This window comes from Bufo bufo, chromosome 8 (assembly GCF_905171765.1).
Source record: "Bufo bufo chromosome 8, aBufBuf1.1, whole genome shotgun sequence".
Lineage (NCBI taxonomy): Eukaryota > Metazoa > Chordata > Amphibia > Anura > Bufonidae > Bufo > Bufo bufo.
In genome coordinates this window covers 221497349-221641527 of record NC_053396.1, presented here as the reverse complement: position 1 = coordinate 221641527, position 144179 = coordinate 221497349, and positions in this window count along the sequence as shown.

Genomic DNA, 144179 nt, shown 5'->3' with positions numbered 1-144179 from the left:
ATGCACAGTGTGACCTGAAGTCTGGGGCCAGGATGCGGCAGTGTGGGTCAAATTCTATACCCCCCCTCCCATCACTACAGAACATACAGGGTAATACAGCGCCTCATACCTCTTACATCCGGTGACGTCTCTTTGATGTAGATGTTCTCTTTCCTCATCTTCTCCCTTCAGACCTTCAGACCAGACACCATTTTTCAGCCATTTCTCGTCTCTGCAGTTTGACCAAAAAAATATTAGTTTACTACTTTTCCATCATCCTCCCATCTTCTGGACAAATCATCCTACCACTAGTGATGAGTGGCATAGGCAATATTAAAATTTGCGATATTTGGCAAATTTTTCGCCGAATATTTGCCATAAATTCAAAATTCGAGAACTCGTGGTCTCCAGTCATTTTACTTGATTGCGAAAATCGGCAATGTAAAAAATTTGCAATAAATTCGCGATTAGAATATTCAACACTCTTCGCGAATACGAATATATAGCACTATATTCTAAATATTCGCAAATTTGCGATTAAAATTTGCGTTTTGAATATTCGCGCTCAACACGACCTACCATCCTCATTACTGTGCCGCTGTGCTCCCTAATACTATACTGCAGAAACAGATAAACCCCCTGATAATACTAGTACCATATAGATAGTGCACTTCAATAATTATTGGCACACAGTGCCCTAAAATAACTGCGCCCAGCAAATAGTGCCCCTGACACTAATAGTGTAAACATAACGTCCCCCCAAAATAATTGTGGTAAGCTGATACTGTGCCAAGGAACCCCCCACAGTAATAGTGCTCCCAAAAGTCCCACCAATAGGAATAATTCTCTGAACATAGTAGCAATAGTGCTCTTACAGGACCCCCAACATGTCCCCACTGTGCCCCAGAAGTAATAATGCTCTCAGAACTTATACTAGTAATTATGTTCCCTATAGACCCCCAGTAATAATAAAGCCCACCATAATGCCCCCCAGTAGTAATAATTCTCCTTATAATGTGACAGTACAAAAAAAAACTTTTAATGCCCCCAGTTGAGCTAATGTCCCCATAGTGCCCCCATAATGTGCCAGTATAAAATACCCCATATAGTACCCCTAGTAAATGCTCCTCTTCAACCTTCCTCACCAAAATTGTACCAGTATAAAATGCCCCATATATAGTGCCCCAGTAGATGCCCTCAGTGTCCCCATAATAGTATAAAGTACTTACCATAGTACCCACCATAATGTGTCCCAGTATAAAATGCCCCTATACAGAGCCCCCCATATAAAATACCCCTTATTTGTGGCCTCAGTAGAAGTCCCCATTGTGTTCCTCTTCCCCCTTCCCCCATATAAAATACCCCTTCTTTGTGGCCTCAGTAGATGCCCCATAGTGCCCCAAATAATGTGCCAGTAAGAAGTATTGTACCATATAAAAAAATAAACACTTATACTTACCTCCATCAGGCTGGCAGCAATGCGATACAGGACTCTTCCGTCCTCTGTCCCACGCTGTACGGCTCAGGCGGCGCAATGACTTCATCGCTCCGCCTGCACCGGCCTCTGATAGGATGCAGACCTAGTGCCTGCAGCCTATCAGAGGAACGGGGAAGGGAGCCGCCTCTCTCCTGCCCTGCAGCATCCATCCTGAGGACAGCGATACAGATGACTATGGGGATGAGCGGTTCCACAATGGAAGCGCTCATCTCCCTGTGCCCTGCTGCTGCCCCACACTTGTCAGTAGGGCCGCGCAGCCTGGGGTGATCGCCTCACTTTGCCTAATTGGCGGTGTGGCCCTGCTGACCCCCCCCCCTGAAACTTTGCGCACGGGGCAACGGCCCCCATCACGCTACGCCACTGACTCTATAAATGGAAATAGTATCAGATTCTGTTGCACTTTCTACGTTCATAAAAGAAGTTTCCAGTTAGCAGATGAAAGAACACGTGAGTCCTGCGTGATTGACTTGGATAAGATCTCTGTTTTGTTTGTCTCTCCAGAATTCTTATACCTAATACTTGTGCCAATGACTTTGTGAACATTGAAAGTCTGCACAAAGACAGCGCAAAACTTGGCTCCCTGCAACTCTAGCCGCCTCCTTTGATAGATGCAGAAATGAGCATTGGATGTTACTGGGCTGTACATATGCAAGCTGACAGTGATTGATATTTCATTTACAGCTAAATATAATATTGTATGTTGAAAGCAGCTCCTAATAATTATATTTGTTTACCTAATGTGATTGTATAGACCTCAAAGCCCATGGCACATTCAAAGGAAGATTAACGGTTCCACGACTGCCAAGCTGCGGAAAGTTCACTTTTCCACTCATTGCAGACACAGGGAAAAAAAGTTTGCAAAGCAAAATTTTGCCTTCAAATACTTTATTTGTAGGTGTAAGCATGTAGAAATGTGGGCCACCATAAGGATGGCGCCACTTGGTGTCCAGTTACTTACATAGTATGGCTCCACCTGGTGTTTAGTTACTTACATAGTATGGTGCCACCTGGTGTTCAGTTACTTATATAGTATGGCTCCCCCTGCTATTCAGTTACTTTCATAGTACGGCTCCACCTGGTGATCAGTTACTTACATAGTATGGCTCCACCTGGTGATCAGTTACTTACATAGTATGGCTCCACCTGGTGATCAGTTACTTACATAGTATGGCTCCACCTGGTGTTCAGTTACTTACATATTATGGCGCCACCTGGTGTTCAGTTACTTACATAGTACAGCTCCACCTGGTGTTCAGTTACTTACATATTATGGCCCCACCTGGTGTTCATTTACTCACATAGTATGGCTCCACATGGTGTTCATTTACTTACATAGTATGGGTCCACCTGGTGATCAGTTACTTACATAGAATTGCTCCACCTAGTGTTCATTTACTTACATAGTATGGCTCCATCTGATGTTTAGTTACTCACATAGTATGGCACCACCTGGTGTTCAGTTACTTACATAGTATGGCTCCACCTGATGTTCAGTTACTCACATAGTATGGCTCCACCTGGTGTTCATTTACTTACATAGTATGGCTCCACCTGGTGATCAGTTACTTACATAGTATTGCTCCACCTAGTGTTCATTTACTTACATAGTATGGCTCCATCTGATGTTTAGTTACTCACATAGTATGGCACCAACTGGTGTTCAGTTACTTACATAGTATGGCTCCACCTGGTGTTCAGTTACTTACAGAGTATGGCTCCTCCTGGTGTTCAGTTACTTATATAATATGGCTCCATCTAGTGTTCATTTACTTACATAGTATGGCTCCACCTGGTGCATAGTTACTTACATAGTATGGCACCACCTGGTGTTCAGTTACTAATATAGTATGACTCCCCCTGGGGTTCAATTACTGACATAGTATGACTCCCTCTGGTGTTCAGTTACTTACATAGTATGGTGCCCCCTGGTGTTCAATGACTGACATAGTATGGCTCCACCTGGTGTTCATTTACTTACATAATATGGCTCCACCTGGTGTTCAGTTACTTACATAGTATGGCTCCACCTGGTGCTCAGTTACTTACATAGTATGGCTCCACCTGGTTTTCAATTACTTACATAGTATGGAAATGAGAAGTGTATAATGTGATGGAAAAATGAATTAAGCCAGCAAAGGAGGCAATATGGACAACGACAATACATTAGTAAGTGCCTTGTATTCATTTTCTCTATAATGATAAATGTTATTTGCAGAAGTGACACAGCCCCTTTTATAGATTTCTTGTGCTCCCTCGTATCTGTCTTCTCCAGTAGAATTGATCCCAAAGCTCATAAAGAAGTCCGGCTGTGGTGTCTTTGGGTTATTAACCAAAAACGATGTAGCTGGGTCATTTCTTCTTAATTTCTTTATCTGTAGGGATCTGCTGGGCAACTACAGAGGCATTATTATAAACTGAGAGTTGTATCCGAGCCCAGTGGGTCCCTGCGGAACCCTTTGTCTTTCTTCTTAAACAATAGTTAATTGACTTTCAATTAGCCTGCCCCCATTCCCCCACCCCCGCTGTTTATCCCTTACAATCAGAGATGTGTGAACGTGATAAATATAGCATTTAGGGATATCTGCAGATGACGGACAGAATCCACCTGACATCAGCGTGGATCTGTAACTGATTCTTGATTCCATTTCGGTTCCTGATTCCATGTCGTTCTAACCACACAATAGATTGACAATCATCTCATTATTCTCGCGGGCAGTATTACAATGACAGGTAACACCTCTATATCGATAACATAGGATCCACCTTTCACAATGGGTTAGGTCACAGCTGATCTACTCCCCCTCACTGCTCAATGACCTCTGCACAAGTCACAGAGCATGCCTTCAGCTCTCTCTCATAGACGCCAGTAGAAAATGGCTTATGCAAAACAGCCAATATGAGTGAGCAGAGCTACAGTGTAAAGCATGATGAGAGACAAAGGAGCACCCTGAACCTCTCATAAGACTAGAAGTGGATTTCAGACTACCTCAGTACTACCTACTGATCATAGCTGGGTTAAACTGCAGCTTCTGGATGTCAAATGCCATTACACGGGCTTATACTGTAAGGGTTAATTCACACATGACACTTATTGTCATGGTTTTGGTACGATTTTGGAAAATAATGTCTAAGACCACAACATGACTGCAGTGTGTGAACGGACCCTTAGTGTGCCTATGCAAAATACAAGAAAGGTGTCTGAACCCACTGTTCTCAGCAGAACTTGCCGGCTATGTCATGTGTATAGGGTGATCCGACTCACCCCAGATGGTAGATGTGGAGGGTCAAATGGGTTTGGCATGTTGGATTCCAGCAGGCCCCATCTTTCCCATAGGTAATCACTTGCTGCATGAGGTATGTGGCTGTGGCTCACCCTGTCCTGAGTCTCTATGTGCATAGGGTAGCTGGAAAAAACAGGCGACAGCCGAACAAACGTGTTCTACCCAACACGTCAATGCATGACACCGGAGGACGGGTCTTCTCCACCTGTTTGGTCAGATCTCTGGCCTGCTATGATAAGGCTATGGAGAGCAGGTGCTTATCAGCCAGCACCAGGCGCCTGATGTATTAGACTTCACAATGTCCATCCCTTAGGGATCATTTTTCCAATAATTTCATAGTTGGCAGGAGACTCGGTGGGGCGGAGAAGAAGACCTTGTAAATGCACAATAATGTATTGTAGCTCGTTTGTATTATTACACTAATAAAAAGTGTCTCAGATCCGGCGGAGGAGCGTGTCCTGCATGCTGTAGAGCTGGGGTTATGTCACTGGGCAGTCTCCAGTCCAGTAGACACAAGTGAATTATAAAACCTCCCTCCTGTACAATCAGTATATAACAGACATGGGGCGCTTGCACCCCCCGTTTGTCGGACAGATTATCGGGAACGAAAGTCACTACGAATACGTTCTCCAGAAATCTGTGTAAAGGGGTCACAGATCACCTGATGATCGAGCAAAATGTTAATTTATCTTTCATGGGGTCAACTCAGTCATGGTCTCTGGGCAGCAGATTGTGCCGCGTGAACAGAACTCCAGAAAACATGAATCTGAGGACGAGCGATGGCGGTAGACTCATGCCGTGGAGGTGGTTGCAGCATGTAAGCGCAGCTCTTACCTCCGATGACAAGCAGGCAATTATCAGGAAGGAACAGTCCCTTCCTAATAACTGTCTGCTCCATCAGCCGGCTAATCCAGCATCAGACTGGGGTTGTCAGACCAGGTCATACACACTGTGCAGTCATGTGTTGTCAGCCGCCATTGTGATGATTAAGAGTTAATGAGATGAAACATAATAAATCCTGATATCTGATATAAGCTGAAGACATAGAGTCAATATGTGACAATACAGCCGTACAGAACATGATGGTAGGCAGGCGGCAGAAGTGACATGATGGAGGCAGCAGCAGGCGTACAGAACATGATGGTAGGCAGCAGCAGGCGTACAGAACATGATGGTAGGCAGCAGCAGGCGTACAGAACATGATGGTAGGCAGCAGCAGGCGTACAGAACATGATGGTAGGCAGCAGCAGGCGTACAGAACATGATGGTAGGCAGCAGCAGGCGTACAGAATATGATGGTAGGCAGGCTGCAACAGTGGCAAGGTGGGAAACTGTCAGCAAGGTCAGATCTATTCATTGGCCTCGGCCAGAGGAGTGTGAAAATTCTCCAAAATCCAAGCTTGGTTCATTTTGATGTTTTGGCAGAGGACAACTTTGTCCGTTTGGGTGTCGCCAAGAGGACCAAGAGAAGCAGGACAGACTTGTTCTGATTGGGAATGCTGGCCAGATCTATTTTCCCAAAGGTTCCAGTGAGGCCTCCTCACACGCTGCAGTAGATCTCTGGTACCTATGATCATGTTTGAATGGCCACCGCTTGCTTTCATTCTGCAGATCTTGCACACGGCTGTGGTTTTGTATGCCTGCTTTGTGAAGAAAAAGCGCCATATGGGAGTTGTTTGCACAGAGCTACAGGCAGCCAAACTGGGCTTAGATCTGGCACGTTTTGGACCTAACCCAACCACAGTGCGAGGGGCATCACCAGATCCAGAATCAGACGTGGCCCCGGCTGTTCTTTGGGAGGGTACGTTGCCACTGCTCCTTATTGCTGCTGCCGCCACCGCCCTTCTCCACTGATGTTGCCTCCTCCTCTGCACCTTGATCCAGCGACCATGTCCTGTCCAACACACGATTGGCATTGGAGTCCTCTCCCTCCCTGCTGCTTTTATCAGACTGTGAGATATCATTGTGGGCTCCTGGACCCCCCTCCCCTGCTCTCCGACCACCACTGTCACTGCCCTCACCGCAAATTTCATGGCTACAGGTGCCACTATTACCACCACCATCAACACAGATAGCTATGCATGGGGTCCCCAGCCTTCTCCCCAAACTCACTAGAAAGGAGCAGCGAAGACTGAGAGGGCTCCACTGAAAGCCTTCTCTGGGGCTGCCGGGAGGAAGAGCAAGAGGAACGCTATGACCCCTGGCTCCACGGCATGGTGTCATACTCTGAAGTCACCTCCACGTCTTCCTGCTGTGACTGCGAGGAGGAGCGAGCCATCCAATCCACAATCTCATCCTTTTTCTCCTAAAAAAATTGATTTGAAACTTGAGGAGACAGAAATAAATTATAACAGATTTAGGTCTAAATCAGGGGCGTTGCTAGTGTCTCAAAAGATCCGGGGCCCAAGCCGCAATGAATATGGCCCAGTTCTCTAAGTCGATCCTCCCCCCCTCCCCCTCGTACTTTCCTCCCCCTCGTACTCGCTATACAGCAGCATGTACCTGTCACATCCAGGGCCTCCCAGGTGACGTCTCCTCCGATGTAGATCTTCTCTGTCATCTTCTTCTCCATTTGGTCCGGACATCTTCTCTCAGCCGCTCCTCGTCTCTGCACACTGTGACACACGGACATCTTAGCTTCCTTACTTTTCTATCATCATCCCCCAACCTGGAGCCCCCACAGTGTTATCCTGCTGCTCGCTGTGCCCCCCCCAATACACCCAAATACTATCCTGACAGAGAATTAGTGCCCCCATAGTAAGGTCCCGCAAAACACGGACACCGGCCATGTGCATTCCGCATTTTGCGTCCTGCACATGGCCGGCACTATAATAGAAATGCATTTTCTTGTCCGTGGCTGCGGGCAAGAACAGGACATGTTCTATTTTTTTGCAGGGCCGCAGAACGAAAAGTGTGCTGTCCGCATCTTTTGCAGCCCCATTGAAAATGGATCCGCACCCGTTCCACAAAATTGCCAATAATGTTCCCTGGATTTGCAGTGTCCCCTGTAGTTATATTCCTCCCTCCACCATACAGTCCCATGTAAATAACAGCACACCATCTCTCCTGCCCCCTCCAAAATACAGTCCTATGTAAATAACATCACTCCCCTCCCTTCAGCCCCTCCAACATACTGCCCCATGTAAATAACATCACTCCATCCCCAGCCTCCTCCAATATACAGTCCTATGTAAATAACATCACTCCCTCCCAATGTCGCCATCAATATACAGTCCCATGTAAATAACATCACTGCCTCTCCCGGCCCCCCGACATACAGTCCCATGTAAATAACATAATCCCCTCCCACAGCCGCCTCCAACATATAGTCCCATGTAAATAACATCACCCTGCTCCAGCCCCCCCAACATTCAGTCCCATGTAAGTAACATCACTTCTTCACACAGCCGCCATCAACATACAGTCCCATGTAAGTAACATCACTTCTTCACACAGCCGCCATCAACATACAGTCCCATGTAAATAACATCACTCCCTCCTACAGCAACCATCAACATACAGTCCCATGTAAATAACATGACCCCCTCCCCAGCCATCTCCAACACACAGTTCCATGTAAATAACATCCCTCCCTTCAGCCCTGACATACAGTCCCATGTAAATTACCTCTCCTCGTGTAGCAGACATCACCACAGCTTCTTCCCCAGGACTTATCCTCTTCACTGCCATCCTCTCCTGCACTGGACACATGATGGTGACATCATCGCAGGTCCTTCTAAACCACTTCCTGTTTTACTGGTCGAATGACCTATGATGTCAACACAGGTCCTTTAGCTTTTCCACTGCATTAGATTCAATTGTATTGTGGCCCTGAGGACTTACAGTTGTATCTAGCTGGCAGGCAGGACATTCGGGGCCTGGGGCAAAACATCAGGGGCCCAGGGCTAGAATGTTTTGACCTTGCAATGCCCCAGGTCTAAATTCATTATTACTCACAGATAATTTTATGCTCTAGTCTGTGTATTGTTGTACTGATCACATATATGCTGGTTTTATTATATTGAAAAAAATAAATAAAAAATTTGCAACCTTGTAGAGACAGAAATAAATGGATCTAGCCCTAATATTACATAATCAATCACTGAGTTTTAAAAAAAAACTTTGTAAAAAAAACTTTTGTAATCCCAGCTTTTCCCTTCACTCTCCCTGAATTCTGATTGATTGATTTCTGACCCTGATTGATTTCTGACTGTCCGTGACTCTCTAAGATGTTTTTCTGGCACTGACACTTTAACACCCAACCGCTCTCATTCACAGTCCGGCACAGAATGGCGTTCTGCTCGTTCTGCTCGGAGACCATCCCGCCTGCTGCAGCACTGATTGGCTCACCCAGGCTGTCTGTCAAGCTGGGAGCCAATCAGTGCAAGCCCTCCCCCCACTTCCACTCGGGGTCATGTGAGATCCCTTCTTCTTCCTCTCTAGTGCTTTTTTCTCGCCGTCATGTGCACTAAAATGGCGCTACGCACCATTTTAGTGGATTCATCCGAAATGAACCCGAAAATATTTGGATTCATCTGCCATCCAAAAAATAGTAAAATTCGGACCAAACCCGGTTCGTTTCAAATAGTTTCGCTCTTCCTTAATCCTGATATCTGATAATTAATCACTGCGTACACAGATACAGAGAGGGCGTCCTGGGCGCCGGCGTGTGAAGGCGTTCGGGCTTAGAAAATCCATTTCAATATCCTGGATACACGAGTGGAATTTATTTCTGTTCCTGCAGGTGGCAATCCTTAAATAACCGTTGTATGTGCCCGAAATTCCTCCGTCAGAGATATAAATTCCAGAGATGTGAACCCTCCGAGGACATCAATAACTCACTCGCTGCTTTTCCATCTGCCACAAATTAGTAAATCATTACTTAGTAATTTTGTTTCCCCCGGGTGTTAAAAATTGAAATTATGTATTTTCTCTCTAAACAAAAAGAAAACTCCCAGAAACGCTCTCGCTAATCAATACGAGATCTGCGCCGACGCGTTTCACGGCCGGGCTGCACCACTTCACCTTGAGACAGCAGAAGAGAATCGCTGATTTGTTTTCTGTTTGGGAAAAAAAATAAGGGAATAAAAATGAAAAAAAAAAAAAAAAAAAATTTAAAGAATTTCTGGTGGTTTCCCGAGAGGAGTTTGTAAATAAAGACGGAGTGTCAGCTACAAGCGGCACAGCTGCAGCAGCGAAATTGTCTGTCGTCCGCATGCCGCATTTCATCTGCTTTTTTAATTAGTTAATTCACTTGCAATTTTCCATGCTATATATTCTTACATGGCTTGAAATTAGATTTTTTTTCCACATTAAACATAACTCAAGAGTTTCATTATCTTAATACTGAACAAGAACGACAGACTCCGATCCTGCGGAAGACGCGAGGACACTTTCCTCCATGTCGCTGATGGAAATGTTCTGCTACCTGCAATGTGTCAGGGATACATTAGAACTACAAGCACCAGCATGCCACACGGCGCGGACACCATCACATACTGTGTCTGTCATCTGAATCTAAAGGGTTAACTGTGATCAAATGAAAAGAGCGCAAGTGACAGAGATGAGGTGACGTTCGCCTTAACACAATGTTCTTTGATTTTATGGATCTGGAAGCTTCAAGAGAAAGAGCAGCGCGGTATCGATCCCCGCAGCGTCCTGACACCTCAACCTCATTAGTATCAATACCACAGAGGAGAGGCCTCATCATATGTCATTCATCTACTGATATGAGCGAGGAGGGACTCCGGATGTGAGCGAGGAGGGCCTCCGGATATGAGCGAGGAGGGACTCTGGATATGAGCTAGGAGGGCCTCCGCATAAGAGCGAGGAGGGCCTTCGTATACGAGCTAGGAGGGCCTCCGGATATGAGCGAGGAGGGACTCCGGATGTGAGCGAGGAGGGCCTCCGGATATGAGCGAGGAGGGACTCCGGATATGAGCGAGGAGGGACTCCGGATGTGAGCGAGGAGGGCCTCCGGATATGAGCGAGAAGGGACTCTGGATATGAGCGAGGAGAGCCTCTGTATGTGAGCGAGGAGGGCCTCCGGATGTGAGGGAGGAGGGACTCCGGATATGAGCGAAGAGAGCCTCCGGATATGAGCGAGGAGGGCCTCCGGATATGAGCGAGGAGAGCCTCTGTATGTGAGCGAGGAGGGCCTCCGGATATGAGCGAGGAGGGACTCTGGATATGAGCGAGGAGGGCCTCCGTATGTGAGCGAGGAGGGCCTCCGGATATGAGCGAGAAGGGACTCTGGATATGAGCGAGGAGAGCCTCTGTATGTGAGCGAGGAGGGCCTCCGGATGTGAGGGAGGAGGGACTCCGGATATGAGCGAAGAGAGCCTCCGGATATGAGCGAGGAGGGCCTCCGGATATGAGCGAGGAGAGCCTCTGTATGTGAGCGAGGAGGGCCTCCGGATATGAGCGAGGAGGGACTCTGGATATGAGCGAGGAGGGCCTCCGTATGTGAGCGAGGAGGGCCTCCGGATATGAGCAAGGAGGGACTCCAGATATGAGCAAGGAGAGCCTCCTGATATGAGCGAGGAGGGACTCCGGATATGAGCGAGGAGGGCTTCCGGATGTGAGGGAGGACAGCCTCCGGATTTAATCGAGGAGAGCCTCCGGATATGAGCGAGGAGGGCCTCCGTATACGAGCTAGGAGGGCCTTTGTATACGAGCGAGGAGGGCCTTTGTATACGAGCTAGGAGGGCTTCCAGATATGAGCGAGGAGGGCCTTCGTATACGAGCGAGGAGGGCCTCCGGATATGAGCGAGGAGGGCCTCCGGATATGAGCGAGGAGGGCCTCTGTATGTGAGCGAGGAGGGCCTCCGGATGTGAGCGAGGAGGGCCTCCGGATACGAGCGAGGAGGGCCTCTGGATATGAGCGAGGAGGGCCTCCGGATACGAGCGAGGGGGGCATCTGTATGTGAGCGAGGAGGGCCTCCGGATATGAGCGAGGAGGACCTCCGGATATGATCGAGGAGCGCCTCCGGATACGAGCGAGGAGGGCGTTCGTATACGAGTGAGGATGGCCTTCGTATATGAGCGAGGAGGGCCTCTGGATATGAGCGAGGAGGGCCTCCGCTTGGGTCTACACGATGTACGATGTTTGCTGATGTTTTCTGTATCAGATCTGGAGCTTCCTGAGTAAATCCATTAATTATTGCCGGGGAGGGAGATGTTCATGAAGCGCAGTAAACAGGCAGCATAACGTCCTCCTGATCACTTTTATTGTCCTGTAAATCACAATCACAAGGACCATAAAACTCTGCCGCGTTCATTCTCGCCACGAGCGGATGAATTCTTAATACATAGGATTTCAATATATCCAGCATTTGCTGACAATATACAAAAATGCCATTCTTATTGACGCCAGAAAGCCCATGTCGCCCGAGATCCCTGAACCGGGGCGACCCCAGAGCCACAAGTCCAGCAGCTCTGGGGCTTATGAATAAAATATTACATTGATATTGTTCCGGGACTCACACAATGCAGATCCGTCATCCTGCAAAACACACTTCAGTACAGAGTCTCCTATATTCTGGAGCCGCGTCTGTCTGCGGACAATGGAGCAAAAATATGACAATCAAACCCGTCACCAGTTAGATCAACGCACTGCAGCGCCCCAATCCCCCAGACGGAGCACCAAGTACCCAAGTACCAGATGATTATCAATAGTTACCCTATTAAATATCTGTCAACCATGGCAACAATTGTGTGCACCAAGCATGACATACTGTGACATATACAGCATGTGACCGAGTGCAGCTCTGAAGTATAATACAGGATGTAACCCAGGATCAGTACAGGATAAGTAATGTATGTACACAGGGACTCCACCAGCAGAATAGTGAGTGCAGCTCTGGAGTATAATACAGGATGTAACTCAGGATCAGTACAGGATAAGTAATGTATGTACACAGTGACTGCACCAGCAGAATAGTGAGTGCAGCTCTGGAGCATAATACAGGATATAACTCAGGATCAGTACAGGATAAGTAATGTATGTACACAGTGACTGCACCAGCAGAATAGTGAGTGCAGCTCTGTAGTATAATACAGGATATAACTCAGGATCAGTACAGGATAAGTAATGTATGTACACAGTGACTGCACCAGCAGAATAGTGAGTGCAGCTCTGGAGTATAATACAGGGTGTAACTCAGGATCAGTACAGGATAAGTAATGTATGTACACAGTGACTCCATCAGCAGAATAGTAAGTGCAGCTCTGGAGTATAATACAGGATGTAACTCAGGATCAGTACAGGATAAGTAATGTATGTACACAGTGACTGCACCAGCAGAATAGTGAGTGCAGCTCTGGAGCATAATACAGGATATAACTCAGGATCAGTACAGGATAAGTAATGTATGTACACAGTGACTGCACCAGCAGAATAGTGAGTGCAGCTCTGTAGTATAATACAGGATATAACTCAGGATCAGTACAGGATAAGCAATGTATGTACACAGTGACTGCACCAGCAGAATAGTGAGTGCAGCTCTGGAGTATAATACAGGGTGTAACTCAGGATCAGTACAGGATAAGTAATGTATGTACACAGTGACTCCATCAGCAGAATAGTAAGTGCAGCTCTGGAGTATAATACAGGATGTAACTCAGGATCAGTACAGGATAAGTAATGTATGTACACAGTGACTGCACCAGCAGAATAGTGAGTGCAGCTCTGGAGTATAATACAGGATGTAACTCAGGATCAGTACAGGATAAGTAATGTATGTGCACAGTGACTGCACCAGCAGAATAGTGAGTGCAGCTCTGGAGTATAATACAGGATGTAACTCAGGATCAGTACAGGATAAGTAATGTATGTACACAGTGACTGCACCAGCAGAATAGTAAGTGCAGCTCTGGAGTATAATACACGATATAACTCAGGATCAGTACAGGATAAGTAATGTATGTACACAGTGACTGCACCAGCAGAATAGTGAGTGCAGCTCTGGAGTATAATACAGGATATAACTCAGGATCAGTACAGGATAAGTAATGTATGTACACAGTGACTGCACCAGCAGAATAGTGAGTGCAGCTCTGGAGTATAATACAGGATGTAACTCACGATTAGTACAGGATAAGTAATGTATGTACTCAGTGACAGCGCCAGCAGAATAGTGAGTGCAGCTCTGAAGTATAATACAGGATGTAACTAAATGATTTTCCTATTCCATGACGTAAAGTCATCGTTTTATTAAAGACACGGAGGCGAGTATTGCTTTCTCCTTCTTTACTGACCACCAATAGCAGCAAAGAGAAAAAATTTACATACAAGGAACCATAGCAACCAAGGTCCCTCCCCACTGGCCCCTATAATAGGCCGCTCTTCCTCTGTAACTTCCTCTTTCTTTGAAAATCTGGTGCTGACATCACGAACATCCCAACGATAACTCCGAACTTTAACTGGAACGGAAAGTCCAACGCCCATGAAGCGCAATCAACTAGCCAACCTGGCTAAACTGTAGAAGACATCATCCGGTAACACGGCATCCTATAACGGAAATAACTTCATCCTGGAAAATAAAACAGACCATAGGCCTAGGTGAAATAAACATGTCAGGACAGAATGTCCGGAAGCCATCTACGCAACTGACTCAACAGGTGTCAAGTGACAGAAAACAATATAAATTTCAATAAATAACATGCAATACAATGGCAATGAAACAAACATTAGGACAATAAATACCTAAAACAAAATAACTTAAAAGGTTAATAATACATAGAGGCAATGATACATGACCCCTGTAACAAAAAACCGCGAGAAAAACCCCAAGGGAGGGAATAGGGTGGGCAATACTCGCCTCCGTGTCTTTAATAAAACTATGACTTTACGTCATGAAATAGGAAAATCATTTAGTTTTACAGCAAGACACGGAGGCTTCATATTGCAAGTTTAAAGCCTGTCTATAATAGAAGCAAACAAATTAGACGGAGGGCGAAAATAAAATTCTCTGAATGTGGTAACACTCGACCAATCCGCCAAACGCATGACATCCTCCAATCTGGCCCCCGAAACCGCCAAGGCAGTGGCAGAGGCACCCCGTGCAGAGTGGGCCGTGAAAATAGAAGTGTCGATACCTGCAAGAGACATGACCCACTTGAGCCAACGCGCCAACGTAGGGCTAGAAACTGGACCAAAAGGATGTCGGATTGAAAGAAACAATTGGGAAACGGCGGAAGACCAGTGTGACAAGGTCCTGGATTCGTACTTCTTAAGGCAAGCCACAGGGCACAAGACCGGAGAGGAAGGGAAACTGGGATAGGAGACAGACCTAATGTTAGTCTTGGTTCGACGCGAAATGTTAAAGGTGACCCCATCCGGGGTAAACGAACGAGCGTCGTAGTCAAGGGCTCTCACATCCGAGACCCTTTTACAAGAAATAAGGCAAAACAATGCCAACAACTTTGCGGATAATTGCCTAAGTGTAAGGGCAGAATTCTCGGGCCAAGAGGATAAAAAGGATAAGACCAGGGAGACGTCCCATGAAGTGGAAAAACGAGGTCGAGGAGGGCGAGCCAACCGTGACCCACGCAAAAGGCGAGACACAGAAGGATGTTGACCAGCCGACACACCCTCAACCCCAGCATGGGAAGAAGAAATAGCGGACCTGAAAAGGTTGATGGTCTGATACGCCTTCCCCGCCTCAAAGAGAGAGGTGAGGAACTCCAGTAGGTGGGCTACAGGTGCCGAAACGGAATCCAGGTCCCGTTCCACGCACCAATTTGCCCAAGTTCTCCAGGCTGCCCGGTAAGACTTTCTGGTACCGGGAGCCCATGCGTTATCCAGTAACTGTCGAGTTGGTGCCGAAATGCCCTCGACAGCTCCAGGTGTCCGGAGATCCGGCACGCCAACAACCGTAGGGATCCGTCTAGGAGAAGTCGATGGTGTAGACCCTGAGGGTTGCATAGGAGATCCGGGCGGATCGGGAGGAGAAGAGGTACTTCCACCAGGATCCTCATCAGTGAAGGGAACCAGACCTGAGACCCCCAGAACGGAACCACCAACACCACATCCGCCAGGTGACGTTGGACCTTCAATCCCGGCAAGTATTCCGCCTGTACCATGATGTCCTTGGACAGGCAAAACGACCAAAAATCCTTGGCCAACCGAGCCAAAGTTGCCGAGTGGGTACCTCCCAATCGGTTGACATACCGGACCGTCGATATATTGTCCATCCGAAGCCTGATGCACGCGTTGGCGATCCTGTTGGAAAAACTCCTCACTGCAAACGAACCGGCTAGTAGTTCCAAGGCATTGATATGGAGGAGGGATTCCTCCACTGACCAGGCTCCCCCCGTGGAGACCCCCTGGCAGTGGGCGCCCCAGCCCTGGAGGCTCGCATCCGATTTGATGGTTATTTCCGGCAGAAATCCAAAGATCGCTCTGCCGTTCCACGCCTCCAGATTGGCGATCCACCAACTTAACTCCTCTCGGGCCTCAGAGTCCAAAACCACTGCGTCCGCAAAGGAGGCACCGGTCCGAAGATGGGCGATCTTCAGCCGTTGTAGAGCCCGGTAGTGCAACGGGGCTGGTAACACGGCCTGAATCGATGAGGCCAACAAACCGATGATGTGAGCTAGGTGACTTAAGGAGAGGTTGGGCATGAGAAGAGCATGCCTCAACTCCTTGCGGATGGCTCGTAACTTCGCCGCCGGCAGGCTGAGGGATTCTGAGAGCGAGTCCACCATGAATACCAGGAACTCCATCCTCTGGGATGGGATGAGAGAGGACTTCTTCTTGTTGAGGAGGAAACCGAGGTCTGACAGCAGGTTCTCTGTCCACTGGAGATGTTCCAGTAGACACGTCCTGGATTCGTGCATCAACAAGATGTCGTCCAGATATATGATAAGGCGCACGCCCCGTGTCCTCAACCATGACACGACCGGACGCAACAACTTGGTGAAACCCCAAGGGGCGGATGACAGTCCGAACGGTAGACAGGTGAATCTCCAGATCTCGCCTCTCCACCGGAACCGGAGGAGATCCCTGGAATGGCTGGCCACTGGGACCGTCAGGTAAGCATCTTTCAGATCCAGCTTTACCATCCAGTCCCCGGGAACTAGCAAGTCCCGAAGGAGGTGGATACCCTCCATTTGAAATGCCGGTAGCGTACTACCGCATTTAGGGCGCGAAGGTTGATGACAGGTCTCATCTGACCCCCTTTCTTCTGGACGAGGAAGATGTTGCTGACCACCCCTCCCCCAAAAGGGGGCGCTCGTTCTATCGCCTGTTTTTGCCTGAGAGAGACCAGTTCCGCGTTCACCAAAGCACAATCTGGGGTTGACAAGGGTATGGGTGGAGGGGAAGGGATTAGGGATGTGGAACCCGTGAGTTCTATGTGAAATCCCCTGACCGTGGAAAGTACCCATGGATCTGAGGTGATGAGGCCCCAAGCATGCGAAAAAAAGATGGAGTCTGCCCCCTACACAAGGGACCATAGAATCCCCAATCTGGGGAGGACTTACCCAAGGGTCTGCGGTAGCTTGGATTTCCTCTGAAGGAACGAGACCTCCATTGATTTCCTCTGGTGGAGAAGAAAGGTGACGGGTTGCGGTGGTCCTGGAATGATGGTCGTTGACCACCAGCACCTCTGCTCGTGCCACGGGCCTGAAAGTTTGCACGCCTGGACAGGCGGCCCCTACCAGTCCTGGCCCGATGAGAGACCCGTCCCTGGAATACTCTGCGCATATTGGCTTGGGCCTTGTCAAGCGCGGTAAAGGTACCCACAAAGCGGCTCATGTCTTTAATAAAAGAGTCTCCGAAGAGGAGACCCTGGGCGTCCTTACCCGCCTCAGTAAGAGCCAAATTTGCCAACTTGGGGTCGATCTTGAACAAGATGGCCTTGCGCCTCTCGATTGCCAAGGAGGTATTGGCGTTACCGGCAATACAAATTGCCCTTTGGGTCCAACCCCATAGTTTCTCAGGGTCTATTGGAGAGCCCTCATTTCTAGCTGCTTCAGCTAATTCAAAAATCTTTGCCAACGGGCCAAAGATATCCAGAACCTTGTCCTGGCAGCTGCGCAGAGCTGAATCCAGGCCCTTCTTAGGGTTCCAGACAGTTTTGGCTAAGAATTGTGACATCTTGGGGTCAACTATGGGGGTGTCACACACTTTGTTAGGCACTATTGGCCTGGGGCACTCGGCCCTAAGCTTGTTCCGTGTCTCACGGTTAAGGGGGTGACGTACCCAGTGCTCTAAATAGGACCCCACGTGTTCAGTGGGAAGCCATTCCGCCGAGCGCGGATGATGCAGAGCCTCAGGGTCGAACATGGGTTCGCCTGACGCATCTAGCAGAGCTTCTGAACGATTGGCGTTAGAAGAGGATGCCGCATCTTTGGCAGAGGAGGCCGCAGTAGCGGATGCAGATGGACCCTGCACTGGTGGGGCGATATCCTCCTCTGACCCGTAGTCAAAGTCCGCCATAGCCTCCTCGTCTGATGCTCTATCTGAGTCAGACATATCTGGTGATTGTGCTCTAGTGCACTTCCATGTCCGCGCCCGTTCTGCCTGGCGGGAAAAGGCTCTTTTCCGTGAACAGTGCACGGTCTCTGGAGTGGCATGATGCGCACCAGTCAAAGTCTCCTGTGGCACAGGACGTTCAATAAAGGTAGGCTGCGGAGAAGTGTTATGGTCTGGCAAGGACCTACTAGCTGGCTGGGTGGACAGAGCAAGGGTAATAGTTTGTGACAGAATAGTCGAAATGGAACCCATGGCCGCCGTGATAGCGTCTGATACAGATCGCTGCAGGGCCAGCGTCTGTGCATCCACATCCGTGTGATTGTGACCCTCAGGGGAGGAAGGGGGCATATTCATAGCAGAAGGGATAGGGGTGGACATGATAACAATGATTCTAGCTAATGAAGCACCCTAACAATGTAAAGCGTAGGCTAAAACTAGAAGCACCTGATGTAAATTGCGACCTCAGCAAAAGGGCAGAGCAGGAGCCGCCGACCGCACAGCACAGGAGCAGACGCAGGGCCGGAAGTGACGGAGGTACCGGACGTAGCGCTGTGAAGCCCGCGAAATGCGGTAAGCTTAATACAGAACGGCCGCTGAGATCTCGCGAGATCTCGCGGCTGGCCGGGTCACTGAGGGTATACCAAAATGGCCGCCGAGATCTCGCGAGATCCCGCGGCCGCACTGACCATCGGAGGCGCTCCGGAGAGGCGCCGCTGGAATCCGGGAGAGGAGCCACCTGACCCTAAGGAGATTGCTCCGGTGAGTGAGGAGAAGGTGGGGGGAGATGCGCCGCGCAAGCAATACCGATCGCCGCAGTGAGCGGCGAAAGTAGTGAAGGGGAGAGCAGTGAAGCGCAAGCGGAGGCACAAAAGAGCGCAGTGGATAAGCGCAAGGTCCTATCAGCAGGGGCAAAAGCGGGCAAAATCAAAATAGTTAGCGCTGCTAGCAAAGACAGGGTTAGCCAGCCTGAGTAAATAGCGCAAGCAACAGCAATAAATCACTGATAAACACAGTCACTGATAAGAAATCTCACAATGTACTTATCTGGTGGCAGCAGCAAAGAAAGAGGAAGTTACAGAGGAAGAGCGGCCTATTATAGGGGCCAGTGGGGAGGGACCTTGGTTGCTATGGTTCCTTGTATGTAAATTTTTTCTCTTTGCTGCTATTGGTGGTCAGTAAAGAAGGAGAAAGCAATACGAAGCCTCCGTGTCTTGCTGTAAAACTCAGGATCAGTACAGGATAAGTAATGTATGTACACAGTGACTGCACCAGCAGAATAGTGAGTGCAGCTCTGGAGTATAATACAGGATGTAACTCAGGATCAGTACAGGATAAGTAATGTATGTACACAGTGACTGCACCAGCAGAATAGTGAGTGCAGCTCTGGAGTATAATACAGGATGTAACTCAGGATCAGTACAGGATAAGTAATGTATGTACACAGTGACTGCACCAGCAGAATAGTGAGTGCAGCTCTGGAGTATAATACAGGATGTAACTCAGGATCAGTACAGGATAAGTAATGTATGTACACAGTGACTGCACCAGCAGAATAGTGAGTGCAGCTCTGAAGTATAATACAGGATGTAACTGAGGATCAGTACAGGATAAGTGATGTAATGTATGTAGACAGTGATTGCACCAGCAGAATAGTGAGTTCAGCTCTGGAGTATAATACAGGATGTCACTCAGGATCAGTACAGGATAAGTAATGTAATGTATGTACACAGTGATTGCACCAGCAGAATAGCGAGTTCAGCTCTGGAGTATAATACAGGATGTCACTCAGGATCAGTACAGGATAAGTAATGTATGTACACAGTGACTGCACCAGCAGAATAGTGAGTGCAGCTCTGGAGTATAATACAGGATGTAACTGAGGATCAGTACAGGATAAGTAATGTATGTACACAGTGACTGCACCAGCAGAATAGTGAGTGCAGCTCTGAAGTATAATACAGGATGTAACTGAGGATCAGTACAGGATAAGTAATGTATGTACACAGTGACTGCACCAGCAGAATAGTGAGTGCAGCTCTGAAGTATAATACAGGATGTAACTGAGGATCAGTACAGGATAAGTAATGTAATGTATGTACACAGTGATTGCACCAGCAGAATAGCGAGTTCAGCTCTGGAGTATAATACAGGATGTCACTCAGGATCAGTACAGGATAAGTAATGTATGTACACAGTGACTGCACCAGCAGAATAGTGAGTGCAGCTCTGAAGTATAATACAGGATGTAACTGAGGATCAGTACAGGATAAGTAATGTAATGTATGTACACAGTGACTGCACCAGCAGAATAGCGAGTTCAGCTCTGGAGTATAATACAGGATGTCACTCAGGATCAGTACAGGATAAGTAATGTATGTACACAGTGACTGCACCAGCAGAATAGTGAGTACAGCTCTGAAGTATAATACAGGATGTAACTCAGGATCTGTACAGGATAAGTAATGTAATGTATGTACACAGTGACTGCACCAGCAGAATAGTGAGTGCAGCTCTGGAGTATAATACAGGATGTAACTCAGGATCAGTACAGGATACTAAATTACACAGTGACTGCACCAGCAGAATAGTGAGTGCAGCTCTGGAGTATAATACAGGATGTAACTCAGGATCAGTACAGGATAAGTAATGTATGTACACAGTAACTGCACCAGCAGAATAGTGAGTGCAGCTCTGGAGTATAATAATGAGTTGGAGACATTTTTGCTCTTTCTTTACTGCACCCGCATTGTTCAGGTTTTGGTCCAGGTCTCATCTAGATAGAATCCACTTTATGTTTATGTATTTGGCAGAGTTCGTATTTTGCCATAAATTTATTTTTACAGCGGTTCCTGATAAACAACGCTGTCCGCACTTTTCTCCTCGTGGCTTTAGGAAAGGATTTCGATACATAAATCCTATTATTTAGAGCTCACAGCTGGGAAGTTGTGAAAGTTGGATTTAGTGATGAAGAACAGATGTTTATGAAGTCGTTATTTAGTGGAGAGACTTTAAACAAAACATGAAGTTCTGGGAGCGGCTCAATGATATTCGCCGTCGTGGTGGTAATTAAAACGCAGTCTGGCTACGGCAGGGAGACAAAATAGAGTTTGTGTTTGGGCAAGTTTATCCCAGAATATGATGCGTCTCCCGAGGATAACATAAAATTAATTGTATTATTTTTTCTGCTTTATAAACTCTCTTATTTCTTTCTTATGGGACGATGCTGAAGATGAATTCATGTGGGAAATAATGTTGTGATAATTACAGATGGTCGGCATTTAAAGCGCTGATTATCGACTTCCGTTATTGGATTTAATGAAATAAGCACAAATATGGGACATATGTGGGTTTACCTTCCGTGAGATAAAGGTGAACGCTTTCCCTTTTGTAATAGGAAATTGCTCAGATAACAGTTCCATGGTAGAGATGGTAACTGCCATACCGTCTGACCAAGCTACCACCCAGAGTCATAGACTGTCTGACCACCCAGACTCATAGACGGCCTGACCACCCAGAGTCATAGACCGCCTAACTACCCAGAGTCATAGACCGCCTGACTACCCAGAGTCATAGACCGCCTGACTACCCAGAGTCATAGACCGCCTGACTACCCAGAGTCATAGACCGCCTGACTACCCAGAGTCATCGACCGTCATACCACCCAGAGTCATAGACCGTCTGACCACCCAGAGTCATAGACCGTCTGACTACCCAGAGTCATAGACCGCCTGACTACCCAGAGTCATAGACCGCCTGACTACCCAGAGTCATAGACCGCCTGACTACCCAGAGTCATAGACCGCCTGACTACCCAGAGTCATAGACCGTCTGACTACCCAGAGTCATAGACCGTCTGATTACCCAGAGTCATCGACCGTCATACCACCCAGAGTCATCGACGTCATACCACCCAGAGTCATAGACCGTCTGATCACTCAGAGTCATAGACCGCCTGACTACCCAGAGTCATAGACCGCCTGACTACCCAGAGTCATAGACCGCCTGACTACCCAGAGTTATAGACCTCCTGACTACCCAGAGTCATCGACCGTCATACCACCCAGAGTCATAGACCGCCTGACTACCCAGAGTCATAGACCGCCTGATTACCCAGAGTCATCGACCATCATACCACCCATTTCATAGACCGTCTGACCACCCAGAGTCATAGACCGCCTGACTACCCAGAGTCATAGACCGCCTGACTACCCAGAGTCATAGACCGGCTGACTACCAAGAGTCATAGACCGCCTGACTACCCAGAGTCATAGACCCTCTGACTACCCAGAGTCATCGACCGTCATACCACCCAGAGTCATCGACCGTCATACCACCCAGAGTCATCGACCGTCATACCACCCAGAGTCATAGACCGTCTGATCACTCAGAGTCATAGACCGCCTGACTACCCAGAGTCATAAACCGCCTGACTACCCAGAGTCATAGACCGCCTGACTACCCAGAGTCATAGACCGCCTGACTACCCAGAGTCATAGACCGCCTGACTACCCAGAGTCATAGACCGCCTGACTACCCAGAGTCATAGACCGCCTGACTACCCAGAGTCATAGACCGCCTGACTACCCAGAGTCATAGACTGTCTGACCACCCAGAATCATAGCTAGGTTTTATGTCAACCGGGGCAAAGATTCGGAGTGCGGCTCTAGTCTTGGTTAATAGTCTGGATTTCTGGTCAATACTTGTTGGCCCCAGCACGTTGCAAACATGTCCCGTCAGACACCACCCCCTATCCTCCCACCATGCTATACTTCTGCTATAATCACCTTTTAGTATAATTTCTTGCACTGTACGGCTGGTACAAGAGAGGCAGATGGGTTAGAGTAAAACATAACTGCATGATATGTATTCCATGGGGACACATAGGTCTGCATGGGGGCTGTGTGCACAAAAGAGTAAAAGATTTGTAATTAGGGATAGGCGAACCCGAACTACAAAGTTCGGGTTCGTACATAACTTTGCGAGTTTGGGTACCCGGACCCGTACTTTTTCACTGAAGTCCGGATTCGAGTTCGATGTCCCGGTGATTTTAAAGTGAAGTTTGGATCCACATTGACTTCAATGGGGTTTGGGTTTGGGGTCAAGTTCGGGTCCTGAACCCAAACTTTGACCTGAAGTTTGGCCGTACCCGGCGAACCCAAACTTCCACGGGTTCGCTCATCCCTATTTGTAATTAATATTTTATGTACAGTTTGGGGAACTTGTGTATAACAAAGAATTAGCTGAACTAAAGCTGAAACAGAGGAGGGCGACCAAGGGAATTAAGGGAATTTCCCCCCTAACATCATAGGGGGAGGTTGTCTTCCTCTGGATCAACACTATAGGATTATAGGTTGGACTTGACCTAGACCTTTGTCTTGTTTTATAACCTCATCTATGTAACAATATAAAATTATTTACTAAGTTGCAACTTTTTTTTTGTTTATTTAAGAGTCATTATAAAGGGGTAGCCAACTTATATATACCCCTCTAATTAATATAAACAGAAAGAGCAAAAAAGGCACATTTTTGGACTGCATGTCTCCTAATTATGATGTTATTGGCTGATGTGACCTATTCTGTGATGCCATTGTCCATGGAAGGATTCACATAAATTAAAAAATTGGAAAAATGATTGACGGCTGACTTCATTGATGGATCATCTTCAATCACAATGAAATTTTAAGTCTTTTCTGTTCAGGTTGTGGCCGATAAAGGCAAAAGGATGTCTACAGACACCTAGAAAAGAACAAATATCTCAGTCCAAAGTGAAAATATTACACAGAAAGGGGAGACGTCTCTTTGTTGCATACAATGTTACATGGTCTGAGACAGTCTGTCAGCAATTAATTTCTCTCTCATCTACATTAGTGAGATCTATAGAAGATAATTAGCCCCGAAACTGATAACTACGTCGTTGTTGAATAGATTCCACTACTTTGTTTCCAGTTAAACTGTCAGAAAGTTCTATGTAACTCCTTGCGGTAAAAGGTCACATGACGTCAGCTTGTCACTTTGCTGGCCGCTACATTGTCTCAGACATTGCTGGTCTTCTAATGATGAGAATGGTGATGGGATATTAATTATCTTTCATCTGGATAACTTGATTATTACAATTTAGGGCTAAAGCCAATTTCTTGGTCTGTTAGGACATGTGAAGGAATATTCATCTTGTAGATTTTTATGCAGTTTGGTAAGATTTTTTATTACAAGTGGTATTGTGCATTTTTGACCCGTGAGAAAAAAAAGTGAGACTTCTACTGTACTGTACTGCTACTGAGACCTATACAATAGAAGTCAAATATTTAAAAAAAATTGTGACTGGCTATGCAGCTATATAGTGTAGTGGTTAAAGTTCTGGGCTGTGATGCAGAAGCTGTGAGTTCAAATACTGTCACAAACTTTTTCAGAAATAGAGGCTAAGCTTAATTAAAAAAAAAAAAAAAATATATATATATATATGTAGTTGAGGCTGACATGCATTTGTGGGAGGGGCAGAGGTGCCTTTAAATAGCCAGGGCGCGCGTCCCTCCTTGCTCGTGAGCTATCTGTGCAAGGAGGAGTTATTGCTGTTTTCCCGCCGTGCTCACGTTGCCAACACACAAGTTCATTTAGCCACCCGTAAGTATGCTGGCGCCGCTGCTCCCCTCAACTGACAAGCTGCTCCGGTGCGCTGTGGCCGAACCCACAGGTAACATGGCTGCCCCCCATTTTTCCCAGGTTGTGCCATCCTCTGCTTGCTGCCCCCTGTACTTTGGCCACCGTCGGCTTCCTTCAGCGCTGGTCGCCGGGGTTTATGCGGCGGAGTCGGGCGTCGGATCCCACAACAAACTGTCTCCCCCGTCGCTGTGTCCCTTGGTCTCGCTCAGGTGCCGCAAGTACCGCAATAGCTCGGCACCTCCTCCCTGTTTCTGCCCGGTCATCATTCGCCCTACTTCGTTCCTCTTGCTCCTGCTGCCGCTCAGAGTCCTTCACAGGCTGGCAGCATGGAGACACGAGGGGGACAATAAAGTTTAAAAAAAACACAAAAAAAACAAAAAAACAAACAGGACAACCATAAGTTACCCGAGGTTGTCAGTTAAAGTTAAAAAAAAAAAAAAAAGGGGCCACGCACATCTGGACTCCATAGGAAACATGAGGAAGTAATTACGTTTCATTCAAAGCCCAACCTGGGGGGAAATAAAGTTTAAACAATTATTACATAAACAATTGACAATAAATAACTAACTATTCATAAATACTTAACCCACCAAAAAAAAAATATATATACAGTGGGGGAAATAATTATTTGACCCCTCACTGATTTTGTAAGTTTGTCCAATGACAAAGAAATGAAAAGTCTCAGAACAGTATCATTTCAATGGTAGGTTTATTGTAACAGTGGCAGATAGCACATCAAAAGGAAAATCGAAAAAATAACTTTAAATAAAAGATAGCAACTGATTTGCATTTCATTGAGTGAAATAAGTATTTGAACCCCTACCAACCATTAAGAGTTCTGGCTCCCACAGAGTGGTTAGACACTTCTACTCAATTAGTCACCCTCATTAAGGACACCTGTCTTAACTAGTCACCTGTATAAAAGACACCTGTCCACAGAATCAATCAATCAAGCAGACTCCAAACTCTCCAACATGGGAAAGACCAAAGAGCTGTCCAAGGATGTCAGAGACAAAATTGTAGACCTGCACAAGGCTGGAATGGGCTACAAAACCATTAGCAAGAAGCTGGGAGAGAAGGTGACAACTGTTGGTGCGATTGTTCGAAAATGGAAGGAGCACAAAATGACCATCAATCGACCTCGCTCTGGGGCTCCACGCAAGATCTCACCTCGTGGGGTGTCAATGGTTCTGAGAAAGGTGAAAAAGCATCCTAGAACTACACGGGAGGAGTTAGTTAATGACCTCAAATTAGCAGGGACCACAGTCACCAAGAAAACCATTGGAAACACATTACACCGCAATGGATTAAAATCCTGCAGGGCTCGCAAGGTCCCCCTGCTCAGGAAGGCACATGTGCAGGCCCGTCTGAAGTTTGCCAATGAACACCTGAATGATTCAGAGAGTGACTGGGAGAAGGTGCTGTGGTCTGATGAGACCAAAATAGAGCTCTTTGGCATTAACTCAACTCGCTGTGTTTGGAGGAAGAAAAATGCTGCCTATGACCCCCAAAACACCGTCCCCACCGTCAAGCATGGGGGTGGAAACATTTTGCTTTGGGGGTGTTTTTCTGCTAAGGGCACAGGACAACTTATTCGCATAAACGGGAAAATGGACGGAGCCATGTATCGTGAAATCCTGAGCGACAACCTCCTTCCCTCTGCCAGGAAACTGAAAATGGGTCGTGGATGGGTGTTCCAGCACGACAATGACCCAAAACATACAGCAAAGGCAACAAAGGAGTGGCTCAAGAAGAAGCACATTAAGGTCATGGAGTGGCCTAGTCAGTCTCCGGACCTTAATCCAATCGAAAACCTATGGAGGGAGCTCAAGCTCAGAGTTGCACAGAGACAGCCTCGAAACCTTAGAGATGATCTGCAAAGAGGAGTGGACCAACATTCCTCCTAAAATGTGCGCAAACTTGGTCATCAATTACAAGAAACGTTTGACCTCTGTGCTTGCAAACAAGGGGTTTTCCACCAAGTATTAAGTCTTTTTTTGTTAGAGGGTTCAAATACTTATTTCACTCAATGAAATGCAAATCAGTTGCTATCTTTTATTTAAAGTTATTTTTTCGATTTTCCTTTTGATGTGCTATCTGCCACTGTTACAATAAACCTACCATTGAAATGATACTGTTCTGAGACTTTTCATTTCTTTGTCATTGGACAAACTTACAAAATCAGTGAGGGGTCAAATAATTATTTCCCCCACTGTATATATAAATAAAACACTGCCAGTCTTCATCATCAGTCGCTTTCGTTGCCCCTAGCAACACAGCTGCCCACTATTCCCGTAGGTCACCGTCTTGGCATCCGGGGTGGGTACGTCGTTCGGGTTCATGTTTTTTCATTTTCCCGCTCATATAAATAACTCTTAATTTAACAGATTATTGCATGTTTGGGGCCTGTCACTCTTTTCCCAGCCACACGTTTTTTTTAACTAAGCATTTCATGTGGATACCTGCGACATTGTCCAGGTTACATCTTTAATACATTCATGTATGATTTTCTGTTGCCTGCCACGTCTTCAGCCTTACGTTTTCAACTTAAATATGCAGCCTGTAACGTCATCCAGGTGCACGTTTAATCCTGATTATAAGTGTGTGGCCTGTTACGCTATGCAGGTTCACGTTTTTAATTCAATAATTCTGTTGCCTGCTACGTTGTCGGCCTTACGTTTTTAAACTTCAACATGATGCCTGTCACATCAACCAGGGTTACGTTTCAACTCTGAGTATAATTTTGTTGCCTGTTACGTTCTGCAGGTTTACGTTTTTAATTCAATAAATTCTGTTGCCTGCTACGTTGTTGGGCTTACGTTTTTAACTTCAATATGTTGCCTGTCACGTCATCCAGGTTTACGTTTTTAACTCTGATTATAATTTCGTTACCTGTTACGTTATGCTGGCTTACGTTTTAAATTAATAATTCTGTTGCCTGGTTCGTTTTCAGGCTTACGTTTTTAAAACTCACCATTATCTAACCGTTCACGTGGGCCCATGTTTTCTCGGTTTGTCACGTACCCATGGCCTGTTGTAGTGGTCATGTTTTCTGCCTTTTTAAAAAAAAATAAAAAATGGCAATGTTCTCGATTCTTATCTCCCAGCCTTATGTGTACTAACATCATCGTCCTGTACACTTCAGGTCCGGGGCCAGTTGTTGCGCTTCTTTGTTTTTCCAGGGTCATTCTTCAGGTACCGTCTAGTCATTATCACTTCGGTGCGCACCTTTTTCACAGTACACTCCCTCCACTGTTAAGTCACGTCATAATCGCCAGCTGTCATTTTCTTTTCAGGTCCACACAGGTAAGCGCTCACACTCCGGTCTGCACCAGCACAAAAAAAAAATAAAAAAATGTTCACGGTCACGGGGCACTGTTTACTCCAGGGTCTTCCGACCTTTAACTCTGTCATCATTTCTCACTGCCACAGTATGTCCCATCTATCAGACCACGAGGATTCCTTATCCATCCCTGACTCTTCTGCTTCCTCCCACGGCAGCACCATGTCGCTCAGGAGTTGGACAATTCCAAAATTAATCAAAGAGCTCAACAGCCGAGGGATTTGCTACCCTGCGTCGGCTCGGAAGGCGGAACTATACCGACTCCTGGTGTCCGAGCCCACGGCCCCTCCAGTGGATCAAGTGCCCATGTCAACTATTCAGCTATCATTGGCACAGTTGCATGCCACAATCAATAACATTGCCACTTCTGTCTCGGATATGCAGGCCAGACTGGTGGCGGTAGAATCCAGAGGGCTGTCACCTAGTCCCTCCGTCCCTCCGGTTCCATTGGTCACTGCTTCGTGTTCCCATTCCCCAGGTAGGGCTTCATTTACACCTGAGGTAGCTCCGGCACACTTTGTCCCAGATAACATTAGAAGGGATATTCTAGATGGCAGGGACGTCAATTTAGCTAGCATTCTCATTGCTACCCATGACACCATCGACAATAGGACCATTGCGTGCGGTGACGTTTCCATCACTCTAAAAGCCAGGGACGTCCGCCTCAACAAAAAATTGTCTATCCCCGAATCTGTCCTGACCTTCAGCTTATATAGGGACATCATCTGCTCCGCCTGCCCTGGAAGACGGGAGGAACTGGACACCTACCTGTACAGGGTCACTGATCTGGGCCACAAGTATGGCGGACACGCCTTCTATGATTACCATCGCTCGTTTTCGGCCAAGGCGGCCGCCACTCTGGCCCAGTTCCACCACACCACCAATTGGGCATCCATGGATATGGAACTCTTTTGTCGCCATTTTGCTGGTCTCAACGATCCAGCTTGTGCGTCGTGTAATTCCATCCTCCACTCATCAGATTGATGCCCCAACGTGGTCCCTCCCGTCTCCCAGGGCAGGTTCCTTCCCAGCACCTCTGGTTTCGCACAAAGACCCACTCCATCCACCAATAAATTAGGCCGCCCCATAGTTTTCCTGGGTAATAGTCAATTGTGCAACAATTACAACATGGCCATATGTAATTATAATAAATGCCGAGCCCTGCACATTTGCTGTTGCTTTAGAGCCCACCCCATTACAACATGCCCACAGCGTTCCTCCAGGACCTCCTGACTAGTCGGAGTCAACGTGCATCTCCTGGCAACTCTCCTACACAACCATCCCAATCCCCGTTTTGTTCAGTTTCTTACAGTCGGGTTTTCCGAGGATTTCCACACGGGTCTGGTCGCACTTCCCCAGTCCACTTGGGAGGGTCCCAATCTCCTCTCAGCGGCCAAGGATCCCGACTCGGTAGGAGTCCTCATACAATCGGAGCTGGAGAAGGGATTCCTCATAGGGGCATTTTCCACAGTCCCCTTTGATTCTTGGAGGGTCAGTCCTATCGGCATTGTGGCAAAAAAGTTTTCAAATAAAAAAACGTCTCATTTATGATCTTTCTGCGCTTCATGGTTCCGACATCCCGAGTTTAAATTCTCTGATTCCCTTAGAAGAGTTCTCCATGAGGTACTCCTCAGTGGATGAAGCCATACATCTCATTCTCCAGGTAGGCAGAGGGGCTTGGCTATCCAAGGCGGATATCGCTGACGCGTTCAAATTGCTCCCCATTCACCCGCAGCTCTGGAGGTTGTATGACATCCAATGGCAAAATCTTTATTATTTTGCTAGCCATCTGACCTTTGGATCCAAGAGCAGCCCCTGGCTGTTTGACCAATTTGCGCAGGCTCTGCATTGGATTCTAGTCAACTGCTGCGATTGCCCACTGGTCATCCATTACCTGGATGATTTCCTGTTGGTTGAATCCCCAGGCAACAGACCCAGCAAGCTCAGGTCCCTTCTCCGGGTCTTCTCTGAGCTCAATGTTCCCGTTGCCTCTTCAAAGGTAGAAGGACCTTCGACGGTAATTACCTTTCTGGGGATAGTGTTGGACTCCATAAAAATGCAAGCCAGGCTTCCGGAGGAGAAGCTTGCCAAAATCAGGGAAGAGATCTCCAAGGCAGCAGGCTCCAGGCGTTTCACTAAAGTTGAGTTACAATCTTTCCTGGGTATATTGAACTTTGCTACTAGGATCATGCTGCAGGACAGAGCTTTCACCACCCGGTTGCTACAGCTGCTTCCATCAGCCCCCGAGCAGTATAGTCTCATCTGCCTAGACAGCCAAGCGATCGCAGATTTAGCAATGTGGAATACGTTCCTCGCCAGCTGGAACGGTGTCTCCATGTTTGTACCGCTATGGGGTCCCACATCAGCCACGATCTTCACGGACGCCGCGGCCTCTGCAGGTTACGCAGCAATAAGCAGGAATCAGTGGTTCGCTGGTCCCTGGCCCACAGAGGTGTCTTCTGCGCAGCAAGTTTTAAAATCTTCCCCTTCACTAGAAGTGTACCCCATTGTAGCGGCGGCTCAGGTTTGGGGCAGTCAATGGGCCAATTTATCTGTAGTTTTTGTCACGGATAATCAGGCGGTGGTAGACATAATCGCCAAAGGCAGGTCAAAATCTCCGTTCATCATGTCATTTGTCTGTAGGTTGGTCTGGCTTTCCCTCCATCACAATTTTCATGTCACTTGCCGGCATATCCAGGGTAAACAAAATATCGCCGCAGATGCCTTGTCACAATTTCGTTTTCATGATTTTTTCCAGGCAATGCCGGAGGCGGACCAAGTGGGTCTATCCCCTCCTGCGTTCCAAACTCTGATTTTGGATTAAAATCGTTCATTGATTCAGCAAAAAGTCTGGTGAGAAATTCTTTATCGGTCAACACGTCCAGAAACTATAGAACAGGCTGTAATGTGTTCCACAAGTTTGCGCTCCTTCACCCAAGACATGATACCGGCAAGACTGCATACATCATGGCTTTCTTGGCATACTGCCATTTGGAGCTCAAACTGTCCTACGACTCCATAAAGCTATACCTGGCCGGCATACAGCATTTCCTCTCATTAGAACATCCGGACTGTAGGTCGATTTTCCTGTCACAGCCGATAAAAGCCACCCTGAGGGGCATTCAAAAAAGTAGCGGGGGCCCAAGCTCTCTTAGACAGTCGGTGTCAGGAGAACTCTTCAGAAAGTTATCCACCTCCCTAGATGGTAATCCATTTGGGCTCCTTGCTAGTACCGTGGTCAAAGCGGCCATGTACCTCAGCTTTTACGTTTTTTTAAGGCCAGGGGAGTTCACCAACTCCTCTGCTAAAACCAAAGGCTTAACTAGGGGCCAGCTGGTCCGGCAGGACGACCAGTTCATCCTGTACCTCGCTTCATCCAAGACATCCCAAGTCGGTCCACCAGTGGGGATCAGGTACTTCCCTACTTTCAATGAATGGTGCCTGGTTCAGGTCCTCCAGCAGCTTCTGGCGGTGTTGGGTGATTCGGCCCAAGACAGCCCGTTGCTTCCCTTCAAAGTCAGATCCATCACGTCATCCCAATTCATTTCACACATCCGTTCCCTAGTGACGGGTTTAGGTCATGATCCAAAATCCATTTCGGGGCATTCTTTCCGCATTGGGGCTGCATCTGCAGCATCAAAGCATAATGTCCCAGCTCACATCATCCAAAAAATGGGTCGCTGGCACTCTGCATGCTACGGGAGGTACATTCCGAATCCACACCGAGAAATATCCGAGGCCTTCTGTAGTCTGGTTTTATGACGTTATGCATGTACAATAAACTCCCTTTTCTACTCTACCTGGCTTATTCTTTGCCCCCTTATAGGCCTACCCTCGTTCATGGCTAAGGGCACACCACCAGCCATTAAGTCCAGGTATGAGGTAAGTAAACAGGGCAGGCCTGTCCCCCTCTTCTTACACAAGGTCTTCGCATCCGCAGCCGTGACCACAAATATATATATATATATATATATATATATATATTTAGCCATAATATATTTACACATATTATATATTTAGAATAAATGTAAATATATTATGGCTAAAACATCGGTAGTAGTTTCCCACATATTATGCATTCATATATATCAGAGAGAGAGAGAGAGAGAGATGAAAAACGGGGTAAGCTGCTACATCCCTGGACCTAGCACCCTCCTTGTGTTTTTCCGGTGCCGCCATTATTTTCCTTCTCTCTCTATATATATATATATATAATTTTTTGTAATTACACAATTATTTTGTGCCATACATTTTTTACAATTGCAAAAAATATATATATAAAATATATAAATCTAATTTAACCTCTATTTCTGAAAAAGCTTGTGACAGGATTTGAACTCACAGCTTCTGCATCATAGCCCAGAACTTTAACCACTATACTATATAGCTGAATAGCCAGTCACTAAAAGAAAATATGAGACTTCTACTGTATAGGTCTCAGTAGAAGTACAGTACAGTAGAAGTCTCACATTTTTAATTTTATTTATTTTATTTGTATTTATTTATTATTAAGTAACTAGCTATGCAGCTATTATAGCTGAGTGGCTAAGTTCCTTGCTTCTAATGCAGAAGGTCATGAGTTCGAATCCCGGCAAAAAGTTTTCTGAAATACATTCTAAATTAGATTTAAATACACTGGGGTGTCCCCAAGCACTGACTCCATATATAGACATAGCTATATATAGAGTCAGAGCAGGGACTCCTAAGCCGTGGGCGAACTTCGCGATGTGCCGTGCCGAGCATAGTGTTCGGCCGAGCATGCTCGCTCAACACTAATGGACATCACAGAAGGACCTGTAAGGGTGAATTCACACATGGCTGATTGGTTGCAGGAATTTCTGTGACTGAGATTCTCTTCCATTCAACTGAATGATGTTGTTTTGGCACATGGATTTCTGCAATCTCCATTCAGGTGAATGGTACATTCATAGAAATTTCTGCAATGAATCGCCCACTAGTGAATTCAGTCTCAGGGCTGTGCCCATCTGAGGATTCCAAAAGGGTTTGTATCCGTTTAAAGGGGTTTTCCCATCTAAACATTTATGGCATATCACTAGGATATGCCATAAATGCTGGATAGGTGCAGGTCCCTCCTCTGGGACCCGCTTCTCTCTCCAGAATGGGGTCCCCAAAGTGAAGGGAGTGTGCACTACGCATGCGCACTCATTTTCTATTCACTGCTATGGGATTTCCAAAAATAGAGTGGACACACACCCGCAGCTTGCTCTCCTTTACTTCTGGTGTCCTGTTCTGGAGAAAGGAGGAGGTCAGAAGTGGGAGGTTGGACATGCACCTATCTGACATTTAAAGGGGTTATCCAAAGTCTAACATGTGCCCCCCTAGTGCCAAGGCCCTTCATATACTTACCCTGCTCCCCGGCACCAATGTCTTCCTGATCTCCGCACAGTCACTGCTGTATCTCTCCATCGCGCAGATCAATACATCTGGTGACATGGGGCGGCGGGGGCGGCTGCGGCTGGGGTGCTGCCAATGGCAGGCCACAACAGGGACGAGCCTCCCTAGCGTCACCTGCGATGCTAAGTAGGCTTGTCCCCATTGTGGGCTCGGCATTGGGGGGCATGTGTTAGTCTTTGGATAACCCCTTTAAGGAATATCCTAATGATATGCCATAAAGGTTGAGATGGGATGACCCCTTTTACACAAAGTATGCAGGGGCGGACTGGGAACTAAAAGTGGCCCTGAAAAAAGGGTAAAAGTGGCCCAATTTTGCAAGCAGGTCTAAACTGACCAAAAGCGAGGGACAACAGAAATAGGCAGGGCCAGCATGGCCATAGTGCAGAGCAATATACCGCCCAACTGACCCAAATACCACAGTGCAACACAAAATACCGCCACCTGCATCACTGTATTGCTGTCCTGAGGCCAGGTGTGTAAGAGAGAATCAGATCATTATGTACTTGGCTGGCGGCTGTGAGGGGAGTTGGGGTGGCCCCCTTAGACTCCGGCCCACTGGGAAATTTCCCTGTAGGGTTTATGGCCAATCCGCCCCTGGCTGTATGTGTTTTATAGTTGCTCATCAACTGAGTGAAAATTAGCTTCACCTGATCTCTTCACGTCATGAAGTATGGCCTCTGTAGGAGTAATGCCAAAAAGATGCAAAACATTTCATTATACAAGGTTTCATTTGATTCATCTGGAAAACCTCTTTCTTGTCCCCCAAACTGACAGCAGAGACTGTGGAAATGACATTTCAGATATTTTGTTGATATTAAATGCTTTAGTTTTTAAGTAAGTTCCACCAAAAAGTTAATTCTCGTCTTGTGTTATGAAGGAAAGAGCAGGTTCACATTATCCTAAGCACTGGTCTGCAAGAAATCATAAAATTACAGAGGAGGAATGTGCACAATTTAAAAAAAAAATTATAAAATGTGAGGTCTAGGGAGATAATGAGAGAATGATCCGGATCACTGAGCCTGTTAAAGTCTGAAAACGAAGGAGCGGATACTGGAACTTACAGAAGACTGAGCCTAAAATATTCCGTAAATTCCTATATCTGTTCTCGTTCGTTGCGGTCGAGTCTCATTCATCACCGATCGCCCAGTGAATTCCTTATCTCAGATTTGGTCATCTTATTTGTGTTAATGCATTCAGTGCAGGATAACCTCAGGACCGAGTCCGGGATGTCGGCGCGTTCTGTAAATCATCTCATTATGGATTCATTTATTCGAAAAATATTGAAATTTGTGAATTTACTGTAAACAATAAAACCCCACGGATTCACCAATGCAAAATACAGATAGTTTATTTCCATATTCAGATTTTCACACTTTAGGTTTCTATGTTTTTTTCTTATTTTGTGATGTGTAGGTTTTAGTTTAGCCGCAGATTTTCCAGTCATCCCATTGACTCGTGTGTTCTGGATCGTTCACAGTATCAGCTTCTCTTAAGAACTGTTTTAAAATAGTTTATCTGATATTTAAGTTATTTGTATGTACATATATTTTTAATATTGAACTTTAAATGGGAAAGTCTGATATTGCTGTATATGGTGCTGTGCACACATCATCAAACTGTTGTCCCGAGCCTGGAAAACCCCAAGCATACCTGATGATTGCTTTACCTGAAATTAATTACTCCAACAATTTGGAGGCCCCAGCGAGTTTTTCCTTTTTTTCCTGTGGAAAATAAAACTGCAATATGTTCATATTGCATAACTTATAGTAAAAGAAAAACCTGCTATGCTTCCTCCATCATGTCTCTCCACCACCCTGCCTGCACTATCTTCTGCCAATCTACAACAGTCGAAAGCTATGGGGGTCATTTATTATATTGAAATACGCCTATCTGGTGACAACGGTTAGTTGCATTGCTATCGGGCTGGGAGGCCCGTCTCATTTACCATTTTCTACGCCTGTGTAAGTTCTAAATGTAAGACAGCTTGAGGCGGCCGTGGATCGGCTGAAGTTATGAAGAGTCCAGTGCCTCGTGACCAGTGAAAAACGTCCGTCAAAAAATAGGATGCCCTATTTTTGGCCATTTTCATTTTCGGCCAGTGTGCACCTAACAGCCATTAAAAATGGGTAAAAATGCATTTCAGGGGTTAAAATAAAATAAATAAAATATAAATATTTATAATAGAGGACAGTATTGGGGGGCATTTTATATACCAGGGCATTGTAGGGAGAGGGGACTTATATATACTGGGGCCACTATGGGAAGCATTATAGACACTGTGGGCACGACAGGGGACATTATACAGTCAGGTCCATAAATATTGGGACATTGACACAATTCTACCATTTTTGCCTCCGTACAAAACCACAATTTGAAATGAATGGATTTGAAATGAAACGAACAAGATGTGCTTTAACTGCAGACTGTCAGCTTTAATTTGAGGGTATTTACATCCAAATCAGGTGAACGGTGCAGGAATTACAACAGTTTGCATATGTGCCTCCCACTTGTTAAGGGACCAAAAGTAATGGGACAGAATAATAATCATAAATCAAACTTTCACTTTTTAATACTTGGTTGCAAATCCTTTGCAGTTAGTTACAACCTGAAGTCTGGAACGGATAGACATCACCAGACGCTGGGTTTCATCCCTGGTGATGCTCTGCCAGGCCTCTACTGCAGCTGTCTTCAGTTCCTGCTTTTTCTTGGGGCATTTTCCCTTCAGTTTTGTCTTCAGCAAGTGAAATGCAGCTCAATCGGATTCAGGTCCGGTGATTGACTTGGCCATTGCAGAACATTCCACTTCTTTCCCTTAAAAAACTCTTTGGTTGCTTTTGCAGTATCCTTTGGGTCATTGTCCATCTGCACTGTGAAGCGCCGTCCAATGAGTTCTGAAGCATTTGGCTGAATATGAGCAGATAATATTGCCCGAAACACTTCAGAATTCATCCTGCTGCTTTTGTCAGCAGTCACATCATCAATAAATACAAGAGAACCAGTTTTATTGGCAGCCATACATGCCCACGCCATGACACTACCACCATCATGCTTTACTGATGAGGTGGTATGCTTAGGATCATGAGCAGTTCCTTCTCCTTCTCCATGCTCTTCTCTTCCCATCACTCTGGTACAAGTTGATCTTGGTCTCATCTGTCCATAGGATGTTGTTCCAGAACTGTGAAGGCTTTTTTAGATGTCGTTTGGCAAACTTTAATCTGGCCTTCCTGTTTTTGAGGCTCACCAATGGTTTCCATCTTGTGGTGAACCCTCTGTATTCGCTCTAGTGAAGTCTTCTCTTGACTGTTGACTTTGACACACATACACCTACCTCCTGGAGAGTGTTCTTGATCTGGCCAACTTTTGTGAAGGGTGTTTTCTTCGCCAAGGAAAGAATTCTTCAGTCATCCACCACAGTTGTTTTCCGTAGTCTTCCGGGTCTTTTGGTGTTGCTGAGCTCACCGGTGCGTTCCTTCTTTTTAAGAATGTTTCAAACAGTTGTTTGGCCGCGCCTAATGTTTTTGCTATCTCTCTGATGGGTTTGTTGTGTTTTTTTCAGCCTAATGATGGCTTGCTTCACTGATAGCGACAGATCTTTGGATCTCATCTTGAGAGTTGACAGCAACACATTCCAAATGCAAATAGCCGACTGGAAATGACCTCTGGACCTTTTATCTGCTCATTGTAATTGGGATAATGAGGGAATAACACACACCTGACCATGGAACAGCTGAGAAGACAATTGTCCCATTACTTTTGGTTCCTTAACAAGTGGAAGGCACATATTCAAACTGTTGTAATTCCTGCACCGTTCACCTGATTTAGATGTAAATCCCCTCAAATTAAAGCTGAGAGTCTGCAGGTAAAGCACATCTTGTTCGTTTCATTTCAAATCCATTGTGGTGGTGTATAGAGCCAAAAATGTTAAAATTGTGTTGATGTCCCAATATTTATGGACCTGACTGTAGATATTGGGGGCAATATGGGAGCTATTATTTATAACTGGAGGCACGGTGGGGGTGTATAATATATACTGAGGGCACTGCAGGGGTTGGGATTTCCCCCCGCAAAAAAAAAGGAAAAACAATGGCATTCATCCATTTTCGTGGTTGTTAAGAATGGATGCAAAACGACCATTAAAATTGGACAAACGGCCAGAAAATGGATGAAGAAACACTGTTGGCTGTGGGTCTGTTTGGAACGGCCGTAGTGTGAATGTAACTTTTAAGACTAATCTCATCCATCTAAATAAATTAAGTCCAGCATCCGTGCACGGAACGAGTCAAGGTCCTCTCTTCATGTGAAAAAATGAAAAAAGTTCCAGCATCGGATATCATTTTCATAGCTTGTCTTTATTCGGCATTCATAATCGTAGAAAACAAACAGTGGATATCACCTCCCACCGCCTCGGGTCAGGTTTACATGCTTCAAGCCTCCTGGCTCTTACTCATAACCTCCATCCTTACTCTAATCTCCTCCATCATCCAAACCACGCACTCTAATTTACAAGACTTTTCACGTGCTGCACCAGCTCACGGGATTGCGCTACCCTAGACCAATGTCCTAAGTAGACCTCTATTGAGACAGGTCAATCACGTTCCCTAATCTCCACAACTTCCCCCCTCCATTCCCAGTATCCCTCTACAATCCTTGCACCCTACTGCTCTTCATACCCGTACATGCACAGATACTGTCTGGGGACGGTTCATGCCGTTTTATGTGTTCTCCCTTATTCTGTATTATACATGGCTGCACTACTACCTAAAGTTCCCTCTTCCACGTATGAAGACACGGCTTATGGTAAAGGGAGGATGTTGGACAGAGTTTCCATTTACGCCCCAGAGCTTCGCTCCACAGACTTTTGAGTCAAATTTTTTCACTTTTTCCGTACTTTTTGCAATAAACTTCTAGAAAGGACTCAGCAACTTTCTCCTTCCCATTCACTCTCTGTCCATGATCGGATCACGTCTCTCTGTCTTGGATGACAAACCAAGGACGGCTGGAATAAGATGATAATCTGCTGATGGGGAGATCTGATGGAAGAAAGGTTTTGTCTTGCAGATGGTATCTGACGACGTTCCCCGGTTCTTTGTGATTCCTAATCTGTATTGTAGGACTTGCCATTAAAATCAGTGAATAGGACGGGGCCAGATCCATTGATTTCAGGCCGTCACCTTATTATCTCCTCTGCTGTGATTGAAATGCTGTCAGCACGGCGCTGACCGAGACACAATCCAACTTCTTGGCTTCTTGCAGGGCTGACATTCTCAGGGTCTTCATTCTATGACATTTCCGCTTTTTGGTTGTCACCTAATATTTGGGGCGTAGAAGTGAAATTATCCCATTATTTGGATTTCCAGAGCCCCTCAATGTGTATACTTCCATCTACTGGGAGGTCACAAGCTGAGAGTTTCATATTGGAAGGAGCAGGGTCCCCAGCAGCACAGAGGATTTCAGGAGAGGAGTGTGCTGATCTTGTGGAGGTCACAGACTAAGAGTTAGGGCTCATGCACACGAACGTAATTTCTTTCCGCTTCCGTTCAGTTTTTTTTGCGGACCGTATGCGGAACTATTCACTTCAATAGGTCCGCAAAAACAACGGAAGTTACTCCGTGTGCATTCCGTTTCTGTATTTTTGTATTTCCGTTCCGCAAAAAAGTCCTATTATTGCCCGAGGCCCCATTCAAGTCAATGGGTCCGCAAAAAATACGGAACGCACACGGAACACATCCGTATGTCGTCCGTATTTTGCGGCTCCATACTGTAGAAATGCTATGCCCAGCCCATATTGCTCATGTGTTTTTTGTGATTAATAAGTTACTGTTTCCGTTTCCTATCCTCAAAAAAACGGATCGCATGCGGAAACCATACGGATATGTTTTGTGGAATAACGGAACGGAAGAGGACTTAAATCAGAGAAAAAAAACACTCAGATACGGAACAATGGATCAGTGAAAAACGGACCGCAAAACAACAATGGTCGTGTGCATGAGCCCTTACATAGAGGAAGGAGCAGGGTCCCCAGCAGCACAGAGGATTTCAGTAGAAGAGTGTGCTGTTCTTCTGGAGGTCACAGACTGAGAGTTACATAGAGGAAGGAGCAGGGTTCCAGCGGCACAGAGGATTTCAGGAGAGGAGTGTGCTGATCTTGTGGAGGTCACAGGATGAGAGTTACATAGTGGAAGGAGCAGGGTCTCAGCAGCACAGAGGATTTCAGTAGAGGGTAGGGTGGCCAGATATCCGTAGGCCCCCATAGAAATGAATGGAGGGTGATTGCGCATGCACAGTGCGCTCTCCGTTCATTTCCCCGCTCTGTTCTCAATGTAGACCCGCACCTATCCGACATATGCCCCCATTATCTGTGATGAGAATGCTAACTGGATGGATCTTCTTATAGGCCTGCTGTGAAGAGGACGTCAGATATTTCTGTGTCACTTTGGAACCGTAATAGGAGTCGGCAGCGCTCGCTCGCTCAGCTTGTGGATGGTTTATGGTATACCTTACGGTGTGTGTTCCATGATGACTATACTATTAGGTGGTGCTCCCCTTTAAGCCGTCCTTGTGCAGTCTTATAGCTTCATAGCCTGTATTTATCTGATAGCCTGGGGGCCACTCGTGCATAAAGTTGCCGCCATTACATATATGCATTTATTTTGCGGTGCTCACTGTAATCGCAGCTGATGATCTCTAAATCTGTTTCTCGCTCTGAACATCAGCGAGTAATTGCCTGAGACGACTCCGCCGTTCCCTGCGCCCATCGGTGTACGGGGCTCAAGGATTCTGGCCATGATGAAGATTCGCCTTACTTTCCATTATAAGATTCGTTCCCGTGTGCGCCCACCTGCTGTTCATAATCAAAGCCATAAGCGCATCAGACTTTCAATCGATGGCCGCGTAGCAAATTCCAGCTGTATTTCACGTTTCCATGGAAACCAACTTTCCCTTCGTAAACTTTTCTGGAATAATTAAGCAAAACAACCTCAGGACGGTCGCTGATCTAGATCGCTCCAGGCATCGGACTGACTCTTTTATGTGTCAGAAACAACATTGAGACTAACCCTGGATTGGGGGGTGACGTACTGACTGCGCACACCGCGTTTTTCCGCATATTATCTTAATCGCAGCATTCTTAGCACAGGCATCACTGGGGTATAGCGAGATATCATATACATCGAGTGGCACCGCTACATTGTGTGCTCCCAGATACTGTAATGATGTATCAATGTTTAAATTGACGCTTAACACAATAAATACAATGTGACAACGAACATCAAATTGACACTTCACACCGCAAAAGCCATTGAAAAAGTCAAGCTAAAGTTATCTCCAACTGTGTAATTATAGAGAGCGCTTCTTCAGCGGACGGCTATCTCTCCCGACGCCTGATATACATACAGGGCATCCGGAAAATCCTCCGAACCTTTCACTTTTCACATTTTATTTTGTTTCTATTATCTATCTATCTATCTATCTATCTATCTATCTATCTATTATCTATCTATCTACTATCTATCTATTATCTATCTATCTATCTATCTATCTATCTATCTATCTATCTATCTATCATCTATCTATCTATCTATCTATCTATCTATCTATTATCTATCTATCTATCTATCTATCTATCTATCTATCTATCTATTATCTATCTATTATCTATCTATCTATCTATCTATCTATCTATCTATCTATCTATCTATCTCATATCTATTATCTATCTATCTATCTATCTATTATCTATCTATTATCTATCTATCTATCTATCTATCTATCTACTATCTATCTATTTATCTATCTATCTATTATCTATCTATCTATCTATCTATCTATCTATCTATTATCTATCTATTATCTATCTATCTATCTATCTCATATCTATCTATTATCTATCTATTATCTATCTATCTATCTATCTATCTATCTATCTATCTATCTATCTATCTATCTACTATCTATCTATTTATCTATCTATCTATTATCTATCTATCTATCTATCTATCTATCTATTATCTATCTATTATCTATCTATCTATCTATCTCATATCTATCTATTTTCTATCTATCTATCTATCTATCTATCTATCTATCTATTATCTATTTCATATCTATTATCTATCTATCTATTATCTATCTATCTATCTATCTATCTATCTATCTATCTATCTATCTATCTCATATCTATCTATCTATCTATCTATCTATTATCTATCTATTATCTATTATCTATCTATTATCTATCTAATATCTATCTATCTATCTATCTATCTATCTATCTATTATCTATCTATCTATCTATCTATCTATCTATCTATCTATCTATCTATCTATTATCTATTATCTATTATCTATCTATCTATCTATCTCATCTCTCTCTCTTTTATAAAATCGATCTAGTTCTGAACTCAATCCCTCCAATTGTAGTACATAAGAAAATTGTAATCCCACCTGTCTCATTAACCCTTTCCAGGCCTCTGCTATACATGTCAGTCTTTAAAAATGGCGAGCTGGCGCCATAGCTGCCAGGTTTCTGCTTTATCATACAGCAGACACTCGGGGCTAATGTCGGCAATCGGCGATAACACCAATTGCAGGCATTTAACTCATCAAATGTGACCACAGCATCTGAGAGTGCAACGCCCGAAAGTCCTACATGGCAATATACTCCATCAGGGGCGTCGTTAGGTCAAAACATTTGAGGCCCGGATGTTTTGTCCAGTGCCCTGAATGTTATGCTGGCCTGGTAGCATTTTTTTTTATTTGGCTATTCCAGGGCCCTTTAATATTTATTGGACCTGGGGAAACCCACCACAGATCCTCCCCCCACCCCCTTTGTACTTGTTCCGCTGATCCGCTACTTGCGGCATGAGTTCAGTCACTTCGGTGCAGAATCCCGTCCTGCGGCGCTTGATCCCGCGAGACCCGGGAAGAATAATATCTGTTATTTCAGTACGTTGGCTTTTATGTTATTTCTTATTATGCAAATTTCAGCACAGTGGGCTTGTGCCCCGGATGTTTTCAGACCCTAGCAACTTCCCTGTTAACTCCATATTCTATTTGTCAATGGATTGGATTCCATTGATAAATAGAAATGGTAATTGTGATATTAGGCCCTTAGAGGCCTAAAAGAAAGTACAAAAAAAGTAAATTAAATTTAAAAAGAAATATATATATATATATATATATTTTTTTTTTTATCAAATCATCTGCAATTCCCAGAATAAAAATAAATAAGCAATAAAAAAACTAAACATTATAGGCTTTGCCGCATCCAAAAACACCCATACTTTTAAAATATAAAAATATTTATACTATACGGCTAACGGCATAACCGAAAGAAAATCAAAATGGCCGATTCACAATTTTTTCTTCACCTCCCAAATGTTTATATGTTTTTATGTAAAGTGATCAAACAGTCACACAAAATGGTATTAATAAAAACTACAGATCATTCTACAAAACATGAGCAATCACATGGGGTCAGAATGTGGTGATGAAAAGAAACAATATATTTTCTATATTGTTTTTTTCAGTATTAAAAAATATATAAATGTGGTATTGATGTAATTGTACTGACCTGTAAAGGAAGGGCACAAGCTTTACTTATACAAAACCCATAAAACTGTAGCAACATTTCATTTTTTTTCCACACCATTTAGATTTTTTCCAGCTACTCTCTACATTGTAGATGATACCATTAGAACGTACAACTTGTCCTGCAAAAAACAAGCCCTCGTACGGCTATGTGAATGGAAAAATGGCTCCGGGAAGGCAGGGAGCAAAAAACCAAAACCAAAAAAAAAACACAAAAACAGAAAATTGCATGAGATTAAACAAACATGGCTGCTTTCCTCCTGAAACTTGTCCATGATCTGTGTCTGGTATCAAATATGGTTGAACTGCAACGCCGCACACTGCCAATCGACAGGAGCGGCGCTGTTTCTGGAAGAAAGCGGCCATGTTTGTCTAATCTTATACTCGTTAAGGTGGCTCTTCTTTGGTGGATCCATTTTGCCTTTCCATCGGAGGACCTTCAATTGATTAGCAGAGATGATGCAAATTTCAGCCTCCTTTTTCGCATTGTGTTTATTTTTAGCTCCGTCTCCAATTAGCGATCCTCGTCTGCTTTGATTCATTGTATCAGAGCGGGAAATCTATAGCTTTAAGATAAGAGCCCCTCTTTTAATTAACGGATCAGAACCAAAGAAGGGACGATTCCATGTCTTGTAAACACTTGCAACGTTGTATCCCCTCTTAAAGCCACAACCTTATTGTTTCCATTTCCTTAATTAATACCTTGCCTTTTACAGACCTGATAACATCCATTAAGATGACGATCCCCCGCATCCACCACGTCTCGCCCAGTTCACTCGGCACCTGACCAGTTCTAACCACTACTGTTACTTGTAACTTTCCAGTGAGTCCTTTTTATTACAGATTTTAAACATATATATAAACAGAACCTGATAATGGATGGCGCTGATTCTCACATCTCCATACACGAGTGCTCTGCCGGACGCGGGGTAAATGTGATGCAACAATATAACAGGGGAATGAAGTACTCTATGAATATTACCATTCTGTAACCCTTCAATCAAGCAAGTGCAGGCAAATCAATGCTTCCGAGAAATATTCATTGTAATACAGGGTCCATCTGCGCGGCCTCCGCCTGTGAAGTATTGGGAACACATGATAATTTGCTGTTAAAGCCTCGTTTGACTCTTCCATTATCCCTTTGATTGCATCTATCAAGCCTCCTCAACCCATTGATTTGTACTCTCCTAGTGGATGTTTGCTCCAGGACCTTTCATAATAAATCTAGGCTTGATGATGATGAGCTTGGTAGACCGCTGTGTAATAACGTGGACTGACCGGTTTCGGCCCCTCTATACTATGCCGTTTTGGGCTTCTCACTTGGATATAAGAGAGTTGGAGACGGTTGAAAGATGAGAAACTAGATGGATGAATAGGAAGGAAAAGCAAATGAAAAGTTGAAATAAAAAAAAAAGAAAGAAGAGATCTTCTAAGTTATCTTCTTAATATGTGGAAATACTTACAATGTCAGGGAAAACGAATGATACAGATGACAAGAGGACGTCAATGATCTGTGGAGGAAGGGAAGCTCCATCAGTAAAGGAGAGGGTTCTTTCCAGTAAGAGCAGTCAAACACTCCAAGCACATTTCTTACGCCGTTCATACACTTTCGATAAATGTGGTTGAGGCAGAACTGGCCGATCATCTAGGGATCGAGGGGAAAGAATCATTGATCATGTTGACTTTCAATGTGACGGATCCTTTGTTTTCCAATGAGATAAGCCAATGCCTTATTCTTGCCGATAATCTGGTGTATTTTAAATCAGGGGTGCACAAGGACGAGAGATTGCTATAATCATGCCCCCCCCACCCCCCCACCCCTGTCCTCATACAGTGAAGGAGATCTTCTGGTGTACCAGAATCTGTTAGTGTAAATGCACCTTAAGATAGGGTGATGGCTATATAAAGTGCATGGCCATCTTGGCTTAATTACCCCCATGGGCATGCTGCAGAGAAATTAATCACTTTCTTCTGAGCTTTGCCCGCAGATCTGATCTGATGTCCCAGCAGGAGGCCACTTTGTAATCAGCTTATTGTCAGGGACCCTACCAAAAAGTAGTCTGAAGAATGCTTGTCTGCCTTCTCCTCATCACAATGTCATGATCCTGATGTGCCCTACCATCATGCTTTACACTGCATCGCTGCTTGTAGAGGTGTGCAAGGTTATTGCATGTGTATTTTGTGTAATGTTTTGCCCAATGGAGTAAAATAAATGTTGCATAAACACCACAAATAAGGCAAAATCATGCGATAAAACAGTATTCAACAGACCTATGCTATTCCCTACTAGAGATGGCCTTGCGGTTCACCCGGCTGTCGTGTTCGTGGTTCGCAGAACATATGGCGATGTCCGCCGGCGCCATATTCTTTTGCATTGCGCCGAACTTTGACCCATGACACATCCATCAGGTGGTACAGGACAGCCAATTGAGATGTTTCAGCACATGGACGCATCAAAGAACCCGTTCTGGCCGCCATTTTACATTCAGTGTTTTGCCAGTGTAGGGAGAGGTTGCTGTGTGGATCAGGGACAGACTGTTAGGGACACCAAACACTGGGTAATAGGGCCACAAAAGTCCTTTTAAGGACTGGTATAGGTGTGCTATCGATAAGTGTGATACACAGAGGGGTGCGATATACTTATAATATACTTTCTAACATAGAAAGTATATTATAGTGCATTTGTATTGTGCAGCAGTTGTGTGCGGTTCTGCTGCGATACCGCAGCTATACAGAGGGACAAACGCTATTGGAATAACTAATTGCAACGGGTATGATATACCTGTTACTCCCCAAAAAAAACTGATTTAAGCAGGGGTGTGATATACCTTCTTCCACAAAAGACTGATTGAGGGCTGCAATATACCTGTTGCCCCAAAAATCCAGGGGGGTGTGATATATAATAATTTAGGGGTGTGATATACTTGCTTCCACCAAATATTGATTGAGGTCTGTGATATACCTGCTTCCACAAAATACTGATTAAGGGGTTCGATATACCTGCTTCCACCAAATATTGATTGAGGGCTGCGATATACCTGCTTCCACAAATACTGATTAAAGGGCTTCTGTCACCCCACTAAAGTGATTTTTTTTTTTTGGGCTAGTTAAATTAGTTATATTGCGATATAGGAGAATATAATAGTCTTACTTACTTTGATCCAGCAGTTTCTTCCAAAAACGAAGTTTTATAATATGTAAATTAGGTCTCTACCAGCAAGTAGGGCGGCTACTTGCTGGTAGCTGCTGCAGAAATCCGCCCCCTCGCCGTGTTGATTGACAGGGCCAGCCGGGATCTCCTCCTCCGGCCAGCCCTGTCGGCATTTCAAAAATCGCGCGCCTGTGTTCATTCGGCGCAGGCGCTCTGAGATGAGGAGGCTCGTCTCCTCAGCACTCCCTCAGTGCGCCTGCGCCGATGACGTCTTCTATTTCGGTGATGTCATCGGCGCAGGCACACTGAGGGAGTTCTGAGGAGACGAGCCTCCTCATCTCAGAGCGCCTGCGCCGAATGAACACAGGCGCGCGATTTTTGAAATGCCGACAGGGTCAGCCGGAGGAGGAGATCCCGGCTGGCCCTGTCAATCAACACGACGAGGGGGCGGTTTTCTGCAGCAGCTACCAGCAAGTAGCCGCCCTACTTGCTGGTAGAGACCTAATTTACATATTATAAAACTTCATTTTTGGAAGAAACTGCTGGATCAAAGTAAGTAACACCATTATATTTTCATATATCGCAATATAACTAATTTAACTAGCCCAAAAAAAAAAATCACTTTAGTGGGGTGACAGAAGCCCTTTAAGGGATTAAATATGCCTGTTTCCACCAAATATTGATTGTGGGCTGCGAGATACCTGCTTCCACAAAATACTGATTGAGGGCAGCAATATATCTGCTTCCACAAAATACTGATTAAGGAATTTGCTATACCTGTTTTCACAAAATATTGATTGTGGGCTGCGATATACCTGCTTCCACAAAATACTGATTAACAGGTTTGCTATACCTATTTCCACCAAATATTAATTGAGGCCTGCGATATACCTGCTTCCACAAATACTGTTCATCTCTAGTGACTTGGTCACAGAGTCATTTTGAAAATGACAGGCAGAAGAAGAGGCAGACTGTTCCGCAGTGGGAGTAGGGGTCGGGCAGGTGCACCAGGCTGGAGCCCAAGTGGGAAGTTGGAGAAGGCACGTGCGATTACTTCAAAGGGCACACCAAAGTTGGTTGAGTGGCTCACTCACCCTTCCTCTTCTGCACCCTCCTCATCCTCTGTATCAGCACCTTCCTCACTCTCTACTGTGTGCACCCCCAAATACACCACTACAACCATAGCCCCTCCACTCGAGTCAGTGGAATTATTTTCTCATCCTTTCCCAGACCTTACCGATGCGCAGCCATTCTTGACAATTATAGCAATAATAATAATCCATGTATGTATAAGGTTTGATCAATATGCTTATCACTGTATGATATTGGATACAAATACTTCATGGCTACACCTGTACCTGTCATGTTCTTCTGTCTTTCTTATTTGAAAATGTGAAAATAAAGAATTTAAAATAAATAAATGGCCTTTTCTGTCAGGTGAATGCCTAATTTTTGGGGCCTGTACTGGCCTACAGTAACATTTTTAGCCGGTGACCGCCTAATGTACCTCCAGCCACTTCATCACAAGTTATTTTATTTCAGGTGAATGCCTTATGTTTGGGGCCTGTACTCCCGTGGCATAAAATAAAACTTCTCTAGGCTCCAGCAGGGCACATTTTTGAGAGTTTCCCTTTAAGACGCATAAAAATGGCCCCTGATTAAAATGCATATTTTTTGTGGGAATTTTTGCCAATGATCCCCCTCATGATGTGGGACTATTTGTGCACTTCTAGTAAGTATTTGGTGGCTGCAAATATGACCGGAAGGTTTTTCAGGTTCGCCTGCCATTAAAGTCAATGGGGCCAGCCGCGAATGCGCGGCTCGCAAACATTTGATCGTGAACACGCGTTCACGCTTGCAAACTGTCCCGGCCTATATTCATCCATCACTATTCCCTACAATGTAATATTCACCCCTGCAATCAAGAATCCGCCCGATGCGGCAATAAAATGGTTAACACAAATATGAATTGTATAGAATTAAATAAAGTCCTGGCCGAATGTGGATGGGATGTGTGGGCGGGCGGGGGGGTCTAGCAATAAACACATTCTTCTAATTACAGACTCGTTATATCTATATCTTTAAAGCTCCATTACATGTTTCAGACGCATGAGGCTCGGGGTTTAGATCAGCAGCTTATTAAGGCTAAGACACTTGGCATAATTTCATCTATTGAAATTCACTGTGCAATTGAAATAAATTGAATTTGCTGCTGATTTGAAAATGTATGGAGGCTTTGAATATGTATCCCTCTGAAATAGAAAACTTCATTTCGATATACCAGAGGTGGGGGCTGTGTGCTCTTCTATCAGTCAGGAAATAATGTCTACTGCCTGCCAGGGCCAAAGCTTCAATTTATAATCTATGTGTGAAGACATAGCTACAAGGACAGCAGGCATAGCAGACAAGCAGGGGCCCAGCCATATTAGGGGCCCATCTCCACTGTGTTAGGCTGGCTTCACATATGCGCTGTGAAGTCCAGCAGACTGTTCCAGCGGAGGAATAGACTGCCGGAGTTCACCGTATCTGGCATAGCCGGATAACACCGTGCACCGCTGGATCCCCATTCACTGTAATCCGGCCGCTTTCCGGCATATTGGCTGGACAAATAATTTTGCATGTAGCACTTTTTGTCAGATTGAAACCAGACTACGATGCCGGGGTTCACAACAGAGATGTGAACCTGGTCTTAAACGTGCTTCAGAAGACATGGGTAGATAAGGATTCCTCTGGACTATGGGTGACCACAGTGGCTGTGATTAGTGGCAGAATAAGTAGCGCATAGACTCTGGACTGTTTCCCAAACTTAGCCCCCAGGTCAGATTTTATCTAAACACAGACTCCTGATCCGAACCCTAGGTAAATACAGACCCCTCTAACCAGATCCTCTGAATACAGACCCATACCCCCTGAATAAATGCTGACCCCAAACCATACCCCTAAATACAAACTTCAGGGCAAATCCTATAAATAAATCCAAACCACAGACCTGATGAACACAGACCTAGTGCAGACCTCCTTAATAAATTCATGACGCCCTAAATACAGATTCATTATGATAAAAAAAGACCCCAGACGCCATATACTTATACAGCGGCTCCTCCTGTTCGTCTTTGCTGCTCCCCTTTCGGCTTGAGGACCTTTAGAGGTCATGTGACCAATTGTTGGTTCTTTTGCAGATCCCTCAGCTCATTATACAAAGCAGTTCAATAAGACGCATGGTGGCTAGGGGTTAGTGCTGGTGCTTTGAAGCATCGGGGTCCTGGGTTTGAATCCTACGAAGGGTAACATTTGATTAAAGTCTGTATGTCCCCCTGTATTCTTGTGATGTTCTTTGGTTCCTCCTTTGCTCAAAAAGATTGTACATATTTATTGGCTTCTACCCCAAGACTATGTCAGTGTGAGCCTCATGATGTCATTGATGACAATCACTGTATAACACTGCGGCATATATTGGCGATAGATAAGGAACAGGGAATTAATTAGCAGAACGCTTGTTAACTATGTACTGGCCAACAATTGGCCGGTCTAATGCAGGCTCTAGTCTCTGCAGTTATGGAGGAATGATTGCCCCTTCTATGCTTTGCTGAGGGGCCACATGACACTTTTGCTATGCCAGAGCTGAAAATAGAGGAGAGGGGGGCCATTAGCAAAACTCACCCCCCCACCAATTTTGTGGTTGGTGTTTGCCATTGTCACTCTCATTCCATCCGTAACTGGAGGACTTGATGAGTATACACCACATCACAGAGCAGTACCCCCAAGATAGGTGTTTGTGCACCTTCTCACTTTAGGGACCACCCCCTTATTCTTCTATACACCACACCACCCTCCATATGGAAAATAAGCTATGAACTTAACCAGGGGCGGATTGGCCATAGACCTTAAAGGGAAATTTCCTGGTGGGCCGATGCCCAGGGGGCCGCTGAGCCCTCCTCACGGCCGGCCGTGATATATTTTGTGCTGCTGGCAGTATTTTGTAATGAACTGTGGTATTTGGCTTTGTTGGGGCGGTATAAGGTGCCACTATATGGTATTGCTGGCCCTGCCTTTCATCAGTTTGGACCCAACTTAAAAACGGTGCCACTTTTAGTATTTTTTCCAGGGCCATTTTAAGTTCCCAGTCCGCCCCTTAACTTAACCCTATGCAGTCAGGAAAAGAGGATGGTGCCAATCTCCAGTTGCCTCCTGCTTTTTCCACGACCACATAATAGGCTTTTCCATGTTCTTCTAGATCAGGCATGCTCAACCTGCAGCCCTCCAGCTGTTGCAAAACTACAACTTCCAGCATGACTGAACAGCCTACAGCAGGGCATGGTGGGAGTTGTAGTTTTACAACAGCTGGAGGGCCGCAGGTTGAGCATCCCTGTTCTAGATCAACGAGGTTAATTAGAGTTTCCTGTCCTCCACCTGCCCTCGATGGACACCTGTGCTAATCATGTAATGAAATATCTAAGAAAACCTTGAAACTTCCAATTTCACCACAGGTCCTTGCCGTTCCAGCCTCCAATTTATTTTCTTTATCTTAATTAAAACCCTCAACAGCCCGGCTCCTTGGCCACCACTTAAACACCATCAGTTAAACTCTGCTTAAAATATCAATTATTTGCTTATATCTCCCAAAATTGCATTAAGCCCCATGCCTCGTAGGCTCTAGGAATGGAAAAAAAACTGATTAATTAACGATCTGTAAACATACTTTAAAAATGCGGCAGAAGGAACAAAGCGCTGAATGTTTTGTGGCCCGAATAGCGGTAAGCCGAGCGTCGGACCTGCTTCTACACGGCTCGCCCTGCGGACCATAGCACGTGTTGTTTATGAGGCATATTGTGACAGGCAGTAAAATCTGATAGATGACTGCTATTGTGTAGTGACATTTTGGGGGTAATAGGCCGATACAAGGTCTCACCTGCAGTATGTGGTACAATAAAATATGTATTATGACATTTAGGGATTTCAACAATGTGAAACAAAAACACAAGCCGAGCTTTATATGTGAGAAACAAGAGGAGACGGCGCGGCATTTTACATAAATATATACATTTAACGCTTTCCTCATTTACAGAATGTATCTGCATTGTAACAAGAAGTCAGGTTTCTGGGTCTTTTCGTTGGTGATGATGATTATTAGGATACATTGTTTCAGTTTTTTCGTTGGGTTCCGGTAAATTGATACAAAAGCTTGATGGACCCATTGTATCCTTCGGGCTGACAGTTTTGCGGATCCGGTGAGTCTAGGCGCTCATCTCTAGTTCATTCTAATTTATATAATCTCTAAGAAATTTCTACAGAAAGACTGGAGGAAAGTTTCAGGTCAGACATTAACTGGATACACAGTTAGGGCTCATGCACACAAACGTATTTTCTTTCCGCTTCTGTTCCGTTTTTTTTTCGGAACAATTCACTTCAATGGGGCTGTAGAAAATACAGAAGTTACTCCGTGTGCATTCCGTTTCCGTTTGTCCGGATGGCCATTCCACCAAAAAAGTAGCGCATGTCCTATTATTGTCCGTAAATCACTGTCTGAGGCCCCATTCAAGTCAATGGGTCCACAAAAAATACGGAACGCACACGGAACACATCCATATGTAATCCGTATTTCATCCGTATTTTTCAGATCCATACTGTAGAAATGCTCTGCCCAGCCCATATTGCTCATGTGTTTGGTGATAAATAAGTTACTGTTTCTGTATACGATCCGCAAAAAAACGTATCAAATACAGAAACCATACGGATATGTTTTGTGCAATAACGGAACGGAAGAGGACTTAAATCAGAGAAAAATAAAACCTCAGATACGGAGCAACGGATCAGTCAAAAACGGACCGCAAAACAACAACGGTCGTGTGCATGAGCCCTTATAATGCACTTTAGGCCTCTTGCACACGAACGTTTTTTTTTCCGTTTCCGTTCCGTTTTTTGCTTTCCGTATCAGGACCGTATACGAAACCATTCATTTCAATGGATCCGCAAAAAAAGGAAGGTACTCCGTATGCCTTCCGTTTCCGTATTTCCATTTTTTCGTTCCATTCAAAGATAGAATTTGTCCTATTATTGTCCGCATAACGGACAAGGATAGTACTGTTCTATTAGGGGCCGGCTGTTCCCTTCCGCAAAAAAACGGAATGCACATGGACCTCATCCGTATTTTTTGCACATCCATTTTTTGCGGACTGCAAAATACTGAAAAAGCCATACGGTCGTGTGCATAAGGTCTATTCTTGACTTTCAGTTTATTGTCTTAAATGTCAATTTAAAGTTTGTTGCAACATTGCATTTACCGTGTTACGTGTCAAGTTTACATTTGCTACATCTGTACATGAACTACTCACTGAAGATATAATGACTAGTGTTGAGCAAACTTGTGTTTTAAGTTCGGCTCTAAAGTTCGGGTTCGGGTTATCGAAGTATCCTATTATGAATTCCGCTACCACGGACCATAACGAAATTTAGAATCCATAACGCGATTCTTCGATAACCTGAACCCGAACCTTAGACGCCGAACTTAAAACACAAGTTCGCTCAACACTAATAATGACCCATGAAACATGGTGGATTATCTGATAACATGCATAAAAGAGACCTTCCACGAGAGCTCAGCTACAGTAAAAATCTTGCCTCCCTCACCTCAGCACCGCCTCCGAAATCGTCCGCTCCCTCAGCCAGATCCCGTGCGGCTGTGAGAGGATGGCTGCAATAGGGCGGTCAAGGCAGGTTTGAGCAAAGTGCGCCAGACGGCGCATGCGCACTTCGCTCAACGAGGCCGCTGCCAGGAGTCTGCATGGGCGCAATCAGGTTATACCTAGTGCGCACGCGCGTGATCTGGCTGAGGGAGCGGACGATTTCGGAGGCAGTGCTGAGGTGAGGGAGGCGGCGCTGAGGTGAGGAAGGCGGCTCTATAGAAAGGGAGGGCGGCTATTTCTAGTGGGAAGGCACCGCTGGGCACCAGACGGAGATGGCTGCAGCCGGGCACTCTGTATGAAGCGACGACCCCTTGGGCACCTTAGGTAGGTGAATTACAGGTTATAAAAACCTGTTTTATGTGCTAATAGAGCCACAGGCACATTTAATAAGGACAGTTTCGGATTCAGGTTATTAGTAGGGACCTGGCCATATGTTTAGGTTATAGGCCTCAAATGTCATGACAGAATCCCTTTAAGTAAATGGCTGGAGGGCAGATGTGTAGTGCCCTGGAGCAAGGAGTACTTTGACATTTGGACATTTCTGGACATTTGCCTACATCCCCTATGCAAAGTTACTTTATTTCTCTTGAAAGGGTTAACTTATACTGTTTATTACTGTGTTACTGCATTTTATATATATGTTGTGATATATATCCTGTTCATTATCACTGTATTTACATGACTCTGTGGAAAGGGTTAATGATTACTGAGAGACTGTTAGGGCTTTGATTGAGAAGCTGGTAATTTTCCACAGCTGCCATAGGGTTTAAAGAAGACCATGTTTTGGAGGGAAAACCCCAGACTTGTTTACCACCAAAATGCAGACAGACTGACCTTTTAAATGTCTGGTTTTAGCTCTGTTGTTATGTCTGGAAACTTGTTTTTGTCTATAAAACCTGCTGTGTCATTGCCATTGAGTATCATTGAAGCTCTAATGTAAGTCTATACCAGACGGAAGCTGAAACAATGTATCTGTTTGTGCTGAGTTTCTCCATTTTACCCCTCCCACTAGAAGGTTCCAGTCTAGCTAAAACTGGATATAAGGAGAGCAGTCAGAGCCCCTAGTGTGCTACAGTTAGGAAACAGTGCCTGGAGGGTAGACTCATGCCAGTCTACTGAGTGACCAGAAGAAGACGCTGAAATGGAGACGCTGAGACGGGGATACTCTACCACAGACCCTGGATCACCAGTCTTGGACCAGGGTACCAGACTTCTGAAAAGAAATGGGGAAATCTAGCCCAGGCTTTTCCTCAGCATCAAACCCTTCTTCTGCCAGGGAGGAGACTGGAGAAGCCAGCCCTGTGCCTCGTCTGTATTGTTTTGTACCTAAATTCTTCCAGTAAAGAAGCACACTGGTTAACTGCAGACCCTGAGTCTCTGGACTTATTTCCCATTGGAGTGCACCACGCCTTACCATCCCTTCCGGAGAGCAGCAACACGTGGTGACACCTCGACGGTGTCCGGGGGACCCAGCGTAGCATTGGGGCCACCACAAATCCGGCCACTTCAGATGTAGGTAGGGGCTGGCGGATGGTGGAGTCAATGACCTGGACTGTTTGATTACAATAAACGTTCCTCTTTACTGAATAGATGATAGGAATGGCAGTATATGCAGCAGCAATAAGCACAGTTCCAAGGTATATTATAGAGTAGGTTTTTCCCAAAAGCTGTGTATAGGCAGTATCAATGATGGTAGTAGCAATCTTCTAAAATAACCATAGGCGTGCAACTCTGCTCTCATTAACTCTTTCTGCAATGCCCAGTCTGAGGTGTGCAGATCTTACATCAGATGGCCAGTCTGTCTCAAAAGTGCGGTGGGTGCCAGAAGCAATATACCCTTCCCATAAGCAGTAAAGTCTTTTGTCATAAAAGAGTGAATATTCTGTGATTGTCCCTTCTCTTTCCTCTAAGGGGTAGTCTTTCAGTTAGAGACAACACGCAAGCATGTGTTGTCTCTATCTTTGCCTGCTAGACTCTCTCTTACCAGAGGCGGTACCAGCCCATCACCCTGGAAACCCGGATAAGACTGCTAGTGTTTACCACTTGTTGCGTATACATAACAATTTGGTGTATATAGTGCATAAACAATTTGACAACAAATCATCACATTTAAGTCTTTGCAAACAATTAACTCTTTAGCAGTGATCCACAGACTCGCTGCACGTTACCCAGTTTATTACTCCTTGTCTCCATCGTCCACAGTGGATGAGCCCTTATCTGTCACTCGCTTATGAGCAGGGGCGTAACTACAGTAGGTAAAGAGATTGTAGCCAAAAGCAGAACCTGGAGTCCTGAAAGGTCCATTCGCCCTATATGAGGACACCAGTGTTAGACATGATATTTGGGGGCCCTGTTACAGATTGTGCATTAGGGCCTCTGAGGCTTCTTTTACCCTTTAGTCTGGCTCCGTCAGCTGCGTGGCCTCATGGCACTTGTTGGCCTGCTATCCTGGTGTTTACACCATTTCATGTGTATTAGATGGAACTGATGGCACTGTATGTTAAAAGGGCTTACCAGTACTTAGATCTCGTCAGAATAGACCATCAATATCAGATCTGTGGGGGTCCGACACCCCATTGATCAACGCTTTGTGCAGCGCTTGCACTGGAAGCCGCAAGGCTCCTCCGCTGCGTAGTGGCCATGCCAGGGTATTGCAGCTCAGCTCACATTCACATGAATAGCGGCTCAGCTGCGGTACGCTGGTGCTGAAAGTCTTCTATTCATGTTGTAGTTTCTAAAATTGGCGGCTGCACAGAATAGCTGATCGGTGGAAGAGTCAGGCGTCGGACCGCTACGGAACTGATATTGACGATGACATATCCTGAAGATAGATCATCAACAGCTGTAGCCCAGTAAACCCCTTTAAATGGGGGCTGAGGGAATGCAAACACTTTTTCTGGAACTTTTGCTGAAATTAACCCTTTAAGGATTTTTTTTTTAAATGACAAAAAAGGTCTCATGCACACGACCGTATGTATTTTGCGGTCCGCAAAACACAGATCCACAAAATGGATACGGATGACGTCCGTGTGCATTCCATCTTTTGTGGAATGGAACGGTCTTATCCTTGTCCGTAATGCAGAAAATAATAGGACATCTTCTAAATTTTTGCGGAACAGAAATACGGAAATGGAATTCACACAGAATAACTTCAGTTTTTTTGTTTTTTATTGCGGACTGGTTCCGTATGCGGTCCGCAAAAAAAATTGACACGGAAAGAAAATCTGTTTGTATGAGCCTTTACTGTTATATTCTATTGCAGTGTTTCCAAATCAAGGACCCCCCCCCCAAATAAGTGTCGTACAGTACCGCCCAGTGTGCGTGCCGCCTAGACACATGGTATGCCCATTGTGCACAGGTCATTTTGAGGATGGGGGTGATTTTGGGGGTGGAGTAACTTTGCACTTTTTTTATTGCATTACGGTCTCAGATAAAACCATGACGGAAACTTTTTGAAAATCTCAGATTTGACTGTAATAGAAGCCATTGTAATATTCCACGCTGTTGATGATGTTCTACCTGAACTCTTCTCCTAAACTTGCTGTAGGCATGTGCTATGGAGGTGATTCATCAGGGTCCGTCAAGAGGAACTCGGGTCATTCCACATGTATTATCCCCTTAACATTTGATAAATTAGCGACACCTTTGCGTTGACCTGAGGTGTTATTATAAGCTCATGGACGCTCGCTCAGATTGTGCCGGAGGTCACAATTTCTGATCCACCATTAATAATCCAATAAAGTGGACTACTTTCAATATATACAGCGGTACTTACTGCCATTAGTGAGTAATGAGGAGTAAAAGCCGACAGACATCACCTTCACCTCGGCTATTAGGACACAATGGCGTCTTGTACATCAGGAACAGGAATCAGATTCACAGCAAAAACTGCAAATCCGTCCGACCGCCACATAAGTATCACACTGAGGGACCCTAGAACAAGTCCTTCTGTATGCAGGACAGTCCGTGGGGCCTCTGTGCCCTTCCACTATGTAACTCTCACCCTGTGACCTCCACAGGATCAGCACACTCCTCTCCTGAAATCCTCTGTGCTGCTGGAAGGACCCTGCTCCTTCCACTATGTAACTCTCATCCTGTGACCTCCACAAGATCAGGCACTCCTCTCCTGAAATCCTCTGTGCTGCTGAGGACTCTGCTTCTTCCACTATGTAACTCTCATCCTGTGACCTCCACAAGATCAGCGCACTCCTCTCCTGAAATCCTCTGTGCTGCTGAGGACTCTGCTTCTTCCACTATGTAACTCTCATCCTGTGACCTACACAAGATCATCACACTCCTTTCCTGAAATCCTCTGTGCTGCTGGGAGGACCCTGCTCCTTCCACTATGTAACTCTCATCCTGTGACCTCCACAGGATCAGCTCACTCCTCTCCTGAAATCATCTGTGCTGCTGTGGACCCTGCTCCTTCCACTATGTAACTCTCATAATGTGACCTCCACAAGATCAACGCACTCATCTCCTGAAATCCTCTGTGCTTCTGAGGACCCTTCTCCTTCTACTATGTAACTCTCATCCTGTGACCTCCACAATATCAGCACACTCCTCTCCTGAAATCCTTTGTGCTGCTGGGAGGACCCTGCTCCTTCCACTATGTAACTCTCATCCTGTGACCTCCACAAGATCATCACACTCCTTTCCTGAAATACTCTGTGCTGCTAGGACCCTGCTTCTTCTACTATGTAACTCCTAGTCTTTTACTTCCCACAAGATCTGCACAAGCCTGTCATTAAATACTCTGTGCTGCTTTGAGATCCTGCTCCCTCCACTGTGTAACTTTCAGTATGTTACCTCCCATAAGATCAGCACAATCCTTCCCTTTAATACTCTGTGCTGCTTGGGATATTGCGTCTCTCATTGTCTAACAGTAACAAAGGATAGCTGAGTACGTCTACTTATAGACCTATGGAAAACCTCAGATATTACCAACTGAGCTCTGCTACATCCATATTCAGCAATGAGTTCGGAAGCCACACAGTAACATGATATCCCTCTCAACACCCCCTGAAAAACAAAAAACAAAACATAAAATGGCCTCAATATGGCCAATAACTTTCTTCTGTTTCTCTTCTTGACCTCTATAGAACAAGATTTTTCATATCCCTCAGCGGTTGTGGTCAAGTGACTAATGAGGAGCAATTCTTCACTAATCAAATTTGCTCAGAATTTCCAAAATATTTGGTTTTCATTGAATCTGAAACTTTAAGGCCCCTTTCACACGGGCGCGGATGCGATGCGTGAGGTGAACGCATTGCACCCGCACTGAATACCGACCCATTCATTTCTATGGGGCTGTTCACATGAGCGGTGATTTTCTCGCATCACTTGTGCGTTGCGTGAAAATCGCAGCATGCTCTATATTGTGCGTTTTTCACGCAACGCAGGCCCCATAGAAGTGAATGGGGTTGCGTGAAAATCGCAAGCAAGTGCGGATGCGGTGCGATTTTCATGCACGGTTGCTAGGAGATGATCGGGATGGAGACCCGATCATTATTATTTCCCCTTATAACATGGTTATAAGGGAAAATAATAGCATTCTGAATACAGAATGCATAGTACAATAGGGCTGGAGGGGTTAAAAATTAAAAATTAAAAATTTAACTCACCTTAGTCCACTTGTTCGTGCTGCCGGCATCTCTTCTGTATTCTTTCTTCAGGACCTGTGGTGACGTCACTCCGGTCTTTACATGGTACGTCACATGATCTTTTACCATGGTGATGGATCATGTGATGACCGGAGTGACGTCATCAAAGGTCCTGTAACTGTAATTAATGCTCACCACAGTTCCTATTCAACAAAGGAGACAGAAGGAGATGCCGGGCCGCGATCAAGTGGACTTAGGTGAGTTAAAAATTTTTTATTTTTTTTTAACCCCTCCAGCGCTGTTTTACTATGCATTCTGTATTCAGAATGCTATTATTTTCCCTTATAACCATGTTATAAGGGAAAATAATACAATCTACAGAACACCGATCCCAAGCCCGAACTTCTGTGAAGAAGTTCGGGTTTGGGTACCAAACATGCACGATTTTTCTCACGCGAGTGCAAAACGCATTACAATGTTTTGCACTCGCGCGGAAAAATCGCAGGTGTTCCCGCAACGCACCCGCACATTTTCCCGCAACGCCCGTGTGAAAGGGGCCTTAGAATTTGTCCTTCAGAAATCACTCGAAATAGTGTCTGCTGTTTTACAGATCAGAAGACAGAGATGAGGATTATTTTTGTTAAATAATTGCGTGTATAAGTACCAGCAGGCATCTGCCCCCAAAAAGGGATCATTTTTGGACCATTTTTTTTTAAAACATAACAAATCCAACAGTGCCATCCATTTACCCATCGTTACACTACTCAACATTAAAATTGCAACACCAAGATGGAAAAGTTAAGGAATTCTGAAAATCACAGGATCAGCAGAATTGTTAGAGATATGCAAATGATAGATAAATGAAAAAAATAAAATATTCAAAACATCTCAATTTATTTAGTATCAAGTATGAGATCAGTGAGGTTATGAATGGTTGTCTGAGAAATGTTCTGCCATGTTGAATACATTTGGGCGCACAAATCATCAAGATCCACTGCTGGCATTCCCCTTTGAAATTGGCGACCAATGGCATTCAAGATAGGCTCGATGGGAGTCCGAAGAAGCTGCAGGCCATGGTAGAACGTTTATGACAAGCAGGCTGCTCACAGTAGCACAAGCTATATGCGGCCTGGGGCTGTCCTGTTGAAAAATGGTTCCTGGGACACTTTTGAGAAGTGGGTATATCCCTGGCTCCATGACCAAATCAATGTAGCGCTGAGGTGAGACTGTACCTGAAATGAAGACTAGAGGGGTCCGTCTACTACACATTATACCATCCCACATCATAGGACTGGTGTGACATTTCCTTGTGGAAGCCTCTTTATGGTGTTGCCCACATGGTCTCCAGACCAATCTCCAGCTATCATTGCCCCCGAGACAAAAGTCAGACTTATCGCTAAAGAGTATTGACTTCCATTCCAGCCTCTTGCTGTGCACTATGATAGCCTTTGAGAACGGTGGCGTGAGGTTAGCAGAACACCTGTAGCTGGACGTCATGCAGACACCTCCTAATGGTTTGTGTAGACAATGTTTGCCGAGCTAGGCTTGGGATGTGATGTCAAATTCCACTTGCAGTACAGAGTGGATCACTGTGTGTCATTCTTTCAATCAGATAATCCCTCCGGTCAGAGGTCCTCCTCTCTGCTCCTCTTACTGTCATTTCAGTTCCTTGTTGTTCCACCAACCACCAGAACACACAACATTGAACAACACTGACAGTGGGCAGCATGGTGGCTCAGTGGTCAGCACTGGTGCCTTGCAGCGCTGGAGTCCTAGGTTCAAATCCGACCAAGGACAACCTCTGTATGGCATTTGGTGTGGGATTCCTCTGGGTTCTCCGGTTTCCTCCCACACTCCAAAGACATACTGATAGTGACCTTAGATTGTGAACCCCATTGGGGACAGTTGGATGCTAATGTCTGTAAAGCGCTGTGGAATATAGTAGCGCTATATAAGTGCATAAAATAAATAAATAAAAAATTAAAATTTCAACCTAGGAGAGTAGCGATCTCCTGGAGTGATAAACCAAGGCCTCTCAGCTCAAGGATTCTGTCCCTCTCAGTTTCTGATAAGTGGCGACAATGTCAATTGAACAGGAGGCATCGCATGATGTTCCCACACTACATGATCTGATTTTTGAGGTTTTATGTGCCTAAAAAACTTTTTTTATCCCCCTCACAGACTGAAAATTTTAGTATTTTCATATCTCAGCGACTCTGGATCCTTCCTCAATGCGCAGACTACAGCTTGTCCTTCTTGCTGTTGCAATTTCAATGTTGAGGAGTCTATATCACTGTCCCTTTAAGATTACTAATGCTTCCTTGGCTTGAAGAGCTTGAAAGGGGTTAGATACCGTCCCAGGAGACCCCACAGTGTTGTATGAGACTTTTCAGGAAAATCGGGGCATTTTCAATTGAATCCAATCTGACAGCTAAATCAATAGAATTAGACCCAAAATGAATTTCCAGAAATTTGCTGATCTCTAGAAGTAGTCAGTCTTAACTCTTCTGTCATCATTCAAGGTAACATTGTTATTACATGTCTATGATGTAAGGAATGTGATGACAGTTTAACTTTAAACAAGTCATATACAGCATTGCTTAGTATGGAAATATCAAGGGGACTGCCATCCTGACAGCTTGCAATAGCATAAAGTGCACATAAATATTATATTCTAGCATGTACAATGTACATTACATTATGTACCGATACACAAAAAAGCTCATCATGCCACAATTTATTTTCCATGTATTTCTCATCTGCTCGGCTGAAACGATTCTCCAGTTGTGTGTATATATTATTATATTAAACATATGTTTACCCATTGATAGCAATTTACCTCTCGGAGGAAGCCAGCGGTGAGCGCACATTCCTGATAGAACATGATTCTTCAATTACAGATTGTGTAAAACTCATTTGCCTTTTGGTTAGCTTAAAATTGGTTTCGGAAAATGGGATTTTAATTTCAATTTGGGGAACGCCGTTCTTTCTCACTAAAAGGAAGAAGGGAAGAAGAAATGTACAGAAATATAGCGCGGTTCGAGTGATTAGGATACGGCCTCATTGCCTTCCTTCCAATATAAAGGACTCAAATAGCTTGTGTCTTTTGAAATATATTGACCTTGCATCAAAGGGAGACAATTTACCAGGAGGAATATATATATATATAATTCTCAGCTCTCAAATACTCACTTATAGAGGTAGTGAAATTGATGCACTGGAGAAAGTATCTGAGTTCTCTTCTTTTGAAGGATAACTGTCATCATCAGTGATTCTGGTTTGGATTAGAATGAAAATAAGAATTGGGTAATATTGAGAATGACCTAGGCTTGTTCTCTTAAGATATATTTAATGCCATCAGAGCTAATACAAAGCTCTAAATTCCCTGCACGCAGCCTAATTATAGAATTGTGCCCACTGCTACCACTAGAGGGAGCTCAGGAGCTTACCACATACAGGTATATACAGCCACCACTAGAGGGAGCTCAGGAGATTACTACATACAGATATATACAGCCACCACTAGAGGGAGCTCAGCAGATTACTACATACAGCCACCACTAGAGGGAGCTCAGGAGCTTGCTACATACAGATATAGACAGCCACCACTAGAGGGAGCTCAAGAGATTACTGCATACAGATATATACAGCCACCTCTAGAGGGAGCTCAGGAGATTACTGCATACAGAAATATACAGTCACCACTAGAGGGAGATCATGAGATTACTGCATACAGATATATACAGCCACCATTAGAGGATCTTAGGAGATTACTACAGATATATACAGCCACCACTAGGAGGAGCTCACGAGCTTAATGAATACAGATATATACAGCCACCACTAAGGGAAACCCAAGAGCTTACTACTTACAGATATATACATCCACCACCAGAGCTCATTACAGATATATCCAGCCACGACTAGGGAAGAACTCAGGAGATTACTACATACAGATACAGTATATGCCACCACCACTAGAGGAAGCTCAGGAGCTTACTACATGCAGACACATACAGTCACCAGTAGGTGACTGTATATAGCTAGAGATGAGCAAATTTCTAGTTATGAAATTCGTTTGCGATTTGTTTGCTGGTAAAAGGTGAATTGCGTTATCGATTCCGTTACCATGGACCATAATGCAATTCTATGACGGAATGCATAACGGAATGCCTTTAGAGGCATTCCGTTATTCATTCCGTCATAATAGAAGTCTATGGGCTGCATAACGGATCCGTCCCGTTATGCAGGAGAGGACTCCCCTGCATAACGGAAACGGGATGGATCCGTTATGCAGTCCATAGACTTCTATTATGACGGAATGAATAACGGAATGCCTCTAAAGGCATTCCGTTATGCATTCCGTCATAGAATTGCATTATGGTCCGTGGTAACGGAATCGATAACGCAATTCACCTTTTACCAGTAAACAAAGCGTGAACAAATTAAAAAATTCGCTCATCTCTATATATTTAGCTGTATACAGCTATATACAGCCACTACTTGAGAGAACTCAGGAGATAACTGTATATAGATATACACAGCCACCACTAGAGGGAGCTCAGTAGATTACTGCATACCGATAAATACAGCCACCACTAGAGGGAGCTCAGGAGATTACTGCATACAGATATATACAGCCACCACTAGAGGGAGCTCAGGAGATTACTGCATGCAGATATATACAGCCACCACTAGAGGGAGCTCAGGAGGTTACTGCATACAGATATATACAGTCACCACTAGAGGGAGTTCAGGAGATTACTGCATACAGATATATACAGACACTACTAGAGGGAGCTCAGGAGATTACTACATACAGATATATACAGCCACCACTAGAGGGAGCTCAGGAGATTACTACATACAGATATATACAGCCACCACTAGAGGGAGCTCAGGAGATTACTGCATACAGATATATACAGACACCACTAGAGGGAGCTCAGGAGATTACTACATACAGATATATACAGCCACCACTAGAGGGAGCTCAGGAGATTACTGCATACAGATATATACAGCCACCACTAGAGGGAGCTCAGGAGCTTACTGTATATACATACACTGCGTGCAGAATTATTAGGCAAATGAGTATTTTGACCACATCATCCTCTTTATGCATGTTGTCTTACTCCAAGCTGTATAGGCTCGAAAGCCTACTACCAATTAAGCATATTAGGTGATGTGCATCTCTGTAATGAGAAGGGGTGTGGTCTAATGACATCAACACCCTATATTAGGTGTGCATAATTATTAGGCAACGTCCTTTCCTTTGGCAAAATGGGTCAAAAGAAGGACTTGACAGGCTCAGAAAAGTCAAAAATAGTGAGATATCTTGCAGAGGGATGCAGCACTCTTAAAATTGCAAAGCTTCTGAAGCGTGATCATCGAACAATCAAGCGTTTCATTCAAAATAGTCAACAGGGTCGCAAGAAGCGTGTGGAAAAACCAAGGCGCAAAACAACTGCCCATGAACTGAGAAAAGTCAAGCGTGCAGCTGCCAAGGTGCCACTTGCCACCAGTTTGGCCATATTTCAGAGCTGCAACATCACTGGAGTGCTCAAAAGCACAAGGTGTGCAATACTCAGAGACATGGCCAAGGTAAGAAAGGCTGAAAGACGACCACCACTGAACAAGACACACAAGCTGAAACGTCAAGACTGGGCCAAGAAATATCTCAAGACTGATTTTTCTAAGGTTTTATGGACTGATGAAATGAGAGTGAGTCTTGATGGGCCAGATGGATGGGCCCGTGGCTGGATTGGTAAAGGGCAGAGAGCTCCAGTCCGACTCAGACGCCAGCAAGGTGGAGGTGGAGTACTGGTTTGGGCTGGTATCATCAAAGATGAGCTTGTGGGGCCTTTTCGGGTTGAGGATGGAGTCAAGCTCAACTCCCAGTCCTACTGCCAGTTTCTGGAAGACACCTTCTTCAAGCAGTGGTACAGGAAGAAGTCTGCATCCTTCAAGAAAAACATGATTTTCATGCAGGACAATGCTCCATCACACGCGTCCAAGTACTCCACAGCGTGGCTGGCAAGAAAGGGTATAAAAGAAGAAAATCTAATGACATGGCCTCCTTGTTCACCTGATCTGAACCCCATTGAGAACCTGTGGTCCATCATCAAATGTGAGATTTACAAGGAGGGAAAACAGTACACCTCTCTGAACAGTGTCTGGGAGGCTGTGGTTGCTGCTGCACGCAATGTTGATGGTGAACAGATCAAAACACTGACAGAATCCATGGATGGCAGGCTTTTGAGTGTCCTTGCAAAGAAAGGTGGCTATATTGGTCACTGATTTGTTTTTGTTTTGTTTTTGAATGTCAGAAATGTATATTTGTGAATGTTGAGATGTTATATTGGTTTCACTGGTAAAAATAAATAATTGAAATGGGTATATATTTGTTTTTTGTTAAGTTGCCTAATAATTATGCACAGTAATAGTCACCTGCACACACAGATATCCCCCTAAAATAGCTAAAACTAAAAACAAACTAAAAACTACTTCCAAAAATATTCAGCTTTGATATTAATGAGTTTTTTGGGTTCATTGAGAACATGGTTGTTGTTCAATAATAAAATTAATCCTCAAAAATACAACTTGCCTAATAATTCTGCACTCCCTGTATATACAGCCACCACTAGAGGGAGCTCAGGAGATTACTGCATTCAGATATATACAATCACCACTAGAGGGAGCTCAGGACCTTACTGCATACAGATATACAGCCACCACTAGACGGAGCTCAGGAGATTAATGCATACCGATAAATACAGCCACCACAAGAGGGAGCTCAGGAGATTACTGCACACAGATATATACAGCCACCACTAGAGGGAGCTCAGGAGATTACTGCATTTAGATATATACAATCACCACTAGAGGGAGCTCAGGACCTTACTGCATTCAGATATATACAGCTACCCCTAGGGCTGGTGGTGGTGGTGGGGGGTTAGGAGCCATTTTAAGGGTTTTCTGGAAGTAACCCTTAGGGCAGGGCATCAATATTAGATGGATCTACTGTAACTCCCAGTGCCACTGTCTATAAGCTGAATTAAGTGATCTTGGTGCTCCAAAAAGTATCATGTCCCCTTCATTGTGTTCCAGGGACTGCTCAATATATTCTGCAGTGGCTGTGCCTGGTTATCAGTAGCACTGAGCTGGAGAATGAGGCATAGTCACTACAGAATATATGGAGCAGTCCCTGGGAAACAATGAACGGAACGGGGTGCTCGCCAGAACATTATGGAGGTTTCAAACAGCTGGTGCCAGGAGTTGGACCCCACCCCATCTAATATTGATGGCCTGTCCTAAGGATAGATCTTCAATGTCATTCAATGAATATTTTGGTTACAAGTTATCTGCTATCCACTGGATAGGGGATAACTAATAGATGGGTGGAGTCCAGCCACTGAGGCTCTGCTGCCCCACTTACCTCCATGCACTGTACTCACCTGTCTCTTGCAGTCCTATAGATATGAATGGAGTTTACATGCTTGACCCTTGCTCCATGTTCTTATGGTTGGTGGGGGTCCCAGCTGATCTAACAGTTAGCTTGTAACTCTTACTTCTTGTTACTAGAATACTCCTTTAACCTTTTCAGTTCTATGTATACACAGACAGCTCCCCTTAGTGGTGACTGCCGGCAAGTGGAATCTGTGTCTACGCAGGGGATTTGGAGCTCTGTGTTAGGAGACACGGATCAGCCCAGGGCATTTAACGTTTCAGTTTAAAGACAAAAATTGTGTTTAAAGGATTTTTCTCACTTTTCTCGCAAATAGCATTTATCATATGGAGAAAGTTAATACAAGGCACTTCCTAATGTATTGTGATTCTCTATATTGCCTCCTTTGCTAGCTGGATTCATTTCTCCATCACATTATACACGGCTCGTTTCCAGGGGTCACGACCACCCTGTAATCCAGCAATGGTGGTCGTGTTTGTACACTATGGGAGAAAGCACCTGTAAGGAGTAACCTTGACTTGCGGAGCTACTGTATCAATCTGGAGACTGGAGAGATGTTCTCAACCAGATTGGAGAATTTTTTTTGGGTTGTTGATATTTTTGAAATTTCTGAAAAAACAGGATAATATCCATTGTGATTATTGTATATTGAAATTAACAAGTAACAAAAAGGTAAGTTTTATTTTATTTTTTTATAACTTTTATAATTTTATTTCCATCACTTTATCAGCTTCATAGGTGAAGTTTCGCTCGTCTTTTTGGCTCACTCCTTTTGGAAATACACTGGTACACTTTTTCTTCTCTGGAGGATTGCAGTCTTCGGTCCCACCTTCTAACCTTCACAGTCCGGCGTTAAATGGCAGTTTAATGTCTCCGGGTGATTGTGCTTTAGCTAAATGATTATAGATCAAGGTTGAGCATCATCTTCCTGAAATCCCTTGAATCCCATTTGAGAGACTTAAAGGTGAGCAAAAAGATCTGCTTGTATCCATAGATTTAGGCTGTGATACCCTTTACTGGGCGCAAAGGAATGTCCGCCCACTGCTAAAGGCCAGTTGAAATCTCCTGAGACCAAAGACGTCCCTGTGAGATGTCCACCTCCCATTAATGTTCTGAGGAGTTGCTCAAGTTGTGTCGATAAAGTAATGTCACCGCGTAGAAGCTATTAACCTGCCATTACTCCGGGCTTCAAAGGTCCATCTCAGATACAGATACGGCCTCAGATGGTGAAGAATGCCAACTTCTGGTAAAGGAACATTTCCAAAAAATAGTCACAAAAATAAATACATGAGTAAAGATTTCTTAAATATATACCGTAAATGACTAAAATATATTGAAAATGTGTGGATTGACCTAATAAAGGAAGACGTCTGCAAGGAGGAATGGAGGAAAATCCTTCGAACAAGAACTGAAAGCACTACTAGGTATAACCATGCAGGGAATACAAAGGGAATGTGTCATCTTTAAAGTGTTTTTCTGAGATTTTTTTTTACTAGTGAGTCTCTCCTGTGGATAGGTCATCATTATCTGATCAGTGGGGGCCCGACACCCGGAACCCTCGCCGATCAGGTGTTGGAGAAGGTAGTGGCGCTCCTGTGTTCGCCGCGGCCTTCTCTCTGCTTTTCCTAGGCCAGTGACGTCAAGTTCATCAATCACGTGGCCTATGACCTAATATATATATATATATAACAAATGGACAGTAAATATATGTAAATAAATGATATTATTTAAATAATAGAATTAAAATATAAATAAAATAAAAAGTAAATAATTTAAAAAAATGGTATTACTCTTAAATCAGTAAAGAATAAATAAAAATATAAATACTTAAATGCATAAAATTAATAAATACAAAACAGCTAAAAATAAAACAAAACATGAAAATACATTAAAAATAAGTTAAAGAGGACCTTTCACCAGATTTTACACCGCGCTGTGCCCCCCGGTATTTTCCCTGCACAGTATGCTATAACTAATGGGGAGGAGACGCAGTCTTTCTCTGTCTCCTTCTCCCCTGGCTGTAGCGCTGTCCAATAGCAGCGCAGCCAGGGAAAAAAAACAAAACTCCCTGGCTGTGACGCTCTCCGATTCGAGCGGGGAAAATACCGGGGGGCACAGCGCGGTGTCGGAGCGCTATTTTAACAAAATAGGCAGGGTGGCAGCATCAGCGGGGGGTACCCCGCAAGTACAGGTACTTATCTCAATTAATAAAATCCGGTGAAAGGTCCTCTTAAAAGGGGTTCTTGGAGATTTTGATAGTGATAGACTATCATTAATATCAGATCAGTGGGGGTCTGACTCCCAGCACCCCTGCCGATCAGCTGTATGAAGATGCCATGGTGCTGCGTGAGCACTTAGGCCTCTTCCTAGGCTATGTGACGTCAAGTTCATTGGTCACATTACCTAGGCGCAGTTCAGTCCCATTCAAATGAATAGGCAATACCAAATACAGCCACTATATAATAGATGGCGCTGTGCTTGGAAAGGTGCAAGGAGACCACTTCATTCACAGGTGCACCGCTGTCTGCTCTAACAGCTGATGGGCGGGGGTGCTGTGAGTTGGACCCCCACCAATCTGATATTGATGACCTATCCTGGGGATAGTCCATCAATATGAAAATTCTAGAGAACCCCTTTAACCCCTTAGGGACCCATGACGTATCGGTATGGCATGGTTCCCGAGTCCTTAAGGACCCATGACGTACCGGTACGTCATGTGTTGTTCCGATCACCGCCGCCCGCCCGGCATGGAAGGCAGCGCGATGCCTTCCTGAGGCATCTGCGCTGCCTTCCGTTGATGAGCCTGTGAGATCCAGCCCCCTGGATCTCACAGGCCGGAAGCTGTATGAGTAATTATTACTCATACAGCCAATGCATTCCAATACAGAAGTATTGGAATGCATTGTAAGGGATTAGACCCCCAAAAGTTCAAGTCCCAAAGTGGGACAAAAAATAAAGTGAAAAAATAAGTTGAAAAAATAAAGTTTTCCCCCATAATAGAAGTCCATGGGCTGCAAAAACGGATCTGTTCCGTTTCCGTTATGCAGGAGAGGACTCCCCTCCCAAAACATGAAATTCGCTCATCTCTAATGGCCACCTATACAGGGAGTGCAGAATTATTAGGCAAGTTGTATTTTTGAGGATTAATTTTATTATTGAACAACAACCATGTTCTCAATGAACCCAAAAAACTCATTAATATCAAAGCTGAATATTTTTGGAAGTAGTTTTTAGTTTGTTTTTAGTTTTAGCTATTTTAGGGGGATATCTGTGTGTGCAGGTGACTATTACTGTGCATAATTATTAGGCAACTTAACAAAAAACAAATATATACCCATTTCAATTATTTATTTTTACCAGTGAAACCAATATAACATCTCAACATTCACAAATATACATTTCTGACATTCAAAAACAAAACAAAAACAAATCAGTGACCAATATAGCCACCTTTCTTTGCAAGGACACTCAAAAGCCTGCCATCCATGGATTCTGTCAGTGTTTTGATCTGTTCACCATCAACATTGCGTGCAGCAGCAACCACAGCCTCCCAGACACTGTTCAGAGAGGTGTACTGTTTTCCCTCCTTGTAAATCTCACATTTGATGATGGACCACAGGTTCTCAATGGGGTTCAGATCAGGTGAACAAGGAGGCCATGTCATTAGATTTTCTTCTTTTATACCCTTTCTTGCCAGCCACGCTGTGGAGTACTTGGACGTGTGTGATGAAGCATTGTCCTGCATGAAAATCATGTTTTTCTTGAAGGATGCAGACTTCTTCCTGTACCACTGCTTGAAGAAGGTGTCTTCCAGAAACTGGCAGTAGGACTGGGAGTTGAGCTTGACTCCATCCTCAACCCGAAAAGGCCCCACAAGCTCATCTTTGATGATACCAGCCCAAACCAGTACTCCACCTCCACCTTGCTGGCGTCTGAGTCGGACTGGAGCTCTCTGCCCTTTACCAATCCAGCCACAGGCCCATCCATCTGGCCCATCAAGACTCACTCTCATTTCATCAGTCCATAAAACCTTAGAAAAATCAGTCTTGAGATATTTCTTGGCCCAGTCTTGACGTTTCAGCTTGTGTGTCTTGTTCAGTGGTGGTCGTCTTTCAGCCTTTCTTACCTTGGCCATGTCTCTGAGTATTGCACACCTTGTGCTTTTGGGCACTCCAGTGATGTTGCAGCTCTGAAATATGGCCAAACTGGTGGCAAGTGGCATCTTGGCAGCTGCACGCTTGACTTTTCTCAGTTCATGGGCAGTTATTTTGCGCCTTGGTTTTTCCACACGCTTCTTGCGACCCTGTTGACTATTTTGAATGAAACGCTTGATTGTTCGATGATCACGCTTCAGAAGCTTTGCAATTTTAAGAGTGCTGCATCCCTCTGCAAGATATCTCACTATTTTTGACTTTTCTGAGCCTGTCAAGTCCTTCTTTTGACCCATTTTGCCAAAGGAAAGGAAGTTGCCTAATAATTATGCACACCTAATATAGGGTGTTGATGTCATTAGACCACACCCCTTCTCATTACAGAGATGCACATTACCTAATATGCTTAATTGGTAGTAGGCTTTCGAGCCTATACAGCTTGGAGTAAGACAACATGCATAAAGAGGATGATGTGGTCAAAATACTCATTTGCCTAATAATTCTGCACGCAGTGTATGTGGCTGTAAGTACTGTCCACGTAGAGCAATACACGCCATACACTGCTCCATATGAGGTGCTGTTGACTTCCCCAGATAACTCTTTATTTGCTGCCATCCTCAGCGTCTTCTCCTCTTCTTTAAACTGCGCTTGTACTGTGTGGAAGTTCCTTTTACAGCACAGCGAGACTTGCAGACCCTGGCAATTTCCCAGCAGAATGTGCTTTGAATCCCATATCCTCGGCGAGGCTCGGGGGACCTGTCAGCGCTCTCATCATACACCTGCACTCAGCTTTGTTTAAAATTTGATTGGTAGCGTGTGACCGGCCCAGGTACTATCAATCAGAAGTGAATTCACAGACAGACTCACAAATTAACCGTAGAGAGGTGCACAGCCAGGGAGCCGCAGGTAGGTACCGGCTGCTCTACAAGTCATTACTGCACAGAGGGAACGTTACCGACTCAAGTGCAGATTTTCTGATAGGGATTTGTTATCCTTCCATTCCATTACTTAGTAGCGAGGGAGAGAAATGATATGTATAACACAAAAGCATTATGTCAGTGTTATACAATACATTCCAGAACTGTAAAGGGTTACATAGCACTATAAATCAATATAATGCTATGCGACCCCGTCAATTTTGGGAGGTCAGGACGGGAGCTGCCACATCCTCATGCTGAGAGACCGGAGTGTGCAACTCACTCATCTGAAAGGGGCCTAAAACTTTAAGTTATTAGACAAAAAGCTGTTTGGAAGAGGTCAAAGGTTACTTTGTAGAACACATCTGAAAAAGTGCGGCAAAAAGTCTCAATTCTGCCACATACGCTGCAAATCCAGAGCGTGGAACTCGCTCATCTGAAAGGGGCCTTACTGTCATATATTTTTTTTGCTAATGGACATGGATGGGGAACATTTTTCTAATATACTTTATTTAGGGAAACCTTTTATTTATAGGAGAAATCTTGGGCTGAAATGTCCTTTAGCAGCCACTAAGGGACGTCCATCTTCCAAAGAGCACAGTGCTGCACTGACAAGGAAGATAGGGAGATGGGCTGCGAGCTGGCGTGCTCCCTCATACAGTAGTAGGGCCATACAGTAATTATAGATGAAATATATTAATATATGAATCTCTTTCCTTTCTTCCTGTTCACTATCAGGCATAAAACCCCTGCATTGCAGATAAAATATGTCTCATTTAAGAACAGCTGTGCGCCAAATAATAAATCAAACCCTAAATACGTGCACATGATGGGAAAAAAAGGGGCAGAAAATGATGGAAAAAAAAGGCAGCTTAGTAAATGTGTCCCATTGACTTATCCCCCAAAAATATAGGATGTTGAATTCCAACATGCCTGACCCTTCTTCCCCTGGCATTTGTTATTCCACATTGTATGGTTGGCCGGTCCAATACAGGCTTCTCCACCGAGCCTAAGAATGGGAATGCCTGTTCATCCATTCCCAATGGATTGGCGACATGAGCATGCAGGTTCATTCTTCATTATATTGAGGTTCCCTCAGCTATTTCTCTACTGTAGTGGTTAATGACTAAAAAGATTGAGGACCCCCCATCTCGTGCGCTTATCTATTAACCAGAGTAGAGAGCAACAAAGGGATTATCTGTTGCTGGAGGACTTGGCACATAGGAATTGTGCAATGCTTCATTACCCCTCTGGGGGTGCTGTAGGAAAATAGAACACTTACTGCCAGGATCTCCATCTGATTCCACTCCTTATATCTCTGTGTGTCCAAGCAGAAGGTCACCTTTTGATGGTCACTGGCAGACACTTCGAAAGCAGCTCATGTATTTCTGGCTATGTTCACACTTGCGTTGTTGTTTTCAGAGGACCTCAGTACCGGAAAATAATAAAAAAAACGATTTCGTTTACACCTCATGCATTCGGAATGGAAAGAGATCCGTTCAGGATGCATCAGGATGTCTTCCATTCTGGCAGCATTCCGTTTTGTGACCGGAGCTGCGGTTTTGTGTCTGGTCATAAAAACGGGAAAAAAATAAAGGATCTGACACTGAAAACAATGTAAGTCAATAGTGACGGATCCTTTTTTTAATGGAGCCTAAAAAAAAACGACCCGTCACCCATTGACTTTCAATATATTTAGTGACGGATCTGTTTATTTCCGTTTTGATTTGACTCAAATGTATCCTAACGGAACGGATGCATCCTGATGTGCAAAATTAAAGCGTATCCGTTTCATTCCGATATTGAGATCCTCTGCTGGATCCCAATACCGGAATTAAAGTAGCCTTAGGCCTCATGCACACGACCATATTTTTGGATTTGTGTCCAATCCTTATTTTTTGCAGATCCCACACCGACCAATTCATTTTTATGGGTCCACAAAAAAAACAAAAAAAAAACGGACAGCATACAGATGTCATCCGTGTGCTGTTCGAATCCGTATGTCTGTCTCGAAAATTAAAAAAACATGTCCCATTCATGTCCTTTCCATTTCTATTCATGGAAATTAGAAAAATGGCGATTGCACGCTGAAGGTATATGAATTTTCCTGATACGACCACAAAACGGATTTAGTTGTGTACATGCGGTGTTAATGAAATGTTAGGAGGACGCTCGTTTCGCGGGGAGTTATTTCCTCCAGCCCCATATATTCAGGCACATTCAGTGTTGAAGGAGATGGAAATAAGACACTTCTGGCATCAACTTACCTTCTGTAGGAACAAATAATTAAAATTGAACATGCCCTAAACTTCCCCTGCCCTTGGGGGGAGTCATACGTAAGAGATTTTCAGACAATTACGCCAAGACCACCGGGTTTGAGTTTCATCTAATGTGTTTAGTAACAGAAGGTAAGACCCCTTTTAATGGTTGAGCACCTGTGGCTCAGGGTCAATGAGAAAATGTCCATAAATGTCTATAATTTTATAAATCAACCGATTGAGTCTCATTTCTACAGAGAAAACTCTCCTGTTCCAGTGAAATTATGTCCCAGTCAATCTTCTTACAACCCCCAAAATGGCCTCTGACTGATAGAATAGCTTCCCGGCATTTATTAACCGTCCTGCAAAGACTCCGCGCAGAACGGGGGGAAAACATAAAATAAATGAGACCTTTTTTTTCTAATATTTGAAGCTGCCAGAACTATGATTAATGTCAGAAAGATCCTGAAACTTTTTGATTAAAGTCCATTTAAGCGCAGATATTGTTCCTGCTGCCAACGGGAAAACTTGTGCTCGGCTTTCTACGGCACAATCTGATGTGTGGAGAATTACCATCAGGTTAGACATTAACGCCGCGGAAAGCTTCGCTCATAAATGGCACCTTTCATTCAGGCAGTTACATGGCCGTCAGAGCCGGAATAAGGGCCTGTATGACTGTATGCATACACCGCCATTACGGTCTACATGGAAAAAGACACTGCATTATGTAAATCTCATGGATCTCCCACAATGCAACATTCCTCAGTGATGATGAATAGGCTTGACCGAATCAACCTCTTCTTTCTTCAGGACCTGCAAAAGGACCTGTGATGACGTCGCTGCGCTCACCACGTGAGTTTTGTTTTTGTTTTTTAACTCCTCAATGGCCATTTTGCTTAGCATTCTATCTTAAGAATGCTATTATTTTCCGTTATAACCATGTTATAATGTAAAATAATAAAATTACCTGAACACCGAACCCGAACCCAAACTTCAGTGCAAAAGTCTTGGTTCGGGTCCGGGCACCCAAACTCGCAAAGTTCGGTACAAACCCGAACTTTGCAGTTCAGGTTCGCTCAACCCTATTGATGATGCATGTGGATTCTTCAGTTCCAGATGTGACCAATGGTGATGCTGTTTTTGAAAAAAAAAAGGACCGTTTTATAGGTCATCAATAGCTCAGTCCTGGAGAACCCCTTTAACTTAGGAAATAATATTTTTTCTCTCTTGACCTAAGCAGGACCAGGATTATGTAAGAAGAACCTACTGGGCATTAAAAGAGCTTTCAGGGATTTAGATATTGATCGCCAGTCTTCTGGATAGGTCATCAGTATGAGATCTGCAGGGCTCTGACTCCTGACACCCCCATCGATCAGCTGTTTTAAGAAGCCAAGGAGCCCTTTACCAAGCACAGCCCCATCCGTTAGATAGTGGCTGTGCTTGGTATTTCAGCCCTGGCTCCTTTCACTTGGATGAGACTGGGCCGAGCCTAGGCCATGTGACCAAAGAATGTGACCTCACATGGCGTAGGAAGAGGAGTGCTGAAGCCTCTTCTTCCAGCTGATCCCTGCCGATCTCATAATGATAGTATGTCCTGAGCAGTGTCGGACTGGGGTACCTAGGGCCCACCAGTAAAATCTATTTTGGGGGCCCACCGTATGGATACATTCAAATATAATAAATAATCTAACAAGTTTTTTATATGAACGTAGGCTGGTTGGGGAGCTGTAGATTGAATATATGTATGTAGTGCAGTATTTCTAATGTGTTATGTGCCACTTGTACAGGGGGTCGGAGACTAGGGGCCTACCTTGCTCAGGGCTCCCCCGGGGGATTCTCCTGTGGGCCAGTCCAGGCCTGGTCCTGAGGATAGACCATCAATATCACTTTCATGCCAAGTAGGTTCTTCATACTCAACCTTGGTCCTGCTTGGGTATAGACAGAAAAAAATTATGTCCTAAGTTAAAGGGGTTCTCCAGGACTGAGCTATTGATCAGTTACCCTTAGTATAGATTATCAATTTTAGATCAGCGGGGGTCCAACCCTGAGCAGCTCTGCCAACCAGCTGTTTTGTAGAAGCTCCAGTGCCAGAAACAGGCACCAAAATGACACAGATTTGTCCACTATGTAGTGGTGGGACTGTTCCTGTTCCCATGAACAACATATTCACTGGATTGGGAGGACAGACGTTCCAAATTCTTCAATCTACCTTTGGCCATTGTGTTTAGGTGTGGATGGAATATAGAGATGATTGCACATATCAGCCGCTCTCTCCATTCTAGTCTATTGGATTTATGGTTACAGCTTGGACATTCATGTGAGCCCTAGAAGAACTGTAGAAAAGTTGTGATTGTGCCGTGAACGGCAACCATTGGCACCAATGAGACTCTGTTGGGCACATATGGTAAGACTTTGATGAAATGCTCGACCAGAGGTACCTGAGATATGGAAATCCCCAACCAGTGCTGATGGGGACAGGTTGATTACTGAACACCACAGCCCTTTTACTGTAGGAGTTAATGAGTGTCCTGTTTACAGACATCCATCGACTTCTAACATGTCATTGAGATAACATCAGTGGAAATCCCCTTTAAGCAAAGACAAGATGTTACACACTGAATATATGACCCGATCATGTAATATTATTATGTAGCGCTGCCATTATTCATAAAGCTGAATTTGTCAACTTTCAAAGTGTCCGTGGCCTATTACAAGAAACAGACTGAATAGATCCTTGCATTTCTATACCGTCCTCCGATGCTTGCCTTGTACTGTCAACCGCAGTCTTCTACTTTTTTTTTCCCTGTGCTCCTTTTTCTGAATTATAAGTAATTAATTCCCTCAAGGAATTGTCAAGCAGCATATCATACAATTACAGTGAAAAGTCTCTACGTAACAGTATCTTAGTGTCAAACTCATTATTTAACAGAAGGATTGAACTCCTTCCCCGCGCTCCAAGGCGTTGTTTGGCCCGATGTATCCAGCATTCATAATCAAAAATAAAGAAAATTTGGATGAGAATGAAACGGACACAAAGACGTTGTATTTCCTTCAAAAACTTAAAGCATTTCCATTTTACAAGGAGACATTGAATACTCGCTGGTTACTTTCTGTTACTTCTGTTCTCCTTCAGATCTTCAGCTTTAGCAGCTAACACGTAGGTTCTAATTAGAAGACGTTTTCCCCAGACAAGTAAAATTTGTGGATTTAGTCTGAATTAACATCTTTCATTTGAAAACTTTTTTTTTTTTTTTTACATTGTTAAATCAAAACCTCTCAGCAATCATTTTCAAATGTCAGCAACTTTATTAAAATTGTATCTCTCAGCTTGCACGGCTTCATCCAGAGATGGACATGGGAACATCAGAATAACTCTTCTGAAAGAAGACTGGCACCCAGAGAGTCATCAATTCCGTCTTTCATTATGTTGAACCCTATGAGTTGAGATAATAAAAACTCGAGGCTATTGTGAAGGGTTTGTCATCTTCAGTGTTTTTTTTCTCTCTTTTTATTATTTTTGTAAGAACTTCAGCCATTGTTGTTTTCTTTACTTAGTTTTTTTTTCATAGACCACTCAAAAACAATGACATTCAAGCATATTTAAAGTCACCACTATGAGCCGCGTTGCGGTCTCATAAGTATCAGCACTTTTATTAATAGTTACCGTCTCTCGTGACTGGAAGACTAACTGTAAACGGCATTTTTATTGAGTTTAATAAAATTTTCAGGCTATATTCCTAAGTAGACTCTTCAGAAGACAACATTTTTTTATTCCAGCGGGAGGATTGGATATTAAAGAGGCTTTTTTTTTTGCTTACAACAGCATTTTTTGTTATTTTTTTTGTACTGTTAAGTGCTTACACAGGGTTTATTATAGATATTTCTGTTCAGTTGTGAAAGGTGTTTGGAAAATTATGGAAATTGCAGATATTACAAGATGTAATGCTTGTTATTTCTTAGGACAAAATGGAAGACGTTGCGGCAAAATTATGGATATAATAAGCGCTAATTGCCAATCTTTCCACTAATTAGTGAGTAAGTTACAGAGGAGAGCTGATAGTGCTCGTATACAGTAATTAAGTCTCGTTCAAATAAAGTATACAGTCCTTCACCTAGTCCATATATGACCACAAATGGGATTGGGGCTCATACAAGAAATTTGGTATTCTACATTTAATTAGTGAGTTTATCTTGAAGGTAGTCCCTTCAAATCATCTGACAGCAGGAGATGGGAAAATACAGTAGGTTAACCATACATGACATGTTCTCCTCTCTCGGCATTAAGCTGCTCCGAAACTGTCCCCATTGCTCTGAGCAGAGATCACTTCATCATGAGGGACTGCCATTAGGACACTTATGAGAACTTTCTTAAAATGTATGTTTCTGACCTACGCAGCAACTGTGAACAGCATCCAGGTATGGGATAACTGATTTAACCATCACCCATTTAGTGCTATCAGCAGTTTTGACCCTTCAAACTTTTAATGAAATTAGAATAATAATGAGAAAAACTAATTTTTAATAATGTTATTTCTAAATCTTCTCCATTTACAGGGAGAGACGAGGAGACAATACCGTCTGTACCTACATCATTTACAGGGAGAGACAGTGAGGCAGTACTATCTGTACCTACATCATTTGCAGGGAGAAACAGAGAGACAGTACCATCTGTACCTACATCATTTACAGGAAGAGACAGGGGGGCAGCGCTATCTGTACCTACATCATTTGCAGGGAGAAACAGGGAGGCAGTACTATCTGTATTCACATCATTTGCAGGGAGAGACAGGGAGGCAGTACTATCTGTACCTACATCATTTGCAGGGAGAAACAGTGAGACAGTACCATCTGTACCTACATCATTTACAGGGAGAGACAGGGAGGCAGTACTTTCTGTACCTACATGATTTGCAGGGAGAAACAGAGAGACAGTACCATCTGTACCTATATCATTTACAGGAAGAGACAGGGAGGCAGTACTATCTGTACCTACATCATTTTCAGGGAGAAACAGGGAGGCAGTACTATCTGTATTCACATAATTTGCAGGGAGAGACAGGGAGGCAGTACTATCTGTACCTACATCATTTACAGGGAGAGACGAGGAGACAATACTATCTGTACCTACATCATTTACAGGCAGAGACAGGGAGGCAGTGCTATCTATACCTACATATTTTACAGGGAGAGACAGGGAGGCAGTACTATCTGTATTCACACCATTTACAGGGAGAGACAGGGAGGCAGTACTATCTGTACCTCATGTACGTATTTCATTTAAAGGGAGAGATGACAATACAATACTGTCTTTACCTACTTCATTTATAGGCAGAAACAAGGAGAAAATACTATGTGTATATACAGTACAGACCAAAAGTTTGGACACACCTTCTCATTCAAAGAGTTTTCTTTATTTTCATGACTATGTAAATTGTAGATTCACATTGAAGGCATAAAAACTATGAATTAACACATGTGGAATTATATACATAACAAACAAGTGTGAAACAACTGAAAATATGTCATATTCTAGGTTCTTCAAAGTAGCCACCTTTTGCTTTGATTACTGCTTTGCACACTCTTGGCATTCTCTTGATGAGCTTCAAGAGGTAGTCCCCTGAAATGGTTTTCACTTCACAGGTGTGCCCTGTCAGGCTTAATAAGTGGGATTTCTTGCCTTATAAATGGGGTTGGGACCATCAGTGGCGTTGAGGATAAGTCAGGTGGATACACAGCTGATAGTCCTACTGAATAGACTGTTAGAATTTGTATTATGGCAAGAAAAAAGCAGCTAAGTAAAGAAAAACGAGTGGCCATCATTACTTTAAGAAATTAAGGTCAGTCAGTCAGCCGAAAAATTGGGAAAACTTTGAAAGTAAGGGCTATTTGACCATGAAGGAGAGTGATGGGGTGCTGGCCAGATGACCTGGCCTCCACAGTCACCGGACCTGAACCCAATCGAGATGGTTTGGGGTGAGCTGGACCGCAGAGTGAAGGCAAAAGGGCTAACAAGTGCTAAGCATCTCTGGGAACTCCTTCAAGACTGTTGGAAGACCATTTCAGGGGACTACCTCTTGAAGCTCATCAAGAGAATGCCAAGAGTGTGCAAAGCAGTAATCAAAGCAAAAGGTGGCTACTTTAAAGAACCTAGAATATGACATATTTTCAGTTGTTTCACTCTTGTTTGTTATGTATATAATTCCACATGTGTTAATTCATAGTTTTGATGCCTTCATAGTCATGAAAATAAAGAATACTCTTTGAATGAGAAGGTGTGTCCAAACTTTTGGTCTGTACTGTACATGATTTAGAGGTATAGACAGGGAAGTAGTACTATCTGTATCTACATCTTTTACAGGAGGGACAGGGAGAAATTACTATCTATAACTACTTAATTTACAAAAAGAGACAGGGAGGCAGTACTATCTGTATCTACATCATTTACAGGAAATGACAGGGAGGCAGTACTATTTGTACCTACATAATTTACAGACAGACTGAGAGGCAGTACTATCCGTAGCTACATCATTTACAAGGAGAGACAAGGAGGCAGTGTAACGGACCGTTTCAGCAGACAAGGGGTTAAAATCCGTTTAGGCGATATGCCCCTTTCTGAGAGACAGGCACAGCTACTGCAGGACACCAACCTCCCGAACTGGATACAAAGTAGCACTCCAAACTGGAACCTCACGAATAGCTGCTAGCAGACGAACAGGAATTAGCTTACACTCCTGGCAATCAGTCTCTAACAGCATACAGCGGATCCCCCCAATAACGAGACAAGGCTCCGTGTTGAGGGTCAAGCAGTGGTCTGACTGTACTTCACGTACAGCCTCTTTTATTCATAAACCACAAACATAGTACTGCCCACAGGGTTTTGAAATGCAACCAATCAGTAATTTACAACACATACAATGTAAGTACAGCAACAAATCGTTCACGCCCCCAGAGGACCAGAAGGAAGACTGCGTCACAGGACAGATACAACATATCCCCACAATGCATCATGGTTCCCTCCTCTCTATCACGGAGACAACCGAGGAGCAATCCAATTATCTCTCAGGACAAAGGGAGATCACCAATACACATGTGAGGACAACAGAACAGACATCACCATTTAAACACACAATGGGACAATGGCACAATAGAAACACACCCAGTATATTCCTCCCAAGCTGACAAGTTACACTTATTATAAATTGTTACAACTTTGTGAGTTTACATTGGCCATACATATAACTAACATCAATTTAAACAGTATAACTTGGGGACAAACCTATCCAAAATTCACTTGAATAGGTTCAGGGGTTTAAAAGTTAGTATATGGCCCATAATCCTGGGGCAAGAGGCCAGCAGCCAGGCCTCTCCAAAACCCAGTGGCGAGGTTGGTTTCGCCACACATCTCCCCCCCCCAGGGAAGACTAACCAGATACCTGACCTCACGCCGGTCGGTACCTGAGTTAGTCTGGCAGCCCACCCACAACCAAATACTGGACCTGTTGAATTTAGTAGCCTGTCTCTGTCCAGTGAGTCCACCAAGGTTATGTTGGAAGCTGGTACTCCCGGTCTCTGTGTTGCTCCCTGGCTTGGAGTGGAGGTTGCTTTGTGGGCAGGTATCAGCGGTACTCTGCCCTGGTGCCAGCGTTACCATGGAAGAAGCCTGGTTGGAGCCTGGTTGTTGGAGGGGGAGACTGACTGTCTCCCCTTTGGATACCCAGCTTTGCTGCTGGAGGGGGAGACCGACTGTCCCTACCCCCTGTGCTGTAAGTGCAGAGACAACGGTCCCATCTGCACTGTTGTGGGGCTTACTGTCTCCCCCTGGTGCGTTAAGCTGCCGCTGGGGAGAGGGGGTAACAGGCTCCTCTCCCATACATACTTCCAGCCGCTGGGGAGGGCGACCGACCGCCTCCGCTCCCAATACAGTGTCCTGCTGCTGGGGAAAGGAGACTGGGCTCTCTATTCCTTGCTGGACACTCTGCCGCTGGGGAATGGAGACTGGGCTCCCAATTCCCGGCACATCACTCGGCCGCTGGGGAATGGAGACTGGGCTCCCAATTCCCCAAAAATCACTCTGCTGCTGGGGGGCAGGAACAACTACCTCTGCCCCCTGTAACTCAGCCTGCCGCTGGGGAGGGAGGACGCTGCTCTCCTCTCCCTGCATTTCACACTGCCTTCCCGGCATAACACTCTGCTGCTGGGGGGCAGGAACAACTACCTCTGCCCCCTGTAACTCAGCCTGCCGCTGGGGAGGGAGGACGCTGCTCTCCTCTCCCTGCACTTCACACTGCCGCTGGGGAATGGAGACTGGACTCCCAATTCCCTGCAGGACCGGTGGAGAGACCTCGGTCCCATCTCTACCGGCCACCTGGGGTCCTTCCCAGTAACACTCTACAATATCTGCCCAGCTGAATGGGTCTGGAACTGGGTCTGTCACCTTACTGTCCTGCTGAGCCTTCTCACTGGCGTGGAACAGCTGCTGGTAGCCCTGTTCCAGCTCCATCCCCCGGGTCACCAGGTGGACCAGGTCCTGCTCAATCTCATGAGTGTCGTCCCAGTCATACCTGCTCTCCCTCCATTCCAAGAGATCATGGAACCGGGCTTGTGTAGGGCTCCCAAACTCCAGCTCTGAAAAAGTCTCCCATAACAAGCCAGGACCATCAAACTTTTCTCCCTCCGGCTTGTCATGCTCAGCTGTCCTGGGTAGGTACTGTGCCCCATACCACCAGAGCGCCTGGTAGGCATCTTCCAGCCACAGCTCCCGCCATGCTAGGAGTTCCAATTCCTTTACCCATTCCTCCCGGGGCTGCTCTCCCTTGAAGGCATCCGCAGGGCTACTCGCTTCTGCAACCGCTGGTCTTCCGTGGGGAGTCTCTCGTCCTGCATATACTCCACAATACCCAGTACCTGGTACCAGATGCCTTTGCGGACTGCATCTCGGTCATCCATGACACCCTCATCGTACTTCACTGCTGTTTCCATTCTGGTGCTGTCAGGGTCGCTGTACTGGGACATGCGTTGCCCTCAAATTGTAATTCCAGGGAATGATGTTTCTTTGTAGCTGTCCTTCTGGGCTGTGGGAACGATCCCACTGCTTGCTACCAATGTAACGGACCGTTTCAGCAGACAAGGGGTTAAAATCAGTTTTGGCGATATGCCCCTTTCTGAGAGACTGGCACAGCTACTGCAGGACACCAACCTCCCGAACTGGATACAAAGTAGCACTCCAAACTGGAACCTCACGAATAGCTGCTAGCAGACGAACAGGAATCAGCTTACACTCCTGGCAATCAGTCTCTAACAGCATACAGCGGATCCCCCCAATAACGAGATAAGGCTCTGTGTTGAGGGTCAAGCAGTGGTCTGACTGTACTTCACGTACAGCCTCTTTTATTCATAAACCACAAACATAGTACTGCCCACAGGGTTTTGAAATGCAACCAATCAGTAATTTACAACACATACAATGTAAGTACAGCAACAAATCGTTCACGCCCCCAGAGGACCAGAAGGGAGACTGCGTCACAGGACAGATACAACATATCCCCACAATGCATCATGATTCCCTCCTCTCTGTCACGGAGACAACCGAGGAGCAATCCAATTATCTCTCAGGACAAAGGGAGATCACCAATACACATGTGAGGACAACAGAACAGACATCACCATTTAAACACACAATGGGACAATGGCACAATAGAAACACACCCAGCATATTCCTCCCAAGCTGACAAGTTACACTTATTATAAATTGTTACAACTTTGTGAATTAACATTGGCCATACATATAACTAACATCAATTTAAACAGTATAACTTGGGGACAAACCTATCCAAAATTCACTTGAATAGGTTCAGGGGTTTAAAAGTTAGTATATGGCCCATAATCCTGGGGCAAGAGGCCAGCAGCCAGGCCTCTCCAAAACCCAGTGGCGAGGTTGGTTTCGCCACAGGCAGTAATATCTGTACCTACAAAATTTACAGGAACAGACAGGGAGGCAGTACAATATGTACAATACCAGATTTATTTTATAGAAAAAAGAAGTACAGCTTCATCAGAGTAACCGATACTCAGGTAGAGTCTGGGTATTATGTAATAAAAGACCACTCTAGTACTTCTTTTTGCTTTCTAAAAACTTAAGGATCCCTTAAGAATAACTTGTTAATTTGTAATTGTCATGGTCTTACCTGCTTGCTGCTCTCCTTCGTTTGACATGTGCTGGCGGCCATCTTGGTTTCTGGGTTTCTTGTAGCCTTCCACCCTGCGGCTCCTCCTTCCCCTGGGAGGAGCTGGATGCCTAGCTCATATATATAGGAGGTCTGTGGCTTCAGTTCCTTGCTTGGTCCTCTTGTGTTCACATGCTTCTAAGACTGCTGCTGCTTCTGGTTCCTGATCCTGGCTTCGTCTGACTACCCTTCTGGTTCCTGATCCTGGCTTCGTCTGACTACCCTGCTGGTTCCTGATCCTGGCTTCGTCTGACTACCCTGCTGGTTCCTGATCCTGGCTTCGTCTGACTACCCTGCTGGTTCCTGATCCTGGCTTCGTCTGACTACCCTTCTGGTTCCTGACCTCTGGCTTCGCAAAGACTCTGCTCGGTTTCACCATCCGTTTGGACTTTTGCTTTACAGCTTTATTTTCAATAAAGCCTTCTTATTTTCACTTATCTCTTGTTGTACGTCTGGTTCATGGTTCCGTGACAGTAATATGGTATTTATTGATATTTTATCAGTGGAATTCGGGCTTGTTACTTGTTGTAGTTATGTTACTATGTTACTATAATCAGATGTCTTATTAGTGATGATTGGGATTCTAGCGGCATGAAAAACTGTGACTATGACCTTTGCACTTTCCTGTACATATTCTGCTGTGTCCCCATGACAAATTGTTACAAGAATACATATGACACCTATCTATTCGCTTAGAAGTAATGCGGAAGAAGCCGCATATTAGAGATCTCAGAGGGAGGTTACCATGCCTGAGTACACACTAGGTGGTCGTTACCATACTTATTACACTATATCTATGTATATTATTTAATGATTGATTAAAATATTAATTGTATGGCTGTCTTCTGTGTAACTTATTATGTATACAGTAGATACAGTATTACTAGCAATGACATAATACTTAGGTATATTGAGTGCATTACGTAAACGGCTCATTATCGTTTTCTGAGGTGGTCAGTGCCTCTTGTAATGTTTTTATAGTTATTTGAGAAGGTCATTTAGGGTTATGTGTTTAGTAAAATTAATACAATTATTCATTATTAAAAGATTGGAGCATTATCATTTTTAGGTGGCCTAAGAAAATATATAGATTTTATATGTAGTGTAGAGTCTCTTGGCATTAGAAGGGGTGTATCTAATATATAGGTGTACATTGGTAAAATTCTGTTACTCATGGAGCTTTATAAACCAGTAAAAATTCCTCTTCACTAAAGAACGTGAATAATCTAAGTAACTTATTGTAATTGTACTAGTCCGCAACTAGTGATGACAGGAGATGTAATACTGTACACCTGCAATGCTTTGTATCAACAATCATTAGTTTTGCCTGCCATCTGTACAGAGCATTTACATACAAGGTTGACATGAATTTGATGATTTCAGGAAACAGATGTTTATGGTATATGTCAAATAATTTCGTAAATTTACATCAATCTTAGATGGGATTTCAGAATCTGTTGTTTACAGGATGAAGAAAACATCAACATTGTAATGGTGCAATATACAGTCCTGATCAAAAGTTTAAGACCACTTGAAAAATGGCAAAAAATCCTATGTAGCATGGCTGGATCTTAACAGTGTTCCGAACAGAGCTTCAACATGCAACAAGAAGAAATGGGAGGGAGACAAAACATTTTTTGAGCATTCAATTTAATGAAAACAACTAATAAACTGAAACAGGCTGTTTTTCAGCTGATCAAAAGTTTAGGACCACACCTCCCAAAAAAAACAAATCCCCCAAAACAGAAATCCATCTTCCAAACATGAACTCAGTAATGAGTAGCTCCGCCGTTGTGGTTTATCACTTCCAAAATTTGTTTCGGTATGCTTGATGCAAGCGTTTCCATGAGGTGAGTGGTAACATTTCTCCAAGTGGTGAAGACGGCCGCACGAAGGCCATCTACTGTCTGAAACTGTTGTCCATTTTTGTAAACTTCCCTTGCTATCTATCCCCAAAGGCTCTCAATTGGATTTAGATCAGGGGAACACGCAGGATGGGCCAAAAGAGTGTTGTTATTCTCCTGGAAGAAGTCCCTTGTCCTGCGGGCATTGTGTACTGTAGCGTTGTCCTGTTAAAAAACCCAGTCGTTACCACACAGACGAGGGCCCTCAGTCATGAGGAATGCTCTCTGCAACATCTGGACATAGCCAGCGGCCGTTTGACACCCCTGCACTTCCTGAAGCTCCATTGTTCTACTGAAGGAAAAAGCACCCCAGACCATTATGGCGCCCCCTCCGCTGTGGCGCGTAGAAAACATCTCAGGTGGGATCTGCTTGTCATGCCAGTAACGTTGGAAACCATAAGGACCATCAAGGTTCAATTTTTTCTCATCAGAGAATAAAACTTTTTTCCACCTTTGAATGTCCCATGTTTGGTGCTCTCTTGCAAAGTCCAAACGAGCAGTTCTGTGGCGTTCAAGGAGACGAGGTCTTTGAAGACGTTTTTGTTTTTGAAGCCCTTCGGGCTCAGATGCCGTCTGATGGTTATGGGGCTGCTGTCAGCACCAGTAGGGGCCTTAATTTGGGTCGAGGATCGTCCAGTGTCTTGACGGACAGCCAATTGGATCCTCCGGCTCAGTGCTGATGAATTTTTTTTGGGTCTTCCACTTGACTTTTTTGTTCCATAACCCTCAGGATCATTTAAGAAATTCCAAATGACTGTCTTACTGCGTCCCACCTCAGCAGCGATGGGGCGCTGTGAGAGACCCTGCTTATGCAGCTCAACAACCCGACCACGTTCAAAAAGGGAGAGTTTTTTTGCCTTTACCATCACAACGTGTGACTACCTGATAGAAAATGACAATGAATTCACATCTTTGCACAGATTTGGCCTTTTAAAAGCATGTGGTCCTAAAATTCGGATCTGCTGAAAAACAGCCTGTTTCAGTTTAATCGTTATTTTCAATTAATTGAATGCTCAAAAAATGTTTTGTCTCACTCTCATTTCTTCTTGTTGCATGTTGAAGCTCCACTTGGAACCTTGTTAAGATCCAACAATGTAAAATAGGATTTTTTGCCATTTTTCAAGTGGTCTTAACTTTTGATCAGGACTGTAGAACGACAAACTGTCTATGATAGAACATGGATAGAATTTATTATAGTGGTTATATTCTTGTACATAGGAGCAGTATTATAGTAGTTATATTCTTGTACATAGGAGCAGTATTATAGTAGGTATATTCTTGTACATAGGAGCAGTATTATAGTAGTTATATTCTTGTACTTAAAAACAGTATTATAGTAGTTATATTCTTATTATAGTTATATTCTTGTACATAGGAGCAGTATTATAGTAGTTATATTCATGTACATAGGAGCAGTATTATAGTAGTTATATTCTTGTACATAGGAGGCAGTATTATAGTAGTTATATTCTTGTACATAGGAGAAGTATTATAGTAGTTATATTCTTGTACATAGGAGCAGTATTATAGTAGTTATATCCTTGTACATAGGAGCAGTATTATAGTAGTTATATTCTTGTACATAGGAGCAGTATTATAGTAGTTATATTCTTGTACATAGAAGGCAGTATTATAGTAGTTATATTCTTGTACATAGGAGGCAGTATTATAGTAGTTATATTCTTGTACAGAGAAGCAGTATTATAGTAGTTATATTCTTGTACATAGGAGCAGTATTATAGTAGTTATTTTCTTCTACATAGGAGCAGTATTATAGTAGTTATTTTCTTCTACATAGGAGCAGTGTGACAGAATATCCTAAACCTCACATGTTACAAAACCTACAGTCAAATCAATGCTCACTAGGTCTCTATCATGAACTAAGATTTGATCTGTTGTTCTCAACTTGTGTTTGTAATGCTCAGACATGCAAGGATGAATGATGATAGATGCCGTTATATCAGCTAACGAGGCATTAACCTCAAGCTATGACTCTGCATGTCCTATTTATATCACACTGCGACTGTAATTGTATGGAGATCTCTTACCTTGCCATCGTTTTAATTTAATATTCATGTATAGGCTTTGATAAAGAATGAAATTTCTGTTCCAGATTAAGTTACAATATTAGCTAATTAAAATTTAGCCCCAAAAGTATTTAATTAAAGTTATAGAATAATATCGACAAAAATCAAATAATAACTTTTTACTATCGAAATAATTTTTTACAGTTTAAAGAATAAGAAATAAAGGTCTATGAAATTTCACATTAAGGTATTATAGTAGTTACATTTTTGTATGTTATTGATAGTGGCAGAGTTCCTGAGAATCCGAGTATCAGTCCAAGGGTCAGGAAGGCAGCTCAAGGTCATAACTAAGGACAGGCATGGTTCAGGTCATGTGGAAAATAGTCAGAATCCATGAATCAGAGCAGTAGTCAGTACATGGTCAGAAAAACAGGTTGTATTTCATTTTCAGTGTCAAGAAATGTAGAAATAACTATTGCTCAGGCTAAGGGTGGGACAAACAGTCCAGGATATAGGAGAGCTGATTTTTTCATTAGTCAAATAGCTAAGCACAGGGTCAGAAAGGGAAATTAACCATCTCAGTGCTGCAGGAAAAAGTCTCTCTGGTTCACACACAGGAAGAGGCCTTGCACCACAAGTTTGGTGGCAGAGCAAAAGCTAGGTTAGTGATTGGGTGTCCATGTCTGGCCAAATTAGTGTAACTGAGGGTGGCATGTTGTACATAGCAGGAAGTATTATAGGAGTTATATTCTTGTACATAGGAGCAGTATTATATTAGGTATATTCTTGTACATAGGAGGCAGTATTATAGTAGTTATATTCTTGTACATAGGAGCAGTATTTTAGTAGTTATATTCTTGTACATAGGAGGCAGTATTATAGTAGTTATATTCCTGTACATAGGAGGCAGTATTATAGTAGTTATATTCCTGTACATAGGAGCAGTATTATAGTAGCTATATTCTTGTACATAGGAGCAGTATTATAGTAGTTATATTCTTGTACATAGGAGCAGTATTATAGTAGATATATTCTTGTACATAGGAGCAGTATTATAGTAGTTATATTCTTGTACATAGGAGGCAGTATTATAGTAGTTATATTCTTGTACATAGGAGCAGTATTATAGTAGTTATATTCTTGTACATAGGAGCAGTATTATAGTAGTTATATTCTTGTACATAGGAGCAGTATTATAGTAGATATATTCTTGTACATAGGAGCAGTATTATAGTAGGTATATTCTTGTACATAGGAGCAGTATTATAGTAGTTATATTCTTGTACATAGGAGCAGTATTATAGTAGTTATATTCTTGTACATAGGATCAGTATTATGGTAGTTATATTCTTGTACATAGGAGCAGTATTATAATAGTTGTATTCTTGTACATAGGAGGCAGTATTATAGTAGTTATATTCTTGTACATAGGAGGCAGTATTATAGTAGTTATATACTTGTACATAAGAGCAGTATTATAGTAGTTGTATTCTTGTACATAGGAGCAGTATTATAGTAGTTATATTCTTGTACAAAGGAGGCAGTATTATAGTAGTTATATACATGTACATAGGAGCAGTATTATAGTAGTTATATTTTCGTACATAGGGGCAGTATTATAGTAGTTATTTTCTTGTACATAATGGCAGTATTATAGTAGTTATATTTTCGTACATAGGAGCAGTATTATAGTAGTAATATTCTTATATATAGGAGGCAGTATTATAGTACAGTTGTTATATTCTTGTACATAGGAGGAACTATTATAGTAGTTATATTCTTGTACATAGGAGCAGTATTATAGTAGTTATATTCTTGTACATAGGAGCAGTATTATAGTAGTTATATTTTCGTACATAGGAGCAGTATTATAGTAGTTATATTCTTGTACATAGGAGCAGTATTATAGTAGTTATATTCTTGTACATAGGAGCAGTATTATAGTAGTTATATTCTCATACATAGAAGGCAGTATTAAAACTATTATGTATTTGTATATGTAGGTGGTATTATAGTAGTTATTTTCAATTAAATTAAGGATAGTGATAGACTTTATATTCATACATTTGGTAAGTCTTGATTTCATTGTTATTTAATTTTATTGTTATTTGTGATTTCTTATTCTATTTTGTGTATATCTTGTACTATTTAGTATTTTTTAAATTAAGTTTATATTTTGGTTTCTCTAATATTATTCCTCTCACTCGTCTCTGTGCTTTCTCTTTAATCTCGACCCTAAGCGTCTCACACTGTTTATCAGAACTCGGGTGGATCTGTAGGGTATCAGAATCCCATCTCTGTTGCTGCTGATGAGAGAGATTTCTCAACTCTTTTTAAATGCCATCAATATTTTAAAGTAATTAATTTTGTGATAATTCTAAATATGTGCAAATCACTAAAATGTTCTATTAGGGAAATGTGGCATAGTGTGAATGAAAAACTCCTGTAAATTTGCAGTGAGTTACTGAATTAAACAGTGTAGAGTTGATTGGACTCACTTAAAAGTTACAGTAACTTGATTCTGGATGATTTGTTTTCTGAGGGTATTAATGCTGGGGCGTTGTGCAAGCTATTCAACTTCTTCCTTTATACCCCAATTTTTTCAAGGTGTTTCCACCATAGTATACAAGCTAATTATAGCTGGCTACTAGTGAATTAAAAGTATAATGGAGATTTGTGGAGTCACAGTGCTTTCTTTTATGTATTATAAGTTGACAACAGTTGGTGCCAAATTCCATATTGACACCTGTTGTCTTTTTTTTTTTTTTGGTAATGCATGTTGTTTGTAATACCCTATACTCCCAGACACCCACCATTTTGGCATCCTAATGCAGTGATATGCTGAATAGTGATGAGCGGCAGGGGTCATTTTCAAATTCGCGATATTTCGCAAATATTTCGTAGAATATTCGCAAATTTGAATATTCGTTAGGAGTAGTGTTGATTGCAAATTTTCTTAATGCAAATTTTTGTAATGAGAATTTTCGTAATGCAAATTTTTGTAATGAGAATCAATGAGATCGTGAAAACTCAGATTCGATGCTATATTATAACCCCCCAGGCGTTCCCATGGTGACAGGGACTCCTGTCGGGAAGGAGTATGCCAAAGGGGAACAACTGTACAGATTTAAAAAAAAATATACAAATATTCTAGAAAACTAATATATTATTTTTTTAGAATATTCGTAATATTCAAAAACAAGAAAATATAGCGAATATTCGAAAAAAACAAAAACAAATACAGAGCAATTTAGCTAATATAGTGCTATAATCTTCTTTGTCTAATAGTTGCAATTTTTTTCTCATCTGAAGTCCAGATTGGAAAGAAAAATGAAAACTATAATATAGCACTATACTAGCTAAATTGCCTATATTCGTTTTTTTTTTTTTTTAGAATATTCGCTATATTGCTATATATTCTTGTTTTAGAATATTATGAATATTCGAAAAAACGAATATATAGCACTATATCAAATAAATTAGTTTTTTAGAATATTCGTCTTGTTTTTTTAAATCTGTACAGTTGTTCCACTTTGGTATACTCCTCCCCGACAAGAGTCCCCGTCACCATGGGAACTCCTGAGGGTTAGAATATACCATCGGATATGAGTTTTCACGATTTCATTAATTCTCATTACGAAAATTTGCATTACAAAAATTCTTATTACGAAAACTCTCATTACGAAAATTCGCAATCAACACTACTCCTAAAGTCAAAGATATTGCAGCCTTCTCATTGGCCCATAAGCTAGAGGCATGTGTACTGATTTTAAAAAAATCGTGAATATTCAAAATTACGAATATATCTCACTATATTCTAAATATTCGCAAATTCTCGAACTGCCGATATTCGCGCTAAAAATTTGCAATTCGAATATTCGTGATCAACACTAATGCTGAAAACATTTTGTAAGCCAAAATCAATTTAGAAAATTTCTAAATCTGCTCCTCTGGATCACATCTACAGACATCCAATGAGCAACAGCAAGAAAGTGACGGGTTAATCTAGGCTTTTAGTTTAATGACAATGCAAAACCTGGACTAAAGCAATGGTGCATATTAATATGAGAATGTGCAAGGAATGTGAAGCCCAAAGCAGGGGCCAGAAGAGGGAAGGGTCGGCAGCGGGAGGGGAGGAAGTACTGTGCGCAGAGTTGCTATGGCCTATCCTTGGTGCACTTAACAGCTCATTTAAATATGGATTAAAAGTAGTTTCCCGCCAGAATGAAGCACCAGATCGCCAAATGAAGTTATCTACATTCCACTGACCTAGTTCTACAAAGAGTGGTGCCTGGATTAACTGTGAATTTTTTTATTTTTTATTTTTGTCACACTTTATTTAATAAGCTTTCTAGCATAAAAATACGTTTTGGGACATGCTATATTTATGCTGAACTTCTTCCTTTTTCAAATGTTTGGAGGGTGGAGTGGCTAGAAATATCTGACAAATTTATCAATTCTACAGAAAGACAGAAAGTGGTGCAAATTCGAGCACAACTATGAGAGTGTTAACAGCAGGAATGGATCTCATTTCCTGTCTTTACTGTACTGTAGGTGATAAGTGTCTGATCGTAGGAGAAGAAGGGTCCTGTCTCCTTTGTTTGAGCAGCAGTGGAGCATATGCATTGCCCCTACATTCAAAGTCTATGGGATGACTATGAGCTCAGTTCAGCTTACTCATGCTTAACTGAGGCTTCATTCAAATGATCGATTTAAAATTCTTGTGATTGTTGGGGGTCCCGGAGGTCATTCCCATACTTTTAGGACACTCTTATGAATTTCAATCTTGGTATCACTTCTTAAACCCCTTCCCAACATCCGCTGTATGTGTATGGCAGATCTTTAAAAATGGTGCCCGTTCTTCGGCAGAGCAGATGCCATAGCTGGCAGGTTTGTACAGTTTCACACTGCAGACACCCGGGACTAATGTCTATGATCTGTGATAATCACAGACATTTAACCCCTCAGATACTGTGGTCAATTGTCAGGGGCCTGAACGACTCCCCAACACAGCAATTGGGGGGAGCTGTTCCTTGTCTGTAATAGTCTGGGTCTCTCTGAAACTATGCAGTTACAGTTGTAGAAAATTTGCTATTTATTGCAATGTATTGCATAATTGATCTGAAGATTACATAGGGAGACTATTAAAATATAAACTTATTCATCCTGTACAGTGAACGCTGTAATGGGGGGAAAAAAAAAGTCAAAATGGTCAAATTACAGTTTTTTTCATTGATTCACAACCCAGAGAAAATTTTATAAAAAGTGATAAAAAAGTCATTAACACCCCAAAATAGTATCACTGAAAACTACAGGTCACCTCATAATAAATGAGCCCTCACACAGCTCAGTAAATGCAAAAAGCAATAAGTAGTATTAATGAACAAGAAAAAATACCCAATGATATGTCACAGGTAAGTTTTTCCGCATAGGGAACACTGTAAAAACAAAACCCATAAAACTGTAGTGGATTCGTTTTTTTTCCAATTCCGCCACATTTGGAATTTATTTACACCCCTCCCTTGACCGCCATAGAAGCATGTGTACCCAAATCTCCATGTGTTTCCCATCTAGTTAACCCTGGTGTTAACTGTAGCATCGCGTATCATGTGATTATAGAAAACCAATGGGATTTGCTTTGACACATTGCTTCCTTCCTTGCAAAATGGCCACACATGTAACTGGGTAGGATTTGCTAGTGCAGCAAGCCCATGAGGAGTCGGTGCGGAGGATGGGAGTGGCAGTGGCTCTAGTTGTCACAGTCAGTTAAAGTAGCTTTCCGCACACCATTGCTCCCTAGGGTTGTGCAGTGAAGGGAGGGCACACCTTTTCCTCCCTCTGGGCACAAACTGATGTTGGGGCTCCTTCCTGATATAGTCTGGGAATCCTGTGATGTTAAGTGTTGATATGGGTGTAAAGCAGGGAGTGTAGAGTGCAATGGCTGGCGCATGATGCAGGAGTCAGTATCCAAGCCATAGGTAGCCAAACAAATGTCTTTCTTTACCGTTGTCAAAATAGGAATTGTAGTACATCAAATGACAGAAAAAAAACTGTTCCCACAATATGCAATGCAAATCACCCCAGATGGTTTTGTATCTCTAGTCTCTTCCTGCAAAATCTATGACTGGCAATCTTACTTTTGCAATTGTGCCTATAATTCGTAACTGAGACGTACAGGTTTTAGAGATACGACTGGCCAAGTCATGTCCAAGTCTGAAGGGTGCCCTTACAGTATTCCCCTCACCACAGTAAAGTCTAAATGGCTTAGGTAGCAGGATACCTTACTGACTCCAATGCTCAGCCATTCAAGTTTCTGAACCTTCATATCTCTTTCTATCTTACTTCCTTTCTGTAGATCATTCATAGATTGGTGAGGCTCTGGAGCTTTAGTCCGTTCCTGGAAGGAATTCAGTAGATAGAGCTGCTTCCTTCCACAGCTAACTCTAGGCTAGATTGTCTCTAGACTCAGCAAGGAGCAAAACCAGGATCCACACCAATGCTTCCTGCATGAGGTCATTCACTGGATATACAAACCATAGATATAACATTAAATAACGTATCAAGCATTAAACAAGTACCCCCAGTATGTCCAGCTGTGGGGTATTGCACTAGTACTAGACTAGTATCTGTGTAGGTGAATAATCCAAGCAAAGTACAAAAAGTTTCAGGAGTCATTTGAAGCATTTAGCATAATTTTGCGCAAAAAATAAGAAAATTTCCACAAATGGCTGTCAATTTATTTGCTGGTAATGAAATATTCAAAAGCTTTAGCAGAAAGACTTTTACTCCATTCTATAATCTTGCTCGTTTAATGCATGACTAAATATATAATTTTATTTTCTCCACTGGAGCTGGGATGGCGTATGTTCTGATTTGTAAAATGTCTAAGTTGCATTTATAAGCTTTTATCTATAAAATGCCTGATATTTTTTGCAGATAAGCCCCCATTTTAAACAAATGATAGCGCTTTTCATAGAATTTCTCCGTGGGTGGTACTTTCAATGCTATCTGCAGAATACCTGCTTTGGTCTTTCCCATGTTTTACAGACACTGCAATTAGATGGCTTTAGGGGATTTAAGGACTGATGTATTTGCAATGCAAATGCTAATTTTAATCTCTTTAATATTGGGTCTAACATTTTCCTAGCAATAATGTTTAGCAACGCAATAACTTCAGGATCAGTGAGGATTATAACATTAATAGTGTGAATAAAATAAAATGAGTATTTTTATTATTTGGAATGATTAGCTCAGTTATTCATGCCTAACTTCTCTGGGTGAAAATTCGGTTTCCGGAGAAAGATAACAGGTCCGACATCTTACCAAATAATTGACTTTTTTATGCTGTACTTGGTTAATATAAGTGTGATACTTACTCGGGAAGAAAGAGCAATTACATCCACTATTCTGAAAACATAAGTGGTTACATAACTCGTTTTGGCTTTCATTGAGCCATTCGTGTGTTGACCATAGAGAAGGGTCATGGCCAAGACAGATTCCAGGACACTTCCATTGTAAACCTTCATAATGCTCCACATCCCCTGGACCAGCCTTAGGCCTCATGCACATGGCTGTTGCCCGGCCATGCCTGTATTGCCGCCCGCAAACAGAGGGTCCACAATATGCATGCACCGGCCGTGTGCTCCCCACATCACAGATGCGGACCCATTCAGTTCAATGGGTCCGCAATCCGGAGATGCGGTGCGGAACTACAGAGTGCTTCAGTTGTGTTTCTGTCCGTGCCTCCGCACCGCAAAAAAAATAGAACATGTTCTATTTTTTTGTGGTGCGATCGGATCAAGAACCCATTCAAGTTGAATGGGTCCGCATCCGTCACGGCTGCTGCACGGACATTGCCTGTGCATTGGGGACCCTGCTCTGGTTGTGCAATATGCTTTGTTTCAATCTGCTAGATTCTGCCTGTATCCTGTATTGGATTGTTGTCTGCCATTACCTATAGTGTTTGGCAGGGGCGGATTGGCCATAGACCTTACAGGGAAATTTACTTGTGGGCCGATGCCCAGGGAGCCACCTGAGCCCTCCACATGGCTGGCCAGTGGAAGTTTTTGGGAATGTATTTTGTGATGGACTGTGGTTTTTGGCTTTGTTGGGGTGGTATAATGTGCCACAATATGGTAGTACTGGCCACGCCTACTTGTGTTGGCCCTGCCTTTCATCAATTTGGACCCGACTACAAAACAGGGTCACTTTTATTTTAATTTTTTCAGGGCCACTTTAAGTTCCCACTCCGTCCCTGGTGTCTGGACAGTGTAAGCACCTGGTGGTTCCATCCACCTAGACATCTTGACCACATCTTGACCACTGCTGTGCAGGATCCAATAAATCTGTACGAGTTTTTGCTGTCCATTAGAGATGTCGCGAACATAAAATTTTCCGTTCGCGAACGGCGAACGCGAATTTCCGCAAATGTTCGCGAACGGGCGAACCGGGCGAACCGTCATAGACTTCAATAGGAAGGCAAATTTCAAAACCCACAGGGACTCTTTCTGGCCACAATAGTGATGGAAAAGTTGTTTCAAGGGGACTAACACCTGGACTGTAGCATGCAGGAGGGGGATCCATTGCAAAACTCCCATGGAAAATTACGTAGTTGACGCAGAATCGGGTTTTAATCCATAAAGGGCATAAATCACCAAACATTCCTAAATTGTTTGGAATAACGTGCTTTAAAACATCAGGTATGATGTTGTATCGATCAGGTAGTGTAAGGGTTACACCCGCTTCACAGTGACAGACCAAACAATGACAGACCAAACTCCCCGTTTAACGCACCGCAAACAACCGCAAACAGTCTATTTGCACAACCGCAAACTCCCCATTTGCACAAGGTTGGATACCAAGCTACCCATGTCCCGTTCCTTGTCCTCACTGACGTCATTGAAGGTCTCTTCCTCCACCCAGCCACGTACAATACCAAGGGTCCCCGAAAGGTGACAACAAGCCCCCTGGGACGCCTGCTGTGGTTGGTCTTCCACCTCCTCAAAGCCACCTTCCTCCTCTGACTCCTCTTCTTCAGACTCCTCTCTCTGCGTTGCCGCAGGTCCAGCAATCGACGACAACAAGGCTGCTTCTGGTGGTGATGGTGACCACAACTCTTCCTCTTCATGCTCATCTACAGACTGATCCATCACTCTTTGCAGGGCACGCTCCAGAAAAAACGCATATGGGATGAGGTCGATGATGTTGCCTTGGGTTTGACTGACCAGGTTTGTCACCTCCGCAAAAGGACGCATGAGCCTACAGCCATTGTGCATGAGCGTTCAGTAACGCGGCAAAAATATACCCAGCTCCGCAGAGGCTGTCCTCTTTTTTTTTTAATTAAAAAAATCTGTTCTTACCAGTTTAATCTCTGTTTTGTCCCCTATCAGGGGCCGGTGTGGTGTATGGAATAGATTTTAGGAACCGGGATATGGAAAAGGATGCTTGGTCGGTCCTCTTACTTCCAATTTGGGGCACTGCGCGTGCGCCGTGCAATGTACTGTGCTACCCGATATGAGTGGTATGTTAAGTAGTACTATTCCTATCAGTTTAATCCCTGTTACATCCCCTATCAGGGGACGTGTATCGAATAGAGTTTAGACAACCGCAAAGAGTTGTCAATAGTTTACACACATGTGACATAAATGTTATTCCTCTATGCGTCAATCTTGGTGTAGTGATGACTGTGCTCGTGCGCACGTTTGGGAGATTGCAGGCGATGGGGTTTTTTCAAAGCCTATGGTCGTGCTGAGGTAGTTCAGTGACAGTTAAGTGACCCAGAAAACAATGATTCTGCAGTGTGGGCCCATTGTTGGCCTAGTAGGCTTTAATGATCACCTTAGATGATCACAAAGAAAATGTATGTTTTTTCTGTGCAAAATTATCCAGCCATTCGCTTTTGGTCTGTTTACAATAAAGCAACGACCTTATCATCTGGGGTGTGCCTACATTGCCATTGCCAACACACTCATAGAGGTGGTCGCTTCATTGTGATACGCAAGCCCCTTCACCACAACAAGGTAACGATCACGAAGGGGAATTGACACATGTATGTGCCTTTTTTTTGTTTTGTTTTTGCAGCCACAGTGCAGCACCAGTGGCCAGAAAAATTGATGTTTTCCAGGCAGAAAGTGTACTAAAACATTGCGGCTTGAACCCTAGTTGGTGGAGGAGAAGTCACGCAAGTCATCCAATATGCAGAGATTAAATACAGCAGCGTGGGGACCATTTTAGCCCAAGGCATCTCATCAGGCCTTTTTTAGTCAAATGCATCCCCCACTGTCAGTCCCTTCGGGATCCATGCCTCATTCATCTTAATAAAGGTGAGGTAATCTAGACTTTTTTGACCTAGGCGACTTCTCTTCTCAGTGACAATACCTCCTGCTGCGCTGAAGGTCCTTTCTGACAGGACACTTGAAGCGGGGCAGGCCAGAAGTTCTATCGCAAATTGGGATAGCTCAAGCCACAGGTCAAGCCTGCACACCCAGTAGTCAAGGGGTTCATCGCTCCTTTAGAGTGTCGATATCTGCAGTTAAGGCGAGGTAGTCTGCTACCTGTCGGTCGAGTCGTTCTCTGAGGGTGGACCCCGAAGGGCTGTGGCGATGCGTAGGACTTAAAAAGCTCTGCATGTCCTCCATCAACAACACGTCTGTAAAGCGTCCTGTCCTTGCCGGCGTGGTTGTGGTAGGAGGAGGATTACTTTCACCTCTTCCCCTGTTAGATTCCCGTTGTGCTGTGACATCACCCTTATACGCTGTGTAAAGCATACTTTTTAACTTGTTTTGGAACTGCTGAATCCTTTTCGACTTCCGGTAATTCGGAAACATTTCAGCCACTTTCTGCTTATACCGGGGGTCTAGTGGCGTGGCCACCAAGTACAGGTCGTTCTCCTTCAGCCTTTTTATACTAGGGTCCCTCAACAGGCATGACAGCATAAAAGACCACATTTGCACAAGGTTGGATGCCGAGCTACTCATGTCCAGTTCCTCATCCTCACTGATCTCATTGAAGGTCTGTTCTTCCCCCCAGCCACGTACAACACCACGGGTACCAGATAGGTGACAATGAGCACCCTGGGATGCCTGATGTGGTTGGTCTTCCTCCTCCTCAAAGCCACATTCCTCCTCTGACTCCTCTTCCTCAGACTCCTCTATCAGCGTTGCCGCAGGTCCAGGAAGCGATGCTGATAAGGGTGTTTCTGGTGGTGATGGTGACCACAACTCTTCCTCTTCCTCTTCACGCTCATCTACGGCCTGATCCAGCACTCTTCGCAGGGCACGCTCCAGGAAGAAAACAAATGGGATGATGTCGCTGATGGTGCCTTCGGTGCGACTGACTAGGTTTGTCACCTCCTCAAAAGGACGCATGAGCCTACAGGCATTGCACATGAGCGTTCAGTAACGTGGCAAAAAAATACCCAGCTCCGCAGAGGCTGTCCTAGCACCCCGGTCATACAAATACTCGTTGTCGGTTTTTTCTTGTTGGAGCAGGCGGTCGAACATTAGAAGTGTTGAATTCCAACGTGTCGGGCTGTCGCAAATCAAGCGCCTCACTGGCATGTTGTTTCGCCGCTGAATATCGGAAAAGTGCGCCATGGCCGCGTAGGAACGCCTGAAATGGCCACACACCTTCCTGGCCTGCTTGAGGACGTCCTGTAAGCCTGGGTACTTATGCACAAAAAGTGTTGTACAATCAGATTCAACACATGTGCCATGCACGGCACATGTGTCAACTTGCCCAAATTCAATGCAACCAACAAATTGCTTCCGTTGTTACACACCACTTTGCCGATCTCCAGTTGGTGCGGATTCAGCCACTGATCCACCTGTGCGTTCATGGCGGACAGGAGAGCTGGTCCGGTGTGACTCTCTGCTTTCAGGCAAGTCAACCCCAAGACGGCGTGAAACTGTCCTATCCGGGATGTGGAATAGCCCCTGGGGAGCTGGGGGGGTGCTGTTGATGTGGAGCAAGACGCAGCAGCAGAAGAGGACTCAGCCGAGGAGGTTAGCGAAGAGGGTGGAGTAGGAGGAGTAGAGGAGGTGGCAGCAGGCCTGCCTGCAAGTCGTGGCGGTGTCACCAACTCCTCTGCAGAGCCACGCATTCTATGCTTGGCAGCCATCAGCAGGTTTACCCAATGAGCAGTGTACATGATATACCTTCCCTGACCGTGCTTTGCAGACCAGGTATCAGTGGTCAGATGGACCCTTGCCCCAACACTGTGTGCCAGACATGCCATGACTTCCTTTTCCACAATAGAGCACAGGTTGGGGATTGCCTTTTGTGAAAAAAAATTTCGGCCGGGTACCTTCCACTGCGGTGTCCCAATAGCTAAAATTTTTTTGAAGGCCTCAGACCCCACCAGCTTGTATGGTAAAAGCTGGCGGGCTAAGAGTTCCGACAAGCCAGCTGTCAGACGCCGGGCAAGGGGGTGACTCTGTGACATTGGCTTCTTACGCTCAAACATTTCCTTGACAGACACCTGACTGTGGGCAGATGAGCAGGAACTGCTGAAGGTGAGAGGCGGAGTGGCGGGTGGTTGAGAGGGGGCAAAGAGGACAGCAGTGGTTGACGTGGCTGAAGATGCTGGACCAGGAGGAGGATGGTGGCTTTGAGTTTGTGTGCTGCTTGTACTCATCATGTGTTGATCCCATAGGCGTTTGTGATGTGCGATCATGTGCCTTCGCAAAGCAGTTGTACCTAGGTGGGTGTTGGACTTCTCACAACTCATTTTCTTTTGGCACAGGTTGCAAATGGCATCGCTGTTATCAGAGGCAGACACACAATAAAAATGCCACACTGCTGAGCTTTGCAATGATGGCATTCTGGTGGTGGCAACAGCATGCATTGATTGGCGTGCTGTCTGGCTGACCCCGGGTGCCGATACATGCTGTCTGACTGTGCCACTAGCTCCTTGCTACGTCCTCCCCCTGCTTCCAACTCGTCTCCTCCTCCTCTCTGTCTCCCCATCTGAACTTTCCCCCTGTTCTTCTTCTCTTCGAGCGGGCACCCAAGTGACATCCACGGACACATCGTCATCATCAACCGCTTCACTTGTATCTGACAACTCAGCAAAGGAAGCAGCATCGGGGACAACATCATCATCATCATCATCATCATCACACCGTACGTCCATATGTGTAATGCTGCCTGACTGAGACATATCCCTGTTATCTACATCCTCTGAACTATGTCCTCAGAACTTTTCGAGTTCAGGGTACGTGGCCTCTGAACACTGGGCATTATTCTAGGGCCAAATGAAATCACAGCACCATGACCACGACGGCCCCTGCGGGGTGGCCTGCCTCTGCCTGACATTATTTTTTTAGATTAGTGGTACTATGCGTGCAAGCTACTGTGACACCAGATATGAGTGGTGTGCACTGGCAGTAGTGGGCACAGTACACGCTGTGGGCCTGACACACACACACTGGCAGGCAACTGCAATTATATTACAGTAAAAAAATTGCTTTACTGTTTTAAATGCAAGCTACTGTGACACCAGATATGAGTGGTGGCACTGGGCACTGGCAGTAGTGGGCACAGTACATGCTGTGGGCCTGAAACACACGCTTGCAGGCAACTGCAATTATATTACAGTGAAAAAATTGTTTTACTGTTTTAAATGCAATCTACTGTGACACCAGATATGAGTGGTGGCACTGGGCACTGGCAGTAGTGGGCACAGTACACGCTGTGGGCCTGACACACACACGCTGGCAGGCAACTACAATTATATTACAGAGAAAAAAAAAAAGAAAAAAAGCAGACTGATGTACTAGCCCTAAAAAGGGCTTTTTGGGGTGCTGTCAGGACGTTGTCCTTACAGCAGATGAGTCTTTGAGGACTGGAGTGGACACTGAATACACTGGCCTAGCTAATGCTTTCCTATTAATTCAGCAGCAGCAGCAGCACTGTCCCTGCTCTCACTAACACTGCAGCTTCAGAATGAATCTACGATGGATGCTGTCCTTGCTTTTTGATAGGAGGTGGGAGGGTCTGGGAGGGAGGGTCTGCTGCTGATTGGCTGGAATGTGTCTGCTGACTGTGAGGTACAGGGTCAAAGTTTGCTCAATGATGACGTATAGGAGCGGACCGAACATCGCATATGTTCGCCCACCGCGGCGAACGCGAACAAGCTATGTTCGCCGGCGAATAGTTCGGGAAATCTCTATTGTCCATATGTCTAGTTCTTGTAGTGTGTTCATCTCGGTTCCTCATCGTTCCGTCTGCAAGTGCTCCATGTTTTGTCTCATGCTTTAATCTGTGTTTGCCTTGGATTTCCCTGTATTCTGCCTAGTTTTGATTTAATACCTTGTTTGTGTCTCTGGTGCTTTGCACTAGTGTCTCTGACCTCTGTGGGTCAGCTGCCAACTGTACTGGGACTATTCCAAGAAGTGATGGCCTCGTGGCTCCCCCGCAGATTCAGATCCCTGTATAGGGGTTATAGGATGAATACCAGGGATAGGCAGGATACACACTACAGTGGAGCATCTCACCACCAAAATGATGTAAGGGCTACCAAGTCAGCATGGCTCCAGCTACCTGTGATAACCTACCTGGACCTTATTGACTAGTGATAAGCAGCATAGGCAATATTAGTTTTCGCGATATTTTGCACATTTTTCTCATAATATTTGCAATAAATTCACAAATTCTAGAATTAGTGATCTCGTCATTATTTTCGCGATTGCGCAAATTGGCACTAATGATGCACATATTTTTTTGCGCAAGTATTAATGTGACATCACAGCACTATGTCTGAAGCATGTATGTATGGACAGCAGAGAAACAGTCATTCCTATCACACTACCTAACACCCTGCACTGGAACCTATCAGCTCCACTATATCAGGATATAACCTACACTGACTATCTCCAACTAACTATCCGTATTATATATATATATATATCAGCTAACTAACTATCTAATGTAATTGGTTAAGGAATAGGATCCAGATGAAAGCACAGAGCACAGCAATGTCACTGCTTTCTCTCTCAGAACTGCAAAAACAGCAGAAAATGGCTGCTAGGGATGTTCTTATATAGTAAGGGGGAGGCAGCTTTCCTATTGGTTGCTAGGGATGTTGCTAAGCTCTGACAAAGACATTGCAGCCTTCTTATTGGCCCACAAGCAAGAAGGGAGGTTACTGATGAAAAAAAATCTTGAATATTCGCGATTACGAATATATAGCGCTACAGGGAGTGCAGAATTATTAGGCAAGTTGTATTTTTGAGGATTCATTTTATTATTGAACAACAACCATGTTCTCAATGAACCCAAAAAACTCATTAATATCAAAGCTGAATATTTTTGGAAGTAGTTTTTAGTTTGTTTTTAGTTTTAGCTATTTTAGGGGGATATCTGTGTGTGCAGGTGACTATTGCTGTGCATAATTATTAGGCAACTTAACAAAAAACAAATATATACCCATTTCAATTATTTATTTTTACCAGTGAAACCAATATAACATCTCAACATTCACAAATATACATTTCTGACATTCAAAAACAAAACAAAAACAAATCAGTGACCAATATAGCCACCTTTCTTTGCAAGGACACTCAAAAGCCTGCCATCCATGGATTCTGTCAGTGTTTTGATCTGTTCACCATCAACATTGCGTGCAGCAGCAACCACAGCCTCCCAGACACTGTTCAGAGAGGTGTACTGTTTTCCCTCCTTGTAAATCTCACATTTGATGATGGACCACAGGTTCTCAATGGGGTTCAGATCAGGTGAACAAGGAGGCCATGTCATTAGATTTTCTTCTTTTATACCCTTTCTTGCCAGCCACGCTGTGGAGTACTTGGACGCGTGTGATGGAGCATTGTCCTGCATGAAAATCATGTTTTTCTTGAAGGATGCAGACTTCTTCCTGTACCACTGCTTGAAGAAGGTGTCTTCCAGAAACTGGCAGTAGGACTGGGAGTTGAGCTTGACTCCATCCTCAACCCGAAAAGGCCCCACAAGCTCATCTTTGATGATACCAGCCCAAACCAGTACTCCACCTCCACCTTGCTGGCGTCTGAGTCGGACTGGAGCTCTCTGCCCTTTACCAATCCAGCCACGGGCCCATCCATCTGGCCCATCAAGACTCACTCTCATTTCATCAGTCCATAAAACCTTAGAAAAATCAGTCTTGAGATATTTCTTGGCCCAGTCTTGACATTTTAGCTTGTGTGTCTTGTTCAGTGGTGGTCGTCTTTCAGCCTTTCTTACCTTGGCCATGTCTCTGAGTATTGCACACCTTGTGCTTTTGGGCACTCCAGTGATGTTGCAGCTCTGAAATATGGCCAAACTGGTGGCAAGTGGCATCTTGGCAGCTGCACGCTTGACTTTTCTCAGTTCATGGGCAGTTATTTTGCGCCTTGGTTTTTCCACACGCTTCTTGCGACCATGTTGACTATTTTGAATGAAACGCTTGATTGTTCGATGATCACGCTTCAGAAGCTTTGCAATTTTAAGAGTGCTGCATCCCTCTGCAAGATATCTCACTATTTTTGACTTTTCTGAGCCTGTCAAGTCCTTCTTTTGATCCATTTTGCCAAAGGAAAGGAAGTTGCCTAATAATTATGCACACCTAATATAGGGTGTTGATGTCATTAGACCACACCCCTTCTCATTACAGAGATGCACATCACCTAATATGCTTAATTGGTAGTAGGCTTTCGAGCCTATACAGCTTAGAGTAAGACAACATGCATAAAGAGGATGATGTGGTCAAAATACTCATTTGCCTAATAATTCTGCACGCAGTGTATATTCTACAGCTTCGCAAATTCTCGAAGTGCCGATAATCGCTATTAAAATTAGTGATTAGAATATTTGCGATCAACACTATTATTGAGTCCCTCTCGTCTATCTGCTGTCCGTGCTGCACGCGGTGGTTATGCTGGAGATTAGCTGGTGGTCATAATAATAAGACTTGACTGTTTAGTTCTACTCCACAAGATTCAGAACCTCATGTTGATTTCTACAATAAATTGATACAAAATCACTCAAGTTAAAGTTCAAAAAGTCCTGAGCAAATTTATAAAATTTTTCTTACAGTAATAGGGAAAAACTTTTTAGCATCTTTAAAGTTATTTATTCACCTAAAAGTTCATTTCTTGTGAGAATCTTCTATACAGATGACCTTGCTTCCAGCAGATGTATGTACATTGTTCATGCCTGACTGAAGTTTGTGACAAAATCAGCGTGCAGTCGGGAGCAATTCTTGCCATGAACTTGATGTGGCCACATTGATGCGCGTACGCTCATTATGTGCTATGTATCCTAAACCCTAGGATGACTTACTGTATCATTAGACTTTGTGTAACACGCTGTGATTATGTGATGTAATCAATTATATAGTAATAGCTCAACAGGCTGCAAATTGTTGTGCTAGAAATGAACATGAAAGACACCTGTTCTCAATCAGACAAATACAGATGTGATGATTAATTATAATGGACAAATCCAGCCAAAAGCAATATTTTCTCATAAGTAATATTGAGTATATCAATGGCCTAAGAATACCCAGAGTGCCCATAGGATTCATTGTCACATCGTGCTTTATAAGCTCTTAAAGAACACCTATCGTCAGGATCAACCATACTGAAACAGGGATACTGCCTCGTCGGGTTGATCCTGCTGAATAAAATGATACCTGTTTTAGGAAAATCTGTTGTGGCGATTCTGAGAAAAAAATACTTTTACAGTTTATACAAATAAGAGTATTACTGAACTAAGCCCAACAGCAGCTTCTCAGCTTTCCAGTGCAACACCCCACCCCTTGGTGCACTGAAATCCTAATTTGCACAAAAAGTTCTACTTTTTTTTTCCACCCGGGAACAACTCAACTGATTTTCCCGATATAGGTATCATTTCAATCAGCAGGATCAACCCTCTCAGGCAGTATAGCTGGTTTATTAGTACATTTCCTTCTGACAAGTGTTATCTAAATGGTCGCTCCAGTTTGGAGAACCTATTTGTAGTCATCTGGTTACTTCAGTCCCATAGATTTTGAATTGTGTGACATTGCACTTGCTCGACCTTATGCAAAATACAATGGGGTACCCGGATACCTCATTTTAATCAGTGGTGGGCTTCAGTAATCAAAAATGTATCACCTGCCCTGTTGGAAAACCCACTGTTGATGGGAAAACTCATTTAAAAGTCCCGCCGAGGTAGGAAAAGATTTGAAACTGGGCTTCATGCTGAATCTGTGCCTGAAATCTATCATCACCTTCTGGTTTTGTCTTCGAACTCTCATATTTCATATGAAATCTTTCCCTCCAGGAGCATTTGTTTTTGGGTCACTTTGCAGAACACAAGTCAGACTGGTTGCTGTTGTTAATTTTGCCTTTTCCTCGGCTTCCTTTTCAAGTCTTTAAGTCATGGCTCTTCAAAAAGCTAGCATCAAAGTTGCAAAAATATATGGAACAGGTTAAATTAATCTTAGCGCTTGCACTTGGTCAGTGGATGAGGTTGATAAATATCCAAAAGAAAGGATGGGGGATCAGAGAGGAGAGTATAAGCTAGTCAATCATTTCATGGCCATCCAAAATATGTTTATTATATTAATACATCTTTAAGGAGTAAAACTGACATAAAGAATAAAAAAAGAACCAATGAGATGCCTAAGGATAATAGAATCTAAATGTATGAAACTCCCTGTGCAACTACAGAAAGTGTCCGTACAGGACTATGGACCGTACCAATAGCAATTAATGAACATACACACCGGAATGAGGTTCAAGGGGTTGTTCAGACTCATGACACTTTTTACAAAGAGCTTACGATGCTGTAAAATAAAAGAAAGTAGCAATCACCTTAGCAGTCTCCTGCCATTGTGGTGCCAACCCTTCCTTGGTTCCCCACCAGTTTATGTTCATTCGGTTCCGGCAATGATGTGTCACCACAAGATATGATCGCTACATTGATTCACTAGCCTGAACTGTGAAAAGGTTTGTTATTTTATAGCATTGTACAGTCTTTGACAAAAATTTTGATGGTCTACAGCAGGGATGCTCAACCTGCGGCACTCCAGCTGTTGTAAAACTACAATTCCCACGATGCCCTTCTGTAGGATGATAGCTGTAGGCTGTCAGGGAATGATGGGAGTTGCTGGAGGGCCGCAGGTTGAGCATGCCTCGTCTACAGACTCTTAAACACAAGGAGTGAACCTGAGGTGGCGCTCGGACACAGGGGAAATGCGAGAACCACACATCTACAGTATATCTGTGATTTTCTAAGGGGTGAAGGTTTCATTGCTACATTGTTCTACAAATATTGCACGGAAATTTTACGTAGTTGCACCGAAATGTCCATTTGGATGACGTCTCTGTTGGCTTGACTTCTGTCTGCTCGAGGACCACAGGTTTCTTTACCAAAATCAAAAACTCATCCCATCCAAGGGAAACAGTTTGAGAAAGGTTCCCGCTCTTCTCTATTAGGATCTTCTCCTGATTTGGCTAAAAAATATACTAACTTTGACTCGAAAAAAGGTGAAAATGGAGCCTATTGCTTGGTGGCAGTGTGTGTATGAGGACGAGCAGTCGGAGGGGTTGTGGTTGACCGTTTTTCCCAGTAATATCTTTGCCAAAAACCAAAATGAACTTACTAATGTTAATGAATGTTAAATTGTAACAGTGATAGTGAAACAATTCAAGGTTGAGTAAGGTGTATTCACCGTCCGATTGTCTTTGCCGCCATTTCTTGTAAGTGTTTTTGATGGTATTATAAGGCTCTTACTATGTGCTCAGGGAAAAATATGAATTCTTTAATTTTTTATTTTTTTTGCAACCCACACAGGTGGAAAATAGAAAAAGTGAGACAGAGTATATAGAATTCTTATATCACTGGATATTTTCCAAAACGTGTCAGGCTGTCAATCAGATAGAAGTTCTTAGGCTTATTAGACTTGGAAGAAATGCCCTCTATTTCCCATTTAGGTGATATACAGGCCAAGCTAGCTGATTGAATTCAAACAAGTGATTGGCTTTAATCTGCAGTGCTCATTCCACCTTCTCGCTTCTTCTCCACATCTTTCCCAAGGCGGACTTTCCAGTTTATCCCTTGTTCTCCCCAACCAATTATTTTTACTGTTTTGTTAGTCATTTGAATCTTGAAAAGCCTCAATGTGCAGCACAACGTTCTGCAGTCCATCCCCGGCAGCTGCTGAGATTGTTCTTCTAGCCTCGTTTTTCAGTGAGGTCTTTTTGAAACTTTAATTTGCATTAAATTGTGTGGGGTTTAGAAACAAAATGCATCTTGAAAATTGGTAAATGACATGTGGGAGCTGACATATATTCACAGAATATTTCCTCACCAAAAGAAGAAGCATAAAAAAAAAAGAAAATTCCATCAACTTTTGTCTATTTATGTAAAAGAGTTTGTAATTAGAGATGGCCTTGCGGTTCGCCCGCCGGTCGTTTCGCAGCAAACTTTGCTCGTTCGCTGTTCGCCGAACATGCGAACATATGGTGATGTCCGGCGGCACCATATTCTTTGCATTGTGCAGAACTTTGACCCATGACACATCCATCAGGTGGGACAAGACAGCCAATTGAGACGTTGCAGCACATGGACACACCCCCAACCCTATAACAGAACCTGATCTGGCAGCCATTTTACATTCTGTTTTTTGCCAGTGTAGGGAGACGTTGCTGTGTGGAGCAGAGACAGACTGTTAGCGACACCAAACGCTAGCTAATAGGGCCACAAAAGTCCTTTTAAGGACTGGTATAGGTGTGCTATCGATAGGTGTGACTTACTGAGGTGTGTAATATACTTATAATATACTTTCTAACATAGAAAGTATATTATAGTGCATTTGTATTGTGCAGCAGTTGTGTGCGGTTCTGCTGCGATACAGCAGCTATATAGAGGGACAAACGCTATTGGAACAACTAATTGCAACTTGTGTGCTATACCAGTTGCCCCCCAAAAAATCTGATTGAGGCAGGGGTGCGATATACCTATAATATATCTTCTATACAGTGCATTTGTATTGTGCAGCATTTGTGTGCGGTTCTGCTGAGATACCGCAGCTATACAGAGGGACAAACGCCCTTGGAACAACTAATTGCAACTGGTGTGATATACCAGTTGCACCCCAAAAAAACTGATTAAGGGGTTCTATATACCTGCTTTCACAAATACTGCTCTTATCTAGGGACTTTGGCACAGGGTCATTTTAAAAATGACAGGCAGAGGAAGAGGCAGGCCACTCCGCAAGGGTGGTAGAGGTCGGGCAGGTGCACCAGGCCGGATCCTAAGTGGGAAGTTGCAGAAGGTGCATGCGATTTTGTCAAAGGACGCACCAAAGTTGGTTGAGTGGCTCACTCAGCCTTCTGCTTCTGCACCCTCCTCATCCTCTGTATTTGCACCCTCCTCACTCACTGCTGTGTGCACCCCCAAAGACACCACCACCACCATAGCCCCTCCACTCGAGTCAGAGGAATTATTTTCCCATCAATTTCCAGACCTTACTTGGCATCAGATGAGGAAGAGAAGGTAGCAACGGGCGCCAACCAGCAGTCTGATTACAGTACCCAGATCAGCCCAAGGAGGGTGGTCCCCGCTGTTGCTGCCTACTCCGAGATCTCTAATGTCAGTGGTGGCAAAAGTGACGATGATGATGTGTCGATGGACATCACGTAGGTGCCCACAAGAGAGGAAGAGGAGGGGAGTTCAGAGGGAGAGACGGAGCAGCAGAAAGAGAGGAGAAGGAGGAGAAGCAGGTAGAACTCGCTGTGCACAGGAGGCAAAAAGCAGACTGCTAATGTATCTGGAACGAAACATCCACCATGCACGGTCACATCTTGCGCTCCCAGTACGCCGGCACATGGCTCCGAAGTGTGGGCTTTTTTTAACGTGTCCGCTGCTGACAATAGTGTTGCCATCTACAGCCTGTGCTGTCAACGTATAAGTCACGGTAAGCCCAACACTCACATAGGGACGACCACCTTAAGAAGGCAGCTGGCCTCCAATCACCGAGCCCAGTGGGAGCAACGCAGTCAGAACCCATAAAGCCACCCTCCTGGTGCTCCACGTTCTGCCTCTTCTCCGTCTCCTCCCATTTGTCATCCACTCCACCTTCCACCGTGCTGTAGTCGGGTTCATCTGGCACAAGGCAGGCTTCCGTGGCCCAAGTGTTTGAGCGTAAAAAAATTATGACACCGGATAACCCTCTTGCCCAACGGCTGACCGCTGGCTTGTCGGAACTGCTAGCCCGCCAACTACTGCCATATGAATTGGTGGACTCGGAGACCTTTAAATAATTTGTGGCCATTGGCATACCACAATGGAAGGTCCCTGGAAGGAAATATTTCTCTCAGAAGGGCATTCCTGAACTATATGGCCAGGTTCAGCGGCAAATTAATATATCTCTGGCACACAGTGTCGGTGCCAAGATACATCCGACCACAGACACGTGGTCTAGCAAACAGGGGCATGGAAGGTACATAACTTTTACTGCCCACTGGGTGAACCTTCTGATGGCCATCAAGCATGTAACCCGTGACACCTGTATGGATTTGGTGTTACCGCCACGGATTGCATGCAAGCCTGCCTCTTCTTCTCCTCCTCCTACTCCATTCTCCGTCTCCTCCTCGGCTGACTCCTCCTTTTCCACTGCTACCGCCTCTTCCGCTGCATCCTCAAGCTCCCCAGAACCTATTTGACGTGCCAGGTGAGATGTTGCCATGCTGTGCTGCGTCTGTTGTGCCTGGAAGCCAAGAGCCACATCAGTCCTGCACTCCTTTCAGCTCTGCAGTCACAGGCCGATCAGTGACTAACCCCACAAAATTTGACAGTTGGTAAACTGGTGTGCGACTCTGCTGAGCGCGCTGAAACAGGGCAAAATGACACGCGTGCCGTGCATGGCACACGTCCTGAACTTAGTCGTGCAACGATTTGTTGCCATATACCCCGGGGTATAGGACATCTTGCGGCAGGCCAGGAAAATCTCTGCCCATTTTAGAAGATCTTACACTGCCATGGCTCGCCTTGTCCGTCAGATGTCTGATTTGTGACTGCCCGACGCGCTGGAACTCCACCTTGTATATGCTTAATAGGCTTCTCCAGCAGAAAGGTGCCATTAGCGACTACCTGTACAAACTCTGGACAGGTTCTGGAGAGCTTAGTTTTTTTTTTTTACTGCTCCAGTGGCTGCTCATGCGCGACGCATGCAGACTTCTGCGGCCATTTGATGAGATCACCAAACTGGTCAGTCGCAGCCAGGGCGCCATCAGTGACACCGTACCTTACACCTTATTTCTGGAGCGTGCATTGCATCGTGTCATTGATCAAGCCGTGGAGGAGCAGGAAGATGAGGAAGTCGCAATGCTGGATGAATTCCCAGGGAACGCTACTCCATCAGAGACAAGTCAGCAGGAGTCTGAAGAGGAGTCAGAGGAGGATGGTGCCTGGGGGGAGGAGGAGGAGCAAGAAGAGCAGGCTTTAAACTTCCAATTTAGTGCAAATGGGGGCCTTCATGCTCTAGTGTTTAAAGAGGGACCCCATATAAAAAGCATAAAGGGCAAGGACCAGTACTGGGTGGCAATGTACTTAGACTCCCGGTACTAACACAAAATGGTGGACATGTTACCAGCATCACAGAGGGCTGTCAGAATGCAGCATTCCAAGCCTTGCTGCGAGAGATGCTGCATTCTGCTGTTGCAGGCACTGGCAGAGGAATTTCCACTCACAGAGAAACAGCAGTGAGTACCAATCCTACAGCGCCTGCAAGGAGAGGGCGGTTTGAAGATGTGTTGGTCACTTCAGATATGAGATCAGTCATTATTTTCTTGATTGCGGAAATCGGCAATTGAAAAATTCGCAATAAAAATGCACATTACGAAAATTCGCAATCAACACTACTCCTAAAGTCAAAGATATTGCAGCCTTCTCATTGGCCCACAAGCTAGAAGCAGTGAGGGATCATGTGTACTGATTAAAAATAAATCTTGAATATTCGAAATTACGAATATATATCACTATAGTCTAAATATTCACGTGCCGATATTCGTGATAAAAATTTGCAATTCAAATATTCGTGATCAACACTATTCACACAGTGTAGAGCAGTTCTGAAATGACTAGACACACCTGCCCACACTGCGACACCACCACCACAAAAGTCTCGTCTGGTGACACCAGTGGCTGATGTATAGCGCTCTCCATGATATCTCCAACATCATTGATGGCCGTCATTTCTGCTCAGTGTAAATCGACTTTCATCAGTGAACAGCACTGAGGCCCAGTGGTACCTCGTCTAGCGTAGATGCCCCCTGTCCCATGTAAGACAGAGACGCCTGTGCCTGGTGGAGTGGTCAGGTACCCTTGCAGGTCATCAAGCAGATAGCGCTGATGTAAATAGTTTTGAATGGCCTGACGTGACAAACATTATTTTCCACAATTATTCCTTTCTACAGATCCTGCAGCTGAAGACAATGGCGCCTGCTCTCCTCATCTCGAGTGGGTAATTTGCCAAGACTTCGTGCGCAGTTTTTCTCCATATTCTAAACTGAAATCCTTTCTATTTATTCTGGGTTGTTAAAATCTTGCCATCTGCTTCTCTGGCAATATTTATTTAGCATTTCAGCTCTCAGTGTTTTAATGAGCGAGGCAAAATGTTTTCATTCTATGTTTCTATGTAAATTAAAAATGCGTCTCGGCAAAAAGTTTGTCAACATTTGTTTAAGATGTTCAGGTTGCAAATGTGCAAGGCGAGCACAGTGCTGTGATTTGGAAGTGGTAACTGCGGCCGCGGCTGTAAAACTAATTATTATTACAGATTCTGAGAAATGGGTTCAAGTAAATTGCCAACTGCTCTAATACTCAGATTATTAAAGAGTTTTTGTAACAAAAGGCAACGTTGAAGGCAAATCCACCGGTTATGGCATAAATGTCTTATAGGTGGGGGATCTCCTTCTGGTAAAGTGTGAGGTTGGTGATGTGGAAGGCTTTGGTTTGGACTAATCTGCACTACTTTCTTTTATTAAAGGGGTTTTCTGGGATTTTAATATTTTTGACCTATCCTCAGGATCGGGCATCAATATTAAAATCCCCCCAAAAAACATAATATTTCTATTGATTTTTACTGTAAGGTAATTCATTTTTAATTAATCAATTTTGGTAATGATTTCTTGAGAAACATTGCAACCCCCATCTTCCTTTGCATATGTCCTAACAAGGGGCTTATACAACGTCTGAAAGAAAATAAATAAATAAATAAAATAAAACCCTGTGAGGTACAAGCCGATTTTCCTCACTTAAGGGGAAAAAAAATCCTTCACGACTCCTATCAGGCAATTAGAATAACTCCCTGGATCAGCGACCCATCTCGAGTAGCTATAGCCTGTAATATTATTACTAGAGATGAGCGAATCAAAGTTGAGGAAGTGGAATTCTATCCGAATTTCATGAAAAATTCGATTCAAACCGAATCCGAATATCCTCATGCTTTGTGGTAACGAATCACATTTTTTCCTAAAATGGCTGCTGCTCATGTGATGATATGGAGCAAGGAACTCTGGGAACGCGGGATCATCCACAATGCCATGCATGCAGCCAATCAGCAGCCAGCCAGCCCTGTGATGTCACAGCCCTATAAATAGCCTCAGCCATTTTGAATTCTGCCATTTTACATTATACTTAGTGCAGGGAGAGACGTCACCAGGCGCTAGGGACAGTGCTAGGAAAGACTTCATTGTCCTAAAGAAACGATTTACAAGTGCAGGGAAAGAATATTCAAGGTGTAGGGAAAGGATAGGGAGGAATCATTCCACAGCATTTATGTAGAACAGGGTTCAGTTGGGGAGGTTACAGCCTGAGTAATAGGAACAATCCTATTACACCTTGCTGCACTGACTGGGGATCCAAATTGCCATTATACAGCTCTGTAATTCCAGCAAACCGTTCTTGTTATTTGGGTGCAAATGCTGTTTGATACAGTCATTAACAGGGTTTATTACAAATAAATATACGTCTTATTTGCCCTTGTGCGGTGCAGTTATATGTTTTAAAGCATTTTTTGGCTTGTATTAGTGGAAAAAAAGGGCTTATTAGCCATTGTGTGGTGAAGTGCGAAAATTACAGCCCTTTTTGTCGTGCATTAAGTGGCAAAAGTAAAATGTATTTGCCGCTCAGCTGTGCAGTTATATGTTCTAAAGCCCTTTTTGTTGTGTATTAATGGCAAAAGTAAAAATATATATTTGCTGTTCAGCGGTGCAGTTATATGTTCTGAAGCCCTTTTTTGTGTGTATTAGTGGGGAAAAAATGTGGCGCCTAGATCTCATGGCCACATGAGCACTGTGGGGGCTGAACTGAAGGAGGAGGAGGACATTGGAGCACAAGCAATGTGTAGCGAAATGGGTGGTTTTTCTACACAGGTGACAGGAGAGGAGGAGCAGGAGCAGCCAGAGGAGCTACAGGGCGATAAGGAAGACGAGGCAGAGGACCCAGACACACCATGGCAGTATACAGTGGAGATGGAGGCAGGGAGTCCCTCCGAGTCACTTCCACAAATGGCCCGATGCATGCTCACTTGCTTGCATAGTGACAGCCGAATTGTCACCATTCGGCAGAAGGATGACTTGTGGCTCTCAACCTTGTTGGACCCTTGCTACCGATCCAACATAGGGGCCTTTTTTACACCCGCTGACAGGGAGTACAAACTGAACAACTATAGAGACATCCAATGTAGTCAGTTGGCCGCTGCCTATCTGCGCCATCGTCCATCCTCTCGCAGGTCTGACAGGGAGCCCTCTGCACTCACGTTCCACTGCCATGGCTGCTGGGGAGGGGTGGGGTGGCAGGAACAGTACCAGCTCCATCAGCAGCAGCCTGAGTCTAGAGTGGCTGATTAGCAGCTTTCTTCAGCTGTATAGTGAAGAAACTACTCACCAGCAGCTAGACATAGAGCAGAACCTAAACCAGCAGGTGGTGGCATACTTAGAGTGCACCATGCCAGCCGTCATTGAAGATCCACTGGACTACTGGGAAACCAAACTGTATTTATGGCCGCAACTTGCCGAGTTTGCCCTGGAAAAGCTGTCCTGCCTGGCCAGTAGTGTGGGCATCAGAGTGGGTGTTTAGTGCGGCGGGGCACATACTAACCCCAAGAAGAACTCGCCTGTCCACCCATATGCTTCTGCCACCTCTACACTATGTCACCTTGCCACTCTGTGGTCTTCTGATGCTGCTGCCACCTTCAGACTCTTTCATTGGGCCACTCTGTGGTCTCCTCATGCTGCTGCCACCTCCACACTCTGTGATTGTGCCACTCTGTGGCCTCCTGATGCTGCCGCCACCTCCACACTGTGATCGTGCCACTCTGTGGCCTCCTCCTCCTGATGATGCCACCACCTCCAGACTCTGTCATTGAGCCACTCTATGGTCTTTTCATGCTGCTTCCACCTCACCACTATGTCATAGGACCACTCTGTGGACTTCTCATGCTGTTCCCACCCTCCCCACTTCATGGCTGGGCCACTATTTTGCCTTTCTGCCTGGCTGACATCATTTATTTGACCCTTCTTCTGATCTTTCAGAAGGAAGGAAAAATGAGACGCACAACGGATCCTGTCTGTGTAGCAGCTGTAAGGCCTGTATGGTCCCATCAGAATTGGCTTGTGATTTGGTAGCCAAAAGCAGGAGTGCGTACAAAACACAGAAGACTTGCAAATATTTGATTCATGTGTCATCTCTGTTTTGGATCCTCTCCTGTTTTTTTTGGGCATTAGCAATACTAATGGATTACTGACCAAATGCTGACCGAGTGAAGGCTGATGCTCAACAGACAGGATCCGTTTTTTGGGGGGTTATTGTTTTGACAGATCAGAGGAAGGGCAAAATAATCAGTGACGTCAACACAAACTTACTGCTGACCCCCTCCCCACGCTGTCGTGGGCTCTACTTGTATAAGCGTTTAATAGAACAGGTTCTGTAGACATCTATGTGGATGGACGGTGTAAAAGGAGTGCGCTTCTTCTTGGCGCTAACATCAACCTGTAAGGCTGAGTTCATACTTGAGTTATTTGTTAGTTTTGGCCCCCTAAACTCATTTGTTAGTTTTGGCCCCGTAACTGCCCAAATAAGTGAAGTGTGCAGTGATTCTAAAAGCGACGCCTGTCATCTGCGTGTCATACGGACTCACAGTATTATTTCACTACCACAGCAGACTCCCTATGCGTGTTACTGCAAGGCACAGTGTTCTACACTGCTATAAAGGCTCTCTGCAGCCAGGAAATAGCCTTTTTGTAACGTGATTCACCGCAAATAAATTCGGATCAAAATAAATTTTTTCAAAAAATTTGGCTATTCGGCCAAATCGAATTTTTTAAAAATAGGCATATCTCTAATCATAATGCCTGGTCCTGTCAATCAAAGTGCAGAGAACGCGGCAGTTGCAGAGAAAGCAGAGACTCTAGGTGTAATGGGAACGCCCCCATTGTATTTGTTAAGACATAATTTTTCTCCGCAATGCGGGCACATATGGACATGGGACCAACATAGATGCCTTCAGCTGCCAAGTGCCCATGTAACAGGTCAGCCGGTGTCATTGGTACAAATCTGCTGACAGATGCCATTTAAAAAGAATTATGTATTTCTGAATGAACCGGCATTAAACTATTTACAGCTGGTGGGAGCTGAACGCACGAGGACGATGAGCTGAAGTCCCGCCACCTGATTGTTAAGCAGCTCTAGATGCCACATAAGTGCCACTTTGATTAGAGCAGTCTGACATATTGTGCTGCAAAATACCCATGCTTGTTCATAACTGCGATGTGAGCTTGATGTGAAAATGGAAATATTCGAGGACCCAGGCAGCGGTATGAATCGAAGCGCTGCGTTCATGTTCATTTACAGTGTAGCTAATGGGAGGGAAGCAGGATTGGTAGAGAAACTCATGTATCTATACTATATTGGTGACCCTGGGGACAAGAAAAAATTATAGCAGACCTTTAGGAGTGGGGCCAACATAGAAGATACAGTGAAGTGTATATGAACACATTGTATTTACATTGTGTTTATATTCTGAATATATATCTAAATTAATCTTGGTGATGAAGGGATACAATGTAAACTAAAGAATGGAAAAGATAAAATACTAGAATAGTTAAAACTATTCTCGTATGACATGATTAGCACCATGATGATAGCAGGTAAGGGAAAAAGCAGACAAGAGTTAAACAAGAAATAACTTAAGAAGTGTAATAACCTATAAGAGAAGTCTTGTAGATCCTGATGTGGACATCCAAACTATTGATAATTCTAAAGAATCCAATGACAGATTACTCAACGTCTTTGAGACGTAGTCCATTCAGTCAACATATTTATGCCTTAAAATAATATGAGGATTTTGTCTTATTAAACAGTTTCAAAGGCTTTTGTAACCGATGATCTGTGCTTTTGATGCCACTGAGGCTTCAAGTGGGAAACATCAGCCATTGTCAATGTAGCCTGTTTTATTTTCTTACCAAAGTACAATGGAGTCAAAGAAGATGGTGAAAGAGGCAATCATGGTTGAATACACAGTATGATGCCCAGTATATATAGTTAATATATAAGAGACTCAAAATGCCCATAGACAGGCTGCTCTTGGAAGACACCACCATTTTTTAGCAAAAGTATCATGACTTAGAAGATTCATTTTTCATAACCAAATTCTATGTTTTTCAAACAAATAGTTGCAGTTAGATGCATCCATTTCCTCTCAACATGCAGCCCCTTGTATTGCAGCTCTGGTCACTTGGCTGAGCTACAATAATAGGAACACCTGCTACCGAAAGTATGGAACTGTGGCTGTCGACAATGAGAGATGACTTGGTGTTCCTCCATACAGAAGATAGGCAGGGATGCTGGGAGTCAGACCCTCAATGAGTAGGCCATCAGTATTACAGTCTAGGAAAACCCTTTTAGTAAACACAATAGAAAAATATTAAATATGTAGATATAAGGATAGAACAACCTACCTCCAGATTATCCTGCAGTTCTCAGATTATCAGATTTCTGGATTATTTAATGCAGGTTTAATCCTTAGGTAGCTATACAGTGTCTTGCAAAAGTATTCACCACCCTTGACTTTTTTTTCCGCATTTTGGTGCCTCACAACCTGGAATTAGCATGGATTGTTTGAGGATTTGCATCATTTAACATGCCCACAACTTTGAAGATTTGTTTTATTGTAAAGCATACAACAAATATGACAAAATAACAGAAAAAGTCAATTTTCATAACTATTCACCCCCCTAAAGTCAATACTTTGTAGAGCCACCTTTTGCGGCAATCACAGCTCCAAGTCTCTTTGGATAAGTCTCTATGAGCAGTTGCCACATCTTACCACTGGGATTTTTGCCCATTCCTCCTTGCAGAACTGCTCCAGCTCCTTCAGGTTAGATGTTTGCGCTTGTGAACAGAAATCTTTAAGTCTGACCACAGATTTTCTATTGGATTGAGAACTGGGCTGTGACTCGGCCATTCCAACACATTTACACGTTTCCCCTTAAACCACTCAAGTGTTGCTTTAGCAGTGTGTTTGGGGTCATTCAATACGTTGCACTTGTGACAGTTGTTCTACATTCCTGATCTGGTTCGAGAATAGGCCCTTGAGAGTCCCAAAAGAAGGTGAACATCAACTTTCCTGCCAATGGATGCATCATGAATTTCTTTGCTACAGGAGATGATGGATGCTTCCATTGCATTCTCCATGACTTGCTCTCGGGCTCGTAATGGTGAACCCAAGTTTCATCACCAGTGACTATCTGCTGCAAAAAATTGCCACCCTCTTCAAGATAACTGGCCAAGTGTTGGGAACAGATATCTTAGTACTTGCGTTTATGCTTCTCTGTCAGTTGCTTAGGCATCCACCTCCTGTCCACAAAAAGCATATGACAGAACACATCACTTTGGTACAACTTATACGTTTTTCACATGTTCTTTATGCATTAGGCATGGTTGACTCCCTGTGCAGCATGTTTTATTGTTGCCATAGCTGGCTCCTCGTTATGATAAAAAGGTACAACATATGTATATATTTTTTTGTTTTAATTCAAGAGTGAGTGAACCAAAACAAGCCTGGTGCTGACATGTGAAGGCCGCTCTTCATCTCTTCCGGCATTTTAAGATTATAGGCTGCCTGATGTCAAGAGAATGAAGCTGCTTAGAACATATGTGGATTTTGCAAAATTTGATCATTTTCTGCAAACTATAGCTGTAGGCTTGAGAGAAATTCATTAGAAAAAGCAGAGAGAAGGGGCCTTGAGACTAGAGATCTTAGCAAGACTCATAGACACAAGGCTTTTCTTTCAAAGCTCTTGATGGCCACGTAGTGCCTCATTTAAACCTTGAAAAATGGGAGCTACAACCATAGGAGAAATAGCTTCAGTCTATTATTTGCATTTAAGCTTTGGTTTATCATAGGCTTTGACATGTCTCATCTTCTCTGTTGCATGGAAGGAATCAGTTGAAGAGCTTTCATCTTTAGTTTTTTTTTGGAAGTTTTATGGGGAAGTTATTAAAAATGGTGTCAAACAGTAAATGCCAATAGGCTCTGTACCACTGCTTTAAAAATGTAGGTAAAATGTAGGTGGAATTGGTTGATGGAGGCAGCAAAAGCTTAAACAAAGTGTATTGAAAGTGAAAGGTCCAATATTTTAGTAATTTTGAAAAAAAAGTTATTTAAATTAGCAAGTAGTGTTGAACGAACCCAAACTGTAAAGTTCGGGTCCGTACTGAAATTTGCGAGTTTGGGTTCGAGTTCGGTGTTCGGGCATTTAATAAAGCTTTTGAAAGGCTGCAGGGCAGTCAATCAACAAGCTTTTAATCTGTGGGCACTTAGAAGCCATCACAGCCATGCCTAGTATAGATGAGCAAATTTTGAAAACATTTGATTCAGCAGGTTTGCCGAATTTTTTTAAAAAATTTGGTTCGATCCAAATTTATTCGCAGCAAATTGAGTTAAAAAATGTCTATTACCTGGCTTCAGAGAACCTTTATAGTGGTGTAGAACACTGTGCCTTGCAGTAACACGCATATGGAGTCTGTTATGGTAGTGAAATAATACTTTGAGTCAGTATGACATGCAGATGACAGATGTCGCTCTTAGAATCACTGCACACTTCACTTATTTGGACATTCACGGGCAAAAACTGACCAAATAACTTAAGTATGAACTCAGCCTTAAAGGTTGATGTTTCTGTGGCTATTTATAGGGCTGTGACATCACAGGGCTGTCTGCTGATTGGCTGCATGCATGGCATTATGGGTGATCCCGCCATTATGGGTGTCTTCACACGTGCAGCAGCCATTTTAGGAAAAAATTTGATTCGTTACCACAAAGCGCGAGGAAATTCGGCTTCGGTGCAAATCAAATTTTTCCTGAAATTCGGATCAAATTGAACTTCATCAGCTTCGATTCGCTCATCTTTAATGCCTAGTAATGGCATGGCTGTGATTGGCCAGTGCATCATGGGACCCAGTCTCTATACAAGCTGGATCACGTGTAGCAACGCCCATCAGCTTTGAGTAGTGCAGGGACAGGAAGCAGGCAGCTGAAGTGCGGGAGAATGTTAGGAATCTGGCTATTTTTTTTTGTGGGAGACCTATAATGATTTTTTGTGGGAACATATATGAGACAGGGAAAATAATATAGTTAATCTGTCTGTTAGTTCAGTGGGTGGCATACTCCCATTTTTGGTGTGAGGTACACCTGCACTCACGTGAGATACACATGAACTTTTTATGTGACAGGAAAATGAATATAGTTAATCTGACTGTTAGTTCGGCCGATGACATATACCCATTTTTGGTGTGAGATACAAATGCTCTGCATATGTGATAAGGAACTAAATATAGTTAATCTTACTGTTAATTCGGCCGGTGACACATACCCATTTTTGGTGTGAGATACATGTGCACTGCATATGTGACAGGGAAATTAATATAGTTAATCCGTCTGTTAGTTTGGCCTGTGACTTACACCCATTTTTGGTGTGAGGTACACCTGCACTGCATACATGACAGGGAAATTAATATAGTTAATCCGTCTGTTAGTTCGGTGGGTGACATATTCCTATCCTTAGGCCTCATGCACACGACCGTTGTTGTGTTCCGTTCCGCAAAATGGGGTTCCGTTGTTCCGTGATCCATTTCCGTTTTTGTTTCCGTGTGTCTGCCTTTATTTTTGGAGGATCACCAGACATAAAGGAAAGTAAAAAAAAAATCTAAGACACGTTTGCCATGCAAATGATAGGAAAAAAAACTTGTTTTTAGCGGTTCCATTGACTTGAATGGGTCCGCAAACCGTTTTCCGCGAAAATAATAGGACAGGTTATATTTTTTTGATGGACTGGAACCACGGATCACGGACGCAGATGATAAACGGTGCATTAGCCGAGTTTTCAACGAACCCATTGAAAGTCAATGGGTCCGCAGAAAATCCCGAAAAATGGAACAACGGACACGGAATAAAACAATGGTCGTGTGCATGAGGCCTTAGTGTGAGGTACACCTGCACTGCCTACGTGACAGGGAAATTAATATAGTTAATCCGTCTGTTAGTTCTGTGGGTGACATATACCCATTTTTGGTGTGACATAAACGTGCACTTTATACGTGACAGGGAAATTAATATAGTTAATCTGACTGTTAGTTCGGCCGGTGACATATACCCATTTTGGGTGTGAGGTACACCTGCACTGCATACGTGACAGGTAGAGATTAGCAAATCCAAGCTGACGAAGTGGAATTCGATCCGAATTTCAGGAAAAATTAGCTTCTAAATAAATCCCAATTTCCTCGCGCTTTGTGGTAACAAATCACATTTTTCCTACAATGGCTGCTGCACGTGTGAGGACATGAAGAAAGGAAGTTGGGGAAGGCGGGATCACCCAGACTGACATGCATGCAGCCAATAAGCAGCCAGCCAGCCCTGTGATGTTACAGCCCTATATATTTGGCTGCCATCTTAGATTCAGACATTTTCCAGTGTTCTGAGTGCAGGGACAGACGTGAGAAGGTGCTAGGGAGAGCCTTAGGAGAACCTCATTGTGAAAAATAAAACAATTTAAAGTGCAGAGAAAGGATAGCGAGGAATCACTTCACAGCATCTTAGTGCAGGGAGAGATGTCAGAAGGCGCTAGGGATAGTGATAGAAAAGAGATTTACAGGTGCATAATAAAGAAAAGAGAGGAATCATTTCACAGCACCTTAGTGCAGGGAAAGACGTCAGAAAGCACTAGGGACAGTGCTAGAAAAGTGATTTACAAGTGCAGGACAAGATTATTTGTGGATCCAAATAGCCGTTCTACAGCTCTGTCATTTCAGCAACTTGTTCTTTTTATTGGGGTGCAAGGGCTATGTTGAAAAGCCTTTAGTGGCCTATTTTAGTACAAAAAGAAAAATATACATGCACTTCACTTTTGCAGTTATTTGTGGCGAAAGCGTTTGGTGGCCTATTTCAGTACAGAAAAAAAAATATATACACATTTCACTTCTGCAGTTATATGTGGTGATAGCATTTATTGGGCTATTTCAGTACAAAAATAGAAATATATACGCAGTTCACTTTTTCAGCTATTTGCACTAAAAGCGTTTACTGGCCTATTTCTGTGCAAAAAGAGAAATATATACGCAGTTCACTTCTGCAGGTATATGTAGTGATAGCATTTATTGTCCTATTTCAGTACAAAAATAGAAAAATATGCGCAGTTTACTTTTTAAGTTATTTGCACTAAAAGCATTTACTGGCCTATTTCTGTGCAAAAAGATAAATATATACTCAGTTCACTTCTGCAGGTATATGTGGTGAAAGCGTTTATTGACCTATTTCAGTACAAAAAGAGAAATATATCCACAATTGACTTCTGCAGTTATATGTGGTGACAGCGTTTATTGGGCAATTTCAGAACAAAAAGAGAAATATATACGCAGTTCACTTTTGCAGTTATTTGCGCTAAAAGTGTTTTTGCTGGCCTATTTCAGTACTACAAGAGAAATATTTATATGCAGTTCACTTTTTTCATTATTTGCACTAAAAGCGTTTACTGTCCTATTTCAGTATAAAAAGAAAAATATATACGCATTTCACTTCTGCAGTTTTACTGTATGTGGTTAAAGTGTTTATTGGCTATTTCAGTACAAAAAGAGAAATAACTACGCATTTCACTTCTGCAGGTATATGTGGTGATAGCGCTTATTGGCCTATTTCAGTACAAAAAGAGAAATATATACGCATTTCATTTCTGCAGTTATTTGCGCTAAAAGCGTTTAGTGGCGAATTTTGGTAGAAAAACAAAACTTATTCAGTGTTCACTGTTGCAGTAATCTTTGTGGTAAAATCTTTAGTGACGTATTTTGGTAGAAAAACTAAATTTATTCAGCGTTCAGCGCTGCAGCAATATTTGTGGTGAAATCTTTACTGATGTATTTTGGTACAAAAGGAATTTATTCATTGTTCAGCGCTGCAGTAATATTTGTGGTGAAATCTTGACTGACTTAATTCGGTAGAAAATCTATTTATTCATTGTTCAGCGCTGCAGTAATCTTTGTGGTAAAATCTTTAGTGACGTATTTTTATAGAAAACGAAAAATTTATTCGGCGTGAATGATATAATTCTACTGCTTCTTGTACTGGAACAGATGCTGGTAAATCTGGGTGGTCAGGGGACTGGAGACGTGGCACCTAGATCTCACGGCCACATGAGCCCTGTCGGGGCTGAACTGGAAGAGAAGGAGGAGGGGGAGGGGGACACTGGAGAACAGGTAATGTGTAGCAAAATGGGTGGTTTTTCTACTCAGGGGACAGAAGTGGAGGAGCAGGAGCAGCCAGAGGAGCTACAGGGCGATGTGGAAGACAAGACAGAGGACCCAGACACCCCGTGGCAGTATGCAGTCGAGATGGAGGCAGGGAGTCCCTCCGGGTCACTTGCACAAATGGCCCGCTGTATCCTTACTTGCTTGCCTAGTGACAGCAGAATTTTTACCATTCGGCAGAGGGATGACTTTTGGCACTCCACCTTGTTGGACCCTCACTACCGGTCCAAAATGGGGGCCTTTTTTAAACCCACTGAGAGGGAGGACAAAGTAACCTGCTACAGAGACATCATATGTAGTCAGTTGGCCACTGCCTATCTGCGCCATTGTCTGACTCTCAGGTCTGACCAGGGGGGCCCTCTGCGCTCACGTTCCTTTGTCATGGCTGCAGGGTGGGGGGGAAGGAGAAGTTCCAGCTCCATTAGCAACAATTTGAGTCTAGAGTCGCTGATGAGCAGCTATCTTCAGCTGCATAGAGCAGAACCTGAACCAGCAGTTGGTGGCATACCTGGAGTACACCCTGCACACGCCGTCATTGAAGATCCGCCGGACTACTGGGCAGCCAAACTGGATTTATGACCGCAACTGGACAAGTTTGACTAAGCACACTTTTCACACATTGCGTCCCCCCCTTTCCCCCGGGAAACAAATTATTTATACACCATCCAAATTACTACAGCCCCCAATGGCTCTTTTAGTTGTATGTAATATCATATTCAGAATTAATGTAACCGCATTGTGTAAGCAAGCTAGTCTTTTAATGTTTTACTAGGTATTATATTGCTTTTTACTTTGTGGGTTACAAAAGGTCGGTAATTGGAATGCAACCATGCTCATCTGGTACAAAAAAGGTACAGAAGAGCTGGAGTTTACTTTTGCATCAGATCCTTCTGTCTCTTCATGCAATCCCAGACAGGCTGGATGATGAGATTATCACATCCACGATTCCTTGTTCTTCTTCACACTGAATGTTTGGGGTCATTGTTCTGCTGCAGAACAAATTCTAATTGAACCTATTAACACTTCTAGTCTTGAAAGCCTCCTTACCTTGCAGATTTTTTGTATTTCCACACCTGCCTTACATTTTTTCACAGTACTATATATATAAAACTGTAAACTGATTTTACTATTAATAACTCACATTTAATATAAGTGTAGAAAATTCACTCTTTGCACAATGGTGTCAGCATTTTAATTACTGATAGCCTCCAGTTATAAGAGATCGTTTTCAGCATCGCAAATAAGAAGCTATCTCTATATTGAAAAGCTGCATCCTGTTTATAACCCCGGGCTGTATCCTCGATGTACCAGGCACTTTGTGCACATATCATCTATATTGGTCAAACCGACACACAATTATGGTGAAAGAGTAACAGCAAATTCAAAATTTTTAGAGTTGAAACTGAAGAGCAGCTTAGTCGAAAACTTTTAAGCATGGTTCCTATACATGTAATAATTCCTATACACATAATACAGAGTTATTTCTGTGTCCTGATTACGGTTGCCAGTCTCTGGACTACTGGGGCTCTACTCATCCTAATTACCAGCCATTTAGATGTTGTTACAGTAGTTTGGTTTTGTAGACACCTCGTTAGGTTTGGACTTATGGCCCTCATAAGGGCAAGCAAATATCTCTCTACTATAGTAGTCTACCTTTTGTTTCGGGCTGTCCATATGATAGCTGTTCCAGGCTGTGGAGACATTGATACCTTCCTAAAGGTCTGGGCTGAGCCATATAAATGCTTGCATTCTCATTGCATTATTAAACACATATTCAATCCTAAGAAAAGCAATTATGATCATCTTAGATTAATAGATTATTCCAGCAGCCAACAAAGAAATGCAAGATAATGAGAGTGAGATAAAAAAGGGACTACATATTCTGTGGAGGACACATCGAATAAATCCATGCATTTGATAATTAGCACTGGAGACGAACAGTTTTATTTATTCACTTTTTGCATATTGAAGAGTCGCCGGCCACGATGAATTGATGTGCCATGATTTTTTATGATTTCCCAATTTCAGATTTCCTTTTGGCTTATAAGTAATACATTTCTTCCATTGTATTCTATGGTGAGCAAATTATTAACCATTTTGCAAATTGGGATAAAACATGCATCCATCTTTCTTCAGCACCAGGTCCTTAAATGCTGGATTACTTGTTGGTAAGCCAATTCACGCATCTTTTAAAGAGGACCCTCACATTCTCATTGAAGTGCAATTGGTGGCATACCTTTACAGTTGCCTCTTTGCTGGTTCAGGCACAGTTTTCTTTTTCTTCTGGCCCACCATTTGTGCCATTATAGTTGGTGCCCAACACTAATCCATTCATGAAGAGTGGTCTACACTACTCAATGCCATTGGCTGAGGTGATATTCCATTGACACTGTCATCAGTCAGGTTGGTCCCTATCCCAATTGGGGTTTATAATCTATATTCTGACTTAACATCTCTCTATATTTTTGGAGTGTGGGAGGAAATTTCTGCACCTGGCAAAAACCTATGCAAACACAGGGAGAACATTTAAAATCTATACAGATGTTGTTCTAGGTTGGAGTCGAACACAGGACCTCAACATTGCAAGGTGAGAGTGGTAACCACCAAGCATCAGGTGCTAAACCTAGTTGTACCAAATATGGGCAAATGAGGGTGCTGGAAGATAAAGAACTGCACTAGAACCAATAAAGAGTTGCTCCTAAAGGTATTCTACTACTTTAATTTCTACTCTCAGCCCTTGATTGGCACCAGAGCCTATCGAATAGAGTGCGGTTTTCCACTTCATCATATACTACTTTAATTTCTGTGAGGACGTGACAGGTGTCTGCAGCCAGAAGCTTTACTTTGAAATTAAAAAAATGTCCTAATTCTGTTATTTCATGTTTTCCATCCAGCTCACACACAAATACAACCCCAATTCCAAAAAATAAAAATTGGGAAGCTTTTTAAAATGTAAATAAAAACTAAATGCAATGATTTGCAAATCTCATAGACACATGTTTTATTCACAGTAGATCATAGGACGTATAGCAGGTGTTGAAGAAAAAGAAAAATAATTTAGAACTTGATGGCAGCAATGCGTCTCAAAAAACTTGGGGCATGGGCAACAATAGGCTGGAAAAGTAAGTGGTGCTAATAAAAACAAAAAACACCTCCACAAAACAGTCCCATGTAAATAGCATCACACCATCTCTCCAGCCCCCTCCAATATACAGTACCATGTAAATAACATCCCTCTCTATCTACAGCCCCCTCCAAAATACAGAGCAGAGCAGAGGTTCACCAATAGTGATGAGCGGCAAGGGCAATATTCGAATTTGCGATATTTCGCGAATATTTGGGCAAATATTTGCTATATATTCGAGAATTCGCGAATTCATGATCTCCAGGCATTATTTTCTTGATTGCGAAAATTCGCATGAACTGGTATTTAAAAAAAAAATCTAATTTTCGCAATTACGAATATATTTTGCTATATTCAAAATATTTGCGAATTCTCAAAGTGCCGATATTCGCGATTAAAATTCGCAATTCGAATATTCGTGATCAACACTATTCACCAATCCTAAAAGACTGTGTCTAAAATTTGTGGAACAATATATATCAGAAAAATGTCCATTATTGTGCTGTAAAATTATAAAGACTTTGAATATCCTGCTATGTACAATACATAATATCAAAAGATTCAGATAATATGGAGAAATTCATGTGGGCAAGAGACAAGGCCGACGGCCAATACTGGATGCTTGTTACCTCAGACGTCACTGCATTAAAGGCAAGCTGATTCTGTACTGGAAATCACTGTAGATATAGTTCTACGTGCAATCCGTAAATGCAAGTTAAAGCGGTATCGTGCAAAGAAGAAGCTGTATGTCAACATGATCCAGAAACATTGCTGTCTTCTCTGTGCCAAAGCTCATTTGAAATGGACTGAGGCAAAATGCAAAACTGTTCTGTGATCAGATGAATCTAAATTTAAAACTTATTTTGGAAACCACAGATGCCGTGTGCTGCAGACTCAAGAGGAGAAGGACCATCCAGCTTGTTATCAGCACACAGTTCAAAAGCCTGCATCTCTGATGGTATGGGGTGCATTAGTGCCTATGGCATCGGCAGCTTACACACCTGGAAAGGCATTATCAAGAGGGTTTAGAATAACATATGCTCCAACATATGACAACACTTCTTTCAGGGAAGGCCTTGCGTATTTCAGCAAGACAATGCTAAACCACATCCAGCCTCCGTCACAACAGCATGGCTTCACAGAAGAAAAGTCCGAGCACTGAACCGGCCGCCTGCATCCAGACCTTTAACCAAAAGAAAGCATTTTGCAAAAAATATGGAAAAGAAGACCCAGGACTGTGGAGCAGCGAGACTCCTACATCAGACAAGAATGGGACGACATGCCTCTCCCAAAACTCCAACAATTGGTCTCCCACTTCCCAGATGTTCACTGATGTTAAGAGGGGATGTTACACAATGGGACACATTGCCCTGTCACAACTTTGAGACCCATTGCTGCTGTCAAGTTCTGAATGAGTTAATTTTCTTTTTTTACAAAATGGTAAAATGTCTCACTTTAAACATCTGGTATGTGTTCTATGATCTGTTGTGAATAAAACATGGGTCCATTAGATCTTTAGATCATTGCCTTCTGTTTTTATTCACATTTTACACAGTGTCCCAACTTTCTCGGAATTGTGGCTGTTCATATTCTGACCATAAATTTCCTCTTTCAAGCTCTTTTCTTCAAACTTTATAACATAATATACGGCTGCATTCTGGGTGGGGGGGGGTTGGTAGGTTTTTACAACCGACTTCCGTGTCCTTTATAAATATTAATTCTAGGTAAAGGGCAGACATCTCCAGAAAAGAAAGGCTTATTGGTAAAATGGATCTAAATCACACATGCCTTAAGGAAATATAAATTGCTGCTTCCAATATTTCTGCAGTTTTTATTGCGAGCATCATGCATCAAATCCCTTTTGCAAGCAGAATGTTCATCTCCGAGCAAAGAGGGAGATAAATAGTGAGGAGATACATTGTATCCAGTATCTACAGTCATAGAAAGAGAAAAATACACGGCCTGGTGGGGACAATAAATATACCAAATACAGAGAGGGAGGGGGCGAGGTTTTCAGAGTGGCGCAAAAAACAATGACATCACAAGGTTTTGTTTTTCTTAAGGAGGCCAATACACATTAGTCTAAAGTTGATCAAAACTGATGATTTCAGCCAAAACGAATGTGCGTTTCTACAGATTGAAAAAAAGTTGGCTGTGTTTAATATTTTTGTCCGATAGTCGGATGAAAGATCTTTCGTTCAAAGAAATATTATTCACAAACAAAGATCTTTCTTTGAAAGAATGTTCCCAGAAAGATCTTTCTATCTAACGTGTACGTTAGACCCTCTCTTGTTTAGTTGGAAGGAGGTAATAAATCTTTAGACATTACTCAAGGATTCACAACCTGACCCTCTTAGAGCCCAGTTCCTTGAGTTTCCAATCAGGCAAGAAATTTTAGGAAAGTTTTTTTGGGGAAAATCAAGTTTTATAGTTTATTTAGTGACAAAAAAACAAAGCCAGCAGAATAAAAGTCATATTTCTTGCATTGGAAAATGGATTCATATTTCAGTTACAAACATCCAAGATCAGCTGAAAGAGTTTGGACAATGTCTAAGTAATTCAAGAGTTTTTATGAAGTCTCTATAAAGTTAAATTTTTTTGAAACCTTAAAAGTGATAAATAAAAAAAAAATTCAGCGCTCAGTAGACTCCATCTTCTACTGATAAGTTGGACAGTCAGTTATTCAATGATTGGAATAGTTTTATTTCAATATTTATACTTAAAGATCCCTATTACACCAGACATACTGCCTCATAGGGTTGACTCTGCTGATTACAATGATATCTGTCTTGTTAACCCCTTTCCCGACCGCCATACGGCTATTTACGTTGGCTTTCGGGACTTTAGAGATGGCACCAGATCCTGAGCGGAGCAGGCGCCATAGCCACCGGGTGCCTGCTGTTTCATACAGCAGACAACTGTGGCTAATGTTCGCTACTGGCGGTAATGCCGATCACAGACATTTAACACTGCAGATGCCGTGGACCGTGGTCAATGCTGTGGGCAGATGTCGTGGTCAACCCCGCTCTCTGGAGAACATTTTCTTGGTCTATAAACACTGCAAAGATGTACTCTGGAGGATTGTACATGACTGTTTATTGAGCTTGGTTCACACTGATGTTTGGTTCCAACTGATAGAGAAAAGAAAAACCCTCCCAAAACCCACTGCAAGTCAAAGAGATCCTTTATGATTTGTTTGGATCCAATCTAAAGTGCATTGACTAAAGCCGTCATGAATTCATATGTGGTCAATGTGTTATAGAAATGTATGTGACTGTCCCATTCATCTAAATGAGACTTACAGAAGTCAATGTGCTCACTGACAAAACAACCCAAGGCAAATACATTTTTATTGACAGAAATTTCTGCTGCATCTAAAAATCTACACAAAAATCATCACAAAATCTGTACCTTCGTATTTTCTCACAGATTTTTCTGCCAACTGTGAAGGCACTCTAAGCTTTCTTTTCCTTTTGTAAGGAAATCTAATTTGCATATCTTTTTCCAACAAACCCAGGAGCATTGCCTGGCCTATAGGACTGCTAAGACTGCTCATGCCTTCTAAGTGCTCTCCGTAAGGAAAAATAGTACCCCTTGCATATGACTAAGGCCTCTAACCTTGCCAAGTTCTCTCTGCTCTGCACTGATGATGGCAATCACCCTGAAACAGCTGTCAGCAGATGAGATGCTGGCTTAGCTATTATCCAAGTTAATATTGTTGAGCGCTGAGATATAGGATAGCTACCTTACATCTGATGGCAGATACTAGGCTTTCTTTTTAAAAAATATCATTTTCCCAGCATTTCCTGGCCTATAAGATCAAACTCTATCTAAGTTAAATGAATCTGAAGAAATTTGGGTTATATCAAATCAAATTTGAAAAGGAAAAGTCAAATTTTGGTTCTATGGAGCTAACTGTTGGGTTGGGTCACCACAGTGGTCCTCCCCTGAATATTTATTGACAGTTACAGATGTAGCAAACATTTATTTGACACCTTAAATATTAAATGCATAGTTTATAGCAAACCTTAAAGGGGTTGTCCAGCTCTGGCAGCCTTTCTGGATGCCTCTCTACCCCCTCCCCACCCCCACCTCACTGGACCTGCAGAGGAAAGTGTACACTTATCAGCTGCTCATCGCTAAATTTTTTGGTCTAGCGCTGTCTGGTCTTGGTTCTCCGGTCCCCACTTCAACTTTCAATTTGTAGGGCAGGCTGCTATCGATAGTTATAGAGGTATTCCTATCTGAGACAATGGGAATATATCGCTAGGATATGTCCCCCAATGTCTGATAGGTGCGGGTCCCACCTCTGGGACCCGCACCTTTTTCGAGAATTGAGCGGGGAACGCGGTGGTTTTCCCGGGTCCGGCCACTACCAAGCGATCTCCCCATAGAAGTGAATGGGAGCGCACCGCGCTTGAGCGGCCACTTCACTTGTGCAGCCATCGCTCCCATTCATTTCTATGGGGCAGATGGAAATAGCCGAGCCAGCACTCGGTCATTTTTGGTGGCTCCATAGAAATGAAAGGAGGGCAGCCACGCATGGGTGGTGCACCCTCCAGGACTTTGCCAGCTGCCTTTACGAGATAGGCACCATCAGACAATAAGGGCATATACTAGCAATATGCCCCCCATTGTCTGAGATGGGAATACCCCTTTAACTTCTGGTGTGTGAAGTGTCCATATTTAAGTTTGCTGCAACATTGTATTTAATGCTTTCTGTGTCAAATTAATGTTTGCCACATCTGTAATCACAACCAGTTTTCCAACATCTAGAGACTGAGAGGTTGACGATCACTGATCTAGACAGACCTTGTTCCACCAGTAGATAAGACGGTCCCCCCTTCTAAACCTCCTGCACATTGACACAATATTTCACATATCGTTCGACAAAATTTAATACTTTCTTAAAATCTAAAAAGAAACATTTTTTTTACAAATGTGAAAGCAAAATACATTTTGACAGATAATAGAAATTTGTCAAGGAAATGTCAGGAAAGACCTGAAACCTCTTCATTAAGAGCGGCGATTACTCCTCACTTCCCTCAGATATAAAATATCATTAATCCCCCATCAATTACAAAGGATATTTGCTGTAATTTAGGGAGTTTTAGGAAAAAAATGGTTAAAGCCGCGAGCTGCTGGTATCACTAATCCGCGTGTGACGGATCTGGACGCAACTTGACAGCTGAATGAGAAGTCAAACTTTAAAGAATGGTTACTCAAATGAAATTAATCAGCGGAGGCCCGGCCTGATAGAAGGAGGCATCTTTATCTAAAAGCCGGGATTCGGCTCAGCCTTTCCGAGACTTCAAACACTCCCATCTGAGCAAATAGATAAGAGAGCTTCCATTACCATCATTTTCTGGCTTTCAGGTCATGTTGGACAAACAGAAAGCTACTGAGGCTTTTGTGGGGCGGCAGCATTAAGTATTTGTGCGATAGCGGAATGGCGTTAATAGCGGCCTGTACTCAGAGATAGCCTTTTTTATTCTCAGATCAAGGGAAATACATATATTATTCCTTCGAATGGAAATGCATCTGAGAAGATGGCTTCTTAGACAGAATATTACGAATCCAGCTTTAGGTCACGTTGCATGCCTTGCCCTGTATGACACTGCGTTATATGATCGAGTTCTCCCATTAAATGTAATATCTGCCATATTACAATCCATTGATTTCCCATCACATTGCATTGTGCTACAAAGGGGACCCTGTCGGCTCCAATATAGAACAGTCCATCAGGAATGAAATATTGACCTGTTCCCAGGCTAGATATCATGAATGCAAATAGATGGGTTGCGCAGAGCACATGTGGCACCTGCCGTAATTCACATTAATACTGTACATGCAATCAGATGAGATTTGTACAAACTGTATCCAACTGTATCATTTTCTTCACTATTGTATCAAATTGCCTTGCCAAGCAAAGGCTACTGCACCCAAGGTGGTCCACAAATCTTCCCCTGCTTTACACAGTGGTCAATAAAATCCAACATACAGTTACAGGGGCAGCAGAGCAGGGTCTACAGTACCAAGTGGAGCAGAGTCGAGCAGGGTCTACAGTACCAAGTGGAGCAGAGTCGACATTGTCATTTGGCACTGTTTATCAATGGATTTCCTGGTGACAGATTCCTTTGAAAAGGGTTATCCATGAATAGAAAAACATGGCTGCTTCCCTCTGCAGACAGCTTCACCCCTGTCCAAGGGTTGAGCATTTCATTGAAGTGAATGAGACTGAGCTGCAATACCACACACAGCCTGTGGTCGGGCAAGGTGCTGTTTTGGAAGAAAGCTGCCATATTTTCCTAATTGTGAACCCTTACCTTAGCTCCAGTTTGGTTACAGATTCTACATTCAGGGGTGGATTGGGAACTTAAAGTGGCCCTGGAAAAAATACAAAAAGTGGCCCCGTTTTGTAGTTGGGTCCAAATTGATGGAAGGCAGGGCTGGCAATACCATATTGAGGCACATTATACCACCCCAACAGAGCCAAATACCACAGTCCATCACAAAATACTGCCAGCAGCACAAAATACATCCCCAAAAACTTCCACTGGCCGGCCGTGAGGAGGGCCCAGGCAGCCCGCCACCGGGAAATTTCTCTGTAAGGTCTATAGCCAATCCATCCCTGAATACATTATCAAAACATTCTAGCAAAACCCTTGACGATCACAGGGTGACCGCACATAGGGGGTCATTTACGAACAGAAATTTGCCTATTTTTGGTGTATTTTTGGCGCAGAATCAGCGACTTTTTCCTGCTCACTCCAGGTCTAAAAAAGGGGGGCGTGACGTGGGCGAGGAAGGGGATGATCCAGTAGGCCCATCTAATTTATCATTTTCTATGCCTGTTTTAGGCATAGAAAAGGGTCTAAATTTAAGCCAGCAAGGAAGCTGGCGTAGATTTAGTCCGGCGCTGGATTTATGTAAAAATCGGCGCCTCTACATAACTTCGGTGGATCCACCACCAGTACACGGGGTTATGAAGACCAGCTTCTAAAATGCTAGTCTTAATAAATGACCCCCATAGACTTCTATGGGATAGACATCTCATGATACAGTATCACAAAATCATGTTTTTTTTCAAAAAGTTGGCCATCTTATGCCACAGACCTCAGGATATGTTGAGCCAAGAGAAAAGGTTAGAAAGAAGAAATCTGCATGCTCATACCCAAACTGAATAATTCACTGGCATAAGTATAAGGAGTGCACAGTTTGCATCCATAACAATGGAGGGTCCCCAAAGACCTCTTTGCCTCACCAAATCACTTAAGATTTGGGAGACAAAAATTATTGATTTAGCATCGGGGACCAGGAACCATGACATGTAATTCGTTCACAATTTTATTTATGCCATTGATGTTCTCTAATAAAAGCAACTAAAATATAAGCAGCAGAATATGTCAAGGATCTTTCACACTTCTCGGTGACACTTTTCTCATCTGCCTGTGAACCCTAAATTTGACCTTGTTCTTACTGCTATTTTTAATGTGCTATTTCTAACCCAGGACCCACTTACTGTACTTCAATTAATTTGTTCAATAAGCTGCTAGTGCTAACAATTAACAGTGATTCAATGAGAGTTTAATTGGAGCATAACCTTCTGTTTGCTTGAAATTTGCCCTCAGTTGTGCCCTTGTGAAGGTCATCGTTATCATCAAGTCGTCTTTTTAACATATTACTTAGGTTGGCCTTAATGAGTTACCTTAGGTTCAAAGGCAATGTCAATAAAGTTTGACGGTTAGGATTTTCTATGATTCCGCATATTTATAGACAAGTAAATCAAATAAAAATGACCTCTGCACAAACTCTAAAGATGTACAGTACTTTGTATGGACAGCTTTGCTCCTCAAGAACATAACTCAGAAACTGAGACCCAGATTGATCATGTTGTGTTTTCTCTTCAATCAAGATTATGGTCCTTGTCCTTATTCGTTGTGGTCAGCAGAAGGGAATGTATATTGGGACATAGAGACCTACTGGCAACGTAGTCATCAGAAAGAGTCTCCAAGACGGATCGTGTTGGGTGGCACCTCTTGGGTCTCCATGTAGAACACAAGGACATGATGGAGATTGTATCTTCCATTGAATGGGTGTTGCCATCTGGGACAATTATTACGTATCGATAGGATATGCAATAAATATTCTGATGGGTACAGGTCTCACCTCTGGCGTCTGCTTCTGCATGTGTGATGTCCTCTCCATTTACTGCTGTGGGGCTTTCAAAAATAGCCAAAGCCTTGCTTATCTAGTTACAACCATGGAAATACTTTTCCATTATTTCTATGACTCCATAAGGTAGAAAACTGTCTCTGTTCTGCCACTTGTCCAACCCATTAAACTGCCTTTGAAATATTGTAGCAGAATTTGATCTCCTTGATGAGAACCAGAATCCCTCAGGTTTGACTCCAAGTGTTCCTCTTTAGTGGCCAATATCTCTAGTGAAGGAAGATAGGCATCAATGAAGGAAAAGTTCATGGCATTCATCTATTTTTGTGTATTTAAAATCTTCAGAACTATATTGAAGATAAAATTGTCCTCCTCTTGTATAAAGCATTGTTGGGTGTCACCCAGCATCTTAAAAGCTGGCCAGTAACATACAGTAAGACAATAGTCAACATACCCATTCCAACAAGGTTGAGCAAGTCTATGGAGGCCTCCTAGACCTCTGCTGATGGCTGACGTTGGCCGACCTAGAGATTGGAAATGCTGGATTTGACCATGTTGAATCCTTTGTTCTTGCTGGAGATAAGTTACTCCTTTCTCACTAATGGAATGATCACTGAGGACAAATGATTGTTGGCTGGATAAGAGTTCATCCAAAGCCCCATGTGCATAGTTGGGTTTACCTGTGTGGGAGACCTAATATAGAATACTAATATATACTTTACACAAGAGGAGAAATTTTATTGGCAGCTGAATTTTCTGGATTTTAATGAAATGCAGCTTTTAAAGCGTGAGAGGATAAGTCCTGTCATGCTAAAAATATAAAAAACATGTAAAACTGCAGAGTACAAGGCTTTGTCCCGTGGACCGAGCTGTAAACGCCACGTCAGGCTGCCTGCTGCATTGGTAAATGTTTGAAAAGTTTGATTGATGCTGCCCTTCTGAAGATGTGGGCAAGAGGATTTGGGCAGCTTTATTAAAGCTCTTCTGTATGGCGAGGCAAAGTATTAATTCTTAATATGGTCTAGAGCAAGGTCAGAACTTGTCTGCAAGGCTGCTCTCCCCTCCTCTAAGATTACCAGATTAAAGCTTACTGTCAGATGCAGAACAGAGGCTTTTACAGGCAAAGTACAAGACGTCTCAGTTTTACTGGGAGAGAGGAAAGCGATGATTATATCATAGAGCTTCCACCAGATCTTACTACCTCCTGCTAATTCACTGCATGGAGCCTCAGAGCGGGAAACGGGTCACAACGGCAGAGCGGATGTTTATGATCCCATAACATAAATGACAAGAAATATCTGCTATCTCCTCTTTATCTTCTAAGTTGCTATATACTAAAACACTAGGATCTACTGAAAGCCAACGTAGGGAATTTCATTCTTCATCTTGCTTCACAGAAGAGAACAATCTACATATTATCTTTATCCTAGAAGGAGCCATCTGCCATACAACGTAATTAATACCTCAGCAGATTCATGGATTACAAGTACTGCAGTAATATACATGTAGAAAAGAGCAGTATTAGAGTAATTATATTCTTGTACATAGGAGGCAGTATTATAGTAGTTATATTCTTGTACATAGGAGCAGTATTATAGTAGTTATATTCTTGTACATAGGAGCAGTATTATAGTAGTTATATTCTTGTACATAGGAAGCAGTATTATAGTAGTTATATTCTTGTACATAGGAAGCAGTATTATAGTAGTTATATTCTTGTACATAGGAGGCCGTATTATAGTAGTTATATTCTTGTACATAGGAGCAGTAATATAGTAGTTATATTCTTGTACATAGGAGCAGTATTATAGTAGTTATATTCTTGTACATAGGAGCAGTATTATAGTAGTTATATTCTTGTACATAGGAGGCCGTATTATAGTAGTTATATTCTTGTACATAGGAGCAGTATTATAGTAGTTATATTCTTGTACATAGGAGCAGTATTATAGTAGTTATATTCTTGTACATAGGAGCAGTATTATAGTAGTTATATTCTTGTACATAGGAGGCCGTATTATAGTAGTTATATTCTTGTACATAGGAGCAGTATTATAGTAGTTATATTCTTGTACATAGGAGGCAGTATTATAGTAGTTATATTCTTGTACATAGGAGGCAGTATTATAGTCGTTATATTCTTGTACATAGGAGGCAGTATTATAGTAGTTATATTCTTGTACATAGGAGCAGTATTATAGTAGTTATATTCTTGTACATAGGAGGCAGTATTATAGCAGTTATATTCTTGCACATAGGAGGCAGTATTATAGTAGTTATATTCTTGTACATAGGAGCAGTATTATAATAGTTATATTCTTGTACATAGGAGGCAGTATTATAGTAGTTATATTCTTGTACATAGGAGGCAGTATTATAGTAGTTATATTCTTGTACATAGGAGCAGTATTATAGTCGTTATATTCTTGTACATAGGACCAGTATTATAGTAGTTATATTCTTGTACATAGGACCAGTATTATAGTAGTTATATTCTTGTACATAGGAGCAGTATAATAGTAGTTATATTATTGTACATAGGAGCAGTATTATAGTAGTTATATTCTTGTACATAGGAGGCAGTATTATAGCAGTTATATTCTTGTAGATAGGAGGCAGTATTATAGTAGTTATATTCTTGTAGATAGGAGAAGTATTATAGTAGTTATATTCTTGTAGATAGGAGAAGTATTATAGTAGTTATATTCTTGTACATAGGAGGCAGTATTATAGTCGTTATATTCTTGTACATAGGAGGCAGTATTATAGTAGTTATATTCTTGTACATAGGAGCAGTATTATAGTAGTTATATTCTTGTACATAGGAGGCAGTATTATAGCAGTTATATTCTTGCACATAGGAGGCAGTATTATAGTAGTTATATTCTTGTACATAGGAGCAGTATTATAATAGTTATATTCTTGTACATAGGAGGCAGTATTATAGTAGTTATATTCTTGTACATAGGAGGCAGTATTATAGTAGTTATATTCTTGTACATAGGAGCAGTATTATAGTCGTTATATTCTTGTACATAGGACCAGTATTATAGTAGTTATATTCTTGTACATAGGACCAGTATTATAGTAGTTATATTCTTGTACATAGGAGCAGTATAATAGTAGTTATATTATTGTACATAGGAGCAGTATTATAGTAGTTATATTCTTGTACATAGGAGGCAGTATTATAGCAGTTATATTCTTGTAGATAGGAGGCAGTATTATAGTAGTTATATTCTTGTAGATAGGAGAAGTATTATAGTAGTTATATTCTTGTACATAGGAGCAGTATTATAGTAGTTATATTCTTGTACATAGGAGCAGTATTATAGCAGTTATATTCTTGTAGATAGGAGGCAGTATTATAGTAGTTATATTCTTGTACATAGGAGCAGTATTATAGTAAGTTTATTCTTGTACATAGGACCAGTATTATAGTAGTTATATTCTTGTACATAGGACCAGTATTATAGTAGTTATATTCCTGTACATAGGAGCAGTATTATAGTAGTTATATTCTTGTACATAGGAGCAGTATTATAGTAGTTATATTCTTGTACATAGGAGCAGTATTATAGTAGTTATATTCTTGTACATAGGACCAGTATTATAGTAGTTATATTCTTGTACATAGGACCAGTATTATAGTAGTTATATTCTTGTACATAGGAGCAGTATAATAGTAGTTATATTCTTGTACATAGGAGCGGTATTATAGTAGTTATATTCTTGTACATAGGAGCAGTATTATAGTAGTTATATTCTTGTACATAGGAGGCAGTATTATAGTAGTTATATTCTTGTACATAGGAGCAGTATTATAGCAGTTATATTCTTGTAGATAGGAGGCAGTATTATAATAGTTATATTCTTGTACATAGGAGCAATATTATAGTAAGTATATTCTTGTACATAGGAGCAGTATTATAGTAGTTATATTCTTGTACATAGGACCAGTATTATAGTAGTTATATTCTTGTACATAGGAGCAGTATTATAGTAGTTATATTCTTATACATAGGAGCAGTATTATAGTAGTTATATTCTTGTACATAGGAGGCAGTATTATAGTAGTTATATTCTTGTACATAGGAGCAGTATTATAGTAGTTATATTCTTGTACATAGGAGCAGTATTATAGTAGTTATATTCTTGTACATAGGAAGCAGTATTATAGTAGTTATATTCTTGTACATAGGAAGCAGTATTATAGTAGTTATATTCTTGTACATAGGAGGCCGTATTATAGTAGTTATATTCTTGTACATAGGAGCAGTAATATAGTAGTTATATTCTTGTACATAGGAGCAGTATTATAGTAGTTATATTCTTGTACATAGGAGCAGTATTATAGTAGTTATATTCTTGTACATAGGAGGCCGTATTATAGTAGTTATATTCTTGTACATAGGAGCAGTATTATAGTAGTTATATTCTTGTACATAGGAGCAGTATTATAGTAGTTATATTCTTGTACATAGGAGCAGTATTATAGTAGTTATATTCTTGTACATAGGAGGCCGTATTATAGTAGTTATATTCTTGTACATAGGAGCAGTATTATAGTAGTTATATTCTTGTACATAGGAGGCAGTATTATAGTAGTTATATTCTTGTACATAGGAGGCAGTATTATAGTCGTTATATTCTTGTACATAGGAGGCAGTATTATAGTAGTTATATTCTTGTACATAGGAGCAGTATTATAGTAGTTATATTCTTGTACATAGGAGGCAGTATTATAGCAGTTATATTCTTGCACATAGGAGGCAGTATTATAGTAGTTATATTCTTGTACATAGGAGCAGTATTATAATAGTTATATTCTTGTACATAGGAGGCAGTATTATAGTAGTTATATTCTTGTACATAGGAGGCAGTATTATAGTAGTTATATTCTTGTACATAGGAGCAGTATTATAGTCGTTATATTCTTGTACATAGGACCAGTATTATAGTAGTTATATTCTTGTACATAGGACCAGTATTATAGTAGTTATATTCTTGTACATAGGAGCAGTATAATAGTAGTTATATTATTGTACATAGGAGCAGTATTATAGTAGTTATATTCTTGTACATAGGAGGCAGTATTATAGCAGTTATATTCTTGTAGATAGGAGGCAGTATTATAGTAGTTATATTCTTGTAGATAGGAGAAGTATTATAGTAGTTATATTCTTGTACATAGGAGCAGTATTATAGTAGTTATATTCTTGTACATAGGAGCAGTATTATAGCAGTTATATTCTTGTAGATAGGAGGCAGTATTATAGTAGTTATATTCTTGTACATAGGAGCAGTATTATAGTAAGTTTATTCTTGTACATAGGACCAGTATTATAGTAGTTATATTCTTGTACATAGGACCAGTATTATAGTAGTTATATTCCTGTACATAGGAGCAGTATTATAGTAGTTATATTCTTGTACATAGGAGCAGTATTATAGTAGTTATATTCTTGTACATAGGAGCAGTATTATAGTAGTTATATTCTTGTACATAGGACCAGTATTATAGTAGTTATATTCTTGTACATAGGACCAGTATTATAGTAGTTATATTCTTGTACATAGGAGCAGTATAATAGTAGTTATATTCTTGTACATAGGAGCGGTATTATAGTAGTTATATTCTTGTACATAGGAGCAGTATTATAGTAGTTATATTCTTGTACATAGGAGGCAGTATTATAGTAGTTATATTCTTGTACATAGGAGCAGTATTATAGCAGTTATATTCTTGTAGATAGGAGGCAGTATTATAATAGTTATATTCTTGTACATAGGAGCAATATTATAGTAAGTATATTCTTGTACATAGGAGCAGTATTATAGTAGTTATATTCTTGTACATAGGACCAGTATTATAGTAGTTATATTCTTGTACATAGGAGCAGTATTATAGTAGTTATATTCTTATACATAGGAGCAGTATTATAGTAGTTATATTCTTGTACATAGGAGGCAGTATTATAGTAGTTATATTCTTGTACATAGGAGCAGTATTATAGTAGTTATATTCTTGTACATAGGAGCAGTATTATAGTAGTTATATTCTTCTGTGTAGAAAGTAGTATTTTAACGACTATAATATTTTTCATTAAATATATATTTATCATTGTTTGTTTTTTTGTTTTGTTTTTAGAAATGACATAGTAAAATGGACATTGTGTGGACGGAATTAATAATTTTGCTTTTAGCTCTTTAGGATTGTGTCACATGATATTTTGTTCTTCTTACAAAATGGTTGTGTTTTGTTGGTAGGCTCCAGGTAGACTTTAATGGTTTTACTTCAAATATCTAGAAATAGTCTGTAAAATACTGGAACAGAGAAAGAATGGTAATAAATGTTATGTTTCATAAAAATTTTATGGTTCAGAACTGAGTATAAAGAAGTAAGGCTTTAAAAATTCAGAGAAATTGTAATGAAAACACAAGAAATAAATGCCATCACTTTCCATAGGGCTGTAATAACCTCATAACATTTTTGTTGGTAGAATTATTCATGCTGAAGAATAAAATACAGACAGTCCTGTGGTGCAGAATATCATCTCCACTTCTCCTCTACCTACTTTTAGAGGAATTTAGAAGGTTGTATTATTATGTTATCTATATGACTATGTCTTATTGTTTTCAGGCAGCTTTTCTATGGCCATAAATACATACGGCCTAAAAACAGATGTTCTACGAAAAGAAACCTATGTGCTAGTAAATTAATGTTTCAACCTATGGAAGCAAAAGATATTGAATTCTTCATTTCTAAGATGGACACCTTAAATGATGAAGAACCTAGTGTATTCTGATAAGGCCTGATCCACTGTCATCAGAACGTTTATATTTGTCACCTTTAGGTGGAACTATCTAGATCATTAAAGTGTCCCTTGAAGTACAGGCAGATTTGCAGCACAAGACGGTAGCAGAAAATAGCGACAACATGTTTAACAGCTGTTAAGGAGGAATTACCGGTCCTGTATTTGAGATCATCCTCCTTTCATAGAAAGCCATATTTTGTAGAATCAGATGGAGACAAGGTTTTATAGATGAATTTTTATTTTATGGAGAATTTTTTTTAGAATTGTAATTACTGTATATGGTTGAGAGGTTTGGGCCTAACCAATGTGCCCTGTATGAAACTCTAAAAGCCTACGGATGGACACCTTTAGGAGTATTTTTTTTTTATCCTTGCATTCTACTTATCTTGGATAAAAAATATTTTTAAATTGATCTTTATAATACATTTTCAACAGTTTTTTTCTCTACTTATTTTGTGCAAAAAATATTATTTTTAGTGTCCTTTATTTTAAAAAAAAATTCCCCATTTTTCCTCTAGCCCACAACCTTCAGTCTCACTGCCTCTGCTTCCTCTTTCTTCTCTTTCTCAGTAAATCCGTAGCTCACTACTTTCCTGACGCCTTATAAACATTCAACAAGCTAAATTCTTATCACCGTATTCAAGATGAATGAGTGTTTATGAGCTGTCCGGGAACTAGAGATAAGAGCTGCAAATGGAGCCGTCAGAAAACAGGTAGCAGAAGCAGTGAAACTGAAGGCTGTGGACTAGAGGAAAATGGTGAATTGTTTTAAAATAAAGAACACTGAAAATATGAATAATAAAAAATATAGTAATAATAATAAAAAAAAGTTGCCCCAAAAGTGAATGTCTGCGTTAAAAAAAAGAAAATCTAGGTGACTGACTGTAGCATTATAATAACATAATTAAAGATAAACTGTCACCATCAAAATGCAATGTAAGCTGCAGGCATCATTTTAGAGAGCAGGACGAGGTGAGCAGACTGCTATGTAGTTTTATGGAAAAAGATTCAGTAAGGCGTCATGCACACGGCCGTCATGCACGGGCACTATCTGTGCGGCTTCCGCAACGTATCCAGTCCCATTCTACTTGAATGTGTCCGTGTCCCCTCCGCACCGCAAAAAAATAAAACATTCCGTATTCAAATGAATGGGTCCGCATTCATGGTTCCGCGCGGTGAGCACACGGTTGATGCCCACATATTGCGGACCCGCTGTTTGCGAGCGACAATACGGGCCGCGGCCGTGTGCATGAGGCCCAACACTTATATTTAATTAATTTACATTCCTGCTCATTCTGGGCTTTGAAGTCATTGAGGCCGGTCCTATCTGTGATTGACAGGTAGCTCTTCTATATAGTCATAGAGGGAAGGCTGTCAATGACTGATAGGACCGCCTCCTGGACTACAAAGCCCAGAATGTGCAGGAGTTTAAATAAATTAAATACAATTTTTATTGAATCTTTTTCTATAAATGTATATATCAGTCTGCTCAGCTCTTCCTGATCTATAAAATGCTGCCTGCAGATCAAACATCATGGTCAATGTGTCAGGGTCCCTTTTTTTCCAGGTCAATCTTGCTCTATTGCCTGATGATCCTACAGGAATGGCATCATATTATTTAAGTGACCACTGCCACCAATCACTGGCCTCAGAAGTGGCGCGTGTACGACACATGACAGATGAGGCCATTTATTGGCTGCAGTTGGACACATGAATATTTATGTTACGTCATCGCTACAGGGCCGCCTGAAACCATTAGAGTGGCAACGGGCTAGATGGGTATTTATTTATTTTTTCTTATCATGTTGCATTTTCTTAGCCACATTTCTCAAAATCCTCAATAACCCTTTTAGAAGCTTAATTAGTCATTTTTTCCCCGGCAATATGCAAAGGACCCACACTGAAAACGATGACCATATGCAGGAGCCTATCCCTAGTTCACCCTCCTAAATCCCTGACCTACTTTCCCAACATGTTTCACTAATAAGGGTCATTAGGGAACCAGAAGGACATAAAAATCACACACAAGTATCACATGCCACATAACAGATGTAAATATGACAATAATAGCCCGGATTGCAGTGGAGCTGATTACCTGGACCATATGCTAAGGATCGTGGCATACAAGTCGATGAAACATCTTTTTGTGAGTGATATACAACAATAAACCTATTTCACAGTTCTCTAATGTGATCCTATCAGATATTTCTTGGAAATATAACTGTTACAGGGGCGGCATGTAGCCACTACTCCCCTTCTCACCACTCCTGGCCCGACCACCATGCTTAACTTGTCCCTGTAACAGCGGCTGCTGTACGCCACTGTTCCCCCGCTTTCCGCCGTGGTCCTGGGCGCCGTGCTCAGCGGTGATATTTACGTCCACCGCTTCAGTCCTGGGCTCTGTCGCTGTACATGCTGTGGTGCTGAGGATTCCGCTCCACAGGGTCCACTCAGCCCTGGCCACAGCATGATTTCTTGTTACACTGCCCTAGGGGCGGCGCACATCACTCCCTGGGCTGCATGGGTTGGGTCATGTGACCTCGCTGACCAATCCTAGCCCTCCTGCAGGTACTATAGTGGCTCAGCCCCCTTCCCAGATGCCTCAGTGTCAAGGTCCTTGTGTTTGCTAAGCTCCTG